The 144,179-nt window shown below is 41.0% G+C and overlaps 2 protein-coding genes and 1 pseudogene across 3 annotated transcripts; 1 reads left to right on the top strand and 2 right to left on the bottom strand.

Moving 5' to 3' along the window:
- Positions 1-60,880: 60,880 nt before the first annotated feature.
- LOC133647782 (DNA helicase MCM9-like) lies at positions 60,881-109,528 on the bottom strand. Its single transcript, XM_062043474.1, has 15 exons — positions 109,068-109,528; positions 108,690-108,876; positions 104,358-104,523; positions 91,176-91,282; positions 88,945-89,151; positions 88,783-88,864; positions 86,811-87,011; positions 86,594-86,719; positions 83,672-83,791; positions 80,644-80,818; positions 70,277-70,479; positions 69,637-69,840; positions 68,807-68,889; positions 66,733-66,878; positions 60,881-63,094 (listed from the first exon to the last, which is right to left on the bottom strand). The coding sequence occupies exons 2-15, from the start codon at positions 108,852-108,854 to the stop codon at positions 61,540-61,542; spliced, it is 3,540 nt and encodes a 1,179-aa protein (XP_061899458.1). The 5' UTR covers positions 108,855-108,876; positions 109,068-109,528; the 3' UTR covers positions 60,881-61,539.
- Positions 95,538-98,591, bottom strand: LOC133648415 (uncharacterized; annotated as a pseudogene).
- A 974-nt stretch (positions 109,529-110,502) lies between the features above and the next one.
- LOC133648414 (heat shock factor protein 2-like) lies at positions 110,503-143,674 on the top strand. 2 transcript variants are annotated; one of them, XM_062044477.1, is made up of 12 exons: positions 110,503-110,674; positions 111,101-111,206; positions 126,635-126,762; positions 127,260-127,384; positions 130,042-130,117; positions 130,202-130,263; positions 130,339-130,417; positions 134,948-135,045; positions 135,937-136,203; positions 138,518-138,620; positions 140,316-140,382; positions 142,717-143,674. In XM_062044477.1, the coding sequence occupies exons 1-12, from the start codon at positions 110,582-110,584 to the stop codon at positions 142,995-142,997; spliced, it is 1,485 nt and encodes a 494-aa protein (XP_061900461.1). In that variant the 5' UTR covers positions 110,503-110,581; the 3' UTR covers positions 142,998-143,674. The 2 variants fall into 2 exon arrangements, with proteins under 2 accessions (XP_061900461.1, XP_061900460.1); XM_062044476.1 differs by having other exon boundaries at positions 111,098-111,206.
- Positions 143,675-144,179: the final 505 nt, after the last annotated feature.

The following is a 144,179-nucleotide window of genomic DNA, read 5'->3' as shown; positions in this document are numbered from 1 at the left end:
AAGAAATGCTCAATGAACTTAGCTTTGAAAGCAACGAAGTCGACCTGAAGATAAACATGAAGAAGACCAAAAAAATGTTCAATCAATTCTGTAGAGAACAGTAAATTATATTAGATAGCACTGAAATTGAGAAAGTAGACCACTATGTGTATATATTTAGGACAGCAAATTAGAATGGATCAATGAACTATTAGATGAGGTCAAAAGAAGGACAAGAGCTGGTTGAAAGTCGCATGAAGAAGCACATTAAAATCTAAATTATTGAATGACAAGGCGCTTCATATAATAATTTACCCCAAACATATCCTGGCCACGTCATTGATTACAATATGAAAAGTAAATAAAGTAAATTTTCCCTCTGATGGCGGACGTCATTAGTACCTGTAGTGCCAGGCAGCAGAGGTTGGGTCCGAACCCTGGTCGAGGGTGAAACTTTGGTATTTTTTAAATTATTTATATTTTAATGACGTTAAAATTGTGTAAAATGATCAACTTCAGGATATTAATACAAAAGTGGACTGTTACAAAATCATGTTGACTATCAAAGATGTTAGATGAGTTAAAAGTTAAAGTGCCAATGATTGTCACACACACACTAGGTGTGGCAAAATTATTCTCTGCATTTGACCCTTGACCCTTGATCACCCCCTGGGGTTAGTTATAGCTCAATTAAAGCTTTTGCTATTCTGGAAATTCATTGTGTTGTTCGAGGTAATATAATTTATATGGTGCTGGGATACCCATGATTTCTGTTACAGCTCAAGCACCCTCCGCTGCCACACATTCTTCTGTGTGCTCCTCTGAGCACTCTCCTGCTGCGGCCGTGCATCCGGCTGCATTCAATCTGCAATCTTCACACCTGACGCTGATGAGGAGGCACCACACTTTTTAGGCCAGCGTGTCCTGCGTTCCAGTGCCAGAACGTAGCTACCTGTATTGTACAGTAAGCCCACACGTCTCTAGCTTCATTTTCCATGTGCCTACTTGCTCTCTGTTTCCCCTCCTCTGTGCTCATTGTATCTTGTCCTGTGTTGTCATCCTGCAGCTCCTCTCTGTCTCCTGGATTCAAGCCGTGTGCCTCGTCTCCCAGGACTTTCCCTGGACTTCTTGCTGCCTTCTCGGATCTCGACCTTTCGCCTGCCCCCGCACATTGACGCCTCTCTCCAGCCCTCGACCTCTCGCATGCCCACGGACTTCCGACCCTGCCTTGCCCTCTCTGGACTTCTGCATTGTTCACAACACGCACATTCAACACCTGCCGGTAACACTCTCAAGTTAACCGCAGCACATAGTCGCACACCACATATTTTGGCTAGTTGCACACTTCATACTCTCATATTAATAATCACGCCTAAGGATAAGCGACGTCCCTGTCTCAGTGCCGTCTCCTTCTCCACTGTACCATCACAATTTCAGCCTTTCAAGGTTTCTCTTGGACAACCCATTTTTGACCTCAGTGTTTGTCAAATCCTAGTTATGGCCCTGTGTGTCTCTTCCCAGACCGGAAGCCCCAGTGACCCTACCCCAAATCTCCCCCGCAGCACACATTTCCAAATCAACGTAAGTCTTGGTACATCTTAACTTTGCCGTGAAAAAGGGCGTTCGGCAGGTTTATGTGCGTACACTAGCTTGTTACATGGGGCCTCTGGTCTGCACACACATGTCCTCACAGAATGTATAATGCCACAGTGTGAGTGAGTTTGTCAAGATTTCCATGTTACTTCAAAGACACTCCTATCAGTACAATCAAAGCAGACCTGTAACTGCTGTTTTGATTTCTTTGACCATCTCTTTACTACAGGCTGAGCAGTTTTTAACTTCTGCCTGTTGGTCGGGATGATCTGAATTAGACAGTGATCAGAGAGTCCTAAATCTGCACAGGGATCAGAGCGATAGAAGTCATTTATTACTGTGTAGCAGTGTCTGTCACGTAGGTCCACTACTAACCACATTTTGAAGTATGCGGACGACACAACAGTAGTGGGCCTCATCCGGGACAACAACAACATGGACTACAGGGAGTAGGTGAAACATCTGGTTGACTGGTGCAGAACCAACAACCTGGTCCTGAACGTCGACAAGACCAAGGACATCATCGTCGACTTCAGGAGGCACCAGTCCAGCCACAATTGTCAATGGCACAGCAGCAGTGGAGATCGTAAGCAGCACCAAGTTCCTGGGGGTGCAGATAACTGTCAATCTGACCTGGTCCCTACACACCGGAGCTCTTGTAAAAAGAGCTCAGCAGCGCATGCACTTTTTGCGTCGGATCAAAAGAGCACAGCTCCCTCCACCCATTCTCAGCACATTCTACAGAGGCAGTATAGAGAGCCTACTGACCAACTGCATCTGTGTCTGGACTGGAGCCTGCAGTGCCTCAGACTGGAAGTCTCTGCAGAGAGTGGTGAAGACGGTGGAAAAGATCATCAGGACTCCTCTTCCTTCTATATAGGAAATTGCCTAAAAGCCGCTGCCTGACCAGGGCTCAGAAAATCAGTAGAGACTTCTCCCACCCCCACCAACGACTGTTTTCACTGCTGGACTCTGGAAAGAGGCTCCGCAGCCTCCGTAGCAGAACCTTCTAGTTCTGTAACAGCTCAGACCATAAGACTCTTGAACGCATCATAATAATCCCCTCAATTCCCCCCAAAAATGGATTAACTCGCTGGAATATAAAGACAATATAGCATACATCCCTAAACATGGATGCATATGCAAAAGTGCAATATATTTATCTGTACAGTAATCTATTTATTTATATCTGCACCTTATTGCTCTTTTATCCTGCACTACAATGAGCTAATGCAACAACATTTGTGTTCTTATCTGTACAGTAAAGTTAAAATTTGAATGATAATAAAAGGAAGTCTAAGTCTAAGACATGAATGCTGTGCATTGTGCATGAGTGCAAGTGTGTGTGTGCTTGCTTGTGTCCTCACAGGGGGTGGGATACACTTGCAGTCAATCTCTACAGCTGTTCTTGCTTTTATTGAAGTTGTCTGGGAAGGCCGCAGGAAATGAATGTACTGTTATAAAAGTTGTATTTCTTAAGGCCACCACGGACCTCAAATGCTTTGGAATGTGCAGGGTTGCCCCCGGCATAAATGTGGATAAACCCATGACTTACACTGAAACGAATATTGTTATTACTGACCTTTGTCTTTTTTATCCTGCGTTTCAAGCAGATGTGCTACTTTTTATATTTGCACTCTCCAAAGTAGCAGTGCATTCCTCAGGTGCGCAGTCAGTCATTGTAAGGTATAACAAATGTACAACTGCAATACATAGAAAGACTAACAGAGCATGTAGAGGAGACATTTCATGACCTGAATGTACATATAAAAGTATTTTATTACATAAATCACAATAATAATAGTTGTCAGGTGGTTCTAAAGATTGGTCGACAGTGGACAGATTTGGCAGGACGACTGTGAAACAGACACTTTGGCCTTCAAAATAAAAGATTAGTCACCATGCTGTGCCAAACCTGTGCCAAAATTCAAGTTCTTAAAGGGGCCTCCATATCTGGGTTTACATACATACTTTTATGACTCACACCACCCACTGGAGCATAAACTGGATGTTATCAGAACCTTACATCACAGAGCTGATAACATTCCCACCAGTCCACAGGCCAAAGATAAATAACATTAGCACTTGAGGGAGGCCTTGAAAATCTCTAAAACCCCAGCTGGTCGTTCTTAAAAAGCGCATCCAGTTCTAGAAGAAACAAGAACAAAGTGGGTGAGGCAGAAAAGGTGACCGACACAATAACATTGTGATAACATACATACATACATATACATACTTGGGTTGTCCCGATACCAATGTTTCGGTACCGGTACCAAAATATATTTCGATACTTTGATACTCTTCTAAATAAAGGGGATCACAAAAAAAGACATTATTGCCTAGGCTGACCATACGTCCTCTTTTCCCCGGACATGTCCTCTTTTGCGGGGGTGTCCGGGGTGTCCGGGCAGGGTTTCTTAAATGCCTCAAATGTCCGGCATTTTGAGTTAGGGTTGTGTGTATTTTCAATGTACGTCCAGGGTTAAGTTAAGAAGAGGTTAAACAAAACAAACTGTGAAGGTGCGCACGCAGAAACATTCGTGAGGGAGGGGCAGAGACACAGAGCGAGAGAGCTAGTGAATGGAGACAGACATGAAAACAAGAAATGCCGAAAAGTAAATGCAACTTCACGGATGATTTGCGGAAAAAGTATTCGTGTTTTGGTCCTGGCCGTGACACATGGGAAGCAGAATGCACTGTGTGCAAAGCAGGAACGTGTATATCTGTGGCAAATAAAGGGGCCAACGATCTACAAGCCCATATCGACACTACAAAGCACAAAACAGCTGTGCAGGGCGAGGGCTCGTCTGCTGTTTTTTGTTTGAATGTAATTAACTTCTTTTGAGGCATTATTTATGTTTAGATTATATACAAGAGGTTATTTTGAATATTTCTACCTCTGCACTTTTTTACCAAAACTGTGAATGTTACAGAATATAAGTGTGACTTATTTTGTTATACTGTCAAACAGTGTTGGCGTTAACACACTTTTTGTGTCTTTTTAACGCATTGAAATCAGAAAGGATGCAATTTATTTATTTTTTTTACCATTTGCGGCCCACAGCTAATGTTTTAAAGGCCCACGGCACATTCTAAAAATACTATTAAAATAAACAAAAACATAACAAAAGTGAAATAAAAAAGCTTACAGGTGAAATGTCATTTAGAAAGAGTTGCAATGTTGACTAATAAAACAAAAAAAAAAATGTTTCTTACAAACTGTCATTGCTCAAAACATAATAATAATAATCAAAATCAATGTTATTGTGAATTATTGACCTATCAAAGGTTCCGATTACTTCACATCAAATATTCCACTAAGGAAAATATTTTTGGTGGAAGATTTTGCATATTTTGTGTGTTTGCCATAAAAACATAGTTTTGTTTGACAAAAAAGGGCGGAAAACAAACAAACAAAATACACAACATAAAGAAACTAAAACATTTTGAAATGAGGAATAGATGTGAAGTTGATGTAGACTCCAGAGATTTAAGCGTTAAATATAAAATGTATGTATGCCCTGGCACACCATTATCATCATTTCATGACCCAAGCAAAACACTTTTTACACTTTTATACTGAAATAAATACACCTACAACTTATTAAATAAAAACATAGAAAAAACTACCAGCAGCGGTAAAGTTCAGATCCATGAAGGAAAGAAGAAAGTGAAAGAATGTTTATAACTGAATACATTTACATATGTATACACATTTGTTTTCTTTTGTATTATTTTTTTTAATGAATTAAGTAACGTTTATGACAACCTTTTTCCAAAACACAACATAGAATGTGAGATATAACAGGATAATGCATACATTTGTCATTTATTTTCAAAACGCTTACAAAAAAGTGGTACACCAAAAATTTACTCTGGCACCCCATTTTTATGACTTGATGGGGTCCCTGGGACCCCATTTTGAAAATTCCTAGCGCTGCCCGCCTTGGCACGCATATATGTGTCCTCTTTTTGGGATTTCAGAATATGGTCAGAGACAGCCCTCGCAAAAATGACTAATGATCTATTGCTAACGATGGATTCTGATGCGTCATCTATGTTGCTGCTTCTTGATCTTAGCGCCGCTTTCGATACTGTTGATCATAATATTTTATTAGAGCGTATCAAAACGCGTATTGGAATGTCAGACTTAGCCTTGTCTTGGTTTAACTCTTATCTTACTGACAGGATGCAGTGTGTCTCCCATAACAATGTGACTTCGGACTATGTTAAGGTAACGTGCGGAGTTCCCCAGGGTTCGGTTCTTGGCCCTGCACTCTTTAGTATTTACATGCTGCCGCTAGGTGACATCATACGCAAATACGGTGTTAGCTTTCACTGTTATGCTGATGACACTCAACTCTACATGCCCCTAAAGCTGACCAACACGCCGGATTGTAGTCAGTTAGAGGCGTGTCTTAATGAAATTAAACAATGGATGTCCGCTAACTTTTTGCAACTCAACACTAAGAAAACGGAAATGCTGATTATCGGTCCTGCTCAACACCGACATCTATTTAATAATACCACCTTAACATTTGACAACCAAACAATTAAACTAGGCGACTCGGTAAAGAATCTGGGTATTATCTTCGACCCAACTCTCTCGTTTGAGTCACACATTAAGAGTGTTACTAAAACGGCCTTCTTTCATCTCCGTAATATCGCTAAAATTCGTTCCATTTTGTCCACAAGCGATGCTGAGATCATTATCCATGCGTTCGTTACATCTCGTCTCGATTACTGTAACGTATTATTTTCGGGCCTCCCTATGTCTAGCATTAAAAGATTACAGATGGTACAAAATGCGGCTGCTAGACTTTTGACAAAAACAAGAAAGTTTGATCATATTACGCCTATACTGGCTCACTTGCACTGGCTTCCTGTGCACCTAAGATGCGATTGATTGAGTGGCATGCAGAGTTTCACGCTTTTGGGCGTGGCTTTTGAGCAAGATGGCTGCAACTGTTTCTCTCTGCTGAAAGGCCTAATGAAATCGACTGAAATCATCTAAATGCACTGACATCCAACAAGAGTCAAGATTGCTCGAAGAACAATGACTACCAATGCAAAGTTAGCAGCTGAAATGGCGGGGATTAAAGATTCCCTAAACTTTATGTCAAGAGAAATCAGTGAAGTGGTGGAACAACAGAGGAAACTGACAGGCCTCATGGAGGAGATCAGGCAGCTAAAGGCTATCATTCAACACAAGAATGAACGGATTGAGCTCCTAGAACAAAGGGTGGATGACTTGGAACAGTATTCCAGAGCTGATGACCTTGGGGTCACCGGCCTGGAGACCAGGCATCAAAGTTGCTGGCCCACCTGATGACCAGCATGGTGAGGATGCGCCATCTGAGGAGCTTGACACCTTGGAGCAACAAGTGGTACGCTTCATGAAGAGTAAACATATTCCTCTGGAGAGTCAGCACATATCAGCATGTCACATTATTCCAAGTAAGGACAAAAAAAACAACAAGCCTAAAGTCATCATCAAGTTTGCGAATAGAAAGCACAAGGTGGAAATTCTGAAGGCAGCTAAAAAACTTAAAGGTACTGGAGTGTATCTAAATGAGCACCTGACAAAGAAAAATGCTGAAATTGCTTGGACAGGCCGGATCCTCAAAAAGCAAAATAAAATCCAATCGACCTGGACCAGGAATGGAAAAGTTTTCATCCGGACAACGGACCACCAGAACAAGCCAAAGTGATTGTGATGAGAACATTGAAAGACCTGGATCAGCACAAATGAAAATAGTGAGTGAATTTTCCTTTTTTCTTTTTCTTCTTTTTTGCTTGATTATTGGATCTTCTGTAAGGAACTCATGACTCTTTCTTTCAAGACTGAAGCCCTTTCAAGTGTTGATTATACAGAAAGTGGCACATTTGATTTTGAGAATGAAGTGGATCCAGAGACTTATCTAGACTCATCCAGAGACTCCAGAGGCACATTTGATTTTGATAATGAAGTGGATCCAGAGACTCATATATTTAAGCATATCAAGGATTCTTGCCATTATTATACTGAGGAGCAACTTGATGACGTAGGCATAGAAAATACATTTTCTTTGATTCATTTTAATTGTAGAAGTTTACCAAAACACTTTCCTAAAATCAAAAATGTTTTGGAGTCACTTAAAGGTAGATTTAAGGTAATTGCTTTACCTGAAACATGGATAAAGAAAGGCAAGGAGGTTGATTTGAAATTAAAAGACTATGATCTGTATGTCACTAGCAGAGACAAAAGGACTGGAGGAGGGGTGGCCCTCTATATATATAATGAACTAAAATGCAGACCAGTTAAATGTATGACAATGGCCATAAATGATTTAATGGAGTGTGTAGCTGTTGAGATAGAATTACAACAAAACAGAAACATTGTTGTTGCATGTGTATATAGAAAACCAGGATCAAAAGTGGAAACCTTCATGGATAAATTAGAGGAAATGATTAATGGTCTAAATAAAAATAGGACTATCGTAATTTGTGGAGATTATAATATTGATCTTCTAAAGGTAGATTCACATAAACAGACATCAGATTTTTTAGAGATATTATATGAAAAAGGGCTATACCCATTAATTACAAAGCCTAGCAGAATAACCACAACTAGTGCAACCTTAATAGACAATATCTTTACAAATGTTTTAGGGATTCACATCACTACTGGGTTAGTGATAAATGACATAAGTGATCATCTGCCTATATTTGCAATATTTGACTATCAATTCCCTAAAAGAACATATCATCAAATACTTAAGAGGAAAAGAAGTGTCAATCATATTAATAACTTCAGGAATGACCTATTAAAACAAGAGTGGAAAGAGGTCTACACAGACGATATAAACACTGCCTATGATTCTTTTCTTAAACATTATATTACTCTGTATAACAAGCATTGTCCTGAGGTACCATGCATATCTAAACAAAGGCAAAATAATGCACCTTGGATGATAAACAGTTTGAAAAATGCATGTAAAAAGAAAAATAGACTTTATAAGGAGTTTATCAAATCACGAACATAGAATGCTGAAAAACACTCTAAGAACTACAAAAACAAGTTGACCAATATATTGAGACAAGCAAAAAGGGGAATATTACAAAAGAATGTTGCATGAAAATGAAAATAACAAAGGCTACATGGAATATTTTGAATAAAGCAATAGGGAATAGGACAAGGCGAACAGAACTACCTAGATATTTAAAAAAAGATAATATGTTAATTGAAAACAAAGATGAAATTGTCAATGAATTAAATCAATTCTTTGTAAATGTAGGACCTAGCTTAGCAAACAAAATACCAAGAGCTAATGATCAATCAGGGGGTGTCTGGAAAAGGGAAAATAGGGTTATGCAGTCAATGTTTCTTAGTGAAGTGACTGAAAATGAAATATTATCTGTGGTTTATAAACTAAAAAACAAGACCTCAACAGACAATGAGGGTATTGACATGAAAATAATAAAAAACACAATTGATTGCATCATTAAACCATTACATTATATAATTAATTGTTCTTTTAAAGTAGGAGTTTTCCCAGACAGTATGAAAACAGCTAAGGTCATACCTTTATTTAAAACTGGAGACAAACATACATTTGGTAATTATAGACCAGTATCTCTCCTATCTCAATTTTCAAAAGTGCTTGAAAAACTGTTTGTTAATAAATTAGACTGCTTTATTGAAAAACATAAATTATTAAATGAAAGTCAGTATAGATTTCGATCAAATAGGTCTACGAGCTTGGCCATCATGAACATTATTGAAGATATTACAACTGCAATTGATCAAAATAAATACACAATAGGAGTTTTCATTGATTTAAAGAAGGCATTCGACACTATAGATCATCAAATTCTCATTTCTAAATTATATACTTATGGAGTTAGAAGAGTTGCACTGGACTGGTTAAGCAGCTATTTACAACAACGACAGCAATATGTTGAGATCGATGATCATAGGTCAGAATGTATGAATATTGAATGTGGAATTCCACAAGGTTCGATTTTAGGACCTAAACTTTTTATTTTATATATAAATGATATTTGTGAGGTTTCGAAAATTTTACAGTACGTATTATTGGCAGACGATACAAATTTATATTATTCAGGAGATGACTTGAAAATCTTAGCCGATAATATTGAAGAAGAAATGGTTACACTAAAATTGTGGTTTGATGTAAATAAATTATCTTTAAACTTGGAAAATACTAAATTTATGGTATTCAGTAATAAAAGAAAGATAGAAGTTAGTTTATCCATAAACAATGTGAAAATTGAGAAGGTGTCTGAAATCAGATTTCTGGAATCATCTTAGATGAAAAGTTGACATGGAATATTGCATGTGAAAAATAAGGTATCTAAAAGTTTATTTATTTTGAACAAGGTTAAATACAGTTTCCCGTATAATACAATGAGAATGTTATATTGCTCAATTATTTTACCTTATTTCAATTACTGTGCAGAAATATGGGGAAATACATATCACAGCAACATAATGCCTTTATTTCTTTCACAGAAAAGAGCCATTCGTATAATTTTTACAGTAGGATATAGAGACCACACAAATCCACTCTTCATTAGGTCAGGATTATTAAAACTAAAAGACATTGTAGAATTGCATACTCTATTAGTGATGTTCAAAGCTAGAAATAAAGTTCTTCCGAAGGACTTACAAAAGTTATTTGTGTTCACGTCTGAAGATGAGAACCACAGAAGGCGGTATGATTTTAAACATCCAAGAGTGCGAACAAATTTGAAGCAAATGTGCTTGTCTGTTGTTGGTGTGAAAGCATGGAATTCTCTAGACAAAGACTTAAAAAGTTGCAAGAATATCTTTGAATTTAAAAAGAGTTACAAAAAGAGACAACTGGAATTATATCAAACTGCTTTTTGATTTTGATTGGACGTGTCATTTTGAAAATGCTTAAACAAAAATTAAAAGTATGTTGGAGTTCGGGTGTTAGTGGAGGGAACAGTTATAAAGTCATCTAAATAATTTGTGTTAAAAAGGGGGCAGATAAATATAAGAATAGTATTCTTCCATCTGCTCCTTTCTGATCATGGAAATGTATAAGAAACTAAAAAACAATGAAAGTGTCAACTGTAAATGGCTTGTATGAATGCATTTTTATGAAAGGAATAAAAAGAAATTATGATGATGATGAAGGTTTTACTACTTACGTATAAAATACTACACGGTCAAGCTCCTGCCTATCTTGCCGATTGTATTGTACCATATGTCCCGGCAAGAAATCTGCGTTCAAAGAACTCCGGCTTATTAGTGATTCCCAGAGCCCAAAAAAAGTCTGCGGGCTATAGAGCGTTTTCTATTCGGGCTCCAATACTATGGTATGCCCTCCCGGTAAAAGTTAGAGATGCTACCTCAGTAGAAGCATTTAAGTCTCATCTTAAAACTCATTTGTATACTCTAGCCTTTAAATAGACTCCCTTTTTAGACCAGTTGATCTGCCGTTTCTTTTCTTTTCTTTTCTGCTCCCAACCCGGGGTGGACCGCTAGCCTGTGCATCGGTTGGGGACATCTCTACGCTGCTGACCCGTCTCCGCTCGGGATGGTTCCTGCTGGCCCCACTATGGACTGGACTTTCGCTGATGTGTTGGACTTTCACAATATTATGTCAGACCCACTCGACATCCATTGTTTTCGGTCTCCCCTAGAGGGGGGGGTTACCCACATATGCGGTCCTCTCCAAGGTTTCTCATAGTCATTCACATTGACGTCCCACTGGGGTGAGTTTTCCTTGCCCGTATGTGGGCTCTGTACCGAGGATGTCGTTGTGGCTTGTACAGACACTTGTGATTTAGGGTTATATAAATAAACATTGATTGATGGATTGATTGATTGTATTATTTTTTTTAATGAATTAAATAACGTTTATGACAACCTTTTTCCAAAACACAACATAGAATGTGAGATATAACAGGATAATGCATACATTTGTCATTTATTTTCAAAACGCTTACAAAAAAGTGGTACCCCAAAAATGTACTGTGGCACCCCATTTTTATGACTTGATGGGGTCCCTGGGACCCCATTTTGAAAATTCCTAGCGCCAACACTGCTGTCAACATAGGAGAAAAAATGCTTTATTTAAATAAATATATTACTTATGAAGCAAGTTCGAGTATCATTGGCAAATTTTCGCCTAGTTCCGGCCTTGGCGTGCTGCCCGCCTTGGCACGCATATATGTGTCCTCTTTTTGGGATTTCAGAATATGGTCAGCCTATTATTGCCTTTATTTTAACAAACAATTAAACATATGTTTCAGGGCTAGCCGGCAACCGGCCACATCAGTACAGTTCCCCGCAACCAGTGGGCCGCGTAACTGGACCCCACCGCCCCGGCTGTCTGTGCCATTCTCTGCCACTGTGTGAGGTACCCCCGGACAGCCCTCCAGCTGTCGGTGCGATTAGTCCTTGTTGACTGGGATCGCAGCCTCCACAGTTGGCTCTCTGCTAACTGGTGGCTAGCAGATAGCCACAGTTAGCTCTCTGCTAACTAGCCGCCGCTCCGCGGCTGGTGGCTGGCAGATAGCCACAGTTAGCTCTCTGCTAACTAGCCGCCGCTCCACGGCTGGTGGCTAACAGCTAGCCACAGTTAGTTCTCTGCTAACTGGCTGCCGCTGCGCAGCTGGTGGCTGACAGCTGGCCACAGTTAGCTCTCTGCTAACTAGCTGCCGCTCCGCAGCTGGTGGCTATCAGCTAGCCACAGTTAGCTCTGCTAACTAGCCACCGCTCCGCAGCTGGTGGCTAACAGCTAGCCAGCCTCCAGCCACCCTGCCCTAGCAGCAACAACACGCAGCCGGCGCGGGTCCCTCCCGCAAATCACGGACCACTGTCCCTCCACCAACTCCTCTCTCCTCTCCTCTGTCATGCTGTGGGTCGTCGCGTTGTGCCTGTCTCTCCATCTCTGGCCAACAAGTGTGCGGCCGTCGGCCAACGATCCCAGGCTAACATCCACCACTGCCAGCATGCTACTCAAATACTCTCTGCAACTCCTCAAACTCAACAACCACATCACCATACCTCCAGACATCACAGCAACCATCAAAACACACGGACTGTTTCGCCGACTCAGATACATCCACAGAAGCTCCCGCAGAAAGTTTATTTACTCCCGGACTGAACAACACTGCATCCCATCACTCTGGTCATGCAACCGATCCACCCCCAGTGACGTCACATGTCATCACAATAACAAACCACACGTGCGCTCTGCCTATCTGCAACCTTTAACTAAAGCTCCCCCACCCATCCAACTTCACCCATCCCTCAAATTCGCTCTGCTCAATACCCGCTCACTCAATAAAAAAGGACCAATACTCAGTGAATTTATAACTGACAACAACATAGACTTTTTCAGCATAACCGAAACCTGGCAAAAACCACTGGAATACATTCACCTCAACAGAGCTACACCCCCAGGATACACCTACATGGATAAACCATGTGACGGTCGTGGTGGCGGTATAGCTACAGTATACCGCCAACACTTGAAATCCACTGCTGTAACCATCACAACCCCCTCCTCCTTTGAGCTCCAGTCATTCAAGCTGCCTGGCCCCAAACCCCTGGTCACTGCAATCATCTACCGCCCCCCCCCCCCCCACCCCCCAAACCCAACCCGGCATTCCTTTCCGATCTCTCTGAATTTCTCACCCAACTCTGTGCCATTTCACCTTCAGTCATCCTACTGGTAGATTTCAACATTCATGTCGATTCCACCAACTGCAAAACTGCCACTGAATTTCTGGACATTCTCAACTCATTTAATATCACTCAACACATTGACTTCCCCACCCACAAAAAAGGACACACCCTGGACTTAATTTTCACCACTGGACTCTCCATCAGCAACCTCACCAGCTTCAACCTCAGAGACATCCTCTCAGACCATCTGGCCCTCACCCTGGACATAGACATCCCCACCCCCCTTATCAAGGAGCAACGCTCCATATCATACCGGAACATGAAATCAATCCACCCCCCCCCCCCCCCCACTGACTGACACCACCTCCGATCACACCCTCACTTTGAACGCCTCCCCCACTGAACTGGTTAACAGCTACAATAGCGCACTCTCCTCCTGTCTCAATCAACTAGCCCCCACAAAAACCAAAACTGTCTCCTACACCCACACCGCTCCCTGGTACACTGACCACCTCCGTCACCTTAAAGCCAAGGGCCGGCAGCTTGAACGGTTCTCAAAGAAAACCGGTCTCACTGTTCACCTGGACATCTACACACTACACCAACAGGAATACAGAGATGCCCTCAACAATGCACGCACTTCCCACTACTCCTCCATCATACAATCCGGCAGCAACAACCCCAAAATACTCTTCTCTACCGTAACCCAACTCCTCAAACCCATGGACACCACCACCACCTCATTCACCACCAGCAAATATGAAGAATTTTTATCATTTTTTCAATCAAAAATCAACACCATCCACTCTGAACTGTCCGCCTCCTCTCCCACCTCCTCCCCTACCCCCGATCATGCCCCCCCTTTACTCTCCAACCACCCACTCAACTTCTTCTCCGAAATCACCACAACTGACCTATCCTCCATAACTTCTGGTATGAAAGCCTCCACCTGCATCCTAAACCCAATCCCATCCACTTTAGTCATAGCCTGCCTCCCTTCACTCTCACCTCTCATCACCATTATAATTAACTCCTCCCTATCCACTGGCTCTGTCCCTCCTGCCCTCAAGCTGGCTGCCATCACCCCCATTCTCAAGAAACCCGGTGTCGACCCCAACTCCCCCAACAACTACAGGCCCATCTCCAACCTCCCCTTCCTCTCTAAAATTCTCGAACGTGCAGTTGCCTCCCAAATCAAATCCCACCTTCACCACAATAACCTATACGAAACGTTCCAATCCGGCTTCCGCTCACTCCACAGCACAGAAACTGCCCTCCTCAAGGTCACCAACGACATCCTCCTCTCCGCCGACTCTGGTTCCCTCTCTTTCCTCATCCTCCTCGACCTCAGTGCTGCCTTCAACCACTCCATCCTCCTATCACGCCTCCAGTCCTCCCTTGGTTTATCCGGCACTGCCCTCTCCTGGATGAAATCCTACATCTCTGACCGTCAGCAATTCATCTCAACCAACAACTGCACCTCCTCCACTGCCCCAGTCACCCACGGCATACCCCAGGGCTCAGTATTTGGCCCCCTAATCTTCACCATCTACCTCCTACCCCTCGGTCAGATCCTCCGCCACCACGGCCTTCAATTTCACTGCTATGCAGACGACACACAACTATACCTTTCCACCACGACCATCACCACAGCCACCCACTCCACCCTCACCACCTGCCTCACAGACATAAAAACCTGGATGCAAAAAAAACTTTATAAAACTCAACTGCAACAAATCTGAAATAATTATTATTGGCCCCAACTCCCTCACTCACTCAGGACTTTTCATTAATTATTGAAGGCTCCCTTGTCACTACCTCCACCCACATCCGCAATCTAGGTGTAATTGTCGACCCTACCCTCTCATTCCTCCCCCACGTCAACCACATCACCAAAACTGCATTCTTCCACCTCAGAAACATTGCCCGTCTCCGGCCCTCCCTCACATCCTCTCCTGCCGAAACCCTCATCCACGCCTTCATCTCATCCCGGCTAGACTACTGCAACAGCATCCTCTACGGCATCACCTCCAAAACCCTCAACAAACTGCAATATTTCCAGAACTCCGCTGCCCGCTTGCTCACCGGAACCCGCTCCAGAGAGCACATCACACCTGTCCTTCATGACCTCCACTGGCTGCCTGTCAAATACAGAATCACCTTTAAAATACTCCTCACCACCTACAAGGCACTCCATGACCTGGCTCCACCGTACCTCTCTGACCTCCTCCAGCTACACGTCCCGTCCCGTTCCCTCAGGTCTAGTGATGCCGGCCTCCTGGAGGTCCCTAAGACCAGGCGCCGAACCTGGGGCAACAGGGCCTTCTCCGTGGCTGCCCCCTCTCTCTGGAACGCTCTCCCCAGGCACATAAGAGATGCCCCCTCCCTCCCTACCTTCAAAACCACCCTAAAAACTCACCTCTTCACATTAGCCTTTCCAAACTGACCCTGCCCTTGGTGTTTCTTTATTATTTTACTTTTTTCTTTTCTTAGTTTCCTTTCCTAATAAAGTTGTTTTTATCCTCCCTCCTCCCCCCGCCCCCCCACACACACACACACATGTAAAGCAACTTTGGGTATTTAGAAAAGCGCTATATAAATCCCAGGTATTATTAGCTACACAAAAATGTAATAATCACTTATTATTGTGTTGTCTTGACGCTTTACATTAGTTTTGGATGATAACACAAATTTGGGTATCGATCCGATACCAAGTAGTTACAGGATCAAACATTGGTCATATTTAAAGTCATCATGTGTCCAGGGACATATTTCCTGAGTTTATAAACATAACATACATTTTAAAAAAAGGAAAAAAAGATTTTGTGATGATAAAAAATATCGATGTAATCATGGTAGTATTGTCTAGAAACGCTCTTGTACTTGGTATCATTACAGTGGATGTCAGGTGTAGATCCACCCATGGCATTGGTTTACATTGTGCTAGCCTGTTAGCGGTGAGCTATTGTATCCTCCTACGGTGTGTAGTGAAGCATGTTTAGCTATTCCTCATCCTGCAGGGATGATACTTGTAAGAAACGTACTTTATTTGTCACCATGGAGGTGAGGATTAGTGATTTAGAAGTAGCTAAATCACTGCCGACTGCGGATGGATGTTAGCCGCTAGTTAGCTAGCCATGTCTTAAAGCACCTCTTCCTGAGGGCGTTTCAGTGTTATAACTTCACCTTTATCTTTAGTTTTTAAGCCAAAATATCCATTCTCCCCTTTGTCTACACACTGTCTGCTTTTAAATATTCTGTGATTGTGCGCTGCCGAACATGCTCCTCTGCTCGTAAAACACGTGACAACGGCGCGCCGTCATACCTGTGCGTGCTTCGTTTTAAGATGCTATTTTAAATTTGTTGTGATGAGAATCCGTGTAACAATAGGCGCCGACTTCTGGGTTTAAGTGCGGACATAACAAATGGTGTAATTAATTTTGATTTATTTATGATAACGCATCTTTTTTTATTAATCATATGCGTTAAGCGTTAACTTTGACAGTCCTAATATATATATATATATATATATATATATATATATATATGTATATATATATATTGTGAATGTGAGTGTGAATGTTGTCTGTCTATCTGTGTTGGCCCTGCGATGAGGTGGCGACTTGTCCAGGGTGCACCCCGCCTTCCGCCCGATTGTGGCTGAGATAGGCTCCAGTGCCCCCCGCGACCCCAAAGGGAATAAGCTGTAGAAAATGGATGGATGGATGGATATATATGTTGTGTTTGTTGTCTTCTCCCTGCCTTCTCTATTGGTTTGTCAGTTTCTTTCCCCAGTTTTTTGTCCCCAACGAGGCACACCTGCTGGTAATCACTTCCCGGTAGCATTTAAGCGTGTCTCCACCAGCTGGTCCCTGCTGGTTATTGTTCCTGAACTCCGCTCTGACATGTGCTACCTTGATTCTGCTTCCCTGGTATGTTGCCTTCGCATATTTCTGTAATATTGACCTTGTTGTGTTTTTGTTTTCCTAGCCACCTTGTTTTGAGAGGACTTGTTTTGCCACGCTGTGTGCGTCCTGGCCTTTGCTCCGCCAACCTCTGAAAGAGACTACTTTTGTTATATTTCCCATGGTGTGCACTTTTGCCCCCATCACCCTTAGTTACCATTTTGGACTTATTAAATATTTTCTTTTTTTATCGCATACCTTGCCTCCATTCTCTGCATCCCGGGGTCCACCCTTGAACTCAATCGTAACATAATAACCGGCCTTTATCATGGACCCCGCAGAGACGGACCCGGTAAGAAGGGCGTTGCAACAACAAGCTAATCGACTGGGACAACAAGAAGAACAACTTGGCGTTCTTGGAGCTTGTGTCAACGCCATGGCGTTCCGCCATGGCGGAACGCCAAGACACCCGCCTTGACGCATTGGAGAGACAGCTGGGAAGCGTACTTACCGCGCTGCAGGCGTTGCCTTCCCCCACGGTCGACCCAGCAGTCCAGCAGATACGTCCCGAAAATGTTCCTTTACCCAACGACACTCCTCCTGCTTCCTGTCCACCACTCTCCAAGCCCGAGCGTTTCTCCGGCAAGTCAGGTGACGTGCAACCTTTTCCACCCAGTGTGAGATTTATTTTGAACTATTACCCGCATCCTTTTCCTCTGAAAGAGCTCGCGTGGCTTTCGTCATGTCCCACATCAGTGGCCGGGCATCCGCCTGTGCCACCGCAGAATGGGGGCGTGGATCTCCCGTGTGTTCCTCGTACGCCGCTTTTTCCAAGGCGATGAAAGGCATCTTTCAACGCGAGAAGCCAGGACGTGAGGCGGCCCGATCGTTATTATGTCTGCGGCAAGGGCTGCGCAGCGTCACAGACTTTGCCATTGAATTCAGAAGGCTGGCTGCTGTGAGTGGATGGCCCACTTCCGCATTGGTGGACGTCTTCTCCCTCGGCCTGGCCGATCGAGTCCGGAGACTTATGATTCCGCTTAAGACTCCCGATAACCTCAACGAACTTGTCGCTATGGCGGTGGAAGTTGAAAATCGCCTCGTTGATTGGGAGAGAGAGAAATTCTGACGACAGGGGCTGCACACCTCCACGTATAGTGGGAGTGGCCATGGAGCTCAGCAAACCACGGCTGCACCGATACCCAGTGTCGACGCTGGGCCAATATCATGGGAGGATGAACCCATGCAGCTTGGAGGAACTCATATCACTCAAGCTGAGAGGGATCGTCGCTTTCGTCTTCAACTTTGTTTGTATTGCGGAGAAGCTGAGCATCGCGTCACCCACTGTCCTCATCGCCCTGCCCGCCGTCCCACTCAAGCTCCACCTACTCGACGCACTTTAGCTTCTCCTCCCCATCGTTCTCAAGCATCCTCACCTCCTCGCACCCAAGCTCCACCCACTCGCCACACCCCAGCAACACAGGCGCCAGCGACCGCTCCTGCTCCTCTGCCGCCATCTACAGGTCAGACTCTGTCACGACTTCAACTAGGTCATTTTGAATACCTGGTCATGTCTTTTGGCCTCACCAATGCGCCGGCTGTCTTTCAAAACCTCATTAATGATGTTCTTCGCGACATGCTCGATCGATTTGTGGTCGTTTACTTGGACCATATCCTCATTTTTTCTCCTAACTCCGAACTTCACGTTCAGCATATTCGCTTAGTTCTTCAACGTCTTTTCGAGAATAGACTTTTTGTCAAGGCTGAGAAATGCGTGTTTCACACTGAATCCCTTCCGTTCTTGGGGTTTATTGTAGAGAAGGGTCAACTCCGAGCAGATCCCGCAAAGATTAAGTCGGTGGTCGATTGGCCCACACCCACCACTAGAAAGCACCTCCAAAGATTTTTAGGTTTTGCTAATTTTTACCGCCGTTTTATCCGCAATTTTAGTCAGGTAGCTGAACCTCTTACAAAGCTTACATCTACCAAGCACCCTTTTTTGTGGACCTCTGAGACACAGAAGTCCTTTGAGAAACTTAAGTTGTTGTTTACTTCAGCACCTGTTCTTGTCCACCCTAACGTGTCCACTCAATTTTTTCTCGAGGTTGATGCTTCCGACTCCGGCGTGGGAGCTGTTCTTTCCCAGCGTTCTACCTTCGACCGGAGGCTGCACCCATGTGCCTTCTTCTCACGCCGCCTGACTCCTGCTGAGCGCAACTACGACATAGGTAACAGAGAACTACTCGCTGTTGTCTTAGCGCTGCAGGAATGGAGGCACTGGCTGGAGGGCTCGGAGACTCCGTTTGTTGTGTTCACGGACCACAAGAATCTGGCATACATCCGCACTGCTCAACGGCTAAATCCAAGGCAAGCCAGGTGGACATTATTCTTCACCAGGTTCAATTTTACCATAACCTTCCAACCCGGCTCCCAGAACGGTAAGCCTGACGCCTTGTCCAGAATGTACACCTGCCCCGAGGAGGAGGCCAAGACAGAGACCATCATTCCTCCATCACAAGTGCTGGGAGCTATACAGTGGGACATTGAGAGTCGCGTGACAGAGGGACTCAAGAAGGTTCCTTCTCCTCAGAACTGTCCTCAGGGTCGTTTGTTTGTCATTCCAGAGCTCCGTCCGGAGGTCTTGAACTGGGCCCACAGCTCCAAGGTCGCCTGCCACCCAGGCATTGCTCGTACTACTTACCTCCTAGCCCAGCGCTTCTGGTGGCCTACTCTCAGGATTGACGTGACGGAGTACGTATCTGCCTGTTCCACCTGTGCCCGCAATAAGGCTTCTCATCGGGCACCAGCGGGCCTTCTACGGCCACTTCCCATACCCTCCCGCCCGTGGTCCCACGTGGCGTTGGACTTCGTCACAGGACTTCCACCATCTAATGGCAACACCGTAATATTGACATTGGTGGACCGATTTTCCAAGATGGCACATTTCATCCCCCTTCCCAAGTTGCCCTCGGCACTCGAGTCTGCAGAATTACTAACACGCCACGTTTTCCGGCTGCATTGTATCCCGGTGGATGTAGTCTCGGATAGGGGACCACAATTTTCTTCGGCAGTTTGGAAGGCTTTCTGCAATTCGTTGGGAGCATCACCGAGCCTTTCATCTGGATACCATCCACAGACTAACGGTCAGACGGAGCGCGCCAATCAGGATCTGGAAGCTGCCATCCGCTGCGTTTGCCACCAGCTGCCGGCCTCCTGGGTGCTCAGTCTATCTTGGATTGCGTACGCTCACAATACTCTCATCAGCTCGGCTACAGGTATGTCTCCTTTCCACTCTGCCTACGGGTACCAACCTCCTGCCTTTCCGTCCCTGGAATCTGAGGTCGCTGTTCCATCGGTTGCTGTCCACCACCGCCGTGCACGTCAAGCCTGGCAGAATACCCGGTCCGCACTGTCACGCACCTCGGAGCGCAACCAGCGTCTCGCCAACCGCCACCGCAGCACAGCTCCGGATTACAAGCCCGGTCAGAAGGTATGGCTGTCATCTCGTGACTTACCTCTCCAAGTTTCCTCCAAGAAACTGCAGCCACGATTTATTGGACCTTACACCATCGAACGAGTCATCAACCCTTCAGCGGTTCGTCTACATCTTCCGGACTCTCTCAAGACCCTTCCGTCCTTCCACGTCTCCCTACTCAAGCCTGTGTCCTCCAGCCCCTTGAGTCCTCCAGAAGTGCCTCCTCCTCCTCCTCCCAGGCTGATCGATGGACACCAGGCGTTCACGGTCAAGGCCATTCTTGACGTGAGGAGAAGGGGCAGGAGTTTCCAGTATCTGGTCGACTGGGAGGGTTACAGCCCCGAGGACCGATCTTGGGTCCCGCGATCGCTTATCCTTGACCCTTCTCTCCTTACTGCTTTTTATGAACGTTTTCCCGAGAAGCCAGGTAAGCCGCCAGGTGGCGTCCTTTAAGGGGGGGAGTACTGTTGTGTTTGCTGTCTTCTCCCTGCCTTCTCTATTGGTTTGTCAGTTTCTTTCCCCAGTTTTTTGTCCCCAAGGAGGCACACCTGCTGCTAATCACTTCCCGTTAGCATTTAAGCGCGTCTCCACCAGCTGGTCCCTGCCGGTTATTGTTCCTGAACTCCGCTCTGACATGTGCTACCTTGATTCTGCTTCCCTGGTATGTTGCCTTCGCATATTTCTGTAATATTGACCTCGTTGTGTTTTTCTTTTCCTAGCCACCTTGTTTTGAGAGGACTTGTTTTGCCACGCTGTGTGCGTCCTGGCCTTTGCTCTGCCAACCTCTGAAAGAGACTACTTTTGTTATATTTCCCATGGTGTGCACTTTTGCCCCATCACCCTTAGTTACCATTTTGGACTTATTGAATATTTTCTTTTTTTATCGCATACCTTGCCTCCATTCTCTGCGTCCACCCTTGAACTCAATCGTAACACATATATATATATATATATATATATATATATATATATATATATATATATATATATATATATATATATATGAAAATGCCTGTAATGTAATTTTAATGTTATGTAATTAGATAAAGCACTATCTCATTATTCCAATTCATTGTGCTCAACTGAGTGTGCGATGATCATTGTGGAGGGGGGCGTGGCCTGCGGGCCTGCCGCGGAACGGGGTGAGCCAGTACCGGCCTCGAAGACAGAGACAGGTGAGTAGATGGCCTAGGTGAGCCTTGTTATCTAATCACCTGTCGCCTTTATTAGCAGCAGCTGGAATGAGACACGCGTTTTGGAGTTGGAGTGGGAGCCAGAGAGAGAGAGAAAGACACGAAAAAAGAGAAAAATTTTGCTTGAAAGCAAAACCTTCTCCACATTTTATGAAAATAAAACAGTGTTGTACCCTGAAATCCGGGCTCTCGTGGCAGTGTGTGGTGGTCCGAGGAACCCACTAGAAGGCAACCTCTACAATCATGTTTTAAACAGATGCTTTCATACGGGATTGAAGAGAGAAGTTTGCATGACAAACAAATAAATATTCAGTACAACCTGCAATAAAGTCTAATTTTCAGGGGGAACTCGCCAATACGCCGCCATGAAGACCCGGGCGTACTCAACACACAACCAAACAGACATACATTGACACACACACACTAAAACACACACTAAGACCCTATTTTTCGTCACACAGCACAGCCCTGATTTTAACGAAACAACAAACTTTCGTACAAAAATAAAAGATGTACTGTAGAATTTACAGTATTATTAGGAAATGAACAGAGACACTTCAGTTTGTTAAAACAATAATTAAAATACGTTAATAGACACAACTGACAGATATTGATGCCACCCCATCTTTACAATATGAAGCATGAACGATAAAACATTGAATATTAAGAGTTTGTTCACCACTCCTACCTTTGTTTCCTTCTCTGACAGCCAGTTTTGTAATCAATCAGAAATATCAAGAAGCTAAAAAATGTCAAACATGTTTTACATTTTGCCAAACATGCCTTGTAGTAGATTTGAATGGATGTCATTTTGAATTATGTATTGTGCGTGGACATTTTTTATTATGGCAACATATTTCAGTGGGCAGGTTGTGTGTTTTGTACCACATGCATTTACTTTCTGTGTTGTTTTTTTATTTTTTCTGGACGATGGATGGGAAAGGTTTTCCGAATTGATTCCTATATGTTGCTTCTATGCACTCTTAAAATAGTGTAATGCTCATGGTCAATGATTAACAATATTGACATTATCCAATAGATGGCAGTACATTAGCAATGTTACAACTTTGATGTCATCAAAAATTACCTTGGAACATTCCGCGGGCCACATTGTGGGCGCTGACGGGCGGTAGTTTAGAGACCTTCTGGGATAAATAGAGTTTGGATCCTGCAACAAGTGCTGGACGATGGTTTGTACAGTCCAGGTAGAGAATGAGGAGTTTAGGTATCTCAGGGTCTTGTTCACGTGTGAGGGAAAGATGGAGAAGGAAATCAGCCGTAGAATCGGAGCAGCTGGGGCAGTATTGCAGTCTCTCTGCCGCACTGTTGTGACGAAACGAGAGCTGAGCCAGAAGGCAAAGCTCTTGGTCTACCGAGCTATCTACATTCCTACTCTCACCTAGGTCATGAAGTGTGGGTCGAAAGAATAGGATCGCGGATACAAACGGCCGAAATGAGTTTCCTCAGAAGAGTGGCTGGCATCTCCGTTAGAGATAGGGTGAGATGTTCAGTCACCAGAGAGAGACTCGGAGTAGCGCCGCTGCTCCTTCGCTTGGAAAGGAGCCAGCTTAGGTGGTTCGGGCATCTCGTGCAGATGCCTCACAAGCATCTCCCTAGGGAGGTCCTCGTTGCACATCCGACTGGAAGGAGACCCCGCGGCAGGCCAAAGACCAGATGGGGGGGATTCCATCTCCTCTCTGGCCTGGGAAAGCTTCGGGATTCCCCAGCAGGAAGTTGCTAATGTTGCTCTGGAGAGGGACGTCTGGGGGTCTCTGCTGGAGCTGTTGTCCCCGCGACCCGATTCCGGATAAGCGGTTGAAGATGGATGGAACAAGTGCTGAGACTAGATCTGACTCATCTAAGTCTCTGAGCATGAACTGATGCTCGGATAAGAGGCAAAATGTCTGCTAAGACAAACTGTTTATATGTGATTGATTTAGTGCCCTGGGAATACAATGACCTGGATGAATGAGAATATGCATAGGCACGTACCAGCATGTTTTTGAATAGCTTAGCGTATTTTCCGGACCATAAAGCGCACAGCAGATGAGCGGGTCTAGTCAGGTCTATTTTCATACAAAAGGCGCACCGTATTATAGGGCGCATTAAAGGGGTCTTTTTTTTTTTTGTAAATGGAAACCACTTCCTTGTGGTCTACATAACATGTAATGGTGGTTCTTTGGTCAAAATGTTGCATCGATTATGTTTTACAGATCATCTTCAAGCCGCTTTCTGACAGTCGCTTCAGGATGCGCCGTTTTGTGGACTGTCTTATTTACGTAGCTCACCTTCGACAGTTTCTTCTCCCGTCATCTTTGTTGTAGCGGTGTAGCGTGCAAGGACGGGAGTGGAAGAAGTGTCAAAACATGGAGCTAACTGTTATTAATGACATTCAGACTTTACTTAAATCAACAACAAAGCAGCATCTCCTCATCCGTGGCTCACTAGGGCAACAAACCGTCCAACCAGAACTCTTTAATAACTAAAGTTCCTTGGGTGAATAATGTAAACTCACTACACCGGTATGTTTTAGCGCTTTCATGGAGAGTTTACTGACAGATATAAGTAAGAACTTTACACTACTTTATATTAGAAATGGCAACAGCGGAGGATGAATGTCCCATAACAAGAAGAAGCTTATCGACTACGGTGTCGTCACGGACTACAAAGGTGGACCCGCGCAAATTTTCAGGACTTATGCAGATCCCAAATACAGATCAGCAGGTAACAGAAAGTAAGAAAATTTGCTTTTGCATAATATTGCGAAACAAAACGCCAGATAATATGTCTTACCTTATACACACACCATTATAATACTTGTATGTTGAAGCACAGTACAATCCATCAAGCAGTGCGGCTTCATAGCTTACCAAAGTGGTACTAAAACATTTTGATATATTTTTGAGCGCTGTGTGTAATGTTCTATATTTTCAATGGAACATATACAATTTTGGTGTCGTTTACTTGAGTCATATTGCAGTCTACACGTATATATTATGTGTGACTGCCATCATATTGCAGTCTGCCCATATCTCTTTATGTGTGACTGCCATCTACTGGTCACATTTATAATTTCACCTTGTACCAAATAAAATAGCTTTGAGGTTGGTCAGCACAACCAAAATTAAGGCACACATCGAGTTTTGAGAAAATGAAAGGATTTTAAGTGTGCCTTATAGTCCGAAAAATACAGTACATTCTAGAAAAGAACATTTGGATTTATGATTTATTCAGAATTGAAATTGCATTTTTGCCATGCTTTTTTATTGTGGTAATTTCTGTTTCCATTAGTTTTCATATGTATGCTTTTTTTTGCTGGCATCTTTTTTCAAGTGGCTGGGAAATGACCAACAAGGCAAGTGAACACAATCTATAATTAGTCGGATTTGTCTACACCAGGAAGATTACTCGAAGGACCTGTGTGTGTTGTATTTGTCGTACTTGTAAAGTCTTGTAAAGTCTCCTGTTTGGGAACCCTTGAGCTTCTCGCTAAAATACGTAAACAAAAGGGACAAGTGGTAGAAAATGGATGGAAAAAACATAGGCATAAACACATGTACATGTTAAAGTACCCACAAACCAAAAAGGACACCAGAGCAGAAAAGTGGAGAAAGTAAATAAACAGGTAAAAAGAGAAACAACTGAGAAAGTGCAGGGAACAAGCTTGTTATGGGGCTGTGGGAATCTACTGCATGGGCTGGGTCAACATGATACAATAATACTGACTTAACTGCTTAATGGTGTTAGTCAGGCAGAGCTTTGAGTCTGTTCAGCCAAATTAGCACTGGATTCCAAATAAAAAATAATTTGTCCATTGACCCCCATGAGGGAATATTTTATTTTTTCTAGCTGGATAAAATGCATCACTCACAATGACAATCTTGGTGGCATCTTGAATTTCCAATGGAGTGGTATTCTTCTACCTGCAAGTAGTGTTGCCAAAGCAAGTATGTTTTTGTGATCTTTCTTAATTCTGGAGTGATTCCCAAAAAGGGTTGGAAATGAACACAAAGTGCTTCTGACAGTGTTTTAAAAATTGCAGACTAATGTGAAGCTAGTAATGGGCGAGACCAGAACATATGGGTTAAGTTAGCAGGGGTGTTTTGACATCTATTACATCTTGCGTCTAGACAAGGGTATATTTTTGCCAGTCTTGCATTTGAATAGCCAAAACAAGCTGGTGAGACTCCTGCTCAACCTCCCATACAGGACTCACCTAACTCAAGCCCACTTTACCAAATTGGGATGGCTTGGAGTTGAGGAAAGAGTACACCAAATCGCAATGTGCCTGGTATTCAAAATACTCAGAGAAACTGTCCCCAAGTACCTGTCAAACTATTTCACCAGAGTAAGTGATGCTCACGGGTACTACACGAGAGGGAGTTCCTGAGACCTTGTCCCCCCCAAATTCAAGACTCTCATGGGAAAAAATGCATTTTACTATTTTGCCACCACACAGTGGAATGCACTACCAACAGACCTTCAAATTCGAACTTCCCTACTCAATTTTAAAACTGCCATAAAATCCTGGCTCAGCTCAACCTCTACCTGATCTGAACTAAAATTGATACCCAGCAACTCTTCGAAGTATCAAACAGGTTTATATGTGGTTATAGTGTATATATATTTTCTCATTCTGTTTTGCACACTCTTGGAGTCAACATGTGCATAGTCATGTAGCTAGTGTCATGTACATAGTGTATATACCCCCCATATATATATATATATATATATATATATATATATATATATATATATATATATATATATATATATATATATATATATATATATATATATATATATATATATATATATATATATATGTGTGTACATAACTTATCAATTTGTTAACGTAATGTTTTATATACATGTTACAGGTTGTATATCTTTTATTATTGAATGTATCAAATGTGATGAATATTTAATGGACCACAATGGAAACAAGCCATTTGGCTTTTTGTGGCATCTATTTGCCTTTTAAAGCATTACATGGATTCAATTATTTAAGATGTCAATACATTTCTCAATCAATCAATAGCGGCAGCGATGTAAGATCTTAAATTATATTACGCTCAGTTTTGCACAGGTGGTGCTGTTGTTCACCCTCTGCAGTGCAATACTCCAGGTGTCATCTTCCAAGTGTACTCCCAATTCACTCTCCCAGTCTGCCCTAATTCTTTGAACAATAATGTCCTTGAGATAGGCGATACAGTCCTTAATTCTTGAAATGAATTTCTTGGGGTTAAAAAGGCTTTCCAGCAGCGTGTCTAATGTGGACACTGGAAGTATATATGGGAAATCGGGGTCGTTGCACTACAGCGAGGATCAGCGAGCCGCATGCGGCTCTTTAGTGCCGCCCGAGTGGCTCCCTGGAGCATTTTTCAAAAAGGATAGAAAATGGAAAAAGATGGGGGGAAAATATTATTTTTGTTTGAGGACAAACATGACACAAAACTTCCCAATTGTTAGAAAGCCCACTGTTTAATATGTTGGTGTGTATGCTTCACTGATGACAGTATTTGGTGAACATCGTTTTGTACTACTAATTTTGGCGGTTCTTGAAGTCACCACAGTGTGGACTGTGACGCAAAAGTTTGTTTACATGTAAAACGTTCCACTCCTTCTTTGTCTCATTTTGTCCACCAAACGTTGTATACTGTGCGTGAATGCTGTTGTTGATGTTATTGACTTGTTGGAGTGCTAATCAGGCTTATATGGTCAGAGCAAGACTGCAAGCTAATCAATGCTAACATGCTATTTAGGCTAGCTGTACGTACACATTGCATCATTATGCCTCATTTATTTATAGTAGGCTAATATAGCTAAAATAGACACTTACATCACGTGTTGCCTCCATTATAACACTTATATAAGACTTTAAAAGTCATTTAGATAGTCGGCTATTATAGCTAATATAGACACATCATGTGTTGTCTTCATTATTACACTTATATAAGACTTTTAAAGTCATTTTGATAGTAGGCTAATATAGACACTTACGTCATGTGTTGCTTTCATTATAACACTTATATACAAACCCCGTTTCCATATGAGTTGGGTAATTGTGTTAGATGTAAATATAAACGGAATACAATGATTTACGAATCATTTTCAACCCATATTCAGTTGAATGCACTACAAAGACAACATATTTGATGTTCAAACTGATTAACTTTTTTTTTTTTTGCAAATAATCATTAACTTTAGAATTTGATGCCAGCAACACGTGACAAAGAAGTTGGGAAAGGTGGCAATAAATACTGATAAAGTTGAGGAATGCTCATCAAACACTTATTTGGAACATCCCACAGGTGAACAGGCAAATTGGGAACAGGTGGGTGCCATGATTGGGTATAAAAGTAGATTCCATGAAATGCTCAGTCATTCACAAACAAGGATGGGGCGAGGGTCACCACTTTGTCAACAAATGCGTGAGCAAATTGTTGAATAGTTTAAAAAAAACCTTTCTCAACCAGCTATTGCAAGGAATTTAGGGATTTCACAATCTACGGTCCGTAATATCATCAGAGGGTTCAGAGAATCTGGAGAAATCACTGCACGTAAGCAGCTAAGCCCGTGACCTTCGATCCCTCAGGCTGTACTGCATCAACAAGCGACATCAGTGTGTAAAGGATATCACCACATGGGCTCAGGAACACCTCAGAAACCCACTGTCAGTAACTACAGTTGGTTGCTACATCTGTAAGTGCAAGTTAAAACTCTCCTATGCAAGGCGAAAACCGTTTATCAACAACACCCAGAAACGCCGTCGGCTTCGCTGGGCCTGACCTCATCTAAGATGGACTGATACAAAGTGGAAAAGTGTTCTGCGGTCTGACGAGTCCACATTTCAAATTGTTTTTGGAAACTGTGGACGAGGAAAAGACCCATCCGGGTGTATTAGTGCCCAAGACATGGGTAACTTACACATCTGTGAAGGCGCCATTAATGCTGAAAGGTACATACAGGTTTTGGAGCAACATATGTTGCCATCCAAGCAACGTTATCATGGACGCCCCTGCTTATTTCAGCAAGACAATGCCAAGCCACGTGTTACATCAACGTGGCTTCATATTAAAAGAGTGCGGGTACTAGACTGGCCTGCGTGTAGTCCAGACCTGTCTCCCATTGAAAATGTGTGGCGCATTATGAAGCCTAAAATACCACAACGGAGACCCCCGGACTGCTGAACAATTTAAGCTGTACATCAAGCAAGAATGGGAAAGAATTCCACCTGAGAAGCTTAAAAAATGTGTCTCCTCAGTTCCCAAATGTTTACTGAGTGTTGTTAAAAGGAAAGGCCATGTAACACAGTGGTGAACATGCCCTTTCCCAACTACTTTGGCACGTGTTGCAGCCATGAAATTCTAAGTTAATTATTATTTGCAAAAAAAAAAAAAGTTTATGAGTTTGAAATTCAATTATCTTGTCTTTGTAGTGCATTCAATTGAATATGGGTTGAAAAGGATTTGCAAATCATTGTATTCCGTTTATATTTGGGGCGGCATGGCGTAGTGGGTAGAGCGGCCGTGCCAGAAACCTGAGGGTTGCAGGTTCGCTCCCAGCCTCTTGACATCCAAATCGCTGCTGTTGTGTCCTTGGGCAGGACACTTCACCCTTGCCCCCGGTGCCGCTCACACTGGTGAATGAATGATGATTGAATGATAGGTGGTGGTCGGAGGAGCCGTAGGCGCAAACTGGCAGCCTCGCTTCCGTCAGTCTACCCCAGGGCAGCTGTGAATGATGGGTTCCCACTTCTCTGTGAGCGCTTTGAGTATCTGATAATAGAAAAGTGCGCTACAAAATCTAATCCATAATAATTATTATTATTATTATTATTATTATATTTACATCTAACACAATTTCCCAACTCATATGGAAACGGGGTTTGTAAGACTTTTAATTTTTTGCGGCTCCAGACAGATTTTTTATTTTTTATTTTTGTTCCAATATGGCTCTTTCAACATTTTCGGGTTGCCGACCCCTGCACTACAGGAAGTTACAAATCTGAAAATACCAGAATAGACTGGATCTAAGTGACAGGTCTTCATAGCTTGCAAATGTGTTATTTATGTAAAAATCTTTAAAACTACAAATACCTCGCCGTTGCCATCGAAGGAATGCTAGATCTGATTTTGCGGCAGGGAAAAAATTATTAGGTATTGGGTCTAGGTCGGGGGTCAGCAACCCGCGGCTCTCAAGCCGCATGCGGCTCTTTAGCACCGCCCTAGTGGCTCCCTGGAGCTTTTCCAAAAATGGAAAAAGATGGGGGGAAAATGTATTTGTTGTTTTAATAATATTTCTGTAGGAAAACAAACATAACACAAACCTTACTAATTGGTAGAAAACCCACTGTTTAATATGTTTGTGTTTATGCTTCACTGATGACAGTATTTGGCATGTTTTATGCCACTCCTTCTTTGTCTCATTTTGTCCACCAAACGTTTTATGCTGTGCGTGAATGCACAAAGGTGAGCTTTGTTGATGTTATTGACGTGTTGGAGTGCTAATAATCCATGCTAACATGCTATTTAGGCTAGCTGTATGTACATATTGCATCATTATGCCTCGTTTGTAGGTATTTTTTGAGTTAATTTAATTTCCTTTACTTATGTCCTCTGTGTATTTCATTTATATTTGCATGTCTCATGACACATTATGTGTATGTATTTCTGATAGTTGTTTGTGTGCCATGTTGTTCCAGACCACAGCAAACGTTACCCAGCTACACTACAAGAAGACAGTCTGCCGTTTCTTTTAACTTGGACACACACATCTATACCTTTGGCCATTAAAAGCCAGTAAGTTTCAGGAGTTATCTCACCTTCTGAGTAGCCTCTGATTTACTAATGGTTGCTAATGTTGTAAAAATGTGTAGAATAAATATTAAAATTCAATATGTTGTTCACCCTCTGCAGTGCAATACTCCAGGTGTCATCTTCCAAGTGTACTCCCAATTCACTCTCCCAGTCTGCCCTAATTCTTTGAACAATAATGTCCTTGAGATAGGCGATACAGTCCTTAATTCTTGAAATGAATTTCTTGGGGTTAAAAAGGCTTTCCAGCAGCGTGTCTAATGTGGACACTGGAAGTATATATGGGAAATCGGGGTCGTTGCACTACAGCGAGGATCAGCGATGATCAGCCAAAGCTTCATTGAAAATGTGAGCTTTTAAACTTGTGGTCAGTTCAGAATATGGATAGAGGATAAAAATAGTTTTTAAAATGCCGCTGTAGTAGAATTTCTGACCTTTTGACCTATATTTCTTGTCTTTTAAGAATGTCCGCTCATTTTCAATACTCTTGTATTTTTGTGCCATTGAATGGACCAGTTGTGGGACAAAAGTGAATATTAAGTCGTGCCAACCTGTCTATAGAATGTGTTGACTGTCTAAAGGATTCGAGTTGTTATGGAACAGATAGGAAAAGCAAAACAAGACATTTGACGCACTCGATAAGGAACGATGACGCACAACAGACATATAAAAAATGGCAGAAGACTGGAACTCGGGGGTGATTTTGGCTTGTGTGTGTCTTGTGTGCTCTGGAGTACATTGTGTCTGCTTGCACGGACAACTTAATTCAACCTGCACTTCTGATAATGGGTAAATAAATTTGTTGTACTAAACTACTTTTGTTGCCTGCTTAAGCTTCGGACAATCCACTACACCGCTAGAATCAAAGAAGGACGACAAACTGAATCCAAACAACAAACATGATATCCATTTAATGAATATTTAATTACTACCTCGTATCGGTGACATAATCAGAACTTTGGTAGTACTTTGGTTCGCGCATCCATCTCTTATTCCACAAGACGTGGGTTCGATTACCTGCAAAGTCAGTTCTCAAATGTGTTGATCACTGTAAACATTACATTTACAAAGCACTCTGTATTTATTCTTTTTAACCAGATACCAGAAATCATGATGGAGAATGGATGCTGGAGAAGTTTTGTCAAAAAAACAAAACAAAAAAAACAAAAGGGAACTAAATCTCCTCTTTTCTGTACATCATTGTGCAAATTACTGTCACGATTGGTATAACTGGTGGACCCAAATGCAGAAATGACAAACAGAATCAAAGTCCAAGGGTTTTTATGCAAGCACCAGAGCCCAAAAAAAGTCTGTGGGCTATCGAGCGTTTTCTATTCAGGCTCCAGTACTCTGGAATGCCCTACCGGTAACAGTTGGAGATGCAACCTCAGTAGAAGCACTTAAGTCCCATCTTAAAACTAATTTGTATACTCTAGCCTTTAAATACACCCCCCTTTTAGACCAGTTGATCTGCCGTCTCTTTTCTGCTCTGCCCCCGTCTCCTGCGCGGAGAGGTTTATTAGGTGACCACAAATGAAGCGCAAGCTGTTCAAAAACGGGACCCGGGGTGGACCACTCATCTGCGCATCAGTTGGGGACGTCTATTCAAGATGAACCCCTGCTGGCCCCACTATGGAATGGACTCTCACACTATTAACTAGATCCACTCGACATCCACTGCATCGGTCGCCCAGGGGGGTCCCCACATCTGCGGTCCCCTCCAAGGTTTCTCATTGTATCCCATTGGGTTGAGTTTTCTTGCCCTGATGTGGGATCTGAGCCGAGGATGTCGTTGTGGCTTGTGCAGCCATTTGAGACACTTGTGATTAAGGCCTATATAAATAAACTTTGATTGATTGATTGTTGAAAAACCAAGAGGGAAAGGAGGGAACGTGTAGCTCTTGGCTTTTTTGGTCCAGCCAGGGGCCGTATTTATCAAGTGTCTTAGAGTGCCAATTTACACTTAAGTCCTGAGAATTTGCGAAATTTAGTCCTACTCTCAAATTTAAGAATAAAAGCTATTTATCAACTTTCTTAAGTCTAAGGATCACTCCTACTCTCCACGATATTTAAGAGACCTTAAGAGGTGTCCCAAGTGGTTAGGAGTTGCCAGCGGGGGATGGCACTGAGGCGAGAGAGACGTGCGCGAACGTTCAGGGAGCGGAAGGATGTCCTGGCTTTGTTTGATGACGAGCAGCTGATCAAACGGTATCGTTTAGACAGAGCGGGTATTATTTTTGTCACAGATTTAATAAGGGGCGTCATCTCATCAGCAACATCACGCAGCAGAGCTCTCACAGCAGAACTAAAGGTCATCACAATGCTTCGATATTTCGCCACTGGGAAAATGCACATTTATTTTTGATTCATTGCCAATATTGTTTGTTTTGTATTATTTTGTAGTTTATTGTCAAAATATACACTACCATTGTCCACTTAAATATTTCTAAGATATTTCTTTATTCTTAGACAAGGGATTTCCTTCCGTGATTGGTCATTTCTATGGACACAGAAACGACGTCACCTAAAATTCCGTTTACGGCACATAGTAATGTTGTAATTCAGCTCTGAGTGTGACACTTAAGATTCAGTCCTACACTTCGCTGAAAGTGTGAGTAAGACGCTTGATAACTAACTTTAAAGTGCAGCATTTAACAAAGAATTTCTTTACTCATAAGTCAACTCTTAGCAGACTTCTTAGGAATATTCTAAGAAGCTTGATAAATACGGCCCCAGGAGTGCAGGCTGAGGCCAGCACACACTGTAGTCAGAGTGACGATCTAGTGATCGCGCCGAGTGAAGTCCAAACATATATAGGCTGCAGGTGACGAGTTGATGGCAGACAGGTGAGTTGATTAGGGAACTGGGATCAGCCGTGCCAGGCTGAGAGCTGGAGCCAAGCCTACGCCCAAAACACACCCACTCTCACAGAGACACACACAGTGACAAACACATAGACACAAACAGAGACTGTGACAGTTACATTATATATTCATCTTCCTCTTCATGCCATTTCCTCAAGGTGACAGAAAACATGATACAACCTGCCCTATCATGTGATTCTACCATGTTGGCAAAATACAAACACACATGTATAACACATAAAACATATTTTATTATACTTTGTTGATTTAACTAGCAAAACCATTTGGTCAAACATTTAATGTGATTCATTGTCATTTCCAAGAGGCATAATAGACTCAACATTCCAATGCATTCACACATTATGTGGTTAAGATGCAGCTGTTTGTAATTATACATTTGACCAGCAGGTGGAGTCTTGTGACGAAGCGGGCATTGAAGCTTCGATAGATTCTCGAATCAATTGGCTCAAGTGTTTCAATGCCTCGTGAGGCTTCATCTGACCATCACTACTGTAAACTATTAGTCCACATTTCATGTTTTGTTTGTACACAGCTGAGCTAGCCAAACAGTGTATGTTAAGTTAAAGTTAAAGTGCAAAGGATTGTCACACACACACTAGGTGCGGTGAAATTATCCCCTGCATTGGACCCATTCCCATAGGGGAGCAGTGAGCAGCAGCGGTAGCCGCGCCCGGGAATAATTTGGTGATTTAACCCCCAATTCCAACCCTTGATGCTGATGTTGACGTCTTTGGTATGACTCGGCCGGGGTTTGAACTCACGACCTACCGATACTGTAGTTGTAATAACACACATGACGTGCTGCGTGTATCATGATCGATATTAAAGTGACTCCCTCGATGGACAGTTGTTCGTCTGGTCCAACTGGCCGGGGACGTTTCCGGTTGATTTTGGGTAAGCAATCTATTTATGTCGACATAGCTTTGCTCCAAGTTTCATTTTTATAGCATCAAAATCGTTTTCACCTCTTTCTCTCGGGTTCCGTCTGCTCCAACGTCTCACTTTTTCTTTGTGCACGCTTTTATGAGCAGCAGTATATTTAGCTTTAAAAGTATAAGGTTCTGAATTCTCATTTGTTCCAAAAATAGTCATTTTCATTGTCTTTTACCAAGTCTGCCATGATTAGAAAACAGACTCGTGTTACATTCTGGAAGTAGGAACACATTTTTGTTGCTGGAAGTCAGACTGCTATGGAAACAGAAATCAATGTGTGGACAAAATCAGTCCCAGTAATGATTACAATTTAGTAAATATTGTACATATTCATATTGTTATGAACATGTCTGTTACTACATTGTATATAGACTTGCAGCATGCATACAAAACGTTGATAAAGGGCTTTGAAATGATTTTTAAGAAGGTTTTGAATGTGACTCCCAATTAACCACATCTTTCAAGCGTCTTTTATCATCTTTTAAAATCGGAGGGGGGGGAGACATGTGTGTTCTTGTCTCTCTTAATGATAAGCAAAATCAAATTTTAAAAAGTGCAGTTCCCCTTTAAGACAATGTCTTGCATGGATGGCTTCTGTTTAATTGCCAACACTAATAATACAAACCCCAAAACCAGTGAAGTTGGTACGTTGTGTAAATTGTAAATAAAAATAAAATACAATGATTTGCAAATCCTTTTCAACCTATATTCAATTGAATAGACTGCAAAGACAAGATAATTAACATTCGATCTGGAAAACGTTGTTATTTTTTGCAAATATTAGCTCATTTGGAATTTGATGCCTGCAACATGTTTCAAAAAAGCTGGCACAAGTGGCAAAAAAGACTGAGAAAGTTGAGTAATGCTCATCAAACACTTATTTGGAACATCCCAGAGGTGAACAGGCTAATTGGAAACAGGTGGGTGCCATGATTGGGTATAAAAGCAGCTTCCATGAAATTCTCAGTCATTCACAAACAAGGATGGGGCGAGAGTCTCTACTTTGTGAACAAATGTGTGAGCAAATTGTCCAACAGTTTAAGATCAACATTTCTCAACGAGCTACTGCAAGGAATTTAGGGATTTACGGTATGTAATATCATCAATCTGGAGAAATCACTGCGCGTAAGCGATGATATTACGGACCTCCGATCCCTCAGGCGGTACTGCATCAAAAAGCAACATCAGTATGTAAAGGATATCACCACATGGGCTCAGGAATCCTTCAGAAAACCACTGTCAACAACTACAGTTGGTCGCTACATCTGTAAGTGCAAGTTAAAACTCTACCATGCAAAGCGAAAACTATTTATCAACAACACCCAGAAATGCCGTCGGCTTCGCTGGGCCCGAGCTCATCTAAGATGGACTGATACAAAGTTGAAAAGTGTTCTGTGGTCTGACGAGTCCACATTTCAAATTGTTTTTGGAAAATGTGGACGTTGTGTCTTCCGGAACAAAGAGGAAAAGAACCATCCGGATTGTTCTAGGCGCAAAGTTCAAAAGCCAGCATCTGTAAAGGTATGGGGGTGTATTAGTACCCAAGGCACGGGTAACCTACACATCTGTGAAGGCACCATTAATGCTTAAAGGTACATACAGGTTTTGGAGCAACATATGTTGCCATCCAAGCAACGTTATCATGAACGCCCCTGCTTATTTCAGCAAGACAATGCCAAGCCACGTGTTACAACAGCGTGGCTTCTTAGTAAAAGAGTGCGGGTCCTAGACTGGCCTGCCTGTAGTCCAGACCTGTCTCCCATTGAAAATGTGTGGCGCAATATGAAGCGTAAAATACCACAACGGAGACCCCGGAATGTTGAACAACTTAAGCTGTACATCAAGCAAGAATGGGAAAGAATTCCACCTGAAAAGCTTCAAAAATTGGTCTCCTCAGTTCCCGAACGTTTACTGAGTGTTGTTAAAAGGAAAGGCCATGTAACACAGTGGTAAACATGCCCCTGTGTCAACTATTTTGCAATTTGTAGCTGCTATTAAATTCTAAGTTAAAGATTATTTGCAAAAATAAATTACGTTTCTCAGTTCGAACATTAAATATCTTGTCTTTGCAGTCTATTCAATTGAATATAGGTTGAAAAGGATTTGCAAATCATTGCATTCTGTTTTTATTTACGATTTACACAATGTGACAACTTCACTGGTTTTGGGTTTTGTACATGTGGGATCCGAAATCTACATGTGATCATAAAAAGTAATATTATTTTTGAACAATTTGGACTTCCTTTGGTGTTGCTGTGGCTGAGTCTGTGTTGAGAAGCCTCCTGTGTCATGGACTCACTGGGCGTAAAAAGACTGTGCTGCCCCAAAAGACAAAATGACACACTGAATGTGTGTGAGAGGCTTAATTAACATTCCCTGAGTGTTTACAGTCAATTATTCAACACGCTGCTTGCCAGTGGGGGGAACTCATTGCTGTCACTGACCAAACAAATCTCCCGACAGCTCATGGAAAAGATGGTTTGTGTTGTTTAAAAGCCTTGAAGTTAGGCCCTTATGCTACATGATATCTTCTTGTCAGGGAAAGCAGACACAGATTGACCCCTCGGGTGCACGTCAGCACTGAGCAGCACTTCTCGCCGTTTCCCACACTGCACAGGATGTGCGAGTTTGATTAGTGCACACATGTTACAAGGTCATCGCGCATTTCCGCACAATAGAGAACACACCAGCTGCTTGCAACACACGTCGAGACTACCAGCAAGCGGACGCAGGACAACCCTACACTCACACTGCCAAGAACAAATGCAATTACAAACAGGGAATTATAAGCATGACATTGAAAACATGAATTTACAAAAATGGGATTAAAAACATGGAATTACAAATGAAAAAAAAAAATAAAAACATTAAATCACAAACAATAATTTACACACAGGGAAATAACATATATGGAATTAAAACGTCCAATTACAAACATGAACATAAAAACAGGGAATTACAAACAGGGACATTAAACACATAATGAAATAAAAACATAAAAAAATTTAAGAAAAAATATGTAATGGAAAACATGGAATTAAAAACAAGGAAATTAAACACGTAATTACTAACATTAAAAATAAAAACACAGAATTACAAAAATGAAACCAGGGCGGCATCTGCTGGCCCACCGGAGATGATGCCGTCAGTTGCAGACCCACCGGAGATGATGGCGCCGTAGGTTGCAGACCCACCGGAGATGATGGTGGCATCTGCCGGCCCACCGGAGATGGTGCTGTATGAACTTTGCGGAGGTGAACGGTACTTTGGGCTGTGGGATTGAGTGTGTTGTGTGGGTGTTTGATTTGTATTGGCGGGTTATATGGACGGGAGGGGGAGTGTTTGTTATGCGGGATTAATTTGTGGCATATTAAATATAAGCCTGGTTGTGTTGTGGCTAATAGAGTATATATGTGGCTAATATATGTGGCTAATAGAGTATATATATGTCTTGTGTTTATTAACTGTTTTAGTCATTCCCAGATGAATATCAGGTCCCACCCGCCTCTCACAGCATCTTCCCTATCTGAATCGCTTCCACTGCCCTCTAGTCCTTCACTCTCACTTTCCTCATCCACAAATCTTTAATCCTCGCTCAAATTAATGGGGAAATCGTCGCTTTCTCGGTCCGAATCACTCTCGCTGCTGGTGGCCATGATTGTAAACAATGTGCAGATGTGAGGAGCTCCACAACCTGTGACGTCACGCTACTTCCGGTACAGGCAAGGCTTTTTTATCAGCGACCAAAAGTTGCGAACTTTATCGTCGATGTTCTCTACTAAATCCTTTCAGCAAAAATATGGCAATATCTCGAAATGATCAAGTATGACACATAGAATGGATCTGCGATCCCCGTATAAATAAGAAAATCGCATTTCAGTAGGCCTTTAATATAATGTAATGTAATACATTTAATCAATATCCCTAAATACCTTGAGACTATGTAACATTATAAATATAATAACGCATGTATCAAATATTTTAATATAATGTACTGTAAATTCCAGACTATAAGCTGCTACTTTTTCCCCACACTTTGAGCCCTGCGGCTTATAAAACAGCGTGGCTAATTTATAGATGTTTCTTCACTGACGGCCGTTATAAAGAGTTTAAAAAAGATAAAGCAAAAACAAGCAAATACACTGAGAATGTGTTTTATTGTTTGTGCTATGGCACCATCTTTTGGATGAGCTTGCTCACTGCAGGTGCTGGAGCATGTTTCCATATACTGGTGAGGCTTTCAACAGGAAGAAGAGGGACGTTCAGTCTTCTAGCCGTCTATAGCGTTTTTACTCATATGGATTTTATAATTATAACTCAAAGCAATGTTTGTCAGTTTTACAGTATAACAGTTTTACAGTATACTTACTGAACCGTCCCGTGTGTGATGTCTTTAGGAATGTGTTCATGCATGTTTGTGCGTGCTATCATAATGTCATGAGTCTGATATGCTAACACGTTTATGAGTGTCTGTGTTAGTATTATTAACTTATAACGGCATTCTTATTGTATTGTTTCAGTTTCACAAATTCCTCAGTGATTTCACCAATAAGTCACTGTGGCGTTATTGAGTGTGTTTAGCTGATTGGAGGGCTAGATTCTGCAGCTAATGGGTCCATGATAATGACTTCTGTTTTGTTTGATCAGCCATTTTACTGCCGTGTTACAGGCAACGTTTGAAAACAATTAAGGTATTTTTAAAAAACATTTAAAACATTTAAAAAAAACTTTTTTTTAGTCGGTGCACCCTATAGTCCGGAAAATACGGCAATATATAACAAATATGATAAATATCCTTAAATGTTTCAATATTGTGTAATATGATAAATGTAATGATAAACATCCTTAACTGCTTCCTCATTATGTAATACATGTAATGATAAACATACTTTTAATATTTCATTATCATATAGTACGTCCAACAATACAAACATCACATAGCATTATGGGAAAAAAATAATAGTGCTTTCACCGCCATGTGATGCAAAACAAAATTTAACATGAAAGTGAGCATTTTGTCATTTTAATTCAATAAAATAATGACAGACCAGGACTCTCACAGTTTTTTTGGACAGCGGTTGCATATTTACTGTACATTCATAAAAATGAGGCTGTATAATCTATTTAGCACTCGTGATGGAACAATTGGATTTCTTTCTTATTCCTGTATATACACACTAAAAAATGTTGGGTTAAAAAATAAGCCAATTTTAACCCAACTGCTGGTTCAGAAAAGGACGAACCTCCTATTTGAGTTATTTTAACTCAACACTTTTGTGTTGAATTATTTAACCAAAAATTTGAGTTATGATAACTTACTGTTGGGTTATTCCCCACCAAACTATTGGGTTGAATTATTTAACCCAAAAGTTGAAGTATGCTAACTCAATATTGGGTGATTGTAAATAATGTTAATACGATTAATCCATAACAAAATTCCCTTCAAGAAAAAAGTAACTTTTTAATTTAAAAAAAAAAAGCTTTTTACCCAAAAATACGTTACTCAATGAAAAACAACCCAAAAATGGTTCATAATTTTGAAAACCCAGAAATGGATATTCATAAAAATAACTCCAAAATTTAACCCAACACTAGCAACTCATAAATTGGGCTATCAAAATAACCCAGTATTTTGTAGTGTGTACTCTCAAAGTTTACTGCAGAAGCAAAGCACTGCATGAAACAGACACACAGACACGCAGAAGCAAACGCGGGCACACAATCGCACGCACACACACACACACACACACACACACACACACACACACACACACACACACACACACAAACACACACGCTCACACACACTTGCAGCAGCAAACAGAGCATCTCTAATGCACTCTATAAAATGCAGAGACAATGTGAGTTTTTATAGCCTGGATAAATCAATCTGCTTCATTAAAAGTCTGCATCTGATGGGGGTAGGCCGCTGGGCTATTCAGCCATATAATGAAGAGGGCCGCCGTTTCAAGAGCCCAAAGGATCAGGGGCCGGACATCGAAATGTGGATGTTTCGTCAGAGGGTGCCTCCACAGGTTATATTTCTTTGAGACTGCATTTACTTAATTGCAAAGTAAACACAATGGCTACCACACTTTTATTATGCCCTCGCTACTCGTTTTCAGATGTGCAGCTTGTTAAAAGCATGAAGAAACAGAAGCTCCAGTTTTTGTTGAGGATTGATGTTCTTTCTTTTGAATGATTTTCCTTCCTTTGTTTTATTTCTTTACCCCTTCTTCCTTCATTTAGATTTGTAAGACTGAAAATATATCATAAAAAAACCTAAAAAAAGTATAACATCCATTGTGTATTTTAAATAAATAATGTCCATTGTGTATTTTGCATGAATAAAATAGAACGTTTAGTGTTAATATAACTACAAATGTTGACACATGTAGAAATGACACAACATTCACACACCAAACATTGTATGGGACTTATCACTATTAACATTGTGGCCCTCTACTGGTCAAATCTAGCACTACATGTATTGAAGAAGGTTTGATCGTTACTCTCAGACAAAGAAACAACACGACCACGAATACCAAAGTCAGCAATTTGAATACAAAACAAACTAAATATATTTATGCACAAATTATATCTACTTACAAAGGTTTCACCAAGTTTGGTGATGAAGCTTACTCACTGGAATTTCTACCATCGTTGCCGCTTGTCTGGATCAATTTGTCCGTCGCTTAAAAGGTCCTACAGAAAACAATGACTCGCACTTCAATCTTTGTTGTCCAGTTGTTGTTAAAAGTTAGATTTTTTTCAATTTATTTAGATTTTTTTTTCCAGGGTTGAATGAGTAGTCTTCTTCTACTCACCCCACTGCTGCTTCACTGTTGCCCCTTGCAGGGCTGCGGGAGTACTGCATACATGATCAACACTAGTTTGAATGGTTTCATCAAGCCTATTTGGGTGACTTTCAGCAGGCCAAATGACATTTTTTGGCGGGCCTGATATGGCCTGCAGGCCGGAAGTTGACTAGACCTGGGGTAGGAGGTCAGGGGGTCCACTCACCACAACATAAAAGCAGGATCATCATGGTTACTTTTCTTTATTCGTGGCATGAAATCAGTGTGTCGCTGTCCGTATAACTTGTTCATTGCTGTTCAGTCAAAGTTGAGACAAAATGGACTACTTTTATCCTGAAATAACACGCACCAGTGGACCAGGCTAGGCACCTGAGCACAAGCTGTTTGGGGGGAAGGATTTGCATACACAAGAAATAATAACATAATACAGTATGTGCGAAAAGGTTGGGAAGAGGTCTTATATTGTAGACTATAGCAGAAATAAGGCAGACGGTTCTATCATCATCATCATCATCATCATCATCATCAGCCATTGTCAGTCCACTGCTGGACGAAAGCCTCAGCATGTTTCTGCCATAGTGAACGATCTCTAGCTACTCCCTGCCACTGCACTGTTCCCCAATATTTGTCTATCTCATCTCGCCATCTCACTCTTGGTCTTCCTCTATTTCTGCTCCCATCCATGGGTCTCCATGATGTCATTAGGGAAGTCCATCTATTATCTGTTCTACTGATATGTCCAGTCCACTTCCACTTACTGAATTTGATAGTTCTCATAATGTCTTGGACTTGCGTTTGTTTTCTCACCCATTCATTTGTTTTTCTGTCTTTATATGTGATTCCGAGCATATTTCTTTCCATGTTGTGTTGTGCTGCTGCTATTTTCTTTTCCATTTTATTTGACAATGCCCAGGTTTCAGCTCCATATGTCATGGTTGGTAACACGCATTGATTAAAGACCTTTCTTTTTAGGCTTAACGGTATTTCTCCTCTCATGATGTTGCTCAGTTTTCCATATTGGCACCAGCCCAATCTGATTCTCCTCCCTATTTCCTGTTCTTGACTCTTTTCTTTCAGGCTAAATCTCTGCCCCCAATAGATATATTCATTAACTTCATCAATTTCATTTCCATTAACAGTCACAGGTCCATGAGGTACCATGGAATTTGCCATAACTTTTGTTTTTTTCATATTCATTTTCAATCCACAACATTTGCTGGCATTTGCAAGGTCTTTAAGCATATCTTCCACTTCACTGATTTGCTCTCCCAAGACAACAATGTCATCTGCAAATCTCAGATGATTCTATAGAGCGATAAAAACAAAAACTGGCAGACTTAAAAACTGTTGGGGTTTTTTCCTACCGCTGTCAACCGGTTAAATTCTGATAACATTTCTCTAAAATGTTGTGCAATTCTGGAATGGGACTCTTGTAAATCTCTGCAATATGGTAACGTGCGATATTTCTGAATGTGAGGACTGTTTTTATTACTATATATCAGGGTTGTACGGTATACCGGTACTGGTATAGTATCGCGGTACTAATGAATCAAAAACGGTACCGTACTCTGTTTGAAAAGTACATGACAGTGTGTCGTCACATCATGACATTGCTGGTTTTACGAGCAGAGGAGCATGTTCGGCAGTGCACAATCACAGAGTACTTACAAGCAGACACATTGTGTAGACAGAAAAGGGAGAACGGACGCATTTTGGCTTGAAAACTAAAGATAAAGGTGAAGTTATAACTCTGAAAAGCCCTCAGGAAGAGGTGCTTTAAGACATGGCTAACTAGCTAGCGGTAAACGTCCATTCGCAGTTGGCAGTGTTTTAGCTACTTTTAAATCACTAATCCTCACCTCTTGGGCAACGAATAAAGTAAGTTTCTTACAAGTATCATCCCTGCAGGACAAGGAATAGCTAAACATGCTTCACTACACACCGTAGTAGGATACAATAACTAACCGCTAACAGCAAACTGGTACACTGAATGTATACAAATGCCATGGTTGGATCTACACCTGACATACACTGTAATGATACCAAGTACAGGAGTGTATCTAGCCGATACTATTATCTTTTTTCCTTTTTTAAAAGTTGATATTATGTTAATAAACTCAGTAAATACATCCCTGGACACATGAGGACTTTGAATATGACCAATCTATGATCCTGTAACGACTTGTATCAGATCGATACCTACATTTGTGGTATCATCCAAAACTAATGTAAAGTATCCAAACAACAGAAGATTAAGTGATTATTACATTTTAACAGAAGTGTAACTAGAACATGTTGAAAGAGAAAGTAAGCAGATATTAAAAGGAAATGAACAAGTGGATTAATAATATTTTTTTACAGTTTGTCCCTTATAATGTTGACAAAATAATAGAATGATAAATGACACAATATGTTACTGCATATGTCAGCAGACTAATTAGGAGCCTTTGTTTGTTTACTTACTAATAAAAGACAAGTTGTTTAGTATGTTCACTATTTTATTTAAGGACAAAATTGTTCTTCGATTGCAATAAGAAACATATGTTTAATGTACCATAAGATTTTTTGTTAAAATAAAGCCAATAATGACATTTTTTGTGGTTCCCTTTATTTAAAAGAGTACCGAAAAGTATCGAAATACATTTGATTGATTGATTGATTGAGACTTTTATTAGTAGGTTGCACAGTGAAGTACATATTCCGTACAATTGACCACTAAATGGTAACACCCGAATAAGTTTTTCAACTTGTTTAAGTCGGGGTCCACTTAAATTGATTCATGATACAGATATATACTATCATATATACTATCATCATAATACAGTCATCACACAAGATAATCACATTGAATTATTTACATTATTTACAATCAGGGGTGTGGAGGGGGGGGGTAGGATATGGACAGCAAGTAGTGGACATAGAGAGAGAGAGAGAGAGAGAGAGAGAGAGAGAGAGAGAGAGAGAGAGAGAGAGAGAGAGAGAGAGAGAGAGAGATCAGAAGGCATAAGAAAAAGTATCTGCATTTGATTGTTTACATTTGATTATTAGATTATTTGATTATTTTGGTACCGGCACTAAAATATTGGTATCGGGACAAAACTACTATATATATTTTAGGTTGTTTTTTTTTGCACTGATGGATGGAACCTAATTTTGTCGTTAACTATACCACCAATGACAGTAAAGGGGTTCTATTCTATTCTGTTCTATATCAATCTGGAAAGAGACATTCATGTTTTTTGATGTAGTGAAAAAAAAAACCTACTCCCTGTGTGTCTGGGACACTTTTATTTGAGATCATTTCATTGTGTGTGTGTGCATACCTTTGGAATGACACGTCATTTAGACGTTTGAAGGTGCCGTAAACGTTACTGGCGGTACTGGCAGTAGACGGTGCTTGGCAGAACTCAATTGGATTTACTCGTTAGGCTGAAAAAGAAATGTGCTGTGGTCAGCACTAATTTTGTCCTGCTAGACTTGAATATGAATCAAGTCATGGGGGAGAACAACAGCCATAAAAGCCACGTCCAATGGAAAATGTCTGTTCTTTCCAACACGGTGCTGCGTTCCAGTACCAGGCCGTGAAAACCCAAGCATGTCCCATGACCCATTGCCAGTACTACCTAACAACCCAATGTTTATTTACATGGCTTTCAATATCTAATACTTGTTCCATTGCCAGTACATTCTACTTGGTAACACAATACTGATGACTTGAAATGTCTGATGCTCATTTGTTATTTGTCTCATTCATTGTCGAGCAACGTTCTCTGATGACGCACAGGTAGAACGGATGTGGGCGTACACACAGCTGGAAGCAAATTATTTGACACAATGGTTTGTTAACTTTTAAGATCAGAGGAAAATTGGGCCTGGCGGAGAACGTGGCGGGCAACATGTAACACAGTCGGTGCAGCTGGCTTACCTGTGTTCTTGATATGTGGCCAGAAATAAATAGAAAAAACCTGGTAGTTGAAAGACATTTTCAAAACAAGCACTTTGCAATGTGCCTTATGACTCGTCTTTATGATAGTGTTGCAATCATGAAGCTGGACAAATTATGGGCCTGATTTACTAAAGGTTTGCGTGTACTAAAACCAGTGGTGGGCCTTCTCTGCTGGCATAACATAACCAGAACCCATGATCATAATTAAAGATAACATATTTTTTTAATTTACTTTCCCTAAATATCTAAAATTATTCATTAGGGGTGTGGCCTGCGGACCTGCAGCGAAGCGGGGCGTGCCAGGACCAGCTTCGAGATCAGTGGCAGGTGCGTAGATGACACAGCTAAGAGTGTTTGTCTGATCACCCGTCGCTCTGTTAAAAGCAGCAGTCGGGAAGGAGAGAGAGAGTTGTTGTTGTTGACAGCCCTTTGAAACACTTGTGATTTAGGGCTATATAAATAAACATTGATTGATTGATTGATTGATTGATTGATTGATGGTGGGGCACGAACACGAAACGAACGAGAGTGAGAGCGAAAACTGGCAAGACCTGATGGCGGAAAAGGACAAGAAGAAACGATTATTGCAAAATAAATCATTGTTCTTAACCATGAACGAGGCTGTCATGTCCGTTCTTGGTGGTCCAACGAACCCGGAGGAGCAAGAGCCCCACAATGTCATATTATGCTCATTCCAGTGCTGTTGTTTTTAGGTTAGAGTTTGTATCCAATCAGGTAGCTTATGTTGCCATGCTGTACCAAATCTGGCCGGGGCCTTCAGAATCAACAATGCGGGCGTCCGTGCACTGTAAGTGAACGGGCACATACAGTTTATAGACAATTGCCATAGCCAATCAGATCATGAGTTGTTGTCAGTAAGGCCTTCTAGATGGCCTCACGTTGAATGTAACATTTACACGTTCTGTGATTGGTTACACACCGGGACCGTTAGCGGATGAATTTGACAACACATACAGTTGATAGACAGTTGCGATAGGCAATCAGATCACCAGTTGTTGACAGTAGCCTATCTAGGTAGCCTGATGTTAACGAGACTGTGATTGGATACTCCCTTGTCATTCCAAAGTGAGTATCCAATCACAAGTTTCAATTTAGCAGGAAGCAGGAAGTGTTGTGCCATAGCCATACCGAGAAGAAGAAGAGAAGGAGAACAAAACGTTGATTAGGTGGCAGATATATATTTGCAAAGCCATTTTCAAGAAGGATATTTAAAGAGAAACTACATCTTGTGAACAACCCCGGAAGCTAGCTCAGCTTTTCTGGCAATGAAATGGGGAAATGCCCGCCACTTCCACTCGAATCACTACAAGGGATACTAGTGGCTTATATGGTGTCGAATGGGCTCTACAAATTGTGAGTTCAAATATTTTATCTTTTCACTTTTAATATGTTTTTTGCCATTTTAATTTTGACAGTACCACATAAGATATGTTTTAATTGCTAATGCGGCTTAATTGATTTTTAAATGCGCCAGAAAATAACCCGTTTTGCACATTGTTGATGTGTTTCAATGCACAGTAGTCCGTAAATGTGTTCCTGTATAGCAGGGGTGTCCAAACTTTTTCCCCTGAGGGCCGTACACGGAAAAGTTTAAGCATGCGGAGGCCATTTTGATATTTTTCATTTTCAAACCTTAACAATTTTTACATTTTTTTTCAACCTTTAGGGCTCCCGGGGACTATAAAGGGTCTCAGTCATTAAACTGTTAAAAATAAGTCAAATTATTATTATTATTTTTTATTTAACGCTTACAGTAAATCTCTATATCAACTTGAGGTTGATATAAAGTTTTAAAAAAAAAAGGTTTTCTGTCAAAGACAACTTTGTTTTTTATAGTAAAACTGAAATATGCAGTATTTAGTAATTACAGCCTTAAAAGATCAATAATGCAGGACACCATTGAGTTTAAGTCTTTAATATTTTTGAGTAATCACAGTGAAAAGTTAAATAAAATCCTACTATATATATTTGGGATCCAAAAGGTCCCCCACTCATAAATTGATACATTTTTATTAGGTTTTTTTTACTTTTAACACTTAAATTACGAAATCAACTTCAGATATATCTGTCGATTTTACGTTTGAACTATTATTTTGTTTGTTTTATGCTCTTTTGTCAAATAAAACTTTGATGTTTTTATATGGCAACAACACAATATATGCAATATTTTTTCCACATAAAACATTTTAAAGTGATATTTTTTAAGTAATAATTCAATATAACCTAGATTTGTAGTCTTTTTTTTTTTTTAGCAATGGCAAAAAAAAGAAAAAGAAACAAAGACAAAAGAAAAAAAACAGCCTGCATGGCAGCTTTGTGTCAACATTCAAAAGTTTTGTTTCCATGACTTTTGTCCGAAAAATTCCTTCGAAAAAACTTTCCCAATCAGTCTTTCTTTGCATTGGGCTTGCATCCGCCCCAATACATTCTTGGCAGCGTCATGTTCGTAGCGCAATCTAAGAGAATTTCGTGATGCTGTCTGCTATTTAACAACATCCTAGCCATTAAAGACGTAATATTTGTCATCTGTAGGGGTAATACTCGAAACCGGTTTTCCCGGTTGTTCGATAAGAAAAGAACCGAGTCCTCGGACTCGAATCCCTTTTTGAGAACCGGTACCCGTTATCGAGACCACTATAGTAAAGAAAAAGAGTTGGTTCTTTATTCGAATCCCTGGGAACGAATCCCGTCCCGACCAGGAATGCCCCTTGAGACATCACAAGAACTCAGTCATTAGGCGCAGATAGGGAAAGCAGGAAAAACAATGGACCAGAAAAAGCGCTCCAAGGTGTAATAAAGTTCAAAACAAAAGGTATAATCCAATGAATAACTTTACTGAGAGATTTGAGCAGGGTACAAACACATGACGAACACTTTTACGACCAACCGGAAACAGCAACCAGGCTAGCAACGCACCTCCTTTACGGCAGCTGTCGCAACGTTCTTAAAGCAACCGCAGCACATACATATATATATACACAACACATCTCCCTTTTTTAACTTTTGTTTTTCTTTCCTTGTAAACAAAACAAAATCACACTGTATATGTGTTGTCTGTCTAATTATAAATATTGCAGACGAGGCATATTGGCTGAGTTCTTGACGTTTACTTTCACAGCGTGCTCATAACCTCATTCTTAGCTGCCGGGTGGCGACATGCAACAACACTTTTCAGGGCTACCGCGCATGCTCGTCACTCCCGTTGCATGCTGGGTAGTGTAGTTGTTATATTCCCTAGCTCATAACATAACATCACATCTATCTATCTATCTACCCTATAAAGAAATAATGTTAACTCAATAAAGTGTATTTCTTTTTTTAGCTTTAAATTTTCATTTTTTAGCACTGTAACCACATTTGCAAACAACTTTTCTCTTCATAGAAGTTTCTTTCAATAAAGAAATAAAGTGCAAAAATGTCAAAGCATCATAACAAACAGTTATGTCAAATAGCAGCAGAAGTGCACTTTTTGGAGAGCTATATTATTTTAAGTTTTGTGCCCAAGGGACTGATTTTATTCAACACTATATTATTATTTATACACCTATAGTGATCACAGAGACAGGTTGTTTTTGTGTTACTGTATATATTTGTTTTTATGAAAAATCCCACTTAATATACTTTGGGTAACAACAGTCAATATTTATTTATTTTATTTTATTTTTTTAGGGGGGTAACACTCAATATTTATTTATTTATTAGATTTAATTTGTTTCTTATATAATAAAAGTGAGCTTTTGTTAAATCAATTTTTTTTTTTTTTCATATACAACAACCTATCTGGACTCGATAAGAGAATCGATAAGGAATCGGTTCGATAAGAGGATTCGATAATAGGCCCGAACTCGATAATTTCTTATCAAACATCATCCCTAGTCATCTGTGCCAATATTACAGCGGACATCACTTAAAACAAGTTGTAAGGATCCGCACTTGGCTAGTGTGACGTCAGAGATCACCCGGAAAAGGAATTCATTTATCCGGCTAAAACGAAATAAGCACCCCCCAGGGTACAGGAAGCAAATGGTGTATGACCAATAATCGCATTAGAGAGTGCATGGACACTTGGACTTCACATGTAGGTGAGAAAATACAAAAAAACTAACTATTTGAGAAATCAGACTAATTTAGTGCAGGGAAACTTAGCGACAGACATACACACACACACACACATGGACGAGGTGAGTAAGTAGGCAAACCAAATTCAATGATTTGTGTGTCAGCAAAATAACATTCACATTTCCATTAAAAATTGCAGTACAAACTTCCAGCTAGGAACTCGGAAATTCCGACTTCCCAGTACAATTGGAACGCGCCATAAAAGTCCAGACGGCAAATGAGTTGCGCATGCACGAGGCCACTGCAATTGCCGGCGTGTGAGGGTCTCCGCTCTGCTCACGCTGCAGCAGCACCAGCTGACTACCTGTGACTGGTTTGGAACAGGGGAGGGGTCACGCAAGGCCCTATAACCACGACCCATCAGGAGCAAGGGTGAAGTGTCTTGCTCAAGGACACAACGGACGTGACTAGGTTGGTAGAAGGTGAGGATCGAACCAGGAACCCCCTCAGGTTGCTGGCATGGCCACACTCCCAACCGCACCACGCCGTCCCAAGTTCAGAGTAGTTTATATAAATCAAGCTGATGATGCGTGGATGAGTGGTACAGTATATTTCTACATTGATACCATGTAAATAAACAGACGATAACAGGTCATATGTAGTTTACTAGAGGATAAATACATGAAATACAAAGCAATTACAAAACCCAAAACCAGTGAAGTTGGCACGTGGTGTAAATCGTAAATAAAAACAGAATACAATGATTTGCAAATCCTTTTCAACTTATATTCAATTGAGTAGACTGCAAAGACAAGATACTTAATGTTGGAACTGAGAAACTTTTTTTTGGCACATAATCATTAACTTAGATTTTACTGGCAGCAACACATTGCAAAAACGTTGTACAGGGGCATTTTTACCACTGTGTTACATGGCCTTTCCTTTTAACAACACTCAGTAAACGTTTGGGAATTGAGGAGACCAATTTTTGAAGCTTTTCAGGTGGAATTAATTCCCATTCTTGCTTAAAGTACAGCCAAAGTTATTCAATAGTGTCTGTTGTGGTATTTTATGCTTCATATTGCGCCACACATTTTCAATGGGAGACAGGTCTGGACTACAGGCAGGCCAGTCTAGTACCCGCACTCTTTTACTATGAAGCCACGCTGTTGTAACACGTGGAGAATGTGGCTTGGCATCGTCTTGCTGAAATAAGCAGGGGCGTGCATGAAAATGACGTTGCTTGGATGGCAACATATATTGCTCCAAAACCTGAATGTACCTTTCAGTATTAATGGTGCCTTCACAGATGTGTAAGTTACCCATGCCTTGGGCACTAATACACCCACACCCTCACAGATGCTGGCTTTTGAACTTTGCGCCTTTCCTGTTTGGTTCGGAGGACACGACGTCCACTGTTTCAAAAAACAATTTGAAATGTGGACTCATCAGACCACAGAACACTTTTACACTTTGCATCGGTCCATCTTAGATGAGCTCGGGCCCAGCAAAGCCGGCAGCGTTTCTGGGTGTTGTTGAGAAATGCCTTTCGCTTTGCTTAGTAGTGTTTTAACTTGCACTTACAGATGTAGCGACAAACTGTAGTTACTGACAGTGGTTTTTTTAAATGTTCCTGAGCTCATGTGGTGATATCCTTTACACACTGATGTCGGTTTTTGATGCAGTACTGCCTGAGGGATCGAAGGTCAGGGGTTTAGCCGCTTACGTGCAGTGATTTTTCCAGATTCTCTGAACCTTTTGATGATATTACGGACCGTAGACGGTGAAATCCCTAAATTCCTTGCAATAACTCGTTGAGAAATGTTGTTCTTAAACTGTTCGACAATTTGCTCACGCATTTGTTCACAAAGTGGTGACCCTCGCCCCATCCTTGTTTGTGAATGACTGAGCATTTCATGGAAGCTGACTTTATACCCAATCATGGCCCCCACCTGTTCCCAATGAGTCTGTTCACCTGTGGGATGTTCCAAATAAGTGTTTGATGAGCATTCTTCAACTTTCCCAGTCTTTTTCCCACTTGTGCCAGCTTTTTTGAAACATGTTGCAGGCATCTAATTCCAAATGAGCTAATATTTGCAAAAAATAACAAAGTTTTCCAGTTTGAACATTAAGTATCTTGTCTTTGCAGTCTATTCAATTGAATATAAGTTGAAAAGGATTTGCAAATCATATATTCTGTTTTTATTTACGATTTACACAACGTGCCAACTTCACTGGTTTTGGGGTTTGTACGTTTAGGGCGGAGACGGCACCTGACTGACACGACTACAGTGTTGTACCGGCAGCGTTTAACATCAATTTCATTCAGGTGAAAACTAAATGAGTTTGATTTATAATATTAACATTATGTTGACAGCACATTTCGGATCGGATCATGTTTAAAGTAAAAGGGGACTTTTTTGCGTTATGTTGTTGAATGTTGTAGCGGGCTGTGCATGACCAAAGATCGTATATTGAGAGAGGATGATCTACGCATGGTGATGTACAGCGCACACAATGTCCAAGTCAAATGTGACGCTATTGTACTTAGTATCATTACATGTGACTATTGTTGAAAGACATGTATTAGAATAAGTAAGCATATTGTTGCATGTTGTCTAAAATATTTATTGATATATTTAATCTCCTTATTTTTAGTTTTTGCGGTGTTTAATGAAGATGTCAACAAAAATGAGGAATAAATTCACTTTATTAACACCAGTACGAAGCATGGACTCAATGACTGACCAGAAGTAGTTACAGCTGCTATCCAGGCTATTCATGGTCTTTTTATTAGCTCACTAACCCTACTTACGCTGGAAATGAGACAAGGCTCGCTAAATCGTTTTTTTCCCCCCTAAAACCATCATGACAATCATTGTGGCAGTTAATCATGTCGCACGTTCGCGCCATGTTTTTCACTTGTTAGGGAAAAGAACACAACTTTAGGACAGAGTCCTGCATTCAGCCGTGTAAATAAGCTATTCAGACTCCAGCAAGAACCATAATGCATTAAGTTCCCACGTCACACTTTGGAGCCCTATAAAAACAAATAAATAGAAAAGTGCATCCGGAAAGTATTCACAGTGCGACTTTTTCCACATTTTTGTTATACAACAGCCTTATTCCAAAATTGAATGAATTCATTTTTGTCCTCAGAGACATCTGTTAGAATGAAAGTTATCACACAACTCTTATGCTTAAAGGCCGTTGCTATAGTTATTATCTATTGTGCTCTTTTCTGCTTCGTGCAAGGGCACACAACTTGTTATCTTCCACGGCATATGAGGGGTGGCCTCGCCGCATATGTTTTCTGTCTTTTAGCCCGCTAACAGCCAAGGACGTACCAGGACCTCAACGAAGATAAGGCGACAGCCCGCAGACAAAGCAGAGACAAGGCAAAATCACAAGGCCCCCAGCACATTCCGTTCTGAATAATCCCGTATTGTGCGTGCTGAGCTGCTCGCATGATATGTGTGACCCCTCCCTTTAGAGCAGGGGTGTCCAAAGTGCGGCCCGGGGGCCATTTGCGGCCCGCCACACATTCTGGAAATGCTATTGCAAAAATTAAAAAAACATTTAAAAAAGTGGAATGAGGTGAAATCTAACTGGAAAAAGTTGCAATGTTGACACAAAGCTACCATGCAGGCCTTTTTTTTAATTTTGTCTAGCTTTCTTTTTTCTTTTTTTGCCATTGCTCCAAAAAAAAAAAATCAATGTTATAATGAATTATTGACCTATTCAAGGCTCCAATTATTTCAAATATTTCACTTTAAAATGTTTTATGTGGGAAATATTGCATATATTGTGTGGTTGCCATACAAAAACATCAACATTTTATTTGACAAAAGAGCATAAAACAAACAAAATAATAGTTCAAACGTAAAATCGACAGATATATCTGAAGTTGAGCTCGTAACTTAAGTGTTGAAAAACTAATACAAATGTATCACTTTCTGAGTGGGGCACCTTTTGGATCCCAAATATATTTAATGGGATTTTATTTATCTTTTCACTGTGATTACTCAAAAATAATAATGAATTAAAATCAATGGTGTCCTGCATTATTACTTCACATCAAACATTGCTTTCTGAATGTTTTGGGCAGTGGGGGAAATCTAAGTTGTCTTTGACAGAAAAGGCATAAAACCTTTTGGGTTTTTTAAACTTTATATCAACCTGAAGTTGATATACTGTACAGATTTACTGTAAGCGTTATATAAATAAAAAAAATAATAATTTGACTTGTTTTTAACATTTTAATGACTTAGACCCTTTATGGTCCCCGGGAGCCCTAAAGGTAAAAAACAAACAAAATCCATATATTTTGTTATGGTTTGAAAATTAAAAATATCAAAATGGCCCCCGCATGCTTGAATTTTTCCGTGTGCGGCAGTCAGTGGAAAAAGTTTGGACACCCCTGCTTTAGAGGCAGCCTCAGCGATGTAACTAGGGAACTCCCAAACTGAATAAATAGAGGAGCGTGTGAGACTTTTCCTCAGAGCGTAGGATGAGACTGTAACTGAGTGTGCAGCTCCATGCATTCTCCACATGAGCTAAATTGATCTCTGTCTCTGCCTGATTCCTTGCTTCTTGTTCTGTTTAATAGATAGTTTGGTGCTTAAACCTGACAACATCCTAGATGAAAACCCTAATGCTTCTCATCCAACCTGACGGAGCTTAAAGGCCTACTGAAACCCACTACTACCGACCACGCAGTCTGCTAGTTTATATATCAATGATGAAATCTTAACATTGCAACACATGCCAGGGTAAACTTATAAAGTGCAATTTTAAATTTCACGGGAAACTTCCTCTTGAAAACGTCTAGGTATGATGACGTTTGCGCGTGACGTCAATGGTTGAAGCGGAAGTATTGGGACACATTGTATCCCAATACAAACAGCTCTGTTTTCATCGCAAAATTCCACAGTGTTCTGGACATCTGTGTTGGTGAATCTTTTGCAATTTGTTTAATGAACAACGAAGACTGCAAAGAAGAAAGCTGTAGGTGGGATCGGTGTATTAGCGGACGGCTGCAGCAACACAACCAGGAGGACTTTGAGTTGGATAGCAGACGCGCTATCCGACGCTAGCCGACGCTAGCCGCCGACCGCATCGATGATCGGGTGAAGTCCTTCGTCGCGCCGTCAATCGCAGGAACGCAGGTGAGCACGGGTGTTGATGAGCAGATGAGGGCTGGCGTAGGTGGAGCGCTAATGTTTTTAGCATAGCTCTGACGAGGTACCGTAGCTAAGTTAGCTTCAATGGCGTCGTTAGCAACAGCATTGCTAGGCTTCGACAGGCGGCACAGCATTAACCGTGTGGTTACAGGTCCAGTGTTTGGTTCGGTGTCTCCTGATAGTAGTATTGTTGATCTTCTGTCTATCCTTCCAGTCAGGGGCTTATTTCTTTTGTTTCTATCTGCATTTAAGCACGATGCTATCACGTTAGCTCCGTAGCTAAAGTGCTTCACCGATGTATTGTTGTGGAGATAAAAGTCACTGTGAATGTCCATTTCGCGTTCTCGACTCTCATTTTCAAGAGGATATAGTATCCGAGGTGGTTTAAAATACAAATCTGTGATCCACAATAGAAAAAGGAGAAAGTGTGGAATCCAATGAACCCTTGTACTGTACCTAAGTTACGGTCAGAGCGAAAAAAGATACATCCTGCACTGCACTCTAGTCCTTCACTCTCACGTTCCTCATCCACGAATCTTTCATCCTCGCTCAAATCAATGGGGTAATCGTCGCTTTCTCGGTCCGAATCGCTCTCGCTGCTGGTGTAAACAATGGGGAAATGTGAGGAGCCCTTCAACCTGCGACGTCACGCTACTTCCGGTACAGGCAAGGCTTTTTTTATCAGCGACCAAAAGTTGCGAACTTTATCGTCGATGTTCTCTACTAAATCTAAAATATGGCAATATCGCGAAATGATCAAGTATGACACATAGAATGGATCTGCTATCCCCGTTTAAATAAAAACAATTCATTTCAGTAGGCCTTTAAGAGGTGCTGCAAAGAGGAATGGGCGACACTGCTCAAAGATAGGTGTGTCAAGCTTGTGGCATTTTATTCAAAAAGACATGAGGCTGTAATTGCTGCCAAAATTACATCAACAAAGTATCGAACAAAGACTGTGAATACTTATGTAGATTTGATTTTTTTACATTGTCAATATGGGGTATTGTCTGTAGAATTCTGAGGACAAAATTGAATGTATTCCATTGGAATAAGGCTGTAACATAAAATGTGGAAAAAGTGAAGCGCTGTGAATACTTTCCAGATTCACTGTAAATATTAGTAGTAGGAGTAGTAAGAATATATAAACAATAAATGTCAGCGTTGATCTCACAGTGACAAAACAAACAAGACAATACCCCACAGATTTTCTATGGGGCTAAGGTCAGGGGAGTTGGCGGGCCAATTTAGAACAGAAATACCATGGTCCGTAAACCAGGCACGGGTAGATTTTGCGCTGTGTGCAGGCGCCAAGTCCTGTTGGAACTTGAAATCTCCATCTCCATAGAGCAGGTCAGCAGCAGGAAGCATGAAGTGCTCTAAAACTTGCTGGTAGACGGCTGCGTTGACCCTGGATCTCAGGAAACAGAGTGGACTGACACCAGCAGATGACATGGCACCCCAAACCATCACTGATGGTGGAAACTTTACACTAGACTTGTCCCAGAGTCTGGAGGAAGACAGGAGAGGCACAGGATCCACGTTGCCTGAAGTCTAGTGTAAAGTTTCCACCATCAGTGATGGTTTGGGGTGCCATGTCATCTGCTGGTGTCAGTCCACTCTGTTTCCTGAGATCCAGGGTCAACGCAGCCGTCTACCAGCAAGTTTTAGAGCACTTCATGCTTCTTGCTGCTGACCTGCTCTATGGAGATGGAGATTTCAAGTTCCAACAGGACTTGGCGCCTGCACACAGCGCAAAATCTACCCGTGCCTGGTTTACGGACCATGGTATTTCTGTTCTAAATTGGCCCGCCAACTCCCCTGACCTTAGCCCCATAGAAAATCTGTGGGGTATTGTGAAAAGGAAGATGCAGAATGCCAGACCCAAAAACGCAGAAGAGTTGAAGGCCACTATCAGAGCAACCTGGGCTCTCATAACACCTGAGCAGTGCCAGAAACTCATCGACTCCATGCCACGTCACATTAACGCAGTAATTGAGGCAAAAGGAGCTCCAACCAAGTATTGAGTATTATACATGCTCATATTTTTCATTTTCATACTTTTCAGTTGGCCAACATTTCTAAAAATCCCTTTTTTGTATTAGCCTTAAGTAATATTCTAATTTTGTGACACACGGAATTTTGGATTTTCATTTGTTGCCACTTCAAATCATCAAAATTAAATGAAATAAACATTTGAATGCATCAGTCTGTGTGCAATGAATAAATATAATGTACAAGTTACACCTTTTGAATGCAATTACTGAAATAAATCAAGTTTTTCAAAATATTCTAATTTACTGGCTTTTACCTGTGTGTATATATATATATATATATATATATATATATATATATATATATATATATATATATATATATATATATATATATATATATATATATATATATATATATATATATATATATATGTATATATATACATATATATATATATATGGCATGTACCACCGTCAGATAGAAGAAGTGGCTGATATCAAGAAATCCTACCAGTGGCTTGAAAATGCAGGACTGGCAGACAGCACAGAGGCACCAATCATGGCAGCACAAGAGCAGGCCATAAGCACAAGAGCCATATAGGCCAGGATCTACCAGAGTAGATCAGACCCACTGTGCAAAGAAGCACCTGAGACAGTCCAGCACATAGTAGCAGGCTGTAAGATGCTAGCTGGAACAGCGTACATGAAGAGGCACAACCAAGTGACTGGGATAGTATACAGGAACATCTGCAAACAGTATGGAATAGAAGTACCCAAATTCCAATGGGCCATACCACAGAAGGTGGCTGAGAACAACAGGGCCAGGGTTCTGTGGGACTTCAGCCTCCAGACTGACAAACAGCTTCTGGCTAACCAACCAGACATAGTGGTGGTGGACAAAGAGCAGAAAAGGGTGGTGGTGATAGATGTGGCAATCTCAGCTGACGCCAACATCAGGAAGAAGGAACACGAGAAACTTGAGAAGTAAAGGTTGAAAGAGCAACTGGAACGGATGTGGAAGGTCAAGGCTAGCGTGGTCCCCGTAGTAGTGGGGGCACTCGGAGCAATAACCCCCAAACTGGGAGAGTGGCTCCAACAGAACCCAGGAACAACATATGAATCCTCAGTCCAGAAGAGCGCAGTCCTAGGAACAGCCAAGATACTGCGCATAACCCTCAAACTCCCAGACCTCTGGTAGAGGACCCGAGCTTGAGGATGACACAGATACCACCCCACAGGGGTGAGAAGATGTTTTTTCTATATGAGTGTGGGGGGGGGGTTGGCCTCCGGACCTGCAGCGACTTCGAGATCAGCGACAGGTGCGTAGATGGCCCGCCTGGGCGCGTTTATCTAATCACCTGTCGCTCTGTTAAAGGCAGCAGCTGGGAAGGAGAAGGGGAGGAGGGAGAACGAGCACGAGCACGAGATAGAGCGAGGACTGACACACAAGCGCATGAAGAACTCTATATTGAAAAAAAAATCATTGTTCACAACGATGAACGAGGCTGTCATGTCCCTCCTTGGTGGTCTGAAGAACCCGGAGGAGCAAGACCTCCACAATTACATTCTGTCTCTCTGGTACAATAAATCTACCATAAAAACTGTTGTCAGCAGGGGATTAAAAACTTATTTTCCCACAAAATATTGATCTTTTAAAATTAGGATGGTTTGGAAAACCTGGCTGATCACTTCACACTTCATAACGCCATCAGACTGCCGGTGTCCTCCCAGCTGCTGTTTGACCGGACATCCGAAGTTATTTTATTCTGATCATTCGAAAAGGATTGTAGATGAGGTACATTAGTGTTGCACAATACGATGTATTAGATTGTGTCACATTAGTCTACCTCCGAATACTGCTGTAGTGTTGAACAAAGTCCTAATTATTGCCATTTTAAAAGGCGTGTATGACGTCTTTTGATGTAATAATACGCTCCAATCCAATTAGCAGCACTTGTCAACATCGCTCCGAAGTGATTACCCAATGTTTCCGCTCAAATTCACGTCCGTCCATATTTCAAAAATTAAACTGTCACACTTGTATCTACTCAGCTTTGATTCTGTGTATGTAAATATTGCATTGACAACCAGAACACCTCTTCTACTGCAGATAATACACTGGACTCATGTCAAACTATGTCATCAACAATATATTATTATCCATCCATCCATCCATTTTCTACCGCTTGTCCCTTTCGGGGTGGCGGGGGGTCACTGGAGCCTATCTCAGCTGCATTCGGGCGTAACACAAAATGAACCACATAATGTTTGAACATAAGCCTTCAAGGCATACTGTACACATTGTGTACTGTATGACCAATACATAACATGTTGGTTGGTTTTCAGATATCTGCACTGGCATAGAAGTGAGTACTTTACATACTGTGTTGTGTACTTTATCACCAATACTACCTGGTTTGTTTTCAGCTACCTGCACTGGCATAGAAGTGAAATACTGTAATACTGTGTTGTGTACTTTATGACCGTTTCAACTTGTTGGTTTGTTTTAGCTACCTGCACTGAAATGGAAGTGAACCATGGATGTGGTAGAGTCCAGTACTCTAGATAAATAGGTGTGTTGGCTGAGAGGATAGACATGTATTACAGATAATAAAAAATCAGCAGTGAGGTAGTAATATGATAGAAAATAAGCTGTGTCATGAGACTGTTGTCAGATTGGAACATGCAGCAAGTCAGGATTTCAGTGGACCAAGGTCTCCATCTAGTGACCATGTCTTCAAAACTTTTACTCCAAAAAATGAATTGGATTTCCTTTATTTCAACCAATCAGATTTTCTTACCAAATAAAGTTTTAGACATAATCACTCAACTGTTGAAAATGACCACAAGAAATATAATTATATAATATAGTTGACGAGTTAGGAATGATGGCTAGATTGATGCATTTAATACTATTATGGCTTTTGTCAATTGTGTAATTTAAAAGTTTGCATCAGAATCAGAATCAGAAGTACTTTATTAATCCCCGAGGGGAAATTAAGATTTTCATGCACAATCCCATTCAAGAGCAGACAAACATTACAGGGAGACAGAACAGGATCGCTGACGAGTCTGCCAATTTACAAAAAAGGTGAGAAACAGGTAAACGCTCGGGGGGTTGAGAAAAAAAAAATTCAGTCTAAGCCTGGGTCCCTGGAGAGGGGGTCCAGACTGAGGCCAAGGGGGCGGGGGGGTAGACAACCCTCATAGCCATAGCACACATAAACATATGTTTAAGTTAAAACAATGGACCATGAACATATGGAAATGCTACTCATGGTGTGTTTGACAGAAAAGCAGATAGAATGAGATAACGTAGAGGGTAAATACTAAGGGTGTCAAAAAATAATAATAATGTGGTGCACAAAGATTCACAGCCCTAGTAAATACTGTACATTATTATTACATTCCTTCACAAAAATACTATAGTTGTTAGTCATTGTAATGTGTTTATCTAAAATGTATATGAAAAAAGTGTGCTGTTTTGGGGGGCTAGCACAAATTCAATTGATTTGATTTAATTTCAATGGGAATTTGAGATATAGGTGTTTTGAATTAAGAGAGCCGCCACAGAACCAATTAATAGTATCAGTTGTGAACTTCAAACGTGAACTTCTTGAGATATATATATATATATATATATATATATATATATATATATATATATATATATATATATATATATATATATATATATATATATATATATATATATATATATATATATATATATATAAGTATTCACTTCTATAAATATATATATATGCATACACAGTATGTGTATATATATATAAAAACATGCATATATATATATTTATAGAAGTCAATACTTATATATGTATATATGTATGTATATGCTGTATGTATATATATATATATATACATATATATATATATATATATATATACATACAGCATATACATACATATATATATATATAAGTATTCACTTCTATAAATATATATATATGCATACACAGTATGTGTATCTATATATATATATATAAACATGCATATATATATATATACACAGTATATGTATATACACATACAAGCAAAATATGCATACACATTATGTGTGTATGTATATAAACATACATATATATGTATAAACATACATACACACACACACACACACACACACACACACACACACACACACACACACACACACACACACACACATATATATATATATATATATATATATATATATATATATATATATATATATATATATATATATATACATACTCATACATACATACATACACACACTATATAAGGGTTGTAAAAAAACAAAAAAAAAAGGTTTTCGAATTAATCGCGATTCTTATTTGTAACAATTCATTATCGATTCATAAAAATCTAAAAAAAAATTTTTTTATTTTTTTTTAAAATACCGGTATGTATATTTTTTGGTTAATTTCTCCTGGTTAGCCACTCAGGCAAATCATATTTTTAATGTAGATAATCATATCTGCTGTACAGATTTACTTTAGAAAAGAGAAGTGTCGGATACTTCTCTTGTTGCCTTATTTGCATTTGACTTTATTAAATGTTTGGGTAGAATTTTATTAAACAAAACCAGTTTTCTTTTTGGTAAAATAAAAATGTATCACATCTGTTATCTTTTTTGTGGAGGAATGTAGTTATTCATAGAACTGGCACTTCGTGTTATTGTAGTTATTGTTTGAAGTGACCTGTGCTGGTTACTACAAACAATAACAGAGCGGTGCGCCGCACCTGTGCACATATTTTCATTTACCATTTTCGTTACGACTAGGGAAAATATAAAAATGGCGGAATTGCACAGAGGTCTGAAACGGCTTGTTTAAAACAAGGAAAAATTCACATTTTTGACACTAATGGGGATCCCAAATGCACTAAAAGAAGGTGCTATGGAAAGTTTATTTTGTGTAATAAGACCCCTTTAAATACCAAAATTCAACAGATGAATATCACAATCTAAAGTTCAATTAAAAAGTTAATTTGTATACAACAATTGATCGTTTTTGTTGACAAATTTTGTCCAAAACGAAGTGAAGAAGTGTCACACGTGAGCTTACTTTGTGATCTCTTTGTCCCAGTCAGTGTCAAGAACATCATCACTGAACTCACCTGAGCCAAACAGAGAAACATCTTTTGTCGGACAACCCAGTTCAAAACACTTTCTCTTCTTTTTGGTTTCTAAGTCTTTGGCAATTTCAATCAAACTGACTGCAGCTTGAGCAGGTTCCGTCAGAACTGGACTACAGTTAAGGATTGGTCCGTCACTCGTTCCTGGTCCATGATCCAGATCATGTGAGACCAGGGAAGATGAAGTCGCGGTTATCTCGCTGCTCACTACATCTCTCTTCCTCTTTCTCATAGGACTGAGCTGGCCTTGAGTAGTCGTTCTCGAAACATCCACGCCGTCTCTTTTGAATGGACTTGTTTCCAGTTCAGTTTGGTGATTCCTGTTCGTGTCAGTTTTGGTTTCCACAGTGAAAGAGAATCTTGAGAGTCTAGCAAGGGTTGATGGGTTAACTCTTGGTTTGCAAGTAGGTGGTTTTAAAGGTGTTAAGCAGTCTTTAGTCCCATCACCATTGAGACACACGGTCCTTGTGTCCTCTCCCTGCTTTGTTTTGCCATGGACTTGATCTTGTTTTTCCTGATCCACCTTCTGTGATGGCAAACAGAAAGCTGCTTCACTGATGACGCAGCTCACCTGGCTTCCGTCTTCCAGACTCCTCAGGTGCATTTGTTGCATTTGATTAATTTTCTCATTGTCATTGTTTTCACCGTCTGCTCTTCCGTCGATCCGTTTCCCGCTAGCCATGTTTCTGCCAGCCTTGCCTGCCTCTTGGTTGAATTCCTGTTGCATCTCTGCATGTACGTTAAGGCCAGCATTGTGGACTAAGGGTCTCATCTTTCTTGGTTTGAATGTAAAACCTGAAAACTTTGCATGAATATTCTGATTAGTTTCAACTGTAGCGGTCATTTTTTCCTGTGACACGTTGCTAAGCTTTTTAGTTGCTCTGTGACACCCTCCAACACCAACCTCTAATAGACTACGGCCACCATAGTCCTGTTTACTTTGATTTAAGCAAGTGTTGTCTGTTCCATCTAAACTTGCACTGTTCACAGACACCACACTTTGTCCTTGCTCAAATGGCTGCTGTTGACGCTGCAGCTCCTTCACTCGTCTGTCTCTCAGATTTTTACGGACTTTTTGAGTCACGCTACCTGAAGGCTTGGTGCATTTTCTGTCCAATTCTTTGAGACTCTCTTGAGCTTTGTGGTTATCATCTTTAACCGATCCCCGATCCTCAAAGGTAGCGGTCTCAGCAGAATTCAAAATGGCTTTCACTGATGAGCTGACATGACTTGACAAGCTGGAAATTGGTTTTGGACTGACGTCTACTGGAGTTGCTGAGGACATTGGAGTTGACGTTGGATGTTCAGATAGAGATGGCGTAATGGAATGAAACCAATCCAAGCTGGTCTCTAGCTCAGTGGCCGCCTTCCTGTCCTTTGGGATGTCAGCTTGTGTTTTGCAGATTGAGCTTGTTTGTCCAAGTTGCTGCTGGTCAGCTGGTTGCTCTGAGCTGGAAGCTCCTGTGATGTTGCTCCTCAGCCTGGTGAACAAAAAAATTACACTTTTTTATTTGGGCTCAACTCTTAAGGCCTATTCACACTCGGATTAATCGGAACGTGTTTGGTATGGTACGGTGAACTAGTGTTATTTGGATTTCAGATGTGACTTGAGTACTGGGGTGAGGGGGGATTTGTATTTGATGTTCAAAATAAAAGTACCAGAGCAAAATAAATTACTTATTCGTTTTTCAAGATCCAATGACTTAATTTGATGTTCACGTCGTATGTCCTTGCTAAGGATCAAACTGTTCTCCTGTGTAACAAAAGGCTGGAACTTAAGCCAATATGCCAACAGGGAATGAGAGAAAATAAAAGGTGTAATAAGTGTTTTGATTCTCTTAGCGTTAAAAACTGGGGTGTTTATGCCACAGATTTACATCAACAACACCCTTAAGTGGAGCAAAAGGCTTCCTCGGTTTGATTTTTTTTACTTGCTTGTGATTCATATTGCTGTTAGGAGGCCAGCTCTTCTCTCCACCTGCATCCTGATTGGTCAGCTGCTATGATCTGTCAATCATTGCGGTGCGGCATTGTGACACGTTTGCCAGAAAAGGTCGCGCCACAGAGCCAATCAATAAGCTTGTAGGCAGTCTAAAGGGAAACAGGCGTTCGCTCTAGTAGCCGTTTTCCGCTTGGCACAAGTGTTTGACTCGTCTCCGTTCAATTTAGTGTAACATTTGGACAGTAAAAATTGCAGGTGAACTACCTTTTGAAAAGGTCACGTCTTGTTAATAGAAAAATATTGATGACAAAGGCCAAATTTACAGGAAGCTTCCACTGGTGGTTTACCAGCAGTGATGCCGGTAACGTGGACTCTAATATCACCATGTTTTTCTAACATGTACTATCTTCAGATTAAAATTACTCATCAAAGTCCCTGCACTATCATTTTCATAAGAAAAAATGTATAATTACTTTCATGTTGTGTCTCGTGAAGTGACGGTATGCACGGAACCAAATCACATGTTTAGGAAGAGGAGAAGTCACATTTAAAGCGGCGAGCAGACTTACCATTAAGCATGATGTCTACACGCCTCTAAACTAGTGGTACATGTAGGGATGTCACGGTATGAAAATTTATTTTCACGGTTATTGTGACCAAAATTATCACCGTTATCATTATTATCACAATATTTTTAAATGTGCTTAAAATTTTCAAAAAAGTACTAATATTGAAATATTTCAACTAAGATTTATTTTTAAAAAATATTATTCAAAATGATGTACTTTGTAGAAGAAACATTATGGTAAATAACTGTTTCATGTATTTCAAATAGAAATTAAATGTGCATATGAAAGCAACATAAGCATTATAAACACACATGGCAGAAACTAAATAATAAATAAATAACAATAAATGTGACAATGTGCAAAATGCCACATGATGGCCATAGGATGTAATGTAACTGCACTTTTTACAAGTATACAAAAATAGTGTCGATATACTGTATAAGATTTCTAGTCTTACACATATCAGAGAACACCACTCAACTATTTGAAAGTTTGGCAATAAAATATGACAGCGCTGCAGTGAGGGCTTTTGACATTTTTGACGAGGGAGCATAAGCAGCTGCTTCTGGAAGGCATCAGGTATTGTATGTGTGATGTTGGTAGATGATGGTGTACTGTAACTGTGGAATCGAACTTTGAGTAATCCGTAATCAGATAACTTTTTTTTATTGGCTTCAGTGCTTGTGTGTGGATTGGTAAAACACAGTTTTTTGGTCAGAATTTGGTACGACATGTTAAAAGTTAAAGTACCAATGATTGTCACACACACACTAGGTGTGGCGAAATTATTCTCTGAATTTGACCCATCACCCTTGATCACCCCCTGGGAGGTGAGGGGAGCAGTGGGCAGCAGCGGGGGCCACGCCCGGGAATCCTTTTTGGTGATTTAAGCCCCAATTCCAACCCTCAGGCATGTGATTGGACCACAATGAAAAAGACTGAAAAAATTTCCGGGGGTCTGGGGGACCCCCGGAAATTTAATTATTTTCACCAAAATAGGATATACATTTATCAAAATAATTAAACATGTTTAGTATTGTTTACTCATATTTGAAAATAGGAAATAATAATAATGTGAGGACACTGACATATTACATGAAACAAGTGTGAAAATATTTACCTTCAAGATTGTTACACCACTGACAATAGTTTCAACAGACTACATAAGAACGTAATATTACAAAATAGTATTATATGCAAATTTATTTAAAATAAATTGTTAACTGGAATCAATAATGCGACTCTTTGAATTTCTGTAATTTTATAATATATTTTCACGTGGCTTTTTATTTTTAGAAAAACCCATTTATATTTCGCTAAGCAATAATTGGTTAATATTTAAAACAAACATGCGTATTTCGCAAGCAAATGTTTTTTAGCTTACCTCATTATTAACAACCCTGTCTGCAACTGAAGTGGGTGGATCTTTCCTCTCGATGTCAACGGCAGTTGTCGATGTAAACAAAGGATGAAGTCCGTAAGGTTTGCTCACTTTCGGTTGACATCCAAAAGTACCAGCTAGTGAAAAGTTCGTTTTCCTTGCTTCAAGTTGTTTCATATGTTTTTGGCGTTTCGCATGTACTTCCAAAGCCTTGAAACCTCGTGATCCATAGTCAATATTATCATGACACCACGTGCACAAAACCTTTCCGGGACGATCGATTTTTCGAATAAAATCACCGAACAAAGTCGTAACTTTCTTCTTCCCAACAGTATCAGTGATTTCCCTTTCCATCCAGTCCTATCGAAACTTATTTTTGACATGTTTATCAATTTTTTTTACTCGTAAAGTGTCCTTTCTCTCGAGAACCGACATTGTTTACATATGGACAATGGCGGTAATAACCATTATGAATGATGACGTTATTAACGTCATCATTCATAACAGATGTCCTGATTGGTCACAAGGAACATATCGACCAATCAACTACGGCGTAATATAAACTACGTCTCGAATCTTGATTTAGGGTCGGAAAAAAACGGAAAAATGGGAGATTTTGGGTTTTTTTTCCCCGAGATCAAAAAAGACGGAATTCCGACTTTAGACGGAAAAATCACATGCCTGAACCCTTGATGCTGAGTGCCAAGCATGGAGGTAATGGGTCTCATTTTTATAGTCTTTGGTATGACTCGGCCGGGGTTTGAACTCACAACCTACCGATCTCAGGGCAGACACTCTAACCACTAGGCCACTGATTAAGTATGTGCAACAATATCTTGTATTTCTAAACCATATCTAACAACACATGATGTTTCCTAGGCTCCGTGTACGTATACTGTGATTTTAAAGATAACATACACCTCATTGTACAGCTAATCAATCTAATGTCACTATATTGAAGAACAGGGATATGGGAAGTCTTATAACTATACTAACATATTTAGGGAACTAGGCGAGGCCATGTTTGATACAGTGTGTGGATTGTGACTCATGCTATACTGACAATTACAACGATATTTAATATTTTAGAAGGTATTACATGTGTTGATAAAGGTACAGTGTTCGCATCACAAATATGACTGATGATAGAGATTGGTTCTCAGCTGAGTGGATGGCTTCAAGCAAACTGTAAAATTGTAACGTAAGTTTAAAAAAAAAAATACATACCTGGTCACTCTGTCCATCTCCTTATGAAGCAGATGTGTCAGGTTCATTGCTTCCAGGAGTACCTGGCACTGTGTCTGGTACTGTTTACCAGGGTCATCGGGGAACGAGGTGAGTATTGCGTTTACGCTTCCTAGCAGGCCACCACCCTAAGAGAGCAAAAAACGTTTTAGGACCTGTCTGAATGCTAATGGCTGCACTCTGGACACTACCCCCGTAATTAATCGCAAGTTGACTGAGAAAATATTGTGAATAATGTAAGCAATTAAAAATGTCATGGCAGCGCGACTGCTGACTGCTGATTTTAAGATCACTGCATTGTGGGAGGCTGTGCATTTTTTGTTCTGGTCGTGGAACTGTGGACAAGCTCTATACTCTCAGCAGGGTTCTTGAGGGTGCATGGGAGTTTGCCCAACCAGTGCTTTGTGGACTTAGAGAAGGCCTTCGACCGTGTCCCTCGTGAGATCTTGTGGAGAGTGCTCAGAGAGTATGGGGTAACGGACCGTCTGATTGTGGCAGTCCGCTCCCTGTATGATCGATGTCAGAGCTTGGTCCACATTGCCGGCAGCAAGTCGGATCCGTTTTCAGTGAGGGTTGAACTCCGCCAGGGCTGCCCTTTGTCACCAATTCTGTTCATAACTTTTATGGACATAATCTGTAGACGCAGTCAGGGTGTTGAGGGGGTCCGGTTTGGTGGCTGCAGGATTAGGTCTCTGCTTTTTGCAAATGATGTGGTGCTGATGGCTTCATCTGGCCAGGATCTTCAGCTCTCACTGGATCGGTTTGCAGCCGAGTGTGAAGCGACTGGGATGAGAATCAGCACCTCCAAGTCTGAGTCCATGGTTCTCGCCCGGAAAAGGGTGGTGTGCCATCTTTGGGTTGGGGAGGAGATTTTGCCCCAAATAAAGGAGTTCAAGTACGTCGGAGTCTTGTTCACGACTTAGGGAAGAGTGAATCGTGAGATCGGCATGCTGATCCGTGCGGCGTCTTCAGTGATGCGGACATTGCGGGGCGGCATGGCGTAGTGGGTAGAGCGCCCGTGTCAGAAACCTGAGAGTTGCAGGTTCGCTCCCCGCCTCTTACCATGCCGTTGTGTCCTTGGGCAGGACACTTAACCCTTGCCCCCGGTGCCGCTCACACTGGTGAATGAATGTTGAATGAATGATAGGTGGTGGTCGGAGGGGCCATAGGCGCAAATTGGCAGCCACGCTTCCGTCAGTCTACCCCATGGCAGCTGTGGCTACGAAAGTAGCTTACCACCACCAGGTGTGAATGAATGATGGGTTTTTAACATGTAAAGCGACTTTGGGTACTTAGAAAAGCGCTATATAAATCCCAGTTATTATTATTATTATTATTATTATTGCATCGATCCGTCGTGGTGAAGAAGGAGCTGAGCCGGAAGGCAAAGCTCTCAATTTACCGGTCAACCTACGTTCTCATCCTCACCTATGGTCATGAGCTTTGGGTTATGACCTGACTGAAAGGACAAGATCACGGGTACAAGTGGCTGATATTAGTTTCCTCTGTCGGTTGGCGGGGCTCTCCCTTAGAGATAGGGTGAGAAGATCTGTCATTCGGGAGGAGCGCAAACTAAAGCCGCAGCTCCTCCACATTGAGAGAAGCCAGATGAGGTGGTTCGGGCATCTGGTCACCTCCCCTGGGAGGTGTTTAGGGCATGTTCGACCGGTAGGAGGCCACGGTGAAGACCCAGGACACTTTGGGGAGACTATGTCTTACGGCTGGCCTGGCAACGCTTCGGATCCCCCGGGAGGAGCTGGATGAAGTAGCTGGGGAGAGGGAAGTCTGGGCTTCACTGCTTAGGCTGCTGCCCCCGCGACCCGACCTCGGATAAGCGGAAGACGATTGATGGATTGTAGGAGGCTTCATCTACCATAAAGACTTCTTTACGGTTTTAATATTTTATTTATCATGATCATATTAATTGCTTTTAAATTGCACACCATTATATTTTGCATATGAGTGAAGGTTATTGTATAGTCTAAATAAGTCACAATATCCAAACACCTTGGAAAAATGCAAGTTTTACGGAAAGAAACTGTGTCATTCTTCATACCTGCATGGAAGACTCCATAACAGAGACGGCCATGACAGCGTCCTCTATAGTCACAGTCTCTCGAAACATGAGCCTGGCATGAGCTGAATGGAAATGGAATTAATCAGTACTGAAAGTTGTTCACCACTTTGTGTACAGTGTGTGTCGGCTAATAAACCCCCTTAGTTTACACAACATTTAGTTAGTTTATTATTTCTTCGGTCAGTGGTCAACAAAATAAACAAACAGTTTTACATTCATAAACTGACAATATTACAGACCGGAAGGTTTAGGCTAAAGTTGAGCACTTATTTTGCCTAACCCTATAAACAATCTCAAATACAAGATGAGCTTCATAGAAATATGAGATTTCCTTTACACAACAAATTATGAAGACACCTTGTACACAACATAAACACTATTCAAATATATACACAGTAAAGACATAGACAAACAGTTATGAAATATCCCTGTTGGTTAAACATATGTACCAATAATATACTATATACTTGTACTTCCAATATTATTTATATACCACATTTAATTTTGTAATTAACACCAGTAGTTAATCCTATGGATTAACTACTGGTGTTGATTCATTGTATAATGACACAATGACACCTCATTGTGTCATTTGTGGAGTAAATATTATTAAACAAATTACAAGGTGTCCTCTGGACACACAGGCAAAAATGCATATATTATACAGTTATTATAATATATATTTAAAATGTTTCATTATATTCAGGATATTTTTTAAGTATTCTTTACTATTGGATTGGTAAAGTCTGGCCGAGGTTTGCCCTTTTCGAATACTTTTGTAGTTGCAACCAGATTGCAAAATGACTCACCTTCGGCCAGTCTGCTCAGACTCTCCAGCATGCGTATTGTTGTGCGAGCAGCGTTGCGGCCTTCACTCTGCCTCTGCAGCTGGTAGTACCTTGATAAGATGCAGTTGGCCTCTGTAGAAACCTGCGGCTGCAAGCGCCTTATCACACAAAAATAGGCCCTCATTTTTTCAATGGGCCACAGGACACTGCTCTCAGACGGCAGTCCTTCAGGAAAAAAGAAGATGATATTTGCCCAATTTCGTCATCATAAAAAATGGGGTTTAAAATTAGGTTAAGATGCATCCATCCTACTCCTGTAAATATTAATACTATATGATAATATTTGTCTAAATGTATTATGTGTTGCTATTAATGGATAAGGACTACCAGTAAAAATTGTATTCATGCAGTATGAAATCAAGAAAATAAAATACAATTTGGAAGGTTTGAATGTTTTGATGTTGGAATGCTCTAAATCGGTTGAAAATAAAGAAGAAGAAAAAAAATCATTCACACAATAAAGCACATTTCTTCCTCATCGACAACAACCACAATATTATAATATACAAACAATTTATTTTCATATCTTCAATGAACTAAACATGTCTTATTTTCCGATAATTTCAATAAATATGAATACAAAAAGTATTCTTCTTCCTACCTCTGTTCTCTAGAACGAAAGAGGAGATTATGCGGTCCCACTCAGCGTTTCTTGTGTCGAGCAGAACCAGAACCAGGTCAAAACGACTCAGCAAAGGGCTGGCTAGTGCTACGTTGACTGACAGTGGTTGATTGGGATCGTACTGGCCCTTGGGGTTGGTCGCTGCCAGAATAGTGGTACGAGTGTTCAGCTTACACACCATACTATGGAACAAAAAACATTTCAAACATGAACTTCATGACATCACAGCTTTTCAGTAACAACGTAAGTGTTGAGTCATGTTTGCATGGACAGTAAAAGCATCAAATCTATGTAATGACTATCTATGCGATTTACATATGTCACACTCTGCATGAGTCATGCTTTTATTGTTGTTTTTCCTGTTTATACTTTGTTTTGCATCCGGTTTTATCTAGTGGATGGAGGGCGGAGCAAAGAGGCAGGTGGACGGAGTTTGTTCATAAAGATTCATAAACCCTGTATCCACACCAGGAAGATGGCAGATTATTCCTCATGGTTTCATGACGTTGACCTGACTCTTCTATTCAGTCCTACTACAGTGGAACCTCGATTTACGGACACCTCATTAAACAAACTTTACGATTTACGAACCACAGACCAAATATGAATTTGCTTTGTGAGTTCTCTCTGGGTACTCCGGCTTCCTCCCATCTCCAAAAACATGCACCTGTGGATAAGTTGATTGGCAACACTAAATTGGCCCTAGTGTGTGAATGTGAGTGTGAATGTTGTCTGTCTATCTGTGTTGGCCCTGTGATGAGGCGACGACTTGTCCAGGGTGTACCCCGCCTTCCGCCCAAATGCAGCTGGGATAGGCTTGAGTCCCCCTCCGGGAGAAAATGGATGGATGGAGGAATGTACGAACCTTGTCTCCATGTACAAACATTTCATCCACCCATTATGTGCCTGTAGCCCATTCATTGTGGGCGGGTTTATCGATCTCCACCAGCAGAGCAGTGCTGTCGTTAGCTACTATGTTAATTGCTACTGTTTGTTTTTTTTGTTGTTTTTTTTAAGTTATTTAGCTTTTTTACAGCATTTTTTTAGTTTTGCTTGCTCAAAATGAGTCCAAAGATAGCAATGGACAAGCAATGGTTGAAAACCAAAAAGGTTAAGTTAATTAAAAAAGGTTTTTATTCCTAATCATTGTAGTGACTTGTCTGGTAAAGTTAAGGACTTTTATGATTCCAAACTGTTAGTGCACACCAGAGCTAATGACTCTGTAGGCACTAGCTCTTAAACATAATTTCTAATCAAAGTATTTTCTCTATGACCTTCTTTGTCGATTTTGGTGATCAAACAGAGAATGATTGTGAGTAACATAGTACAGTCGATGAGCATCAAGTGTAACATTTCCGTGAGCTCAAGAAAAAAACAACGTTAATATCATCTGACATGGCAAAGGTTTCTCAAAAAAAAGAGTACCAGTACACCTAACTATACGTCTGATTTTCTTGGACTGCCAACATAGAGGAGAACATTTCCCTCTTTCTCCCACAAGAGCGATAAAGGTCCCTCCTGTGTGCCTCCATCAGGAAGGTTCACAACAAGGTTGAGTATGTCGTTGTTTCCTAAATACTGAAATTGACAGATTACATTGTTGACTTCTTTAAGCTGGAAGCCAGAATGTAAGTGTCTAACTACATCATGCCTAGTCTGCTTGGCTAAGCATTGGCTCTGCCCTATTTTTGATCTTAGCTGCTCCTTTCCAGCCTCATTCAGATAGGAATCGCTCCTGCATCTACAGTCGTGGTCAAAAGTTTACATACACTTGTAAAGAACATAATGTCATGGCTGTCTTGAGTTTCCAATAATTTCTACAATTTATTTTTATGTGATAAAATGATTGGAGCACATACTTGTCAAAAAAAAAATTCATGAAGTTTGGCTCTTTTATGAATTTATTATGTGTCTACTGAAAATGTGACCAAATCTGCTGGGTCAAAAGTATACATACAGCAATGTTAATATTTGGTTACATGTCCCTTGGGAAGTTTCACTGCAATAAGGCGCTTTTGGTAGCCATCCACAAGCTTCTGGCAAGTTTCTGGTTGAATTTTTGACCACTCCTCTTGACAAAATTTTCTGACAGACTTGTTTCTTCAGCATTGTCCACACGTTTAAGTCAGGACTTTGGGAAGGCCATTTTAAATCCTTGATTCTAGCCTGCTTTAGCCATTCCATTACCACTTTTGACGTGTGTTTGGGGTCATTGTCCTGTTGGAACACCCAACTGCGCCCAAGACCGAACCTCTGGGCTGATGATTTTAGGTTGTCCTGAAGAATTTGGAGGTAATCCTCCTTTTTCATTGTCCCCTTTACTCTCTGTAAAGCACCAGTTCCATTGGCAGCAAAACAGGCCCAGAGCATAATACTACCACCACCATGCTTGACAGTAGGCTTGGTGTCCCTGGGATTAAAGGCCTGAGTATTGTGGCCCAACAGCTCAATTTTTGTTTCATCTGACCACAGAACTTTCCTCCAGAAGGTCTTATCTTTTGTCCAAAATTCTACCAGAAGCTTGCCAGAAGCTTGGGGATGGCTACCAAAAGCGCCTTCTGCAAATGAAACTTGCCAAGGCACATGTAACCAAATAATAACATTGCTGTATGTATACTTTTGACCTTGCAGATTTGGTCACATTTTCAGTGGACCCATAATAAATTCATAAAACAACCAAACTTCATGAATTTTTTTTGTGACCAACAAGTATGTGCTCCAATCACTCTATCACAAAAAAATAAGAGTTGTAGAAATTATTGGAAACTCAAGACAGCCATGACATTATGTTCTTTACAAGTGTATGTAAACTTTTGACCACGACTGTATAGTTGGTTTCAGATTGTTAATATAGTTGTGCTGATGGACCTGAATACCACCATCCACAGTAGTAAAGTCCATGCCTACCAGTACTTTGCAGAAGTTTGCACATTCCTCACGTCCAACATGAAAAGCTGACCTTGGTTTAGGAATCACATTTGTCAAAAACCTAGACGAGCCTTTAAGTTTCAAAGATTCCCTTTGCTGCCTGCCTCAGCAAACAAGGGTCTCTTGACAGTTGCAGCCTTATAAAAATGTAAATTTTATATCCAAAGACTGGACTTCCCACTGACGCTGACATATTACTGCTAATGGGGATTTTGAGGCACAGGTTCAAGAATCATTGGGCAGCTCTTCATAATTAAAGGCCTACTGAAATGATTTTTTTTTATTTAAACGGGGATAGCAGATCTATTCTATGTGTCATACTTGATCATTTCGCGATATTGCCATATTTTTGCTGAAAGGATTTAGTATAGAACAACGACGATAAAGATTGCAACTTTTGGTATCTGATAAAAAAAAGGCTTGCCCCTACCGGAAGTAGCGTGACGTAGTCAGTTGAACATATACGCAAAGTTCCCTATTGTTTACAATGATGGCCGCATGAAGTGAGAGAGATTCGGACCGAGAAAGCGACAATTTCCCCATTAATTTGAGCGAGGATGAAAGATTTGTGGATGAGTAAAGTGCAAGTGAAGGACTAGTGGGGAGTTGAAGCTATTCAGATAGGGAAGATGCTGTGAGAGCCGGGGGTGACCTGATATTCAGCTGGGAATGACTACAACAGTAAATAAACACAAGACATATATATACTCTATTAGCCACAACACAACCAGGCTTATACTTAATATGCCACAAATTAATCCTGCATTAAAACACCTGCGTGTTTGTTACGCTAGCTCCTAGCTCCTCTGCTAGCTCCTAGCTCCATAGAACACGCCAATACAATTCAAACACCTGATCAACACACACAATCACTCAGCCCAAAAGACCGTTCACCTAACCCAAGGTTCATAAAGCTTATATATTTTTTAAAAGTTACGTACGTGACGCGCACATACGGTCAAGCTATCAAATGTTTAGCAGCCAAGGCTGCATACTCACGGTACCTGATATTCAGCTGGGAATGACTACAACAGTAAATAAACACAAGACATATGTATACTCTATTAGCCACAACACAACCAGGCTTATATTTAATATGCCACAAATTAATCCTGCATAAAAACACCTGTGTGTTTGTTATGCTAGCACCTAGCTCCTATGCTAGCTCCTAGGTTCACAGACTATCTCTCCAGCAGAACACAATGTGTACAGGTGGCTGGGACCACCTCTTCATTACTGGACATTACCAAGGGCGTTCCACAAGGCTCAGTGCTGGGGCCCATTTTATTTTCTATCTACATAAATAATCTTTGTAATAATTTGTCAAATGCAATGTACCATTTTTATGCAGACGACACCATTATTTATTGCTGTTCAACCTCCATCACTCAGGCTTTTGAGTTTTTACAAGCTGCTTTTGATGTCATCCAGGCTCGCTTATTTGATCTTAAATTGGTTTTAAATACAGATAAAAGCAAGGTAATGGTTTTCTCTCATTCAAGGGTGCTACTGGAAAATATTCCAAATATTGTAACATCAAATGGAAACCCTATAGAGCAGGTCTTAAATTACAAGTACTTGGGTTTTACTCTTGATCAGGAGCTTTCATTTAAAGCCCATATTAACAACTTGGTCTCTAAGCTTAGGGTAAAGCTTGGTTTCTTTTTTAGAAATAAAAACTGCTTCTCTCTTAAAGTCAGAAAGAAATTGGTGACAGCAACTATCTTGCCTGTAATTGATTATGGAGACGTGCTTTATTTTAGTGCTTCATCTAAATGCCTCCAGTCCTTGGACACTGTTTTTCATTCAGCTCTAAGATTTGTTACTGGCTGTCGTAGTCTCACCCACCATTGTCAACTGTATATGAAGTCAGACTTATCTTCATTGAGTGCACGCAGATACACACATTGGCTGACTTTAATTTATAAGGCTCTTTTAGGTTTAATACCTCCATACTTGTGTACTCTGTTACAAAGAAAAAGCAGCTCTTACGCATTACGTTCTAACAATTTGTATGTTTTAACTGTTCCTCATGTACGGACTGAATTTGGCAAAAGAGCTTTTGGCATTGCTGCCCCTATGGCATGGAATGAATTGCAGACGAAACTGAAACTTACAGAACTACTTCCATTTGAAGCCTTCCGTTCTGTCCTGAGGGACAAACAGCGAGAGACGTTTGCACAGTGCCTGTGTTTTTAAAGATGTAAATCTCTGTTGTTTTACAGTTCTCTTATGTATTTTAAAATGTATATCTTAATGTATTTATTTTGAAACTGCTCTGTGACATGTGCTGTTGACCTCTTGGCCAGGTCACCCTTGTGAAAGAGATCTTGATCTCAATGGGTTTTCTTATCTGGTTAAATAAAGGTTCTAGCTCCATAGAACACGCCAATACAATTCAAACACCTGATCAACACACACAATCACTCAGCCCAAAAGACCGTTCACCTAACCCAAGGTTCATAAAGCTTATATATTTAAAAAAAAGTTACGTACATACGCAAAAAAAAGTTGCGCACATACGGTCAAGCGATCAAATGTTTAGAAGCCAAAGCTGCATACTCACAGTAGCACGTCTGCGTCTTTGTCATCCAAATCAAAGTAATCCTGGTAAGAGTCTGTGTTGTCCCAGTTCTCTACAGGCGTCTGTGTATCGAAGTCAAAAGTCCTCCTGGTTAGAGTCTCTGTTATCCGAGTTCTTCCATCTTGACTGCATCTTTCGGGAATGTAAACAAAGAAGCGCCGGCTGTGTACTGTTGTTGCTGACTACGTTCGAAAAATACGTCCATTTCGCACCGACAACTTTCTTCTTTGCTTGCTCAGCTTCCTTCTCCATAATGCAATGAACATGATTGCAACAGATTCACGAACACAGATGTCCAGAATACTGTGGAATTATGAAATGAAAACAGAGCTTTTTCGTATTGGCTTCAATGTGGAAGGCATACCCGTGTTCGCCGGGCTACGTCACGCGCATACGTCATCCTCAGAGGCGTTTCGAACCGGAAGTTTAGCGACAAATTTAAAATGTCACTTTATAAGTTAACCCGGCCGTATTGGCATGTGTTATAATGTTAAGATTTCATCATTGATATATAAACTATCAGACTGCGTGGTCGGTAGTAGTGGGTTTCAGTAGGCCTTTAAGTTTTTCAAGAAGTCGTGCATTTGGTACAATACATTACGGGCCTGATTTACTAAACGTCAGTGTTTCCCACACATTCATTTATTTGTGGCGGCCCGCCACGAAAGAAATACGTCCGCCACAAATAAATAAAAAATACTTTTTTTTTTTCCTTTTTTTTTTGTCCTGTCCAGCTTCTCAGGTAAATCATATAGTTGATGTAGATGCTCATATAGGCTGTTCAGATTTACTTTACAAAAGAGAAGTGTAGGATACTTCTCTTGTTGCCTTATTTGTATTTGACCACTAGTTTTCTGTTTATTTGTTACTGACTGTGGCAGGACACCTCTGCCTCTGTTTCACTTTATGTTGCTGGTAAATAAAATGGTTGTAGTAGTAGGCTAAAGTTAAATTATTTAGTATGCACTAATTAAAGGGACAGAGCTTTACGAGACATTTTAGCTTTTATATTTTATAAGATATATTATTTGTAAGAACCACAATTAATACATATATTTCAGTGAATAACTTATTGTTCAAATCTGTATATAAATATGTACACAAAGTGTTGTAATTATATTGTAAAATGGATGGATGGATGGATGGATGGATGGACGGACGTTTAAAACAAAACTGTTATTATTAATTAGTAAGTATACATTTTTTGAGCCTTTTTAGAGAAAATCATATCATTGTAGTCAATTATGCAAATTACTTGACGATGTTATGGTGACCACGCCCATAGCCACGCCCCCACCGCCACAGGTATCTTGACAGTTTATGGGAAACACTGAACGTGCTGACTTGATAGCACACATAAAGCTGATCTACTAAATGTGGGCAAAGTGGATTGTGCCTGTTAAGTGGGAAGAATAAGGAGCGCAATCAATTTAGCGTCTGTCTTTATTAATATGCAGAATATGTGCTGATCATCAAAATGCCCCCAATACTGGGAGGAAAATATGCAAATATATTAAACAGCACGCGCAATGTGATTTATCAACACGTGTCATCGTTTTGGCAGCTCTATTTTGCATTTTATTTAGCACTTGTAAAAATTACGTAATATCTGACACAGGCTGTGAGAAAAGAGGTGCTCGCGCTGCAAAGACAGATGATGGACAGAGAATCCTCCATCCTACGTGTACGTGTCAACATAATTGAACTGACAGAAGTAAAACATATCAGGCATATCATCTATTCAGCAATTTCCTTGTGCAATTTTATAGCTGCTGAATGACTTAGGGGTTGATTAAAATAAATCCAATTACTGCGTTTTTGTGTCTGTTGGCATTTTATTTTTAAACACTATATATATATATATATTACTATAATATATCTCCTTCATGAAAAGATGTCTTTCATAATGCAATTTCTTACATTAAAATCATTCCAGACGCACAAATGCGCTAATAATGCGATCCACAGCATTGCGCATAGAATTAAGTGCATATTTTTCTGTTGTCTAGATTGCGATTCAGAAAAGATGTTACAGATTATAGATGTGTGCTGCTGGTTCAACATATCGCGCACGGATAGGAGGAGCATGATAACATATGAATGAGCAGAACATGATGAAGTGTCTCCGTGGTAAAAGCCACGTATGCTCGCAAAATCGTCAAAGACGGTCTGCACCACTTTTCTTTTTTTTTCTTTTTTTTTATAATGTCCTGCCCAGCTTCTTGGGCAAATCATATAGCAGATGTAGATGCCCATATCGGCTGTTCAGATTTACTTTACAAAAGAGAAGTGTAGGATACTTCTCTTGTTGCCTTACTTGTATTTTGACTTTATTAAATGTATTTATATTATCATTTGGATGTATTTATATTATCATTTGCACCACTTTTCAATTGCACACGCTGTGTTAGTAGATCACACGCAACACGCCCACTTATACTACTGTAGTATTTAATTGTCTGCACACGCTGTTTAGCGCGTGATATTTGGATTTTAGTATATCAGGCCCTGGGTGTTTCTTAAAGATTACAGACCCACCTTGTAAAGACACATTTTTCACCTACATCTTCAAAAACTTGATTATCACGCCTATTACTTATTTCTCTGCCTGTTTAGCCGCATCAAATAAGAAGTCTCCTGGTATAAGTGCATCATCGTATCGGTTTTCTGTTTCAATGTAGAGGCTTTTTACATGTGACATGACAGCGGTTTCTTTTCGCTCGCCATGGTCAAGATATTGCGAGTTATGCAAGTTTTTGTTCTTTCCTGTGGTTTTACTGACTCTGCTTTGAATCTTAGCTTTATATTGAGCACCATCATCTCTGCCTTAGAAGGTTACAGTTTGTCTTGGTTTCAACTGCATCTGTAGAAGACGCAACATTAATGTCCACATTATTTTCCACATTATTTTCCATTTAAGTTTGTCTTACACATGTTACTGCAAGGTACAGCATGTATATAAAACACTGTTGGAGCTTTTTTTTTTTTTTTTTTTTTAAGGGCTTAATAGCTGAATGGGTGACTTTCCATTCCTGCATTGTTCGTTTTGATGACTTCAGTGACAATCTACAATGTAAATAGTCATGAAAATCAAGAAAACGCATTGAATGAGGAAAATGTGTGTTCAAACTTTTGGCCTGTACTCTATGTTCTTGTCTCACACATAGATTGTGGATGATGGGCAACATTCCAAAAAAGTGCAGTTTTCCTTTGAGTCATCCGTCAGCTCAAAAATGTAACTGCTGCATAGACGATTATGCCTCTACTATTGTATTGTATTTTTATATCTATTGTATTAATACACGCAAAACTTTAGTCGATCTGCCTCTATGTTTATATATCCTATTTAGTTTCTAGCGTGGGTTCCCTCTGGGTACTCCGGCTTCCTCCCACCTCCAAAGACATGCACCTGGGGATAGGTTGATTGGCAACACTAAATTGGCCCTAGTGTGTGAATGTGAGTGTGAATGTTGTCTGTCTATCTGTGTTGGCGGTGGAATGAGGTGGGTGTACCCTGCCTTCCGCCCGAATGCAGCTGGGATAGGCTCCAGCCAGCCCCGCGACCCCGAGAGGGACAAGCGGTAGAAAATGGATGGATGGGTGGATTCTTCTCCGCAGCTCTGTTTGTTGCTGTATATATTTTGCTTTCTGCATTTCTTTTTTCACCGGTAAGGCTGGGCAATATATGGAGTTTGTAAGATATATCGATATATTTTTAAACAAGATATGAATTAAGAAAATATCGTAATATCGATATAATTTATTTTACGTTAAAATTACCAAACGCCGCTTATTTGTTGTGTTCCTTGTTCTCCCCCGCTTCCCACTCCCTCTCATGGGCTACTAAACCCCTCACCTTACTCCTTCCAAGACGTGCTTGCACGTATAAGAACATCCATGATTGGTTGGTTGTTTACTATGATGAGTCACGATTGGTTAAGAGTAGGGCAAAATATTAGGGACAGGCTAATCAGAGGGAAGATAGGGCGGGTCATGGAACCAGGAAGGGAAATCACAACAGACATCCCAAATGACGACGAGAGAGTCGTAGAAGAGAAGAGGGAATACTCAAGCGGGCGATTTATATAATAAAAAACATAGTGGAAGATGACAGAGGGATTCTCTTCTTTAGGAAGAGGAAACACAATGTGTCTACTTGGCCACATTGGGACAAATGTATGTGCCTGGATAAAACATTCATTTGAGTTGTTTACCATGTAAGCCTAAATCAAAACTGTTCTCCAGTTGCCAAGCCGGGCATATTTCGCACGAGAAATGCTGTCCAAAATGTACGCCGAAGTGAAAAAGATCATAGATGCACAATTAAGTCAAGTCACTTGCCGCTGACCAGAACCGTATGTGGGTGACAGTCCATTACATCGTCGACTGGGAATTAAAAAGTGCCTGCCTGCGAATGTATTTTTATCTGAGTTTGATACATTTTATATTATTTGCACAGCTATGTTATTTATTTTACACAGAATAATATTTTTCTATTTTATTTACATTATGTAATTCTGTACTACTTAAACAGTTTATTTTCTGTGCTGTTAATACCCATCTTGACTAACTGGGTTAATAAAAGTGACACTGACTGTTTACAGTACGGTTGTCAGTCAGTTTGATTACAGTGAATCTCGTTTAAAAATGAATATCTTTATATGTATACTTTCACGGGAAAATATATCGAGATATATATCGAACATTGAGTTTAAGTAAAAATATATCGAGATATACTTTTTCGTCCATATTGCCCAGCCCTAACTACCGGTACATGTATTGTATGTCTGTCAAATGAACCTTCATGCGCTTTAACTTGAAAAGACTTTCCTACCCGGCCTTGGCCACACTAATGGACTGTTGCTCCATAGCCTCATGGATACTAATGCGGTCATGTTCTTTGATGCTGTTGAATTCATCGATGCAGCACAATCCACCATCTGAGAGGACCAGGGCTCCTGCCTCCAGATGCCATTCACCTCCATCTTTTACTGCTGCAACCGTCAGTCCTTCAGCAAAAGACAAAGTAGTTACTGCTTGGTCATACCTGTACCTCACCATCTTTATTTATAAAGAAAGCCCTTTAAAACAACCACAGTTGAAAAACAAAAGGCTGTACACTACAAACAATTAAAACTATAGAAAAGCAGAAAAGCAACGGCATGAGACAGACTGACATATAATATATTAAAACAAAAGGAAACTATATTTTCAAAATTAAAATGGATGGGTGGATGGAAACATATTCTTAAAAACAATGAGTCAAATAAAAGGCAGTTCAAAATAAAAAACACAAAAAGAGTTCAAAGTCTCATACTGGGTTAAAGTTCAGTTAGTAAAAGTGGGCTTAAAGATTGGTTTGAAGAGTGGTCAAAGAAGGGGCCTGTCTCACATGAAGAGGGAAATTGTTTCAGAGTTTGGGACCCGCAACAGAAAATGCCCTGTGCCCTCAGAGCTTGTGCTTCGATTTCGGTACCTTCAAAAGCAGCTGATCAGCTGATTTGAGGGACCGGGCGGGGGCGTAGAAGTAGAGCAGCTCAAAGAGGAGAGGAGACCATGTAAAGTTCTAAAAACGAATGTTTTATTTTTTTGTAAATGGACTCTAAAAGGCACAATGAAGTGAGGCTATAACAGAAGTAATGTGCTGTCTTTTATTTGTGCCAGTTAAAAGTCGGCCAGCAGCATTTTATGCCAGCTGCAGACGTGAGAGGGAGGACTGGCTAATTCCAAAATAATGAGAGTTACAGTAATCCAGCCGAGATGTGATGAAAGCATGAACTACTGTCTCAAATTGTTGTTGGACTCACAAATACCACTGTGTCCAAACACCCTACACTTACCTGACCGAGTTTATATTGGAGTACACGATATCTGTGTGTGATGGGATGTTGTTTATCATCTTTTTTTTTTATATAGTCCCAGAACACAACAACAGTAACGTAAGGACACCTTTCATCAACACATTGTTTTTTTTACTGTACAAATTAAATTGCTGTACATTTAATCATGTAATTGCTTTACATGATAGGGTGTAATGTGTGTCTCTACATCACGGGTGTCAAACTCAAGGCCCTGGATCACATCCGAACTATTTGTCGAACTATTTCACCAGAGTAAGTGATTCTCACAGGTACTACAGGAGAGGGAGTTCCTCAGACCTCGTCCTCCCCAAATTCAAGACTCTCATGGGAAAACATGCATTCTACTATTTTGCCACCACACAGTGGAATTCACTACCAACAGACCTTAAAATTCAAACTCCCCTACTAAATGTTAAAACTGCCATAAAATCCTGGCTCAGCTAAACCTCTACCTAATCTGAACCAAAATTGATCCCCAGCAACTCTCCGAAGCATCAAACAGGTTTATATGTGGTTATAGTGTATATATATTTTCTCATTCTGTTTTGCACACTCTTGGAGTCAACATGTGCATAGTTAAAGTTAAAGTGCCAATGATTGTCACACACACACTAGGTGTGGCGAAATTCTTCTCTGCATTTGACCCATCACCCTTTATCACCCCCTGGGAGGTGAGGGGAGTAGTGAGCAGCAGCGGTGGCCGCGCCTAGGAATCATTTTTGGTGATTTAACCCCCAATTCCAACCCTTGATGCTGAGTGCCAAGCAGGGAGGTAATGGGTCCCATTTTTATAGTCTTTGGTATGACTCGGCCGGGGTTTGAACTCACAATTTACCAATCTCAGGGCGGACACTCTAACCACTAGTCATGTACTTAGTGTATATACCCCAACCCCCCATTTTTTGTATATATTGTTTTTCAAATCACCTGACATGTATCTGTGTATATGTACAGTACATAATTTATCCATTTTTTTACGTTTTTTTTTGTATACATGTTACAGGTTAAATATCTTTTATTATTGAATGTATCAAATGTGATGAATATTTAATGGACCACAATGGAAACAAGCCTTTTGGCTTTTTGTGCCATCCATTTGCCTTTTTAAAGCATTACATGGATTAAATTCTTTAAGATGTCAATAAATGTATCAATCAACACACCACAGTCAGAAAGCAGCTTTTGTCTATACAGTATAATAACTGCTTGCATGTACAGAATAATAACTGATAAACAGTACTTATAAGTATAATTTATGTGGCATTTCATCTTTATTGCTCAATGTCTTTCAATTTGCAGTTCTTAATTCACTGTAATCTGATTGCAAAAAGCTATTTCAAGCAGTTTTTGTCATTGAAACTCTGAAATAAATTCCACAATAACTGCTTCACCTAGATTTGATTGCAAAGAAATGTTTCGATCAGTTTGTTGGTATACAATATGAAAATAATGTCAAAATAATATGATGATAAACATTTATATGATTTCGCAGCTACAAGTCGCTCATTGTGGGAAACTGTAACTGCAGTGTGACACACGATGAAAATGAGTCTGACCCGCTCTGCTCCACATGGTCACGTGTACAATTTATATAGAGTGACCTACTCCTTTTCAGACATGCTGTAATGAGAAATTGTAACCATGATGAATCATATTGTAATTGTATGCATGTTCGAAATAAACTAACCCCATAACCATAACCATATTTGATCTGTATTGCGTGTACTTATATTTCGGAATATTTTGACTTGTTCCTTTTCGAACATGTTGAATGGTGTAAATGGTGTAAACATGTTCTTTCATGTATAAACCATATGACTGTTATTTATTATTTTAATTAGGGGTCTTTCTGTTGCTTTCTATTCTGAAAGCGTTGGCTATGTAAGTGTGGAGGAGCAATCACATTACAGTCGGTTACGTTGCAGGCAGAATATGTACACCTACAGGAAAGGAAACACTGTATGGAAGAAGAACACGGAAAGGATAATGGACAGCACTGACCTGCACTTGTTGACCCAATTCCAGCAGTGAGAACAGAGCGAGGCATGATCTTGGCTGCATACTTTAAGAACTGAGACTTTCCTGTGCCGGGGTCTCCAACAAGCAACATGTGGCATTCACCTGAACAGAACAACACACCACAGTCAGAAAGCAGCTTTTGTCTATACAGTATAATAACTGCTTGCATGTACAGAATAATAACTGATAAACAGTACTTATAAGTATAATAACTGTACAGTACAGCTGGTAAAAAACATACAAACAATGCTTGCACTACAGCCATTTCTGGCCCGCCAAAGCTTTCATTTGACCCGCGGAACATCACCCTAATAGGCTCGATGAAACCATTTAAACTAGGGTTGGTTATGTATGCAGTATTCCCTCCACCCCCCCAGGGGGCAACTGCGAGGAATATGTGTCAAAATGAAGGAGCAGTGGGGTGAGTAGAAGAAGACTTCATTCAACCCTGAAAAAAACAAAATAAATTGCTAAAATATGACTTTTCACAACAACTGGACAACAAAGTACGAATGTTTTGCCCTGAGCAAGTGCCTTAGTCATTGTTTCCTGTCGGACCTTTTAAGCGGCGGACACTATTCCAGACGGGCAGCAACAACGGTAGAAATCCATATGTGTAAGCTACATTACGAAACTTGATCAAATCCTGGTAAGTAGACATTGTGCATACAGATATTTAGTTTGTTTTGTATTTAAAGGCCTACTGAAACCCACTACTACCGACCACGAAGTCTGATAGTTTTTATATCAATGATGAAATCTTAACATTGCAACACATGCCAATACGGCCGGGTTCACTTATAAAGTGCAATTTTAAATTTCCCGCTAAACTTCCTGTTGAAAACGTCTTTGGATGATGACGTATGCGCGTGACGTAGCCAGTGAAACAGAAGTATCGGTACCCCATTGAAAACAATACAAAATAGCTCTGTTTTCATCTCATAATTCCACAGTATTCTGGACATCTGCGTTGGTGAATCTTTTGCAATTTGTTTAATGAACAATGGAGACTGCAAAGAAGAAAGTTGTAGGTGGGATCGGTGTATTAGCGGCTGGCTGTAGCAACACAACCAGGAGGACTTACTTGGATAGCAGACGCGCTAGCCGGCAACCGCATGGATGATCGGGTGAAGTCCTTTGTCGCGCCGTCGATCGCTGGAACGCAGGTGAGCACGGGTGTTGATGAGCAGATGAGGGCTGGCTGGCATAGGTGGAGCGCTAATGTTTTTATCATAGCTCTGTGAGGTCCGGTTGCTAAGTTAGCTTCGATGGCGTCGTTAGCAACGGCATTGTTAAGCTTTGCCAGGCTGAGAATTATTAACCGTGTAGTTACATGTACATGGTTTAATAGTATTGTTGATCTTCTGTCTATCCTTTCAGTCAGGGATTTATTTATTTTGTTTCTATCTGCATTTGAGCCAGATGCTATCACGTTAGCTCAGTAGCTAAAGAGCTTCGCCGATGTATTGTCGTGGAGATAAAAGTCACTGTGAATGTCCATTTCGCGTTCTCGAGTCTCATTTTCAAGAGGATATAGTATCCAAGGTGATTTAAAATACAAATCCGTGATCCACAATAGAAAAAGGAGAGAGTGTGGAATCCAATGAGCCAGCTTGTACCTAAGTTACGGTCAGAGCGAAAAAAGATATGTCTTGCACTGCATTCTAGTCCGTCACTCTAACGTTCCTCATCCACAAATCTTTCATCCTCGCTCAAATTAATGGGGTAATCGTCGCTTTCTCGGTCCGAATCGCTCTAGCTGCATTGAAAACAATAGGAAAATTTGAGGAGGCGAACAACTGGCTACGTCACACTACTTCCGGTAGGGGCAAGGCTTTTTTTTAATCAGAGACCAAAAGTTGCGAACTTTATCGTCGTTGTTCTATACTAAATCCTTTCAGCAAAAATATGGCAATATCACGAAATGATCAAGTATGACACATAGAATGGATCTGCTATCCTCGTTTAAATAAAACAAATTCATTTCAGTAGGCCTTTAAATAGCTAACTTCGTGATGTCTTTTGTATTCGTGGCCGTGTTGTTTTTTGTCTGAGAATAACTCTGGCAATCAAAGCTCGTTTAATACATGTAGCACTAAATTTGACTAGGAGAGGGCGATGATGCTAGACCTTAGGTTTAATTGTGATGGGTCACATTCATTGTATGTAATGTTTGATGTGAATGCTGTTTAATTTCTATATGGGTAAACATCTGCAGTTTATTGTGTGACTGTATTAACACTAAAACTTTTATTCTATTTATGTAAAATACACAATGGAAATTATTTATGTAAAATATACAATGGACGTTATATTTCTGTAATGTTTATTTTATGTTTATATTTTCAGTCTTTCAAACTTAAATGAAAGAAATGTAAAGAACTAAATCTAAGGAATTTTTTTTTTTTTTTTTTTTTAAAAGAACACTAATCCTCAACAAAACTTCTGTTTCTTAATACTGTTACCTACTTGTTTAGCTGCAGATGCTGGAAACAAGTAGCGAGGGCAGAATAATTAATTTATTGACAGTGCAGTGTGGAAGTGGATGTGTTTACTTTGCAATTAAGTAAACACAGTCTCAAAGAACTATAACCTGCGGAGGCACTTTCTGAGGGAAACATCCACATTTCGATGTCCGGCCCTTGAGCCCTTGGGCTCTTGAAACTGCGGCCCTCTTCATTATGTAGTTGAATAGCCCTACATTGTATGTACAGTATAGCAAATAAATAACACTGCCTACATGTACAGTATAAATGCTTGCATGTACAGCATAATTAATAAACAACACTGTTTGCATGCACAGTATAATAACTGATAACTGCTTGCATGTAGAGTATAACAACTGATAAACATACAAACATTGCTTGCATTTAATCGAGCACCTTGAACAAGCCAGATAAATACCTCTGACCTTGGTTCCAGAAGAATCTATTCTCTGCACCCCACCAGCTAACACCATGGCAACCGCCAGTTTAATCACGTACATGCCAAACACTTGAGGGCACAGGCTTAACAGAATCTGGTTCCTGCCTGTAGTGTGTGAAGAAAGAACATAAATGCTTTTTAATTTCAAACTGGATGCAGGATTTTAAAAAAAACATTAAGTACAAGTCTTAGTTACCAGCAATGGGATCACATTTGTAGAACTCCCAGAATTCTTCAAATTCCCTTTGCGCATCCTCTATGAGCAAAGCAGCAGCACCCTGCTGGTTGTTCACTTCTATGTTGTTGGCTTTGAGGACCAGCTCCACGTCACAGCGAGTGCCATCAAAAAAGGGTTTCCAGCGCTGGCACACTACTCCGTAAACAGTGACATCATCTCCTTGGAAGTAAAACACACTTGTCAGCTGACGCTAAAATACGGCAACACTTTCGCTGAAGCTGCCGAATCCATTGATGACAATACTGTAGTTACACACAGCTGAACCTGCTTATGTTGATGCCCCACGGATTGGCTGACGTCGATATAAATGTGCTATATAAATAAAGTGGATTGGATTGGATATAAGCAGTTGTCAAACTAACCCGTTGACATTTCCATAGAACTTTGTATATTCCAATAGAACTTTGTAGCTCAGCAATTCAGGGTACATTTTTTTTCACTTTGTGTTTACTTTATAGTTCACCTAAAGAACTGTTTATCTTGCTTTGGTGTTTATTTCAATATAACCTCACATTTCTGACTGCTAGTTATTATTTTCTTTATTTTGACAGAGTATTACCATATATGGCCAGAAATCTAAAATTTGTAAAATGTTATCATTTTTTTTTACTGTACAAATATCCAACATGTGCGTTGGATACTCTTCTTACAATTTAGAATGAAAATATAAAATACATCCTTCACAAATGTATGAAGAAATGTATCAAAGTTAAATTTAGTAAAAATATTATTTACATTTAGGCAGTTACAATTTTAACTAACTTTATTAAAAAATGTCAACAAAAATGACAGAACTTCAAAATAAAGTGTAAATAAAGATGTTATAACGTGATGTGGGATCTGAGCCGAGGATGTCGTTGTGGCTTGCGCAGCCCTTTCAGACACTCGTGATTTAGGGCTATATGATTGATTGATAACATCAATAAGCCTGTTAATACACAATGGCCTCTGGCGTGGGCTGACATCTGTTGCTTTTCCACGGGCTGTAAAAAGTGCTTAATTTGATATGCAGAGGAGATTTTAAAAGGGTCTTATTATGCAAAACCAACTTTTCTTAGCTGTTGACACCTGTTTTTGTATATTTGGGATTCCCATAACTCATGAAAATTCGAAACCAAACCATGGGGGAGTAGCAAAGATATTAATGAAACACTTTTGCCTCTTTCAAAATGTGCCGTTTGGAATTTGAGACAATTGTGACGTACTTTGCCTTAGTTACGTCAGCTGACTTTCCATATATGGCAGACGTTTACCCAAGAGCTTTGTACCAGTCTGTCATTTCTATTCAGTTGTAGTCCAAAGTTGTAGTCAATAAGTCTCTTATTCTTCTCTATCCTCTTGTTGAGGGGCAAACTTTTTGTCATTTCTAATACAAAGTATCATATAATTCAAACGTATATATGACAGTAGACTCAATATGTGAGTGCTAAAAACTACAACAGGGCTTACGAGGAGAAGACCTAGTCAAAGAGGGCTTTGCCTGGATGAGAGTTTCAGCATGTAAATAAAACTGCCCACATAACGGAGCATTCTGAAGAGACATTCAGAAAGTGGCTTGAAGCTAGTTTGTAAAACAAAATCTATGCAAAATGTTGACCAAAGCACACCATTACATGTACAGTATGTAAATCACAAGGAAGTGTTTTAAATGTAGAAAGAAAAATCATAATATGACCGCTTTAAATGCTAATATCGCCGACAATCATCCTCATTTAATCGTGGCAGCCGAAATCGTGATTATGATTAAAATTCAATACATTGTGCAGCCCAAGTCATTATGCTGTACAACCTTAAACTCATGAATTGTACGTGCCGGTCACAGACATAGCGCTAATTTTAACAACCCTACTAATTATACAAGCGTTTATGTCCTTTAGTACTAATTCAAGTTGTTAATGAGTATTTCAAATGTCAAATTGGTCATACCTACCAGATTTACACATGTCCACCAGGTCATCCTCCAGAACCACAACCAGAGAACGAGGAATACTGCCCACCGACAACCTCTGTACCTGTGATTTGGATGGTTATGAAATGACTTCTTGAGCATTTACAACATAAATTAAGTGTGTCACAGCATCATGGACCCTACTTGCTCTTGTATTTTGATCTCCTGGTAATCTCTGCAGGCAGCTGGCTCTGACCCTCCAGACAAACAAGTGAATTTGAAGGAGTTACAGCCATCCGGATTAGGGCAGGCCAGTGGCGGGGAAAATGTATAGAACTGGTTAAAGTCTGCCTGTAGCGCGAACACATGGCGACACTTGGTGCACATGTAATCACGCTCGTACTCTAGGACCTAGGGATGTGGGAGAAAGAAATGCTTGTTGAAACTTGATACGAAAACCAACCAGAAATTAAAACCGAACACAGATGAATGGCATCATACAGTAGTCGCTACATTTATATGCTTGGAAACAATGAATTATTGTATAAATTGGATCGCAAGCAGCTTTTTAAAATGGATGTCAAACACCTTAAATACATGGTGTTACAGGTTGTATTAACACGGGCGGTGTGATTGTAAAGCAGATTGATCTTGCATGGATGATGGATTAAAAGAGTTGTTTCTCTATTAAGAATTAATAATGCAACATCAACCTACATTCACAAAACAAAACCAAGCATGTACACAAACAAAGACACTATGTACAGCTACATAAGATGAAATTAGTTCATAGTTTTAAGTAACATGTAAAGCTACTTGTTATGCAAGTGTCAGTACATTCTACAAAACCCAAAACCAGTGAAGTTGGCACGTTGTGTAAATCGTAAATAAAAACAGAATACAATGATTTGCAAATCCTTTTCAACCTAAATTCAATTGAATAGACTGCAAAGACAAGATACTTAATGTTCGAATTGGTAAACTTTGTTATTTTTTGCAAATATTAGCTCATTTGGAATTTAATGCCTGGAACCTTTTTCAAAAAAGCTGGCACAAATGGCAAAAAAGACTGAAAAGGTTGAGAAATGCTCATCAAACACTAATTTGGAACATCACACAGGTGGACAGGCTAATTCGGAACAGGTGGGTGCCATGATTGGGTATAAAAGCAGCTTCCATGAAATGCTCAGTCATTCACAAACAAGGATGGGGCGAGGGTCACCACTTTGTGAACAAATACGTGAGCAAATTGTCGAACAGTTTAAAAACAACATTTCTCAATCAGCTATTGCAAGGAATTTAGGGATTTCACCATCTACGGTCCGTAATATCATCAAAAGGTTCAGAGAATCTGGAGAAATTACTGCATGTAAGCGGCAAGGTCGAAAACCAACATTGAATGCTCGTGACCTTCGATCCCTCAAGCGGTACTGCATCAAAAACCGACATCAGTGTGTAAAGGATATCACCACATGGGCTCAAGAATACTTCAGAAAACCACTGTCAGTAACTAGTTTGTCGCCACATCTGTAAGTGCAAGTTAAAACTCTACTATGCAAAGCGAAAGCCATTTATCAACAACACCCAGAAACGCAGCCGGTTACGCTAGGCCCAAGCTCATCTAAGATGGACTGATGCAAAGTGGAAAAGTGTTCTGTGGTCTGACGAGTCCACATTTCAAATTGTTTTTTGGAAACTGTGGATGTTGTGTCATCCGGACCAAAGAGGAAAAGAACCATCCGGAATGTTATAGGCGCAAAGTTCAAAAGCCAGCATCTGTGATGGTATGGGGGTGAATTAGTGCCCAAGGTATGGGTAACTTACACATCTGTGAAGGCCCCATTAATGCTGAAAGGTACATACAGGTTTTGGAGCAACATATGTTGCCATCCAAGCAACGTCTTTTTTCATGGACGCCCCTGCTTATTTCAGCAAGACAATGCCAAGCCACATTCTGCACATGCTACAACAGCGTGGCTTCGTAGTAAAAGAGTGCGGGTACTAGACTGGCCTGCCTGTAGTCCAGACCCGTCTCCCATTGAAAATGTGTGGTGCATTAAGAAGCCTAAAATACAACAACAGAGACCCTGGACTTTTGAACAACTTAAACTGTACGTCAAGCAAGAATGGGAAATAATTCCACCTGAAAAGCTTAAAAAATTGGTCTCTTCAGTTCCCAAAACGTTTACTGAGTGTTGTAAAAAGGAAAGGCGATGTAACACTTTAGTCATCATTTTTGCGCTTAAGAAACTCCTATATGACTTCTTCTGTTCATTTAAGATTATCATTACTGCCGCAAGTGGTGGAAAAGTGTATTACAACTGATTATCACTGCGGCCCTTACGGACCACAGCTGGGGAACACGTTTTTTGGAAGCCCTCTATGGTTAAGAAACACTGCTGTATAGTAAATGCTGCTGCACATTAAGTGGTTACCTTGGCAACACTGCTGCGAATAACAGTCCCAATGACAGACAAGAAGTGGCCTACGTCCCTGGATCGAGGAATAGTGTCTCTGGTGAGCTCTGGACAGACTGGTAGTCCTGGACAAGCGAGAGAGAGGGTTTTACTATACATTTCATGTAATATCAATCAATCAATCAATGTTTATTTATATAGCCCTAAATCACAAGTGTCTCAAAGGGCTGTACAAGCCACAACGACATCCTCGGTACAGAGCCCACATAATAGTGCATCTTAATATCAAGACTACTGCCTAACTGCCTGTTCTACATCATAGTGTGCTGGGGGGGGGCAGTACATCTAAGAAGGACAGCTCCAGACTGGAGAAACTGATCAGGCGGGCCGACTCTACGATTGGAATACAACTGGACTCACTGGTGACGGTGGCAGAGAAGAGGACTGTGGAAAAACTACTGAGCATCATGGATGATGCCAGTCACCCTCTGCATACCGTTATCAGTAGCCAGAGGAGCCTGTTCATTGCTAAAATGCTTCATCCCAAGTGCAAGACTAATAGACTCAAAAACTCCCTTCTCCCACACGCCATCAGACTGTACAACTCCTCTCTGGGGGGGTGAGGGGGTACTCGGGTGACAAATGGCAAAACAATAACATATACCCCCATTATTTATTATTTACTTTTTAAATTCGATCTCAATTCTGTACACTGCTGCTGGAATTTTAATTTTCCTGAGGGAACTCTCCTGAAGGAATCAATAAAGTACTATCTATCTATCTATCTATCTATCTGTCTATCTAACTCTATATGGTAAAGAAGATCCCCCACTTATTCACTTTCTCTACCTAAAATGTAATTTAAAAAAAATTTTAATGGTAGAAAGTAGTTTAATGGCGCCATCTCTGGGTGGGGAAAACGTGTGCTGGAGCTCTGAACCCAGCAGAAGATGCGGTCTCACAAGTCACTTCATTCAACATTTCCCAGCAGGAAGATGCTTTGTCAAGACGTGATGTTGTGCAAGTGTTTTGCAAGTACAATACTGTGTGCTTTATGCCTGTATTTTTAAGACTAGTCTGTGTTTAATAACTGCAAGAGGCATAGTATAGGGTTTAGCATATCAGAAATATTTTTGTCAAGGTTTTTTTAATGAGTGCTCCCATTGTTTTTTATTTTCGCCTTTCCCGGGGAGTCATTAAAGGTATACCTGCAATAGTGGGGATCTACTTGACATATTGCCATTTATTTTGGGTGTGAGCATCCAAACTAGCCTCATCAATGGGTGTGTTAAATAATAATAAATAATAATGGATTAGATTTTATATTGCACTTTTCTATTATTAGATACTCAAAGCGCTCACAGAGAAGTGGGAACCCATTATTTATGCACACCTGATGGTGGTAAGCTACATTTGTAATAATAATGCTACCTGAACTTGAACAATCAGTTGCAGATATCCATAAACAATTAAATTGATGTCATTACCATGTGCTTGGGCTGGGCGATATGGCCTTTTATTAAAATCTCGATATTTTTAGGCCATGTCACAATACACAATATATATCTCGATATTTTGCCTTAGGCTTGAATGAACACTTGATGCATATAATCACAGCAGTATGATGATTCTATGTGTCTACATTAAAACATTATAGTTCATACTGCATCAATATATGCTAATTATTAAACTTTAAAGCAGAGAGGGAAATCACAACTAAGTCCATTTACCAAAACTGTATTTATTAAACAGTTATTAAGCAGTAGCACAAACATTCATGTAATTTCCAAAACAGAAAGTGCAAGATTGTCAGACACATTTTAAAACAAGCTATTAGTGCTTTTGTGCATGATGTCACTAAGATGACATATCAAAACAACACTAAATTAAAGTGTGCTTTTTGTACAGAACGCCACTACAATAGTTTAAAACAAATAAAGTGCACTTTTGTGCATGATGTCACACAAGATATTTCAATAACTGTCAAATAAAAATGAGCTGCATAAAAGGAAAGCAAATAGTGTATGTCCTTCGCTATGTGGTAGGTTACTGTGGACGTTATCTCCTTCTGTTGTTGACTATTTTTTTCATACGGCGTTGATCTGGAAATGGTTGCTTCGGCATTTTCAAGCACTCTTCATTCTCTAGCGGTTGACTTTTCAAATGATGCTACAAATTAGCAGTGCTGCTACTTTTTGTAGCAATGCTTTTGCTGCATACTTGACATATTATGGTTGTCTGTTCGACATCTTCCCGCTTGAAGCCAAACCACCGCCAGACGATGGACCCCATGCTGTTTTTCTTGGGAATTAATTATTCCTTCATTTGTTACCAGATTCGCACCTTCTCTCCTCTTGCATTACAGCTAACGTTACCCATGCCGCTACCTCTCTGCTCCGCGAGGGCGTATGACGTTGCACGCACGACAGTATGTGACTTCTAAGTCTATAACAAGATCTGATAGCTCAGTACAGCTCTTTTTATTACCAAATATGTGTTATATGTGTTTTATGTTGCACGATTGCACCAAGAAAAATTCCTAGTTTGTGAACCCGTTCTCAAACAATGGCAATAAAACTATTCTGATTCTGATGTAAGAAGGTGCGCTTGTTTTACGTCTCTGTGAGAAGGAGGGACAAAGAAAGAGTGAGGAAAGCCTGTAGTGTAATCCCCACAGCTAAAAGCAACTGCGTGAGAACGTATACTCGAAATATCACGATATAGTCATTTTCTATATCGCACAGAGACAAACCCGCGATATATCGAATATATTCGATATATCGCCCCAGCCCTACCATGTGCAGTATCTTACTGAATATCTAAGTGAGTACACCTCCTCTAAAGCAGTGTGTTATGTCTTTCCACAGACTTTCAATGCAGATTACAAAAGCCGATGCCCTCTGGCTGATACTTCATTCATGTGTGTCTCCTCAGATGACAGAGGGTGCAAGCAACTAACTCTGCATGTCCCTTCACAGTATGGAGTCGCTCCTCTGAGTTAATAATTATCATCTTTATTGTAGCAAATAAACTACATGTCTTAGCTAGTCAATTATCATTATCACTGGAAGACTGTAAGATGCTGTCAAACATGTTACACACCGAGCATGCATGCTAATTGCTAAACTAGCCAGAGATAAATGCTTAGTAAACTTTTGAAGTGATGATGAAACTGTGTAACAGCAGAAAGTAATCCGCTATTAACAGGAAATAAACAATGAATTGATATTAATCAATAGGAGTCTAAAGAGATGATAACATAACAACTGTTGTGCTCTGACACATGAGGACTTTGAATATGACCAATGTATGATCCTGCAATGACTTGGTATAAGATTGATACCCAAATTTGTGGTATCATCCAAAACTAATGTAAAGTATCAAACAACAGACGAATGAGTGACTATTACATTTTAACAGAAGTGTAGATAAAACATGTTAAAAGAGAAAGTAAGCAGATATTTACAGTAAATACTGGCGTGGCGCGGTTGGGAGAGTGGCCATGCCAGCAACCTGAGGGTTCCTGGTTCGATCCCCAGCTTCTACCAACCTAGTCACGTTCATTGTGTCCTTGAGCAAGACACTTCACCCTTGCTCCTGATGGGTTGTGGTTAGCGCCTTGCATGGCAGCTCCCGCCATCAGTGTGAATGGGTGAATGTGGAAATAGTGTCAAAGCGCTTTGAGTACCTTGAAGGTAGAAAAAGCACTATACAAGTATAACCCGTTTACCATTTAAATGAACAAGTAGATTAATAATTCATTTTGTACCACTTGTCCTTCATAATTTTGACAAAATAATAGATTGATAAATGACACAATATGTTACTGCATACGTCGGCAGCTAAATTAGGAGCCTTTGTTTGCTTACTTACTAATAAAAGACGAGTTGTCTAGTATGTTCACTATTTTATTTAAGGAAAAACTTGAAATAAGAAACAAATGTTTAATGTACCGTCAGATTTCTTTGTTAAAATAAAGCCAATAATGCAATTTTTTGTGGTTCCTACAAAAGTTATGTGCATGGTTGCATTTATGTTTCCCGCAATCAACCACAGCTCCCAAGTGCCAGATGCACTCATGCACTGTACACCTTCATGCTTGACTGTCAAAAAAGACACAATTATCCTGCTACTCGCTTGTGTTGCCAGATATTTACACAATAATAACAGTGTGTTGACTCATTTGCAATGGATAATAAATATATACTGATTGCAAGTAATCTATACTGTTTAGTAAATTTATATTACTTTAAATGTGCACTTACTACTTAAGTTCTCTAGTATAGTAAAGCAGAAGAACTTGAATACACCTCACGGTGATGCTTGGACACGTCATCAGTGATAAACCCGGGGTCATAGGGTGTTTCGGGTCTTTAATCATCAGACACCCTCGCCCGGGTGACCCAGCCGGGGGTGATCAGACCCCGGCCTGTGTCCAAGTAGCGCACCACGGATCCCCCCTACGGATCCACAGCCACCGGGAGGCCTTTTCTGCGGCCTCTAGGATGTTCTTGGTGGCTTTTCTCGACTGCAGTCCTCTAATGCCAAGGATTCTGAACACACGCTGTAGTGAGTGACCAGCAAAACCTCTGCACCCAATCTCGACTGGTTCACAGCGGGCTCTCCAGCCGTTACTCCGACACTCTACAGTGAGCTCAGCGTATTTGGCCCTCTTTCGCTCATTTGCTTCGTCAATTCGCTCCTCCCAGGGAACAGTCAGCTCCAGTAGCACCACTTGCTTGGATGACTCCGATGTTAACACCATGTCTGGGCGGAGTGACGTGGAAGCGATATTGGCCGGGAACTTGAGTTGCCTTCCCAGGTCAACATGGAGCTGCCAGTCACGAGCGGTGGCCAGGAGCCCTCCTGAGAAGTTGGGCTGGCGGCTTGCCTTCTGTCCTGCTCTGATGAAGGTGATTGACTGCTTCGGGGCGGCCTGGGACTTGCTGTTTTGTATCGCTGCGCAGATAGAATCCGCCAGGGCTTTTAAAACTTGGTCGTGGCGCCAGCGATACCGCCCCTCCCCTAGTGCCTTTGGGCAACAGCTCAGGATGTGCTCCAAGGTGCCCCTCCTCTGGCACAGTTTACACTCTGGAGTGTCTGCTAGGCCCCAGATGTGCAGGTTGGCGGGGCATGGGAGGACATCGTACACAGACTGTATGAGGAATTTTGTGCGCAGAGGTTCAGCTCTCCAGAGCTCTGCCCAGGTGAGTTTTCGAGGTTCTGCATGCTCCCACCTTGTCCACGCCCCTTGTTTGGACATGCTGACCATCCGGCAGCAACGTTCTTCCTCCACCTCTGCACGGATCTCCTCTTGGACCAGTTGGCGCTTCTCCTTGCCACGGGCCCGGTCCCAACGTGGCTTTTGAAAGCTGCCGAGGCCTGCCCTTCCCCTTGCCACAGTACCCAACAAGGTTTTGTGCCTCAGCCGCGCCTCTGCTCTGCTTACGGCTTCTTGTGCCTGCCACTTCCTCCCGGTCTTAACAACGATTCCTGCCGAGGCGACCTTGACATCTGCGGAGTCTCTGTACATCATTACCTCTCTGGAGCGGGTGACTTTGAATTCCTCCAACAGTCCCCTGAGAGGGAGCTGCAGCTTGGTGGAATGGCCATAAAGAGCAATGCTGCTTAAGGACCGAGGGAGCCCCAGCCATCTCCTCAGGAACTGGCTGATGGTCTTCTCTAGTACCTCAACCGTTGTCATTGGTACCTCGTAGATTAACAGAGGCCAGAGTATTCTAGGCAAGACTCCGTGTTGGTACATCCAGGCTTTAAACTTTCCTGGGAGACCAGATTTGTCGATGGCTGTGAGCCATGAGGTCAGGTCGCTCTTTGTCTGCTGCAAGGCCACTGCGTCCTTCAGGGAGCTATCAAAGATCTTGCCCAGGCTCTTAACAGGTCTTTCGGTCACCGTTGGAATCAAGTACCCTCCAACTGTAAAGCGGAAATGGTCGGCCACTTTACCTTTCTTTAGGACCAGAGACCTGGACTTTGCTGGCTTGAAGCTCATCTTTGCCCATGTGATGAGCCGTTCAAGCCCCTGGAGGAGCCACCTGCACCCAGGCACAGATGTGGTCATCACTGTCAAGTCATCCATAAAAGCTCTTATGGGGGGCTGCCGGGTCCCAGATCTTGATTTTGGCCCTCTGCATTCAACCTCCGCAGACTTGACAATCATGTTCATTGCCAAGGAGAAGAGTGACACTGAGATTGTACAACCAGTGATTATGCCCTTCTCCAGGCGGTGCCAGGCAGATGTTACTTGGCTTGAGGAGACTCTTGCTTCGAAGTTGTTGTAGTAGTCCATGATGAGGTTACAGATTTTCCCAGGAACATGGTGTCTTGTCAGTGCTATTTCAACAAGTTTGTGCGGGATAGATCCGTAGGCGTTGGTTAAGTCAAGCCAGAGAGTTGCCAAATCTCCTTTGTTCTCCCTTGCCTCCCGGATCAACTGTGTCACCACTCCTGTATGCTCCAGGCACCCAGGCACTCCAGGTACTCCCCCCTTCTGGACAGAGGTGTCTATGTAGGCATTCTTCAAGAGGAACTCGGTAAGTCGTTGGGACAGGATCTTAAAGAAAATCTTGCTCTCAACGCTGAGCAGCGAGATTATACGAAACTGCTCGATGTTGCTGGAGTTCTCTTCTTTCGGGATCCAGACGCCCTCCGCGTATCTCCACTGAGCAGAGACTTTCCCTCTCCGCCAAATCACCTTCAAGATCTTCCACAGACGCTTGAGGAGCCGTGGACACTGCTTGTAGACCTTGTAGGGTACACCGCTGGGGCCGGGGACAGAACCAGATCTAGCAGCTTTCACAACTTCCTTAACCTCTGCCAGGGTGGGTTCATCACTGTTGAATTGGGACACTGGATCTGCTGGAGTCACCAGTGCCTCAGAAGGGCCAAGCTCTTGATCTCTTGAAGAGTCACTGAAGGTGGCATTGAGATGATGGTCAATCTCTTCTACAGGGCAAGCGAGGTGACCACTTCGCTTCTGGCCCAAAAGCCTCTTAGTGAAGGTGAAGGGGTTGCCTATGAAGGCGCTTCGCTTCCGTGCCTTTTCCTTTCCCCTCCTTCGGTGCCATTCGGCCCTCCTCAACGTGATGAGCTTCTTTCTTACGATGTTAGTGAGTTCTGACAGAGGAGTTCTCTCCTCTTCCTTGGCTGCCTTAAACTGGCGTCTTAAGGATTTGAGTTCTTGCCTCAACTCGCTTATCTTGACTTCGCGCCGATTGAGTTTTGCTGGGTTTCTAGCTGCTCCTTGCTTCTGTTCCACTCCAAAACGCTCACCTCCTATGCTCATTATGAGGGAGCACATGGTTTGAAGTTTCTGGTCAGCGTCACCCTTCGAAATGGATTCCAGGGCTTCATCTACGTCCTCATCCAGCTTGGTCCACTCCTTGCTGTTAGCGACAGGCCACTTTACCCGGCGGTGTTCCGATTTTCTGCTTGGTGGGGGGAAACGTGTTGCTTGGAGGTTCCGGGTACTGTGGGGAGACTCCGGACCTGGCTCCTCCTCCGTCTGACCAGGTTCTGCAGCAGGCACAACAGGAACTGTTGCATCTGCTGCCGTTTCTGAGCGTCGCTTCACTTGTTCCCTCCCAAGGCAGGCCATCTTAGTCTGGTGGATCTTCAGACCTCTCGAGTTCTTGCAGACCTTGCCACATATGCAGACTGCGCTCGTAATCCGTTGTCCATTTGCTTGGGTCATAACCATTAAATCCGTCCTGTTGGGATGCTCATCCTCCCCCCCTCTCGGGCATCCCTGGGGGTATTTTCCTGTAGGGTTCTTCGTAGCAAGATTTGGGTGCCCCCTCGCGGGAGCTGTAGGTCAGGGGGCTGGCCTTCCCTACCCCGGTTGCCGTCTCTCCGGGCTGTCCACTGTCTCTCCAGTTGTCACCACTCTTTTCGTGGACGTCATCCAGCCTTTCCTGGAGGTCACTGGCTCAGCCAGATGTGATAGAACTTGAATACACCTCACGGTGATGCTTGGACACGTCATCAGTGATAAACCCGGGGTCATAGGGTGTTTCGGGTCTTTAATCATCAGACACCCTCGCCCGGGCGACCCAGCCGGGGGTGATCAGACCCCGGCCTGTGTCCAAGTAGCGCACCACGGATCCCCCCTACGGATCCACAGCCACCGGGAGGCCTTTTCTGCGGCCTCTAGGATGTTCTTGGTGGCTTTTCTCGACTGCAGTCCTCTAATGCCAAGGATTCTGAACACACGCTGTAGTGAGTGACCAGCAAAACCTCTGCACCCAATCTCGACTGGTTCACAGCGGGCTCTCCAGCCGTTACTCCGACACTCTACAGTGAGCTCAGCGTATTTGGCCCTCTTTCGCTCATTTGCTTCGTCAATTCGCTCCTCCCAGGGAACAGTCAGCTCCAGTAGCACCACTTGCTTGGATGACTCCGATGTTAACACCATGTCTGGGCGGAGTGACGTGGAAGCGATATTGGCCGGGAACTTGAGTTGCCTTCCCAGGTCAACATGGAGCTGCCAGTCACGAGCGGTGGCCAGGAGCCCTCCTGAGAAGTTGGGCTGGCGGCTTGCCTTCTGTCCTGCTCTGATGAAGGTGATTGACTGCTTCGGGGCGGCCTGGGACTTGCTGTTTTGTATCGCTGCGCAGATAGAATCCGCCAGGGCTTTTAAAACTTGGTCGTGGCGCCAGCGATACCGCCCCTCCCCTAGTGCCTTTGGGCAACAGCTCAGGATGTGCTCCAAGGTGCCCCTCCTCTGGCACAGTTTACACTCTGGAGTGTCTGCTAGGCCCCAGATGTGCAGGTTGGCGGGGCATGGGAGGACATCGTACACAGACTGTATGAGGAATTTTGTGCGCAGAGGTTCAGCTCTCCAGAGCTCTGCCCAGGTGAGTTTTCGAGGTTCTGCATGCTCCCACCTTGTCCACGCCCCTTGTTTGGACATGCTGACCATCCGGCAGCAACGTTCTTCCTCCACCTCTGCACGGATCTCCTCTTGGACCAGTTGGCGCTTCTCCTTGCCACGGGCCCGGTCCCAACGTGGCTTTTGAAAGCTGCCGAGGCCTGCCCTTCCCCTTGCCACAGTACCCAACAAGGTTTTGTGCCTCAGCCGCGCCTCTGCTCTGCTTACGGCTTCTTGTGCCTGCCACTTCCTCCCGGTCTTAACAACGATTCCTGCCGAGGCGACCTTGACATCTGCGGAGTCTCTGTACATCATTACCTCTCTGGAGCGGGTGACTTTGAATTCCTCCAACAGTCCCCTGAGAGGGAGCTGCAGCTTGGTGGAATGGCCATAAAGAGCAATGCTGCTTAAGGACCGAGGGAGCCCCAGCCATCTCCTCAGGAACTGGCTGATGGTCTTCTCTAGTACCTCAACCGTTGTCATTGGTACCTCGTAGATTAACAGAGGCCAGAGTATTCTAGGCAAGACTCCGTGTTGGTACATCCAGGCTTTAAACTAGAATATATTAGCTCAAAAAACGTGTGGGGTTGTACTCACATTTGTGAGGTAGGGTTCTAACTAGAAGTGGAAATCTTTGGGAACCTCACGGTTCGATTCGATGGAGAATTAATTCTCTATTCAACACAATTCTCGCAATATATTATTTGGTATATACTTTTTTTTAAAAGGGCTTTTCAAAACAAGGTTACAGGTTACAAAAGTTCCTCTTGGCTGCTTACGTACGACTTATATGTGCAGTGTTGGCCTAAAAAACGTCTTTATTAAAATGTATTTTCAACATTTTATTTACAAAAATCACAGAATGTTAATCAATCTAATAAAAGAAAATACCGCAACCCCAACTCCAACTCAATCCTAGCTTTTTTTCAATTGAGAAGACAGACAAATACAATGCTAAACAAAATGAAAAGAAATAAAAGCAACAACAATAATAACAATAATAATAATAATAATAATAATATCAATAATAGTTGTTTAATGATTTCAATCCAAAACGTTTTGTAAAAAAAAAAAAAAAAAAATTTTTAAAACTTGCAACAACTCTTTTTTTTCATAAATTCTTGAAATAAAATAATGAATTGATTTAGAATTTGTCTAAATATAAATCGCGATTTGAATTTGGATGGAAAAAATTTTTACAACCCCTAATTTTTACCACGTCAGTGTTAGGTTATTTAGGATTTCTTTGATGTGTAAATATGGTTTTGGAGTCAATTATAATGACGGTGTGTATAATTCATCTGCTAGGTTTAAGATCAATCAATCAATCAATCAATGTTTATTTATATAGCCCTAAATCACAAAAGTCTCAAAGGGCTGCACAAGCCACAACGACATCCTCGGCACAGAGCCCACACAAGGGACGTCGATGTGAATGACTATGAGAAACCTTGGGGAGGATCGCATATGTGGGTAACCCCCCCTCTAAGTACAGTCCCTAGTGAATCCAACATGCAACGCACTCACCAGACGCCGCCTTTCAAGTCGAATAAAGGGTGCAGACTTTGACAAGTCTTAAAATGATGTAAATTAGCCAAGTAAAACCACACTTATGATCAATGATATTTTCTACGATTTGGTCTTTGTTTTGAAACATTTGCTGTGTATTTGGATGCGCTTTTGGGCCAGGACTTACTGGTTAAAACAGCTCCAAATCTACCAACAAAGCACTACAGGCCATTTGGTTGCTGAGGGAGTGGAAGAAGAGTAAGTAAACACTGCCACCATGTGGACAACTGATGTGGAGAAACACATCTGTCCTAAGGGAGAACTGCAATTTTTGAGAATTTTGCCTATCGTTCACAACCATTATGAAAGACATGACGACAGATGGTTTTTTTTAATGCATTCTAAATATTGAATGAACGTAAATAAAAGTCCGCATAGAGTGGAGCCAATGGGAGCTCCATTATTCCGCCCATAAAATCCAATAAATAACCATTCAAAAACGGCCAACAATACTCCATTTACATTTCATGACTTGAATAATAACCAAGTATTAGTAATATTATTATTATAAGCGCTAACGCAGACAATCTATTTATAGCGCCGTCGTGATCACAAGCTTGTGTGCCAATGTTTACATCATCGAGTAGTCTGTTGCATCCTCGCTTCCTTGCGCCCTGTAAATTTATGGTAGGTCATAAATCATCCATCTCACCTGAAAAGTAGATGGATGAGAATATAATCCAACAAGTTTGGACAGTTTGACAGCCGTTTCGGGCCTGTAACTGGCGAGAACAACACGAAAAGCGCTTGGTCCCCCCACCCTGTCTCTTCGCGAGGATTATTAGGAAATTGTTCATCTAAATGGGGATATATGAATATCCTAGCAGTCGGCATACTAATGACAGCAGACATTGTACAGTAAGTGATGTTTTATTATGTTTGTTGGCTCTCATAAAGTCTGACGTGAGCAGAAATCAGTAATGAATAAAAAAAAAAATAAAAAAAATGTGATGCGTTTATTGAATTAATGCATATGCTTAAAATGGTCAAAATACGTAAATACCAAATGTCATTATAAAAGTGCCCGTTACTACATTACATACAGTCATGGTCAAAAGTTTACATACACTTGTAAAGAACATAATTTCATGGCTGTCTTGAGTTTCCAATAATTTTTACAACTCTTATTTTTTTGTGATAAGAGTAATTGGAGCACATACTTGTTTGTCACAAAAAAACATTCATGAAGTTTGGTTCTTTTATGAATGTATTATGTGTCTACTGAAAATGTGACCAAATCTCCTAGGTCAAAAGTATACATACAGCAATGTTAATGTTTGGTTACACGTCCCTTGGCTGGTTTCACTGCAATAAAGCATTTTTGGTAGCCATCCTGAAGCTTCTGGCAAGCTTCTGGTTGAATTTCTGACCACTCTTCTTGACAGAATTGGTTCAGTTCAGCTAAATTTGTTGGTTTTCTGACATGGACTTGTTTCTTCAGCATTGTCCACATGTTCTCAATGGTGTTTAAGTCAGGACTTTTGGAAGGCCATTCTAAAACTTTACTTTTAGCCTGATTTAGCCATTCCTTTACCACTTTTGACGTGTGTTTGGGGTCATTGTCCTTTTGGAACACCCAACTGCGCCCAAGTACCCAACCTCCGGGCTGATGTTTTCAGGTTGTCCTGAAGAATTTGGAGGTAATCCTCCTTTTTCATTGTCCCATTTACTTTCTGTAAAGCACCAGTTCCATTAGCAGCAAAACAGGCCCAGAGCATAACAGTACCACCACCATGCTCGACGGTAGGTGTGGTGCTCCTGGGGTTAAAGGCCTCACCTTTTCTCCTCCAAATATATTGCTGGGTATTGTGGCCAAACAGCTCAATTTTTGTTTCATCTGACCACAGAACTTTCCTCCAGAAGGTCTTATCTTTGTCCATGTGATCAGCAGCAAACTGTAGACTTTTTTCAGGTCTGTGCTGAGTTCCTTTGACTTTCCCGTTGTCGCAATTGCAATTGCAACCGAGTCTAATGACTGCATCACATGAGCCCTATTTAAATGGGCTCAGAGAAGTCAACAGGTGTCATCAATCATAATCACTCACATGAAGTTAAGAGGCCATACCATGAAGCTAATTTGATTTGATTGTAACTTTTCTACATCACCAAAATTGATAATGTATGTTGCTGTATGTATACTTTTGACCCAGCAGATTTGGTCAAATGTTCAGTAGACTCGTAATAAATTCATAAAAGAACCAAACTTCATGAATGTTTTTTGTGACAAACAAGTATGTGCTCCAATCGCTCTATCACAAAAAATAAAGAATTGTAGAAATTATTGGAAACTCAAGACAGCCATGACATTATGTCCCTCACAAGTGTATGTAAACTTTTGACCATGACTGTAAATAAATAATTGTATTTGTTGTTTGATATATTTCTACCTACGTTTTGAAATGATACATCTTATTTTTGCATTCTTTATCATAATATTTTATTACACATTACATTCTTCCCTATATACTCTGAGTTTAGGTTTAGGCCAAAAAATTTAATAAACTATGTCCAAATGTAAAAAAAACAATTCTACAGTCAAAAAAAAGAAAAGCAACCAAAGCAAGATCAACTGTTTTTAAATTTATTATATGAAATATAAAACATATAAAGAAATAAAAAACTAAAGTAAGCATACAGCTTAAGTCTTCCCTGGACTCCAGAAGTTGAAATAATGTTGTCTCTGTAAATGGGACTTCCGATGCCCAACATTCCCAGAAAGTTAGATTTGACATGTGAAAACTAACCTGTAATGCGGGCATGGAGAGTGTGTTTCTTTCTCGTCTCTTCAGCTGCTCGTCGTCCAGATTGCTTGGTAGAAGCTTTCTTTGACAACTCCAGGGCTGACTTGTGCAACACTTTATCAAATATTGCCAGGACATCGTTGGGATAAGCATTGAAATAGTCGCCAATCTGTGGGAATGCAATGACAATGAAATGAGATTGAAGTGTGCAACGGGGATACAGCTTAATGTACACATTAGTTGTTGACGGCCATGTATCTCAACCACGGAACAAGTTGGCATCATGAGGCAGACCAAAATGTTGTCTTAGGTAAAATGGAGAGATGCGTGAGAAATGTGTACTTCAGGTTTGTCCAAACTTTTCTACTGAGGGCCATTGTCATCGTTGCGGTCATCAAGGGACTATATGGATGGACAATACATATTTTGGTATGTAAATGATAATAGAACCATTTCAAAGCGGGTTACAAAGGCTCCTAATTTTGCTGCTGATGTATGCAGTAACACCGCGTCATTTCCAGTTGTATTAATTTGTCAAAACTATTACTCATATTCTTGCTAATTTTCTTTTAATAGGTGGTTACTTTCTGTTGTAACATGGTTCCAGCTACACTTCTGTTTAATTGTGCTGCACTTATTCTTCTGTTGTTAATATTAGTTTTGTGCGATACCACAAATGTAAGTATTGACCCAATACCAAGTAGTTACAGGGGCAGTAATGGCCATACCAATGCTGATACTGGCACTTTAAAGTTTCAAAGTCATTTTATATTTCAAGATACATTTTTTAACACAATTATAATCAGACAAAAACACAGAATCTCGGTCTAACGATATCAATTTAAATCATTTCCTACTATTGGTTCTGTTTTAAACCCTTTGGTATTTGCCCTTAAAGCCCTCCTGTTTCCAGAGACTTATTTTCTTAGTTTGTAAACAACAAAAATTACAACATCTTTTCTGATGATAAAAATATCGATGTAACCACCGGAGTATCGACCATATACTGACACTGTACTTGGTATTGTTACAGTCAATATTTGTTCCGATCCCCCCATCTCTGTTTGCATTCTATCTCTAGCTTAGCGGTTAGCATATCCTCTTACAGCATGACCACGTGCAGTGTAGCATGTTTAATTTTTCCCCGCCCTCGAGTGATAATGCTACTAATTAGAAACATAGTTTATTTGCCACAATCGAGGTGAGGATTGCTGACTTAAAAGTGGCTTTGCACTGTGTTCGAGGTTTCTTCCTTCAAGGGATAACTTATGTTGAGTAAATAAAATTGAATTTCATCCATCCATCCATCCATTATCCACCGCTTGTCCCTTTTGGGGTCACGGGGGGTGCTGGAGCCTATCTCAGCTGCAATTGGGCGGTAGGCGGGGTACAACCTGGACAATTCAACATACAGAAAAATGTTTCACTTTTCTCCTAGTTCTTGTTCTAGTTTTAGATTCATTGGTTCAATGAACTGTGTATGGGACTTTCAGAAGCAATAGCATTTCATCTCAAAAGCCTCAATCTTCTTTTCTAAACTTGCAGAGATTGTCCAGCTTTCACATCCATATAGAAAGGCGGAGAAGACTATAAAGAACAAAGGTGGACTACTGTGATTGTTGAGATGTTGTTGCTCTTTTTAATCCTGGTAAATTGTGTTTCTTGTCACTCTTGTCCTGATCTCTTTGTCAGACTTCCCGTCAGCTGTAAAAGTGGCTCAAAGATACTCAAAGTTTTCAACTTCTTCAAGTAGTTCTCCTGGCATGGAGACTCCTTTTGCTTGGTATGTCAGACGCACTTCCAATTGTCTTTGCTTTGCTATTTTTGGTGCCTATTTACATTGCATAGGCTTTTACCACATCATCTAGTCTTGCTGTCAAGTCACGTGGGCTACGTTCACACTACAGAGTAGGATGTGCATATTGATTTTTTTTTTTTTGTCAAACCCAATCTTTTAATGTAGTTGTTCACATTCCCAAATAAAATGTGATTTATTTATCCTATTAAGTTTCTAGCGTAGGTTCTCTCCGGGTACTCCGGCTTCTCCCACCTCCAAAGACATGCACCTGGGGATAGGTTGATTGGCAGTGAATGTGAGTGTGAATGTTGTCTATCTGTGTTGGCCCTGCGATGAGGTGGCGACTCGTCCAGGGTGTACCCCGCCTTCCGCCCGAATGCAGCTGGGATAGGCTCCCGCGCCCCCCGCAACCCCGAGAGGGACAAGCGGTAGAAAATGGATGGATGGATAGGTCTAAGGTGAAAGCAAACTGACCCGCATTCAGACATGACGTCACGCGTCCTGCACAGTTTACGGAAGTCAACATGGCTTCAATTCTAGTTAGTACTGCCGCATTTATGGCAATTTCAACGATTTTGTTCAATCAAAGTCAACAATGTTTAACCGATTTACTGCGTGGGGAAGATTAGGAAGAAAGAGGGCAAGTATTTTGGCTCTGGGAGTTCGTGGGACGTTTGCTTGGATGTCTGCTCCGAAGAGCATATCTGTAGGCGAGCAGTTGTAGCCGAGGGAGTGGTGGAACATTGATTGATGTGAGTTCCTAAAACATTATTTTAACCCGTTTTCTGCTCATTTGTCAACTATTTATTTTGTAACCGTTGATTTTGGCGAATAATTATGATGCTTATAATTTTTTGATGATGTTCTGCTCAAGGGGCATTCACACTGCAGTCGCGTCACATACATAGCCAATTTAACCTGCTCAGTGGCCTTGTGGTTAGAGTGTCCGCCCTGAGATCGGTAGAGTTCAAACCCCGGCCGAGTAATACCAAAGACTATAAAAATGGGACTCATTACCTCCCTGCTTGGCACTCAGCATCAAGGGTTGGAATTGGGGGTTAAAACACCAAACTGATTCCCGAGCGCTGCCACGGCTGCTGCTCACTGCTCCCCTCACCTCCCAGGGGGTGGAACAAGGGGATGGGTCAAATGCAGTGTGTGTGTGACTATCAGCTATTAGTGGTACTTAAAATGTTTTATTGGTTAGAGTGTCCGCCCTGAGATTGATAGGTTGTGAGTTCAAACCCCGGCCGAGTCATACCAAAGACTATAAAAAAATGGGACCCATTACCTCCCTGCTTGGCACTCAGCATCAAGGGTTGGAATTGGGGGTTAAATCACCAAAAATGATTCCCGGGCGCGGCACCGCTGCTGCCCACTGCTCCCCTCACCTCCCAGGGGGTGAACAAAGGGATGGGTCAAATGCAGAGGACAAATTTCACCACACCAAGTGTGTGTGTGACAATCATTGGTACTTTAACTTTAACTTAACTTATTTCCACACATGAAATAAGCCTGGGTCGGATTTGAAAAATTCAGAAACCCACTGTTCCCACTGATATGAAAAAAAACCCAATGCAGGTCACGTATGGGCAAAAAAATAGGAATTGACCTGCTTTGTGAAATGAGGCCTTTTCCTCTTGTTAATTCAACTTTAAGTGTTGGTTGCAGTTCATCCAAATACGATTTGAATGCATTGGCCATTAATTGTTTACTTGCTTGTTGGTATCCATTCATTTATACCCAATTCCCTAACAAAAATAACGGGAAAATAGGAAACGTCACTTACAGTGTCCAGTATCACACTAAAAAATTACTGAATTTATTTCAACTCACTGAATCGTCTCGGATCATATCGTTCTAAAAAAAAAAAAAGAGATCGGCAGCACGGTGGGGTTAGTACGTCCATCCATCCATTTTCTACCACTTATCCATTTTGGGGTCACGGGGGGTGCTGGAGCCTATCTCAGCTGCATTCGGGCGGAAGGCGGGGTACACCCTGAACAAGTCGCCACCTCATCACAGGTGGCGACGTATGGACGTAGGGTTAGTACGTATGCCTCACAATACGAAGGTCCTGGGTTCGATTTTGGACTCGGGATCTTTCTGTGTGGAGTTTGCATGTTCTCCCCGTGACTACGTGGGTTCCCTCCAGGTACTCCGGCTTCCTCCCACCTCCAAAAACATGCACCTGGGGATAGGTTGATTGGCAACACTAAATTGGACCTAGTGTGTGAATGTGAGTGTGAATGTTGTCTGTCTATCTGTGTTGGCCCTGTGATGAGGTGGCGACTTGTCCAGGGTGTACCCCACCTACCGCCCGAATGCACCTGAGATAGGCTCCAGCACCCCCCGCGACCCCAAGAGGGACAAGCAGTAGAAAATGGATGGATGGAAAAATGACATCGGCCCTGAATCGTATCAGCTAACACACATATCGAATCGAACTGTTACACCCCTATTTAAAAAAAAAAAACTTTAGTAAATATATGTTATCATTGTATTTAAAAAAAATACACAATTGTAAGTATTAGTACCTCCATATTGGCTTCAAAGAGTGTCATAGCATTGATAACAAGAGGCTGATGAATGTCTTCACTGCTGTCGGAAAAGAGCTGGACAATGACGTCGTGATGATATTCCGCAACATAGGCTTCAAACATTTGGCTAATTAAAGCCTCCTGTTCTGCACTTATAGCCATGATGAACACGCACGTCACTCAACTGCAAGACAAAATGACAAACAAAGCGCAGAAAGGTTTGACAATCAAATGTAGTTACTAAAAAAATGACAACGAACACAGCAATAAACGTAATGAAAAAGACTCAATAACTGTAGTTATACTGGTAGTATTAGCGCGTGTTATATTACGTCATTCACAGTAGCACTGTTCATCAAAACAACATCATCTCACCTTGGTGTGGCTCGCAGATAACTTGCTCTAAAACATAGAACATTTAAATTTAGCTGCCGACACATCACTTCGAGGCTTACTTTAGGCCTAATTAAAGAAGTGGTTTAATTATACAGTAATTAAAAACACACTAGCCTTGAAAACCAAAACTAACTTTTTCTGCGGAAAACCGGAAACGCCAAGAAGCAGCCTTGAGTTCCGCGGGGTTTTTTGCACAATGACCCATTTTATATCTTACAGGCAGCATTTCCTCAAACAACTCAAATCCTTCCGTTGAGAAGGCTGAAAATATCGTGTGTACCACTTTTCTTGCTATCACAATGTCCGTCGATACATTAGCTAATGTGCACAACGGATTATAAGCGATTAAAAAGGTAAAACACAGGGAAAAATTCGCCCGAAGTATAGGTAAAAATTGCAGTAGATTTTCAAAATAAAACTACGAAAATAAATGGCCGAAACAGACTTAAATGAGTTATATTTCAGGTCTGGGACCTAAATGGGTAACGTTGTAGTCATTGTAAACTTGAAAATAAAAACTAAAAGGTGAAAATGCACATGTTTAACTTGACTACTAAAACTTTGTTGGCATGTCACATGGAGGATTACACATGCCGCATGTGTAATCCTCCACGTGAGTGATAGGGATGTGCGTATCGATCCTGTGGTATCGATATATCGATACTCACACGCTACTCATTTGGCATCACTTTTCTGAAAAAAAGTATCGATATAAACAAAAAAACGGCGTGTGGGGGGTGCAAGCATCACTTTCAGATGTTTTTGATTACTTACTTAACTTACTATGTGCTGGGACACCCCTGTACCTGGCAGAGTATAGAGCTGGCCCAGTCACGTGACAGGAGACAGCGAATGAGCGTCGTCAACGTGCAACACACACACAGCCAGCCGACAGCGTTGTTACTTTTCCTGAACAGCAATCTGAGACTTCAGTAAAGTGTGACGTGTGACGACATATCTCGAGTCCACTAAAGGTGTCGTGGTGTCAGACATTTTTGTAGATCATTTTTCCAAGTTCATTTTCTCAGGGAACTGTCTTTCGTATGCAGGTTTATAGGACAAGGAAATCCTAGTTTATTGTGATAAGGAAATTATTGACTTTGCTTCAGAGAAGTGTTATAAGTTTACTTCCACAAATAGGTTTCAAACATAACATTGTTATGAATAATTGTTTTTTTAAGCTTTTTCTACCAATACTTTTTTTTTGAGGAATAAGAAGAGTGAAAATGTGTATATTTTTGTTTATATTTAATTTATTTTTCATATTTATGTTATTTATTTTAATTTTACATTTATTATATATTGACCATAATAAATGTGATATAAATTGTCTGTATTTGTCTTGTGATTTGTGTTAAATATTGCGTTCGGCCAATCAGCGCCGACCACTGCAAACGGAAGTTGTATTAAAAAAAAAGATACACATCCGTGACAACCATTACCATACAGGCACAACATCGCTGCTACTTTGTCAAATACTTTCTGTTTTGGAGATGAAACACAACTCTAACGTGCCAGGTTTCCTCACCAAGCTGTGGACTTTGGTGGAAGATGCGGACACCGACGAACTTATCTGTTGGAGTCAGGTAATGCTGTGACTGCTCATACTAGCGTTAAGCATGCTAGTGAAGCTAACACCAAACAGCTCACAGTGACGCCGATTAGCCTTGCGTCAACTTCGCAATCGCTAGTGGCTTTAAAATTCGATTGTTAACATGTTCACGCATCTTGTAAAATGCCCATTATACATCGCATTTGGTTTGTCAGCTGACAGCCGATTGATTGCAACTTTTATTAGTAGATTGCACAGTACGGCGCATATTCCGTTCAATTGACCACTAAATGGTAACACCCGAATAAGTTTCAACTTGTTTAAGTCGGGGTCCACGTTAATCTATTGATGGTAGTAGCCTAACTAACAAGGATATTAAACCCAACAGCACCTTTTAAACATTTGGACCCGTTGACACCCAGCAGTTAAATACTGTTCCTTCTGGTTGTTTTTTTAGCAGGGCAATAGTTTCCTGGTGCTGGATGAGCTGCGGTTTTCCAAGGAGATCCTCCCTAAGTTCTTCAAGCACAACAACATGACCAGCTTTATCAGGCAGCTCAACATGTGTAAGTCTTGCATACACTCTAAAGCAGTGGTCTCCAACCCCTGGTCCGGGGACCGTTACCGGTCTGTGATGCCTTTGCTACCGAGCCGCGCAGAGACATTAAATCATTTATAACCGACCACATTTTCTCCTACTTAACTTTCGCCGGACACACTTAGACTTAGACTTCCCTTTTATTGTCATTCCAATTTTAACTTTACAGTACAGATAAGAACGAAATTTCGTTACATTAGCTCATGGTAGTGCAGGATAAAAAAGCAATAAGGTGCATATATATAAATAAATAAATAGGTTACTGTACAGATAAATATATTGCACTTTTTCACATGCGTCCACGTTTATGGATGTATGTTATATTGTCGTTTTTATTCCAGCGAGTTCATCCATTTTGGGGGGAGTTGAGGGGATAATTTAATTATGATGCGTTCAAGAGTCTTACGGCCTGAGGGAAGAAGCTGTTACAGAACCTGGAGGTTCTGCTTCGGAGGCTGCGGAACCTCTTTCTAGAGTCCAGCAGTTATGTGTTTTATGTAACACGATTGCACCAAGAAAAATTCCTAGTTTTTGACCCAGTTCTCAAAAAATGGCAAAACTATTCTGTCTCTGAAAACAGTCCTTGGTGGGGGTGGGAGGAGCCTTTGCAGATTTTCTGAGCCCTGGTCAGGCAGCGGCTTTTTGCGATCTCCTGGATAGGAGGAAGAGGAGTCCTGATTATCTTTTCCGCCGTCCTCACCACTCTCTGGAGAGACTTCCAGTCTGAGGCATTGCAGGCTCCAGTCCAGACAGAGATGCTGTTGGTCAGCAGGCTCTCTATAGTGCCTCTGTAGAATAAGCTTGTTCATAGATCCATCCATCCATTTTCTACCGCGTGTCCCTTTCGTGGTCGCGGGTGGGGGTGCTGGAGCCTATCTCAGCTGCATTCGGGCGGAAGGCAGGGTACACCCTGGACAAGTCGCCATCTCATCAAAGGGCCAACACAGACGGACAGACAACATTCACACTCACATTCACACACTAGGGCCCATTTTTAGTGTTGCCAATCAACCTATCCCCAGGTGCATGTCTTTGGAGGTGGGAGGAAGCCGGAGTACCCGGAGGGAACCCACGCAGTCACGGGGAGAACATGCAAACTCCACACAGAAAGATCCCGAGCCCGGGATTGAACTCAGGACTACTCAGGACCTTCGTATTGTGAGGCACATGCACTAACCCCTGTGACACTGTGCTGTATTATAAAACTCCTAATAGGAAGTCGCTATTTGCTATATTTGTTACATCTTTATCACATGGGACAATGCACATGAATACAAATCCATCCATTTTCTACCGCTTGTCCCTTTCGGGGTTGCGGGGGGTGCTGGAGCCTATCTCAGCTGCATTCGGGCGGAAGGTGGGGTACACCCTGGACAAGTCGCCAGCTCATCGCGGGGCCAACACAGATAGACAGACAACATTAAAAAATATCAAATGTAAAGGTGCCAAATCATAGCCAAAAGCTAGGTTCCATCTAGCTAGGTCAGGGGTCGGCAACCCGCGGCTCCGGAGCCGCATGCGGCTCCTTGACCACTCTGATGCGGCTCAGCTACATACATGCCGACCCCCCCGATTTTCCCAGGAGACTTATGGATGTCAGTGTCTCTCATAGACTACTCCCAGGAAAATATAATCCTATTTACACTTTAATTACTAAATAAAGGGCGTGCCCTAATTGCACTGCAGTAATTGTCCTCTATAGCATTTACATACAGCATTCCAGTCCAGCCACATGTTGCATGTTGTTATTACTTGCTAACACAGGAGACAGCAAAGCATACTTAGTCATCAGCCACACAGCTTACACTGACGGTAGCCGTATCAAACAACTTTAACATTGTTACGTTACAAATATGCGCCACACTGTGAACCCACACCAAAAAAGAATGAAAAACACATTTCTGCAGAACATCCCACTGTAACACAACATAAACACAACACAACCATTACCCAGAATCCCATGCAGCCCTAACTCTTCCGGTCTACATTATACACCCCCGCTACCACCAAATCCCCCCACACATCAACCCCCCCCTCTCCGTGCGTTGGTTGAGCGGAAGAGTTAGGGCTGCATGGGATTCTGGGTATTGGTACCGTCAGTGTAAGATGTGTGGCTGTTGACTTAGTAGCCTTGCTGTCTGTAACGCTATCAAGCCAAAGCTGCATTCCACTTGTGGCCGAGCAGATACACTGATTGTGCAGACTCTAGAGGGCGCAAATGCAGTGTCATCACGCTCTGATATTCGGGAGTCTCCTGGGAAAAATGAGAGGTTTGGCAAGTATGACGCAAGCGACATTCATTCAAAACTCGCGGGCTGCACTAACGTCAAATTTCCACATTAAAGTACGTGCCGGTGCGTGTGTCTGAGACCCCTAGTTAACATAGCACAAAGCGTTTAAGCTTTGTATGCGGTGTTTTTCATTTTAAATTTTAAAAACATATTTTGTGGCTCCCATTACTTTCTTTAATGTGTGAAACTTGCCAAAATGGCTCTTTGAGTGGTAAAGGTTGCCGACCCCTGAGCTAGGTTGATGACCTAAGATCAGGGTAGATCATGAACAAAGTGACCATCGGAGTTAATGTGAATAACGCAGATGGAGAAGTACTAAATTGTTGCATATGATATAATAATAAAGAAAAATAATACACATCTCTTTTGGCCTAGTAAGTTAGAGTGCTGGTATTATTGCACATAATCCTATTACACAAGTAGTTAGCAATAACGGATGTTTTTACGCATGGTAAATTGCACCAAAAAAAGCTAACATTAGTGTATCTACTAGGGCTGGGCGATATGGCCTTTTATTAATATCTCAATATTTTTAGGCCTTGTCACGATACACAATATATATCTCGATATTTTGCCTTAGCCTTGAATGAACACTTGATGCATATAATCACAGCAGTAAGATGATTCTATCTGTCTACATTAAAACATTCTTGTTCATACTGCATTAATATATGCTCATTTTAAACTTTCATGCAGAGAGGGAAATCACAACTAAGTCAATTTACCAAAACTGTATTTATTAACAGTTATTAAGCAGTGGCACAAACATTCATGCCACTTCCAAAACAGAAAGTGCAAGATTGTCAGACATTTTAAAACAAGCTATTAGTGCACTTTTGTGCATGATGTCACTAAGATGACATATCAAAACAACACTAAATTAAAGTGCACTTTTTGTACAGAACGCCACTACAATAGTTTAAAACAAATAAAGTGCACTTTTGTGCATGATGACACACAAGATATTTCAATAACTGTCAAACAAAAATGAGCTGCATAATAGGAAATCAAACAGTGTATGTCCTTCGCTATGTGGTAGGTTCCTGCGGACGTTATCTCCTTCTGTTGTTGACTTTTTTTTTTTCATACGGTGTTGATCTGGAAATAGTTGCTTCGGCATTTTGTTGGTGTGGCACCGAACGGAGATGTTGACATGCAGAGTTTCAAGCACTCTTCATTCTCTAGCGGGTGACTTTTCAAATGATGCTGAACATTAGCAATGCTGCTACTTTTTGTAGCAACGCTTTTGCCGCATAATTGTTCAACATCTTCCCGCTTGAAGCCAAACCACCGCCAGACGATGGACCCTGTGCTGTTTTTCTTGGGAATGAATTCTTCCTTAATTTGTTACCAGATTCGCACCTTCTCTCTCGTATTACCACCCACACCACACCGTTAGCATCACAGCTAATGTTACCATGTCGCTACCTGTCTGCTCCGCGGGAGCGTGTGACGTTGCACACGTGACGTATGTAAGAAGGTGCGCTTGTTTTAAGTCTCTGTGAGAAGGAGAGACAAGAAAGAGTGGGAAACGCATGCAGTGTAATGACCGCAGCTAAAAGCAACTGCGTGAGAACGCATACTCGAATATCACAATATAGTCATTTTCTATATCGCACAGAGACAAACCCGCGATATATGGATATATCGCCCAGCCCTAGTATCTACGTTTGAAATATTGCACAAAATATGAATACATAACTTTTAGAATGGAAATAGAAATCTATATATTGGATCTAATGGCAAGTATTTCTAGCTTTATTGTATATCCATGCTCTTGTCCTTGAATGTGATGTATCACCTATAAGCTATTAGACACTAAAGCCAAAAAAAACTACTACTACTTGCAAAACTGAGTAAAAAACAAAAGTCTATAGTGCGCTTCTTTTGCACAGGGAAGAGGCCAGGGGCACCCACTAATTCAACGGTATGGTGAAATTTTTCATGCATTAATTTTTCATGCACTTATTTGCTATATTTATCTGCCAGACGTGGAAGGCCGGTCTGTGAAAATAATGCCTACATTAAACCGGTTCCCCGGTGCAAAAAAGGTTGGAGACCCCTGCTCTAAAGGACTGGACATTACATAATTGTATTGCTGCAATATCTTCATCTCAAAGGTGTCCTCCATACAATTGTTTACTTTACACTGGGTCTGTCAAACTGAAAAAGCACTCAGGAATCCCTTATGTTAAACATAATTAGGGCTGCAACTACCGTATTTTCCACAACTATAAGGCGCACCTTCCATGAATGGCATATTTCAAAACTTTGTTCATATATAAGGCACACCGGATTATAAGGCGCACCTATGCATCCATTAGATGGAGCTGCGCTAAAGGGAATGTCAACAAAACCGTCAAATAGGTCAGTCAAACTTTATTAATAGATTACAAACCAGCGTTCTGTCAACTCTGTTCACTCCCAAAATGAATAAACAGCTGTTTTATTATTTTCCCAGAGGTAAATTCAGTGACGTGGTGTTTTGTTTTTTTAACAACAGCAAGGTATAACATGTAGTGCAACATTTATATCACATAGTGGAGGGGAACTTTTCCCTGATTCAATAACACGTAAAAAACAGTGATACTGTTACGGTAAATCAAACGTTAGTGCAATCACAATATAGTAACACTCGAAATAGTGCAGAGCAATAACAATATCAATAACTCAACGTTGCTCAAACGTTAATGTCACACAACACACAAAATAAACATGTAAAGCTCACTTTATGAAGTTATTCCTCATCCACGAATCCCTCAAATTCTTCTTCTTCAGTGTCCGAATTAAACACCATTGATTCGTTTATGTTAAATTCTCTCGCTGCTGCTCTATTCCCGTGTTGTGAAGTGAAGTGAAGTGAAGTGAATGACATTTATATAGCGCTTTTTCTCAAGTGACTCAAAGCGCTTTACATTGTGAAACCCAATATCTAAGTTACATTTAAACCAGTGTGGGTGGCACTGGGAGCAGGTGGGTAAAGTGTCTTGCCCAAGGACACAACGGCAGTGACTATGATGGCGGAAGTGGGGATCGAACCTGCAACCCTCTAGTCACTGGCACGGCCGCTCTACCAACCGAGCTATGCCGCCCCGTTGTACTGCGTGACTGATCATCTTAAGTTTAAACTCTGCGTCGTAAGCGTGTCTCTTAATAGGAGCCAATTTTGGGTTACAAGCGCTTCTTCTTCTACGTGGGGAAAATGAACTCGGCGGCTGCTTACCGTAGAAGAAGCGCTTCTTCTTCTACGGGGGGAATTTGGTTTACAAAAACACAGGATAAGTTGTAAAATTCCTTTGTGCTGGCACATACTTGAGAGTGTTTGGTGATGGCTGGTGAAATGGTGGATGGGTGTTTTGCAATTTGGACGCATCATCAGTAGTGTGCCCCTGGGTCACTGGGCGTTTCGGCCTTATCACTAGACGCCCTCTCCAGGGGTGGCCAGCCACAGGGTGATCGGCCCAGGGCTTGCGTCAATCCCAATTAAGCATGAGTCGCTTGGTGTTGAACAGCAGACTTCTCATGGGACTATGCATGGCAGGGGCGTCCTTTTCCCTGAGTCAAGCCTAAGCTGACCGCATACCTCCTGGCTTGCTACTTGGGGGCCCAACAGGGGTCTTTCCTCCTCATGAACAGCCACTGGCTGCCTCTTTCGGCTGCCTCCGATGCAGCTTTGATGGCTATACGCAGGCGTTGGCCTCGGACTCCCAGGTCTACAAGCAATTTGGTGGTAGATCTCGCCACAAAGCCTCTGCAGCCCACCTCCACTGGACGGACCTCAGTGTTCCAGCCACGATGTTGTGCTTCAGCTGCAAGCTCGGCATAGCGTTGGTGTTTTCGCTCATAAGCCTCATCCACTGAGTCCTCCCAGGGTACTGTAAGCTCGATGATGAAAACCTTTTTTTGTGAAGGGGACCAGAGCACCACGTCCGGTCTCAGGGTGGTCACAGCAATCTCCGGAGGAAACGCAAGCTGCCGGCCAAGATCAACCAGCATCCTCCAGTCGCGGGCTAAGCATAGCTGGCCTCGCTCAGGTGGTATGGAGCCGCTCCTGACTACCTTAGCCCCTTCGCGGACAAAGGTAATGGTCTGCTGGTGGTTGGCTGCTGGTGGTGGTAGGGAGTTGATGGTTACTCGTTTGTCCTCCAGGGTGGACGCAAGGGTCTTTAGGACTTGATTGTGACGCCAGGTGTAACGTCCTTGGGTGAGACTGGTTTTGCACCCTGTGAGAATGTGCTTGAGGGTGGCTGGCATGGAACAAAGGGCACACACCGGGTCTTCGCCGAACCACTGGTGAAGGTTAACTGGTGTTGGAAGGATGTCATATGTAGCTCTGATGACAAAGCTCAACTGCCTAGCTTCCATGGCCCACATATCCTTCCAGCTGATCTTCCTCCTCTCCACACTGTCCCATCTCGTCCACTGACCCTGTTTGCCCAAAGAGACTGCCTTGGCCCATCTTGCAGCCTCTTCCTGGCGGTGTACTTCGTCCACCACCATCTTCCTCCGTTCTGGTGCTGTGGCCTTACTCCAAGCCGGGCGGGTAGCTGTTAGCCCAAAGCCTCCTCTTCCTTGCTGGACATAGCCCACAATGTCAGCATGTCTGAGGGCTGCTGTTGCTTCTTCCACTGCTTTGGCTGGTCTCCATTTACGCCCTGTCGCCAAGGTTGGTGCATTGTTGCTCACTACCAAGTCTCTGGATTCATTCAGTGTCATCTGGAGTCTTGTTTTTGCACACTTGAACTCCTCTGTGAGACTGGTGAGGGGCAGCTTGAGGATGCCATCTCCGTAGAGGCCTATGGTGGTAAGGCATCGTGGAACTCCGAGCCATTTTTTGATGTAGCCTGTGACTCCTCTTTCCAACTTCTCTACAGTCGAGATTGGGACCTCATAAACTGCGAGGGGCCACAGTATCCTGGGTAGGAGTCCGAACTGAAGGCACCAGGCCTTTAACTTTCCAGGCAGTTGGGTGTTATCGATGGACTGTAGGCCGCTGCTGATATCCTTACGTAGTTGTTGCACCTGGTCTTTGTCCTTCAGGCTTGCATCATACCACCTGCCAAGGCTCTTTACAGGCTGCTCAGACACTGTTGGGATTGGGTCATCTCCGATGAAGAATTTCAGGTCCGAGAGCACTCCCTTCACAATTGAGATGCTTCGTGACTTGGATGGTTTGATCTTCATACGGGCCCAACTGATGTTCTCTTCCAGTTTTCTGAGAAGCCTCCTGGTGCATGGGACGGTGGTGGTCAACGTTGTAATATCGTCCATGTAAGCTCTGAGTGGGGGAAGGCGCTGGCCAGAGTCAACCCGCTGACCGCCTACCACCCACTTTGAGGCGCGGATGATAACCTCCATCGCCATCGTGAATGCCAGGGGTGAAATAGTGCATCCCGCCATGATGCCCACCTCCAAGCGCTGCCAAGAGGTGGTAAAGTCAGAGGTTGTGAAGCAGAACTGCATGTCCTGGAAGTAGGATTTAACTAGGGCTGTGATGGTGTCCGGTATGTGGAAGAAGTTGAAGGCAGACCACAGGAGTTCATGGGGCACCGAACCAAAGGCGTTGGCGAGGTCCAGGAAGACTACGTGGAGATCCTTTCTCTCCGCTTTTGCCACTTGGATCTGGTGCCAGATCATGCTGAAGTGTTCTGAGCACCCAGAGAATCCTGATATACCTGCCTTTTGTACAGATGTATCGATGTACTTATTTCTTCGCAGATACTCGCCCATCCTCTGTGCAATGACACTGAAGAAGATTTTGCCCTCAACGTTTAGCAGGGAGATTGGACGGAATTGGCTGATGTTCTCTGCATCCTTCTCCTTTGGGATGAGGACTCCTCCTGCCCTACGCCACATTTTGGGTATCATCTTCTTTTGCCATGCTGTTCTCATGAGTCTCCAGAGAAACCTCAGGATGTCCGGTGCGTTCTTGTACACCTTGTATGGGACTCCATTTGGCCCCGGGGCTGATGCAGATCTTGCTCGACGCACAGTGTTTTCCACTTCTTTCCATGTTGGAGGGCCGATAGGCATATGATGTTCGGGAGGGTCAATCGGCGGGATATCTGAAGGGATGGTGAGACATTCATAGCGCCTTGGGTCAGAGTGCGTTGCTTTCAGGTGATCTTCCAGGTCTGCCTTTGTTGTTTTAAGGGCTCCACTTTTTTCCTTTGCGAAGATACTTTTGAGGAACTTGAAGGGATCTTTATAGAACCGTGTTCTAGTTTGTTCTTTCTTCCTTCTACGTTTCCGTAGGTTCTCTGCTCTGCGGAGGGATGCCAGTCGGGTTTTAATGTCGACTTGGAGCACATTTATGCCTTCCCTTTCCACTCCAGAGGCTTTTCTCCACTGTTTCCTAAGTTGTCTCCTTTCAAGGACGAGGCGCCTGATCTCATGTTGCCTCCTAGAAACTGGTGCGGTTGAGACGTTTTTTCCACCTTTCCTTACTTGCACTCCGAAGCGTTCTGACCCATATTGATAGATAATGTCCCCCATTCTCTCCAACTTCTTTTCCACTGTCCCTTGTAGTTGTTTGAGGGACAGGGCCAGGTCAGTATTGATTGTTTCCCACAGTTTCTTATCCACGACACCGGGCCACTTCACATGCAGTCTAATCCCTGCTAGTCTCCTTTCGACTGCAGGTCTAGGAGGTTGGGTCGGTTCTACCGTCGTTGTCATCAGCTCTGTGTTTGCTTCCTCCGTGACATTGGTACTGATGTACTGCAAGCTGTGGTTTGCGTCCAGTTGCTGTACTTCATTCGACTGATTTGACTCTTTTCGTAGAAAGTAGTCAATGCGAGGCCTCTGTCTCTCTTCTCTCAAACACTTCTTCTTTCCCTGGTGAACTCTCAACCCATGATGTGATGTAATGCTCCTCCAACCACAGGGACATATCTGCAGTTTGTGTCCCGTCGTCGTGGTTGTAGCTGTGGCAGTTGCAGTGTCACTCTCTTGTATTGTGCTTTCACTCATAGTCGTTTCCGGTCCAGGGTCTGTTACCGTGATGTCAGCCGATGAGTCATCTTCCGCCCCCACTCTCGCAGACTCTAGGGGTGTTTTCTTCTGTCGTCTTTTCGTAGCTATAACGGGTGCTTCCAACATGCGAAGGCATGGGAAGCTACAAGCATGGGAAGCTAGCCCATGCCTGTCCCAGTGGGGTCTATTCCCTCCTGTCAGCTGTCTTTCCACGCTGCCACAAGGACTTTCCCCTGTTGTCAGCTGATCTTTCTCAGCGGTCACTGGACTTAGTGTCCAGTTACTCAGTTTACAAAAACACAGGATAAGTTGTAAAATTCCTTTGTGCTGGCACATACTTGAGAGTGTTTGGTGATGGCTGGTGAAAATGGTGGATGGGTGTTTTGCAATTTGGACGCATCATCAGTAGTGTGGAAAAGAAGTTAGTGGCTGTTTACCGTAGTTGCGAGACCTAAACTTTATGAAAATGAAGTTTAGGTTTGTTGTGGCTCAATATTGGTCCATATATAAGGCGCACCGGATTATAAGGCGCACTGTCAGCTTTTGAGAAAATTGGAGGTTTTTAGGTGCGCCTTATAGTGCGAAAAATACGGTAACAACTAATTTGATCATCGATTAATCTGTCGATTATTACTTCGATTAATAATGCATAAAAGAGACAAACTACATTTCTATTCTTTCCAGTATTTTATTGAAAAAAAACCAGCATACTGGCCCCATACTTATTTTGATTATTGTTTCTCAGCTGTTTGTAAATGTTGCAGTTTATAAATAAAGGTTTATAAAAATAAAAAGTAGGCTATGCGCATGCACATAGCATAGATCCAACGAATCGATGACTAAATTAATCGCCAACTATTTTTATAATCGATTTGAATCAATTTATTTGATTAGTTGTTGCAGCCCTAAACATAATACTAATGAAACTACTGCTATTGGAAGTTATAATTATTTTCTTAAAAAAAGAATGGAAAGGAATTAATTAATTCCATATTAATGCTTTAAAGAGGTCATATTTTGCAAAACCAACCTTTACCTGTTTGCACCTCTTTTTGTGTATCTTATAGGGATGTAACAATATACAAATCTTACTGTATGACATTATCGTAGTACTAAGGCCACGGTACAACATAACTGCGGTAATGTAAAAAAAAAAAACATGACTAGGAAAAATTGCTTTAGTGTGGAAAATGAAATGCTACTTGTGTTAAGGATTAACACACTTACTGTAAATAAACACAAACGTAATGTGTCAATGTTGTAGTCCTATTTATTACCAACAAGAGGTACTGTATTTTCGAAGTGCAAAGAACAGTGAAGTAACAGTGTTTCAAGTAACAAGCAAACCTCTAAAACCTTCAGTTTAGTGTATTTAAACTGACATTGTAAACACATACTGTCATGAGAAAATCTTGATTGAAATTCCTCACAAATTGATGTTTGGTCTGGCTTACATCTTGTTTTTATGGCAATAATCTTTCCCGGGTGTATTTAAAGAAGCCGTATGTAGGAATCTGTGCAAAAATGGTACTGCAATCAACGTCAAAATTCTGTAGTATCCTCCCCCTCTCCATGACTGAGGTTGCCAGAAACGCAGCCAAATCCAGCTCGATCGACTGGGCTACTCCAAGGAATTTCAAACTTCCACTCCGTCTTACTAGGGATTGAGGTGCTGGGACCACAATAGCTGAATAGACAAGCGTTTTGTCAACAACAAATCTCTAATTTGTAATTTTACACAGAAATTAAGCTTTTAGGAAATACGTCGTGCCTGCATACAATATTACAACAGATGGCAATCATATGGTTATTGTCAGTACTATCAGAGAACAAAGACTAAAACGAACTACAACCAACGCTAGCAATGGTTATAATGGTGAAAATAAGTAGAGCATGTTTAGCAACCTAATGTACGCCCAAAGCTAAAGAGGAAACATTTTACCAAGGTATGCTTATAGGCTACACAAATGAGGAATTCTTTTATCCTGTGATTTGGCTGTCTCCATACGTTTCACATTGCAATTACAGCCTTGCTAATGTTGGAACCCATTTCCTCAGTGTATCAGCATATTAAGAACGAAATAGGCACTGACACTACCCATATCGACAGGTTTTATTTGTCTAAAATATATATTTTTCCCTGTCAGTTCAATTACACATCGACATACAGGCTAACAGGCATATATTTCCCCCGTTAGTCTATATGTTGATGTGTCATCGAACTGGGCTATACGTACTGTATGCTCCCATTGGCCAGGCTAGCATGCTAAGCATTCATCGCACGAACATACTAGCTTTGTTAGACAAGATCGTAGACTGTATTGGATGATATAGTTTACATACGGAATGTCCATTTCCATTAATCACAAGTAATAAGAAAACGTAAATGCCTTACTTGCCTATCAAAGAGGAAATTAGCAAGTTTGGTGTCAGATGAAAACATTTTCTCTGCCTTCAATCCTCTCCATCTTTCAAAGGCATCCACAATAAAAAATTGTATTTTGTTCCTGGCTTTGTCATGAAAAGTTGAGAATCATAAGTCCTTTTGGATTTAATAAAGTCTGACCTGATTAGTAACTTTACCAGTGGCAGCAGCTAGACAAAGATGGCGGTGCATAACTAGCAACCTTGATGTAACACACTCACAGACTTTCTCATTGGTCAAATGGTGGAGGGCGAGACATCGAAATTAAAACAATAACAAGATTTTGGGGCTGTAAATCAAATTTAGAAATTAGTATATTCCGGCTGAATTACTGTTATCAGTTATAGAGGTATTCAAAAAGAACATAATTTATTAATGCCTTTTGACATATCCGGGCCATTAAATGATGTCTTGACATGAAATTCTTACATATGACTCCTTTTAATCAAGTGACTTTCAGGTTGCTTGTATTTCTGGACTTTTAGACACTTTATTTTGCGTGTCCGTCATGTTTTCTTCTCTTTGTTTTGCTTGACTGCAAAGCCAAAATGCGTCCAAACGTCCTATGCGGAAGGATCCACAAATTTGAGTTTTCTGCTCTGCTCCTGCAATCTTTTATTGGGCTGCGCTGTACATGTGCGCTGTGCAGGGAACTATGAGAACTGTGGTTTGCTTCTCAGAACAACTCACTCAATAGTGCCAGAAAAGAACTACACTGGCGGTTGTACAACCAGTTACACGTTATGGCATTGTTGTGAGAATTTTGAAGCCGCTGTACCGCGTTATTTACAATATTGTTGCATTCCTAGTATTTGGGATCCTTTTCTTCTGAAAATTTGAGTCCAAGCTATTGGGGCATGGCGGAGATATTAATGAAACACTTCTGCTTCTTCCCAAATGAGCTGTTTGGAATTTGAGACAATTGTGATGTATTTTGCCATTGTTACGTCAGCTGGTATATCCATACCTGATATATGGTTATTTTTCTCTATCCTCTTGTTGTGGGGCAGACAGGCTCATACACGTACATGAGGGATGTAACAATGTTAAAAATTCCTATCACGGTTATCGTGACCATAATTACCACGGTTGTTATCGCGGTATTTTTGGATGTGCTCAAAAATAACTTGTACACACACTGAAATTTTTTGACCAAGTTATTTTTTTAATGACTGAAATAGACACTGCTAGAAAAGCCACCAGTTTGCAGGTTTTGTGTTTATGCTTCACTGAAAGTGTTTTAGTCTTAGTACTTTTTCTGTTTTAATGACCAAGCTTTTATTGTTTTAAATATTGGTTTGCTCTGTAGCACTTCAAGATGTATTCACCGTAAATGAAAAGTCCCTAACAAATAAAATCTGTTCAGTCGTCCTTAAACGCACCGTTAAAACACCTCAGTTCAATTCCCATTAGTATAGAACATGTACTGTGTCCTAAGATTGTACAGCTTTTATGTTCAATGTGCACAATTAAATAGCTTTGTTACTCTGACAGCAAAGTGGTTATATATGTTTAGATTGGGGGTATGTTGTTTCTTATGGGGAAAGACGTTAATGTCACTTGTTGTCATGTTATCATTTAAGCTAGCGATCTGGCACCAGTCAGTGAGTTTATCAAAGTGCAGTTATCATCACGATTTTCCGATTATTAATTTAAAACGGTGATACTAATCGTCAGAATTTTTACAGTGGTTATTATTAATACGTATTAAAATAGTTTAGTCCCTAATGCACATGCATGCTAAAATCCGCCGCTGTTGCTTTCTCTAATAAAAGACGCAGTCAAAGGCAGCTTGGCCTGTAGGAGAACTTCGTCACGTAAAATAAGACCACCCAAAAATGGCACTCTCAGAAAGTGGTTTAAAAATGTCTGTGAAACAAAATGTATGCACAATTTCATGTTATGTCAACCATAAGGGAAGGGTTTTAAATGTAGGAAACGCATAATATGACCTCGTTAATTAAAAAAAAAATTGTTTTAATTCTCACGTCTTAAGTAATACTGTACTTTAAATAACTGTCAACCCTCCCGTTTCCGCCAGGAAACTCTCATAGTTGCACTTTTTTTCCCGGCATCTTCCCTTTCCTGTTATTTTTCCTTGAATGTGTTTCATTAGTTGCGAAAAAACAATTTTCTTCATGGTACTGCCAATGTGCATGTACAGTACATAAGGGATAATGCACTCATGGACAACGATGTGTAAAAACCTGATTTTAATCTTTTACATGAGTAGAATCGGTAGAGTTGATAAGGCTATACTATTGTATTTTGTTAATTTACATACATGTTTTACACCACCTACAACTTATTAAAGCATGACAATTACAATTATTAGGATGTTGTATATTTGTGTAAAGATATAACTTACTCAGCGTTATTTATTTTGAAATTGCCGTTTTGTGGGCGGTCTTATTTACGCGCTTCCACTTTGACTGTCTTCTTCCCATCATCTTTGTTATAGTTTTTAGTGGTTCCTTATGGAATGTACTGACAGATATAGGTTTCGTACTATACGCTACTTTGTATTTGAAATAGCAACAGCGGCGGATGCGTGTGCGCGTACGAGCCAGTCTGCCCCACAACAAGAGGATAGAGAAAAATAAGTGTATTGACTTCAACATCTGACTATAATGGCGGACTTGGGCAAAGCTCTTCGGATAAAACTTTACTATATATGGAGATATCCGCTGACGTAACTAGCGACAAATACATCATTAGCTACTCAAAATTTAAACGGTTATTTCGAAGCAAGTATGAAGTAAGTAAAGATTGTTAAATAAATATCTCCACCATGCCACCAGGGTTTGATTTCACATTTTCAGGACTTGGGGAAATCCTAAATGGACACAAATAGGTGCCAACAGGCAAGAACAGTTGGTTTTGATAATAGGACCCCAGTAAGTTGTGATTTATAAAATTATTTTAATGAGATTGTCTCGGTTTTAAATAAGGGTCAAGATGTATATCAGAATTCTTCTTCTTTGTACTTTGTAAACACTTTGAGTTTGAACAGTTTCCTTAATTGAATCATTTTAGTACATAGTACATATTCTTTGCTCTATCCAATCCATAATTTAGCTCAACATAATACTGATATGCTAAAGGTTGTTGTTGTTGTACTCACACACAAATGGTACGTGCTCAAATGCAGCTGAATGATTCTTAGACCATGAGAAACTTAAGTATCTAGACTGATGAGGTAAAGATTGAACTTTTTGGCGTAAATTTTTAGTCGTCATGTTGGGAAGAAACCATGCTAAGCTCATCGCCTAAACACCTCTACAGTGAAGCATGGTAGTGGCAGGAACTAGGCTACTAGTCAGGATAGATGGAAATATTAAGATTAAAGATACCAATGATTGTCACACACACACACACTAGATGTGGTGAAATTTGTCCTCTGCATTTGACCCATCCCCTTGGGGAGCAGTGGGCAGCAGCGGCGCCGCGCCCGGGAATCATTTTGGTGACTTAACCCCCAACTCCAGCCTGTGTTGCTGAGTGCCAAGCAGGGAGGTTATGGGTCCCATTTTTATAGTCTTTGGTATGACTCGGCTGGGATGAATGCAGAAATGTACAGACACATCCCGGATGAAAACCGTTTTATAAATTGTCTTTAGAGCTGCAATGTACAGTGTTTGTTGTACTGATACTGACAACCCACACCAGGGCTGTAAGTGATTGTACATATCATAACTCATTCAGATGGATTCCGTAAAGTGATGCACCCCGAGCAAGGCATCGTGAAGCAGGAGAGAGATGTTCCTGTGGAATTTCAGCACACTTATTTCAAACAAGGACAGGATGACCTGCTGGAGAATATCAAGAGGAAGGTAAATTCTCAACTATCGTATTATTCAAATACCCTCGCCTTCAAATATTGCAGCTCCACCACATTGTGGATTTTTGTTGTTTTGTTATTTTTAAGCATATTCTACAACATTTCTTCCTTAAATTTAGCATTTTTCAAGCATTATAATGGATAAATGTATTAAAAATATCAATACTACAGTAGTATTGATTAGACCAAACCAATCAGAGCACACTGTTCAGTATTGTGGGCAATAATTGACACAGTCCCAAGCAGTATTACTAAATTGGATTAAAAGAGTGTTAAGGTGACTAAAGGGTGTTATTTCATATCTAGAGGGCTCTGATAATGTCAAACATTTATTTAGAAGGTATTAAACAGTTTCCATGCTCTTGTTAATAAAATATTCCATTTATAATGAATGATTCTTACTTCATGGAAATTCATTTTTCATGGTCATGTCCAGAACCGGTTGACAGTGATAAATGACGGATTACACCATACAATTCTGTCTTCCAGGTTTCCAGCACTCGGCCTGAGGACAATAAGATCCGACAAGGAGACCTGTCGAAGATCCTGGCTAGTGTTCAGAGTGTTCACAGCAAGCAGGAAAACATTGATGTCAGGTTGGCAACACTGAAAAGGTTGGTGCAGCCTACCGCACGAAAGATTGCAAACCCAAACACAGATGTTTAGTGTTTCTCCTGGGTTTAGAGTATTTTTAGAGTGCGGATGCACATACTTACCTGACGTAGCTGCGATTGCTTTACAATTACATTTGGACCATTAATTGATACGCTGACACAAATGACTGTGCTGTAGTGCAGTCTCTCCTCCACGGTTGTGTTTAACAAACTTTCCTAATAGAAAGACTCAGTTCATCCACTCAGTCAAAATTAAGACGTTATTAAAAGATTGTGATTGTTCCTCCACATGTGATACAGAGAACAGATAATACATTTTAAAAGTGAACATGTACACTACCGTTCAAAAGTTTGGGGTCACATTGAAATGTCCTTATTTTTGAAGGAAAAGCACTGTACTTTTCAATGAAGATAACTTTAAACTAGTCTTAACTTTAAAGAAATACACTCTATACATTGCTAATGTGGTAAATAACTATTCTAGCTGCAAATGTCTTGTTTTTGGTGCAATATCTACATAGGTGTATAGAGGCCCATTTCCAGCAACTATCACTCCAGTGTTCTAATGGTACAATGTGTTTGCTCATTGGCTCAGAAGGCTAATTGATGATTAGAAAACCCTTGTGCAATCATGTTCACACATCTGAAAACAGTTTAGCTCGTTACAGAAGCTACAAAACTGACCTTCCTTTGAGCAGATTGAGTTTCTGGAGCATCACATTTGTGGGGTCAATTAAACGCTCAAAATGGCCAGAAAAATAACTTTCATCTGAAACTCGACAGTCTATTCTTGTTGTTAGAAATGAAGGCTATTCCACAAAATTGTTTGGGTCACCCCAAACTTTTGAACGGTAGTGTATATACAGAAATGTCATGCAAATAAGCTAATGCTACTTAGCTAGTTGCATGAGAACATATTGAAGACCATGTAAGGATTAAATACATCAATGTTAAAATGGATTCTAAAAGGCGCAGGCAGTCAGTGAAGTGAAGCTAAAACAGAAGTGATGTGCTCCCTTTTACTAAGTTGTGACAATTAAAATGTGTGCTGTAGACGGGAGAATAAGGACTGGCTAACTCAAAGAAATTATTGATGTATATTTCTATGCTTGCTATACTCTAAATATATTATCAGTTAAATCATTTTCAGTCCAACTGCTATTTTAGTTCTGGCGTACATGGCGTAGGACTGCATCTAACAATGATTTCTTAAATCGAATAATCTTCCAGTTATTTTAACGATTCATTCAGATTTAAATTCCTTTTGTCCCTAAACATTTTTTAGTTTAGTGGTACAACACATTTTAGAAATTAATTTCCCAAAATACACCAACAATTTTCTTGTTGTCTAGGAACTTTAAATGCATGTTGTTTTGTCAGATTTCAAAAGTTAATTACTTTTAGAATTCCTCTGCCATTCTGGGGATCCGCCTCTTAATGCCAGGTTTTTTTTCTTCCAGTAGATAGTGTTAAAATAATGTATAGTCGCCTTGTGGCATGGTGTAGTGGTTAGAGCGGCCGTGCCAGAAACCTGAGGGTTGCAGGATCGCTCCCCGCCTCTTGACATCCAAATCGCTGCCGTTGTGTCCTTGGGCAGGACACTTCACCCTTGCCCGCAGTGCCGCTCACACTGGTGAATGAATGATGGGTGGTGGGTGGTGGTCGGAGGGGCCGTAGGCGCAAACTGGCAGCCACGCTTCCGTCAGTCTACCCCAGGGCAGCTGTGGCTACGAAAGTAGCTTACCACCAGGCGTGAATGAATGATGGGTTCTCACTTCTCTGACTTCGCTTTGTGTGTCTAGAAAAGCGCTATATAAATCTAATCCATTATTATTATACATGTTGTGATTGATAGTCTATCTTCATTTTTCTTTGTGGGCCTTTAAAATGCTAAATAGAGTACCTAGAAAGTAAGCAGGCTTATCTGCGTGAGAATGTCGTCCCTCTCCACATCGCACTTTGAAGTTTGTGGCTGCGCTGTATCGCTGATTTTTTTTCTAAGCATATTCCATGTATTTCCGTCTAAATTAAGCATTTATAAGCTTAAAAAGGGCTAAATGAACTATAAATATTAATACTACACTACAGTAATATTGGCCACTGAATGAAACCAAACCAATCAATTTTGCAGCTAAGCTTTAGGCAGCATTGCTATATTGGAATAAGCAAGTGTAAATGGGACTACAGGGGGTGGGTTTTATTTCATGTCTAAAGGACTTTTAATAGGGGGGACTGTTTAGAAGGCCATTAACAGGTTTTTAATGCTCGAAAAATTAAAGTATTCCATTTAGAAATGATAATTCCTTCTTTGCGAAAATCATTGACTATTGTCGGGCCCAGAACCAATTAGCAGTGATAAACTAAGGTTTACTGTACTATTAATATGGGCAACGCATAGTACAGAATAATAAAATCATCTATGTAGGTAGAAATATCACCTCTTACAATATCAAACATCTTTGACAGTCAAAGCATGATTGTGACAATCAACATTTTGTTCTAAACACTGCAACGGTGTCGCTGTGAAAAGTCCTTAGTAATTTGCTGTTCAGATTTTTCTATCACAATGTCACAAGACCTTTTTTCCCCACTCAAAAGGTTTGTTTTCTACTGTGGCAGTTCAATTTAAATTAAAGCTAACTCACCGTTTGGTTTAGGGAGAATGAAGCACTGTGGACAGAGATCTCTGATATGAGACAGAAGTATGCGCATCAGCAGCAACTCATCAAGAAGGTACGTTTGGCTCCATTATTGCACCATACTGGTCTCTGATTTAAGGGCACCACTGATGGGGGGTTCACCTTTTCACTGTTTCAGCTGATACATTTTATCGTCACATTGGTACAGAACAACCACATCCTGAATTTAAAGCGCAAAAGGTGAGTGTTGGCATTTTTTAGATGGATTGTTTTTTTTATACTGTAAACGCTGACATGTAATGTTCTTTTTGGCAGGCCAATTCTTATGAACAGCAATGGAAAGAAGCCCAAATATTTTCACGAGATCTATGATGACAAAGTATGTGTGGAACAGGTCAGTAAACAGAACATAGGACTGGTGACATACCTAAATGGCATATTAGCTTGGTGTGTAGGTGGCAGTACCTTAATGAACTTCATGAATTGTGTGAATTATCTTTATATAGAGCTCTTCTCTAGTGACTCAAAGCGCTTTACATTGTGAAACCCATTATGTAAGTTAGATTTAAACTAGAGATGTCCGATAATATAGGACTGCCGATATTATCGGCCGATAAATGCTTTAAAATGTAATAAGTGAAATTGTCGGTATCTGTTACAAAAAGTAAAATGTATGACTTTTTAAAACGCCGCTGTACGGAGTGGTACACGGACATAGGGAGAAGTACAGAGCAGTTGCGTCTCCCAGTCATACTTGCCAATCCTCCCGATTTTCCCGGGAGACTCCCGAATTTCAGTGCCCCTCCCGAAAATCTCCCGGGGCAACCATTCTCCCGACTTCCACCCGGACAACAATATTGGGGGCAGTGCCTTAAAGGCACTGCCTTTGCTTGCCGGCCCAGTCACATAATATCTACAGCTTTTCACACACAAGCGAATGCAACGCATACTTGGTCAACAGCCATACAGGTCACACTGAGGGTGACCATGTAAACAACTTTAACACTGTTACAAATATGCGCCACACAGTGAACCCACACCAAACAAGAATGACAAACACATTTCGGGAGAACATCCGCACCGTAACACAACAGAACAAATACCCAGAACCCCTTGCAGCACTAGCTCTTCCCCGCCCACCTCAATCTCCTCATGCTCTCTTAGGGAGAGCATGTCCCAAATTCCAAGCTGCTGTTTTGAGGCATGTTAAAAAAAATAATGCACTTTGTGACTTCAATAATAAATATGGCAGTGCCATGTTGGCATTTTTTTCCATAACTTGAGTTGATTTATTTTGGAAAACCTTGTTACATTGTTTAATGCATCCAGCGGAGCATCACAACAAAATTTGGCATAATAATGTGTTAATTCCACGACTGTATATATCAATATCGGTTGATATCGGAATCAGTAATTAAGTGTTGGACAATATCGGAATATCGCATATCGGCAAAAAAGCCATTATCGGACATCTCTAATTTAAACCAGTGTGGGTGGCACTGAAAGCAGGTGGGTGAAGTATCTTGCCCGAGGACACAACGGCAGTGACTAGGATGGTGGAAGCGGGGATCAAACCTAGAACCCTCAAGTTGCTGGCACGTCCGCTCTACCAACCGAGCCACACCACCACATAAATTGGGACCTCAATTCATGAACTTAATCGGTTCTTGAACATAATTCACAAGCCGAAAAGTTCTTATTGTTAAGCAGAGTTCTCCATAAGAATCATTGTAAACACAATTGATTGTAGCCTCAACAAAAGTCCCTATTTTAGAACATCTTTTTCCATCTCATCACAATTAAGGACTTGCTGCGGAACAGGCTAACTAGCTAAAAGGCTAGCTCAAAGCGCTTATCTAGCAACTCAAAGCTCTACAACAAGACTGTGAGAGTTTGGACACATTTAAAGCATGTCTGATCCCACAAAGTGTTCTCTAAAACAGGCTGACAGCTTTGACCGGCGCAAGGTACAACGATTGTGGAAATAAACACTTCATTAGTGCCGCTCGTGTTCGAAGCGCTTTGAAATGGCCGCAACCATTTGCACAGGAAGTGATGTCATCAAAGCGGCAGCACCCGATGGCTTCAAGCAGCATGCTAAATGAATAAAGCGCTCGTACGCCGAGACATTGTTCGCACACAGAGGCATATTTGGCGCGATGTAAACGTTCCTAAACTGAAAAGGACGCAAAGAGAGGCGTTGGTAAATCGAGGTTACACTTTACAACGAAGAAAATACTGTAAGTATTTGCTACCCTAAAGATTTAGTAAGTTTACCTTCTTACTAGGGTTGTACGGTATACTGGTATTAGTATAGTACCGCGATACCAATGAATCATATTCGGTACTATACCGCCTCATAAAGTACCGGTCCCCTACCCGTCGACGGCTAGCTAGCTAGCAGCTAATGTCTCTCCGCAGTGATTTAACTGCTTCAAAACCACTACTCCTAGTCTCCATGGAGACATATCAAGTTCGTTTGTCAAGTATCAACTAATTAGGACGAGTCATTGCTATACATGCTTCACTACACACCTCAGCACACTAGAGTCATGATAATAGTTGTATTAAAATTTGTCTATAAGACAAGGTTACATCATGTCGGATTATTGACCATTATGACAATTAACTTAACTTTGAATGCACTAATAACATGTGAATGAAGGCCATACTTACTCAACAGCCATACATGTTACACTAAGGGTAGCCGTATGAACAACGCCAACACTGTCATAAATATGTGCCATATTGTGAAACGACAATGACAAACACATTTTGGGAGAATATTTGCACCACAACACAAACACTACAGAACAAATTCCCTGCAGCATCATTTCTTCCGGGACGCTACAATATAAACAAACGCCATTGGTGTATCTAACATCTAACATCCACTGTAATGATTTCAGTACAGGAACGTATCTAGTCGATACTACTATGATTACTTTAATATTTTTTAGCATCACAAAATCTTCTTTCATTTTTATTTAATTTATATTATGTTTATAAACTCAAGAAATATGTCCCTGGATACATGAGGAGTTTGAATATGACCAATGTCTGATCCTGTAACTACTTGGTATCGGATTGATACCTAAATTTGTGGTATCACCCTAAACTAATGTAAAGTATCTAACAGAAGAATAAGTGATTATTACATTTTAACAGAAGTGTAGATAGAACATGTTGAAACAGAAAATAAGCAGATAATAACAGTAAATGAACAAGTAGATTAATAATTCATTTTCTACCACTTGTCTTTAATAATGTTGACAAAATAATAGAATCAATCAATCAATCAATGTTTATTTATATAGCCCTAAATCACAAGTGCCTCAAAGGGCTGCACAAGCCACAACAACATCCTCGGTACAGAGCCCACATACGGGCAAGGAAAAACTCACCCCAGTGGGACGTCGATGTGAATGACTATGAGAAACCTTGGAGAGGACCGCATATGTGGGTAACCCCCCCCCCTCTAGGGGAGACCGAAAGCAATGGATGTCGAGTGGGTCTGACATAATATTGTGAAAGTCCAGTCCACAGTGGATCCAACATATCAGCGAAAGTCCAGTCCATAGTGGGGCCAGCAGGAAACAGTCCCGAGCGGAGATGGGTCAGCAGCGCAGAGATGTCCCCAACCGATGCACAAGCTAGCGGTCCACCCCGGGTCCTGACTCTGGACAGCCAGCACTTCATCCATGGCCACCAGACCTGTGTAACTCCCCCTCCACAAGGGAGAGGGGAGCAGAGGAGAAAAGAAAAGAAACGGCAGATCAACTGGTCTAAAAAGGGGGTCTATTTAAAGGCTAGAGTATACAAATGAGTTTTAAGATGGGACTTAAATGCTTCTACTGAGGTAGCATCTCTGTTACCGGTAGGGCATTCCAGAGTACTGGAGCCCGAATAGAAAATGCTCTATAGCCCGCAGACTTTTTTGGGGCTCTAGGAATCACTAATAAGCCGGAGTTCTTTGAACGCAGATTTCTTGCCGGGACATATGGTACAATACAATCGGCAAGATAGGATGGAGCTAGACAGTGTAGTATTTTATACGTAAGTAGTAAAACCTTAAAGTCACATCTTAAAGGAAACCAGTGCAGGTGAGCCAGTATAGGCCTAATATGATCAAACTTTTTAGAATGATAAATGACAATATGTTACTGCATATGTCAGCAGCTAAATTAGGAGCCATTTTGGCTTACTTACTACTAAAAGACAAGTTGTCTTGTATGTTCACTATTTTATTTAAGGACAAACTTGCTATAAGAAACATATGTTTAATTTACCCTAAGATTGTTTGTTTAAATAAAGCCAATAATGAATTTTTTTGTGGTTCCTTTTTTATTTAGAAAAGTACCGAAAAGCACCAAATACATTTTTGTACCGGTACCAAAATATTGGTATCGGGACAACACCACTTCTTACAAAGATATGAACGGTGTGTCATTTTTTATGTTTTAACAGAGATGTAATTTAAAAACTAGGGGTGAAGCGAGCTCTTGTCTTGCAGACAGTACGCAATTTTTATTGTTTTTATTGCGATATCAGATATGCAGAAGACCTCACAAAGCTCCTAAAAAAAGACATACAGTGAGTGGTACCTCAATTTACGAGCTCAGTTGGCTCTAGAACTCAAAACACTCGTATGTTGAGCTTTTTAAAAAAAAAAAAACTAATTGTCTAGTCATGGTAATAAAAACTTAAAAAATAACTGTCTAGTGTACAATTGATAATGATGAAAGATTATATCTATCTGCAATTGATTTTGAGTTAACTATGAACAAAATGCAATTCATTGCGATTAAATATTTTAATCATTTGACAGCCCAAGCATTTTTGTTAGATTACCGAGTTGTATCGTTAATTTGTATGCTTGAGATTTTTATTAGTCAAGTTTCTTCACTCTGAGTTTTCTTTTTAGTCACCTGTCAATAGTGTGAAAGATGATGTCGTCATCTGTGACCTGACAGAGAATGAAGCAGAAGTCACAGACTGGTCACCCAGACCCAACGAGCCAGGGTGAGTCATTGGCTTGGCACGTTAATAACCGTGACTGTAAGAACATACAATTTCAATTCTAGGGTGTCTTCAATGTGTCATTTTGGTGTAGCGGTTTAAACAGCTGACTTATTGGAGGAAGGTGAAGGAAGGATCAATGTCTTCATCACCATCCCAACAGTTTGGGTTCAAGTAGCTGAGCTACTGCTTTGTAGTAGAGTGAGAACATGCATTGTTTCACAGGACTACAATGTATTTGTGGTGGTATGGGGGCTATCGAAAAAGTTGGTAGATGTATTGCTTGATGCTTTGTTAAAAGAATACAGGTATATAGAGGTGTCTGCATACTTGCTCAATATAGCTACTTAATCAGTAAGTCGGCAACACTGAAACCCTCCTGCTACCTCATCCTTTTCTCTGGCAGCCTTGGAGCCTCATTTACAAAACTGTAAATATATCCCAAAACATTGCCTACTGACTCAGAAAAATCACACCTGCAGGGAATTGTGCGCACAAGAGCTCCACCCCAGTGCCCTCCCATGACTCATACAATGTTCCTATAAATCAGGGGTTATTTGGACTTTAACAAAAGTACAATATAGCCACGTTTAGAGTATACCTATTGTATTTGAACTTGGTCAAATATATGCATATTTTAGATATGTGGTTATGAGCTTTATTTCATGGTGTCATCAAGCATTGCTGATTCTTGTGTCTGAAAAACTTGCCGTGGTCTGTACGCATGGTTGAAAGAGTGCAAAAATGTTTCTATAACTTTTAACGTTTGCGGTGAAAATTGCATACAGACAGTTGACCACTGCTGATGCAACTTTTTGTGTACCAATGTGTTAAAATGCAGAGTTACAATGCAGGTCCCTAACTGCACTAAGATGCTGTTTTACACTTCCTCAGTGATGTAGAAATAGTTGAAGTGGATGTGGACCCCTACCCAGTGCTGGCAGTTGACACAGAGGCCAGCACAACATGCACTGAAGATGTCAAAGAGGCGGACGTCTTGGAGCAGCCAAAGAACAGCATGTGTGACAGCAGCAGACCAACAAGCAGCATTCTACAGCTCAATAAACCTTCAGGCAAGAGTTTTGAAGACCCTGTCAAGATTATGGACTCCATACTAAACGAGAATAACGCCATTTCACAGAACATCAACCTGCTTGGCAAGTAAGTATATAGCCACACAGGGTATAATTTTTTCCAAAAACATATTCAAACTGTTGGATAGCAAGGTTGACTTCTTCTTGACTTCCTTTTTTATTTGTCATTTAAATTTGAACTTTACAGCACAGATAAGAACGAAATGTCGTTACATAAGCTCATAGCAGTGCAGGATTTAAAAAAAAAAAAGCAATAAGGTGCATATATAAATAAATAACTAAATATATACACTACCGTTCAAAAGTTTGGGGTCACATTGAAATGTCCTTATTTTTGAAGGAAAAGCACTGTACTTTTCAATGAAGATAACTTTTAAACTAGTCTTAACTTTAAAGAAATACACTATACATTGCTAATGTGGTAAATGACTATTCTAGCTGCAAATGTCTGGTTTTTGGTGCAATATCTACATAGGTGCATAGAGGCCCATTTCCAGAAACTATCACTCCAGTATTCTAATGGTACAATGTGTTTGCTCATTGGCTCAGAAGGCTAATTGATGATTAGAAAACCCTTGTGCAATCATGTTCACACATCTGAAAACAGTTTAGCTCGTTACAGAAGCTACACAACTGACCTTCCTTTGAGCAGATTGACTTTCTGGAGCATCACATTTGTGGGGTCAATTAAACGCTCAAAATGGCCAGAAAAAGAGAACTTTCATCTGAAACTCGACAGTCTATTCTTGTTCTTAGAAATGAAGGCTATTCCACAAAATTGTTTGGGTGACCCCAAACTTTTGAACGGTAGTGTATATATATATATATATATATATATATATAAATATATATATATATATATATATATATATAAATAAATAAATAAATTAAATACATTACTGTACAGATAAATATATTGCACTTTTTCACATGCGTCCACGTTTATGGATGTATGTTATATTGTCTTTTTTTATTCCAGCGAGTTAATCCATTTTTGGGAGAGTTGAGGGGATAATTTAATTATGATGCGTTTAAGAGTCTTACGGCCAGACGGAAGAAGCTGTTGCAGAACCTGGAGGTTCTGCTTCGGAGGCTGCGGAACCTCTTTCTAGAGTCCAGCAGTGAAAACAGTCCTTGGTGGGGGTGGGAGGAGTCTTTGCAGATTTTCTGAGCCCTGGTCAGGCAGCGGCTTTTTGCGATCTCCTGAATAAGAGGAAGGAGAGTCCTGATGATCTTTTCCGCCGTCCTCACCACTCTCTGGAGAGACTTCCAGTCTGAGGCATTGCAGGCTCCAGTCCATACAGAGATGCTGTTGGTCAGTAGGCTCTCTATAGTGCCTCTGTAGAATGTGGTGAGAATGGGGGGAGGTAGCTGTGCTCTTTTCATCCGACGCAAAAAGTGCATGCGCTGTCAAGAAGGCGGCGCCCTGACGGGCTGCGGCTTGCAGACGCTCATGGTACAAATGGATAGCAAGGTTAAAGCATATGTTAAAATTCACAAGTCGGCTATAACAAGTCTGATCCCTAATATGCTCATGTCCACTCCGTGTGTACTAAAGTTGCATTGTGTTGCCTGGGCAACCTCATTAACTTTCCACTAGTCTATGTTGCAAATGTATATGATATTACCATTTTTAATTTTTTTTTTTTCATCGACAATAGTTGCACCACACGGTGCTCCATTTGCTGGTAATGTAAATAGAAAGTGGTTTGATGGCACTATCTGCAGGGGCGATGCTGCAGGTATTAGTCCAGCAGAGCGTGAGGTCCGACAAGTCAATTCACTCGACAGTTTCCAGTAATATGCTTTGATGAGATGTGTAACTGCCTGTTTTTTAATTGTGTAAAAGTGAATTTAAAGTGTTTAGACCTATAATATTCTTCACACAATTATTAGTTAAAAAATGGGCATATTTACGGATTTTTATTGTTTGCGTTTTTTCGCCTATCGCTGGGGGTCTTGGAACATAACCCTGCAAATAACTGTCAGTTTTAATTTGTAATTACCAGTAATGTGGCCTCAATCAATTGCACCCACGACAACTATTATTTACTGTGAAGTGGTTCAATCCATTTAGCCTCCATTGCTTCAAGAATGTCACATACTTCCCGATTTGACATCGATAAGATTAACCTTCCAAATTATGGGCCGGATCCCCTTAGGCCCTTGAGGTGTAGGATAATTTGATAGATGATGGATTCCTGCAGGAAGTATCAGTCAGGAACTTGACCTGTTTTGTGTGAACTCTCAATGTAATTGTTAGTGTGGTACAGAGACAACTGCAGCTTCTGTGCTTGTCTCCTAACGAGCAAGTTTATTTGGAAATGTCTGAGCTTATGCCTATTTATACCGCTGCCACTCACAATGTTGTTTGTGATCAGGATGGAGCTGATGGACTATCTGGAGAGCATTGAGTGGAGCATGGAGGATTTTCAGGCCATGCTTTATGGAAAACCATTAGGCATCGATATCGATGCCTTAGAGGTAAATTAAAATGACCCAAAAAAAACCCTACATACATGGTTTTTGGAAAGTATTTTATGTTACAGCCTTATTTAAAATTGGAATACATTCTTTTTTTCCCCCTCACAGTACTACACACCACACCCCAGATGATGAATAATTTCCACAATGTTACAGGGTCACTGTTTAGCAGTCTTGATTTATTGTTTTGGTTATAAGTAGAGATGTCCGATAATGTCTTTTTTGCCGATATCCGATATTGTCCAACTCTTAATTACGGATTCCGATATCAACCGATACCGATATATACGGTCGTGGAATTAACACATGCCTAATTTTGTTGGGATGCCCCGCTGGATGCATTAAACAATGTAACGGGGTTTTCCAAAATAAGAGAACAACTTCAACTCAAGTTATGGAAAAAAGTGCCAACATGGCACTGCCATATTTATTATTGAAGTCACAAAGTGTATTATTTTTTTTAACATGCCTCAAAACAGCAGCTTGGAATTTGGGACATACTCTCCCTGAGATAATCCTGATACCCACTACAACTATGGGAAATACTATATTTTGACTTTCACAAAGTGCATTATTTCTTATTTTTTTAAACATGCCTCAAAACAACAGCTACAAAAACAATGAAGGCACACAGCTTCAGTCCAGAGTATACTAGAGTAATAAAGTAAACAATAACATAGTCCTCCTTTAGTGCAAGACTGCCTGGCATACTGTACAACAGGAAATTATAACTGGGCTCAATCTGCCCTGCTCTAACGTATTTGTATGAGTAACAAAAATGTGCTGCAAGATAGTGGTGAGTGCTTGAAGTGGCCTACCAGTCAGCCAGAGCTTCTGAAATGCTGCGTTGAGACAGGGCACCTTTGTTCACTGCAAGCAGACTAGCCACACCACACTCCACCGTAGTTTTTGCCATATTGCGTGCGTTGTCCCTGACCACAACGTGGGCTTTCGCCCTGGGGTAGTTTTTTTTGTATTTTTGTTTTTTCTCGACGGAGTCATTAAGCGACAACTGTGTGGTACTACTTTTTTTCGGTGTTTGCTTTTCATGCATCTTCCGCTTGTATTCATCGTGTATCTCCTTATGATTCTTGAAGAGGCGGGAGATCAAATTGCTCGTATTAAAGGAAGACGTCTTGGTTCCTCCTCGCATAACCAACTTTTTGCAGTCATTGCAAATTGCCAGTTTTTTATCCGTCAGACACACTTTAAAATAATCCCTAACCATGTCGTTAGTCAGTCACCGAGCGAGCTCGCTTGTTAGCCACGGCTACAGCACCGGCAACAACACACTCTTCTTGTTGTTATGCTCCGCTCGCGGCGGTTTGATGAGGTCATCAAGCGTCGCCAGTAAACCTCTAATGCTGCAGTCGTCAACTCCTGTGTTGTGTGTGGGAGAGGGGATAGGGGAGACGCATCTGCTCTGTACTTCCCCCTACGTCCGTGTTTTACCGGATATGTACCGCTCCTTACAGCTGCGTTTTAAAAAGTCATTAATTGTACTTTTTGAAGCAGATACCGATAATTTCCGATATTACATTTTAAAGCATTTGTCGGCCGATAATATCGGCAGGCCGATATCGGACATCTCTAGTTATAAGTAAAGAAAGAAGGAACAAATATTTGAACTTGAATTTTTTGAATTTAAAAGATGTTCACTAAGAAGTTGATGACATTTTAATTGTCTGTTTTCAGGAAACCGTGTCCTCAAAAGAAAGCCCAGCACAACTAAGCAGATGTAGGCAGCGAGAAGACAACACAGGCAAGTGGAGCTCCTTACATTCCAGCACACATGGTCCTCAACACAAATCACTTTTACTTCAAACGCAGTCATTATATGAAAACTTGAACTCTGTTGGCGTTTTGTAATCCCAGTTTAACTTTGGTAACAGACACACAGGTGGAAAGTTAACATCATATTAGCAAAACAAAAAAACAACCATACTGTATATTCACATGTTTGTGTGAAAACAAGGTAATTTACAGTGAAGGAAATAAGTACTGGATTTTCCAGACTAGTGCGCACTGGTATGTATACTGCACCCACCAAACAAGATTTTGTAAATGTTTATTTACATATCTTGATTGTTTGCAAATGGTGCCTGTAAAACGACTGAACAAAACAGAAGTCATCGCCATGGACCCACTCGCTGCGAAAGTTGGCTCTCCAAACAGCTAAAAAGACTCAATAACTCCACGGGGACATTTTGGTGATTTACAAAACTTTAATAAAATTCTACCCAAACATTTAATAAAGTCAAGTACAAATAAAGCAACAAGAGAAGTATCCAACACTTACCTTTTGTAAAGTAAATCTGTATGCATATAAGGGCATAAACAACATGATTTGCCTGTGTGGCTGGACAGGACAGATTTAAAAAAATATATATATATTTTTTTTTTTAATTGATTAAGAATTGATTAAGAATCGTGATTAATTATAAAATCAACATTTTTGACACCCCTACAATATATCACTATCTATATTTCTCACAATTACAAAATAATTTGAATAAAAATGGTGTTTTGGTAGAAATGAGTTTACTGCCGTTTACAGTTGTGTCATACACAAAAAGGCAGCTGTCGCGTCTGCACATTATATACCCAAAAGTAGTCCCCAGCAACAAATTGCTGTCATGTTGTTATGTTAGAATATACATTGTGTTTTTGTGGAGCGGAACTTGCATCAGCACCCATCTGGCAGCCGTGCCAGTTGCAGTTTTAACTAGGGATGATGTTTGATAAGAAATTATCGAGTTCGAGCCTATTATCGAATCCTCTTATCGAACCGATTCCTTATCGATTCTCTTATCGAGTCCAGATAGGTTGTTGTATATGGAAAAAAAAACACAATAATTGGTTTAACAAAAGCTCACTTTTATTATATAAGAAAACAATTTAATCTAATAAATAAATAAATATTGACTGTTACCCCCCTAAAAAAAATTTAAAAAATAAATAAATATTGACTGTTGTTACCCAAAGTATATTAAGTGGGATTTTTCAGAAAAACAAATATATACAGTAACACAGAAACAACCTGTCTCTGTGATCACTATTGGTGTAAAAATAATACTATAGTGTTAAATAAAATCAGTCCCTCGGGCACAAAACTGAAAATAATACAGCTCTCCAAAAAGTGCACTTCTGCTGCTATTTGACATAACTGTTTGTTATGATGCTTTGACATTTTTGGACTTTATTTCTTTATTGAAAGAAACTTCTATGAAGAGAAAAGTTGTTTGCAAATGTGGTTACAATGCTTAAAAAATGAAAAGTTAAAGCTAAAAAAAGAAATACACTTTATTGAGTTAACATTATTTCTTTATAGGGGGAAAGATGTTATGAGCTAGGGAATATAACAACTACACTACCCAGCATGCAACGGGAGTGACGAGCATGCATGGTAGCCCCGAAAAGTGTTGTTGCATGTCGTCACGTAAGAATGAGGTTATGAGCACGCTGTGAAAGTAAACGTCAAGAACTAAGCCAACACGCCTCGTCTGCATTATTTATAATTAGACAGACAACACATATACAGTGTGATTTTGTTTTGTTTACAAGGAAAGAAAAACGAAAGTTAAAAAAGGGAGATGTGTTGTATATATATGTATGTGCTGCGGTTGCTTTAAGAACGTTGCGACAGCTGCCGTAAAGGAGGTGCGTTGCTAGCCTGGTTGCTATGTTTCCGGTTGGTCGTAAAAGTGTTCGTCATGTGTTTGTACCCTGCTCAAATCTCTCAGTAAAGTTATTCATTGGATTATACCTTTTTGTTTTGAACTTCATTAAACCTTGGAGCGCTTTTTCCCGTCTATTTTTTTTCCTGCTTTCGCTATCTGCGCCTAATGACTGAGCTACGTGACGTAATTTCTTGTGATGTCCCACGGAGCATTTCTGGTCGGGACGGGATTCGTTCCGAGGGATTCGAATAAAGAACCAACTCTTTTTCTTTACTATAGTGGTCTCGATAACGGGTACCGGTTCTCAAAAAGGGATTCGAGTCCGAGAACTCGGTTCTTTTCTTATCGAACAACCGGGAAAACCGGTTTCGAGTATCATCCCTAGTTTTAACATCATCCTTGCTGTATTCTTGTAGACAAGCAGGTGATCCAGTACACATCCTCCCCCCTGCTAGCCTTCCTGGATGGCTGTGTCCCGCCTGCTGAGGTGCCCTCTACTTCGGCGGACTCCATCGAGTCAGAACTCCCCTCGGAGCTGCTGGACGGCAGCGTGGAATCCCAGCCGCCGGGCCGCAGTTCCTTTATCCGCCTGGAGCCCCTGACTGAAGCCGAGGCGAGCCAGGAGACCCTTTTCTACTTGTGTGAACTGAGTCCCAGCAGGCCTGAATCAGACCCTGCTGAGCTGGACGGCATGTGAGTGAAGTGGCCATACTTGATCCTCTGCTGGTTGTTCTAACTTGAACCCAAAGTGCATCGTTTTATGGTGAATGTCGAATTCGACTGAGGGAAATAAGTGTTTCATCCCAAAGTTTGACAGTAGTGATGCTGTTGTTGGTTCATATTCAAAATTTCTCTGCAAGAGAACACATCCATGTTGTCATGCGACCACATCACGTTCTCCTTGTCTATGAATGTTCTCATCATCCAGGTGGTTGTCATCTCGGGGCATTAAATCGATCGCAACTGGACTGTTTGGTTTGTTTTAGACGTTTCGCTGCTCATAGACTTAGACATTCTCCTGGTGGTCCGTGAAAATAAAGCCACCATGAAACGATGCATGCAAGGATTCAACTTAGAGGTCCTGCAGATCACATGCTTTTTTTCCCAGGGTAAATCTCCATGACCTGAAATGAAAGTATGACACGTCCCTCCATTCCAGTACTGCATGTTTACTAAACATGATGAAAATGGCATCCTAGCTACAAAGTCACATGGAGTAGCAACTTTTGTGATCTGAAAAGGGAATCATTTCTGCTGGTTTTGATATGCTTTCTGTTGCTGTGCAGTTATGTTAAATTGCCTCGTCCACAAGTTGAGTCACGCCGTCCTAAATAGACTGTAAATACTTCTTCACTATACTGTACAAGTATTTAAGATTTTGTTTCCATTGTCTTTCTTCCACGTGTGTTGTTTGTGACATCCTGTAGGTTTGCTTCCTCACATTATGAACAAAGCTGACTGTCAATATAAATATAAAAGAAAAACACACTACTCTCTTTTCTCAATTCGGACTCAAGCAAAATATACACAAAAAAACCCAAGTCCTGGGGGGAAAAAAGCAAAATTCATTCAATTTCTACAGCTTATCCATCTTTCATTTAAGCACACAGATTAGGCAAGTTGATTCATAGAACACAATTCACACACTATGCAACTCAAAGTGCTTTACAGAAAAGTACAAGAGGGAACAAATAGAATAATCATAATTCAAATTAAAATCAAAGAGTGTTGATAAAATATGTTCACTTGACATATGCATGATTTGGTTTTCAGCCTGACTTTGAACATTGCCAACGTTGAGGCCTGTCTCACATCTGGAAAACTATTCCAGATTTTAGGAGCATAAAACTGAAACGCAGCCTCACCATGTTTAGTCCTG

This window comes from Entelurus aequoreus, linkage group LG04 (genome assembly GCF_033978785.1).
Source record: "Entelurus aequoreus isolate RoL-2023_Sb linkage group LG04, RoL_Eaeq_v1.1, whole genome shotgun sequence".
NCBI lineage: Eukaryota > Metazoa > Chordata > Actinopteri > Syngnathiformes > Syngnathidae > Entelurus > Entelurus aequoreus.
The sequence above is the reverse complement of the archived record's forward strand: the minus strand, read 5'-3'. Positions and strand labels throughout refer to the sequence as shown.

Bases quoted from the DNA above. Each gene is read 5' to 3' on its own strand.
- LOC133647782 (XM_062043474.1), bottom strand. From the start codon at position 108,854: ATGGCTATAAGTGCAGAACAGGAGGCTTTAATTAGCCAAATGTTTGAA. The intron at 83,792-86,593 runs GTATTTATCTGG...TGTTCTGTTCAG, and splicing joins TTCTGGAACCAAGGTCAGAG to GTGAATGCCACATGTTGCTT. The intron at 69,841-70,276 runs GTAGGAAGAAGA...TTTTTCCTGAAG, and splicing joins TTTCGTTCTAGAGAACAGAG to GACTGCCGTCTGAGAGCAGT.
- LOC133648414 (XM_062044476.1), top strand. From the start codon at position 110,582: ATGAAACACAACTCTAACGTGCCAGGTTTCCTCACCAAGCTGTGGACT. The intron at 110,675-111,097 runs GTAATGCTGTGA...TTGTTTTTTTAG, and splicing joins AACTTATCTGTTGGAGTCAG to CAGGGCAATAGTTTCCTGGT. The intron at 138,621-140,315 runs GTAAATTAAAAT...GTCTGTTTTCAG, and splicing joins TCGATATCGATGCCTTAGAG to GAAACCGTGTCCTCAAAAGA.